General features: G+C 39.3%; 7 protein-coding genes across 7 annotated transcripts; 3 read left to right on the forward strand and 4 right to left on the reverse strand.

The window, feature by feature from the left end:
- The first annotated feature begins 2,229 nt into the window (after positions 1-2,229).
- On the forward strand, positions 2,230-16,960 carry LOC117659277 (vomeronasal type-2 receptor 26-like). The gene is made up of 4 exons (XM_087894443.1): positions 2,230-2,632; positions 5,069-5,923; positions 15,160-15,286; positions 15,451-16,960. Exons 1-4 carry the CDS (start codon positions 2,327-2,329, stop codon positions 16,344-16,346), a joined length of 2,184 nt encoding a protein of 727 aa, XP_087750569.1. The 5' UTR covers positions 2,230-2,326; the 3' UTR covers positions 16,347-16,960.
- A 6,961-nt stretch (positions 16,961-23,921) lies between these two features.
- Positions 23,922-39,741, reverse strand: LOC132709215 (vomeronasal type-2 receptor 26-like). Its single transcript, XM_060682226.2, has 5 exons — positions 39,564-39,741; positions 30,556-31,410; positions 29,881-30,108; positions 25,087-25,213; positions 23,922-24,824 (listed from the first exon to the last, which is right to left on the reverse strand). Exons 1-5 carry the CDS (start codon positions 39,732-39,734, stop codon positions 23,929-23,931), a joined length of 2,277 nt encoding a protein of 758 aa, XP_060538209.2. The 5' UTR covers positions 39,735-39,741; the 3' UTR covers positions 23,922-23,928.
- A 20,153-nt stretch (positions 39,742-59,894) lies between these two features.
- Positions 59,895-70,190, reverse strand: LOC132709184 (vomeronasal type-2 receptor 26-like). The gene is made up of 4 exons (XM_087894444.1): positions 69,869-70,190; positions 66,517-67,371; positions 61,066-61,174; positions 59,895-60,802 (listed from the first exon to the last, which is right to left on the reverse strand). Exons 1-4 carry the CDS (start codon positions 70,172-70,174, stop codon positions 59,907-59,909), a joined length of 2,166 nt encoding a protein of 721 aa, XP_087750570.1. The 5' UTR covers positions 70,175-70,190; the 3' UTR covers positions 59,895-59,906.
- Positions 70,191-83,683: 13,493 nt separating this feature from the next.
- LOC132712063 (vomeronasal type-2 receptor 26-like) lies at positions 83,684-97,779 on the reverse strand. Its single transcript, XM_087893364.1, has 6 exons — positions 97,559-97,779; positions 94,922-95,099; positions 91,033-91,887; positions 90,358-90,585; positions 85,032-85,158; positions 83,684-84,737 (listed from the first exon to the last, which is right to left on the reverse strand). The coding sequence occupies exons 1-6, from the start codon at positions 97,777-97,779 to the stop codon at positions 83,842-83,844; spliced, it is 2,505 nt and encodes an 834-aa protein (XP_087749490.1). The 3' UTR covers positions 83,684-83,841.
- A 4,764-nt stretch (positions 97,780-102,543) lies between these two features.
- Positions 102,544-114,511, reverse strand: LOC117658932 (vomeronasal type-2 receptor 26-like). Its single transcript, XM_060692476.2, has 6 exons — positions 114,369-114,511; positions 112,767-113,058; positions 110,904-111,653; positions 104,578-104,805; positions 104,304-104,430; positions 102,544-103,445 (listed from the first exon to the last, which is right to left on the reverse strand). The coding sequence occupies exons 1-6, from the start codon at positions 114,509-114,511 to the stop codon at positions 102,544-102,546; spliced, it is 2,442 nt and encodes an 813-aa protein (XP_060548459.2).
- A 6,204-nt stretch (positions 114,512-120,715) lies between these two features.
- LOC132712066 (vomeronasal type-2 receptor 26-like) lies at positions 120,716-129,608 on the forward strand. The gene is made up of 5 exons (XM_087893365.1): positions 120,716-120,859; positions 121,347-122,192; positions 123,316-123,543; positions 124,892-125,018; positions 128,707-129,608. The coding sequence occupies exons 1-5, from the start codon at positions 120,716-120,718 to the stop codon at positions 129,606-129,608; spliced, it is 2,247 nt and encodes a 748-aa protein (XP_087749491.1).
- A 105-nt stretch (positions 129,609-129,713) lies between these two features.
- LOC132712065 (vomeronasal type-2 receptor 26-like) lies at positions 129,714-139,860 on the forward strand. The gene is made up of 7 exons (XM_087893366.1): positions 129,714-129,800; positions 133,271-133,446; positions 133,880-134,171; positions 135,687-136,019; positions 136,836-137,063; positions 137,586-137,712; positions 138,959-139,860. The coding sequence occupies exons 1-7, from the start codon at positions 129,714-129,716 to the stop codon at positions 139,858-139,860; spliced, it is 2,145 nt and encodes a 714-aa protein (XP_087749492.1).
- Positions 139,861-144,179: the final 4,319 nt, after the last annotated feature.

A 144,179-nucleotide genomic window follows, 5' to 3' on the forward strand; every position in this document is an offset into this window, starting at 1 on the left:
GGACATTTAAACCAAACATCATGATAAAATTGAACTACAAATACAATAACTGAAAGTAGTTAAAGACCCTCCCAAAAGAATAAAGGGGTCTGTGTGGAAGTCTACAATAGGATGGGACTGCTTGTCTTTGGCTTTTTGGATCAGTCATTTTTTAATCTGCTTCAAGAATTCATCACGGTGGGAGACAATGTTCTATTGTTCCAGAGAATTCCATCTTTAAAGGCATAGAATTAGCAAAATATTTTTTTAAAGATATTTTTTTCATTGGGATTGGGTTTTTTTCCTTCTAGCTCCTGTATAATTGTCAGTTAAGGCCCTTTGGTTCTTGAGCCATGGATGTCATCATTCTATTCCTTACTCAAAATCTCTAAGGAGCTTCACTGAACATCCATCGATTTCTCTATAATTACCAGCAGAGTCTTGGTAATGCAACTTCTCAAATCCTTAGGGATGTCCAAGGGACAACTCCCCAAAATCAGGTGAAGACTGAAAGGTGCTATTATTTGTGGAACCAGAGGGCTAGAAATGTCATAATCTGAGAAAGAATATGTATGTGGACTATTCTAAATAATTAGAGCTTCTTCTTCTTCTTCTTTTAATGTTTCATTGTTGCAGATGGCACTGATTCATATCTGGGGATGAAAATCTTCTTGAAAAAGATGGTATTTTTCCTGGCAGTAATAGCAGTCCTATTGCCAGGGGTTTCATGCCTTATTTCTCATACTGAAGCATGTTCCGTGGGGAAACCTCAATTTATTAAGCACAAGTATTTTATGCCAGGAGATTTCACGATAGCTGGGATACTCTCTCAATTCTACATGATGTCTGATCGAGTGGATTTCACAAGACACCCATCTGAAGAACTGTTTGATGTGTTCATGTAAAGACTTTCCCTTTTTAGCTGTAGCATGTCTCAAACCAGATATCTTTCTCTAAGAAGATGCCTGGAATGAGTTAATTAGTGGTATTGCTTGCAGCACAAATTATTTCTCCTGGTTCCTTCATTCTTAAGCTAATAGAAATGGATTTCCACTGATATATTTTACCTGGCAAATAAATTACAAACACACATACATATGCACATGTTTAAGGCAGATTTCACCCCAGTGCTTCTGTTCAAATTCTATATTGGGCTTTTTTCATTTTCTTTCTGTGGAATGAATTTTCAGTGCTCTATTATTGAAACACTGTTTATAGCTAATTGAATGTTAACCTTTCCCAGTTTAATTTTTCTTCTGAATATTAGGGAACAATGGCACTATGTAGTACTTTTAATTTGTTTGTTCAGCATGTATGGAGTACAAATGTAAGGCTGCCCCAATGAAACTGGTACAACTTTTCCTAGATAAGTGATTCCAGAAAAAGAGTTCCATACATCATTTATATGGAACATATGAAGAACGGTTGTAGGAATTGGGTATATCTAGTTTAATGAAAAGAAGGACATCTTACAATGTTCCAATATCAAAGGAGCTGCCACAAAGAAGAGAGAGTCAAGCTATTCTCCAAAGCATCTGAATGTAGGACAAGAAGCAATGGATGGAAACTAATCAAGGAGAGAAGCAACCTAGAACTAAGGAGAACTGTCCTGACAGTGAGAACAATTAATCAGAACAATTTGCCTCCAGAAGTTGTGAATGCTCCAGCACTGGAGGTTTTTAAGAAGAGATTGGATAATCATTTGTCTGAAATGGCATAGGGTTTCCTGACTTCCAAAGTTCCTTTCAGCTCTGTTATTCTGTTTACTCTCAAGTAAGGTTTAAAATACATTTTCCTCCTCTACCCATAAAAGTATCCAAAGTGAAGACAGAAGAGCTAAAAATACAAGACTTAGAAGTAGGTCTGAGAATTACAGGTAGATCATAATGTTATTATTAATGTTCCTTCAAGCAATCCATCAGTTTCCTAGTGAATCATTTTTAGAAATCATAACAGCTGGCTTAAAAAAAATAATGTTTTGTCCAAGACCATTTTCCCTTTCATTGAAACATAATGTTTTAGACAACTCTGAAAAATTTCTCTCTCTTTCTCTCTCTCGTCCCCCCCACTCTCTCTCTCTCTCTGTATATATGTATAAGTGTGTGTGTGTGTGGGGGTGTGTGTGTGGGTGTGGGTGTGGGTGTGTGTTGGTTATGTAATTTATATATTATTGCTATCATTCAATCCATCTGTGGCAAAGTGAAAAATTTTGGAGTGCTAACGCATTTACATGCTTTCTTCTTGCATGGTACTATGCAATCTTCTTTTTTTCTTCTTAGCATTTAGCAGAATTGTAAATAAAGTATACATAATGCCACATTCTTTAAGAGAAGAAATATGATTTGTAATGTATCTGTGTAGATTTTATCTACAGAACTACCAACATATCCTGGCCTTAGTTTTTGCTGTAAAGGAGATCAATGAAAACAATCACATTTTATTCAACGTGACTCTGGGTATGCACCTCTCTAACAGTTATTTCATGGCGAGATGGACCTACTTGGCTTCAATGGAGCTCCTCTCAACACGGGGTAGATTCATCCCCAATTATAAGTGTGATACTAAGCACTGGGCAGTATCTGTTATTGCAGGACCTAACTCTAACATCTGTCCCTTCATGGCAAATGTTTTGAATGTCTACAAGATGCCCCAGGTAAGATTTGCTCTTGAAATACATATCATGGGCTGTGACAATAATTTTGAGAGATAGGAGGAAGAACTGTAGCCTAGACAGTGATCTGGTAAAATGAGCCCAAACCAATTTGAGAAAACATTCAGAATTGACTCAAGGAAGGGAGGGAGGGAGGGAGGGAGGGAGGGAGGGAGGATCATTCTGTAATATAAAGATCAAGATAAATATTCCCAAGTACTAATACATTGAATTGCTTAATCAAGTTCATGAATACTTAATATTATTATTAAAACATGGTGAGAAAAGGAATTGATGAAAATATATTAATATTTCTATTAAGTGTACTTATAAGTTAAGGAATCATAGCATTTTAAATAGTTTGGATATTACTAAAATAGTTTAGTAGTAAATTGAGTCTAGTACTATGTCTATGTCATATGTCTTTGTCTATGTCCATGTCATATCTCTATGTCATATGTCTATGTCATATGGTCGCCACTACATTATTCATCATGTTAATGATTTGTGTTGTTTTTCTTAAATGTAATTTTGTAGATGAAACTGGTAGGAGGGAAATGCAGTCAGACTTGCAAGATTGTGGTTTCACGGTCTGGATTACCTCAAATGATTGACATCAATCTTGCCCACCTAAAAGTGCTTCCCTCCTCAGCTTCTTTTATACTGCAATGAATTAGGGAGAGTCAATTCTGAGATGGTTATAACATTTCCTGAATGAGATGGTTATAACATTCTTCTTTTAATTGTTTTTTATTAAAGTCTATTATATGATAAAATATATAATAGATATCTTTTGATATCAAGAAAGGTAAAGAAGAGGAAAGATAAAGTCAAGAAAAATCAAGAAAGAAAAAGAAAATAAACAAAGGTGTAGAAAGAAAATTAAAAACCAGTGTTTTCTGATTTTTTTAAATTTCATTTTTATAAATTTTATTCATAAACATTTTTGAAAAACAGTGCATTGTCAGAGTATCATTTACAAACAGAACAAAGCCAAAGAAAGTTGAAAGTAAATATTAGCACACAAACTTATAGCAAAAGTAATAATATAATAGCAGTAATAATAATATAACCCAAAAACTTAAACTAGGTTTCTTCTTACATTAGCTGATTTACATTTTTATCATTTACAGTACCTCTTTATTTACAGTACAATTTACCTCTTTATTTTCAATATTGATAATATTAACATTCATAATCTTACTTTCTCTAATTTCTACCTCTTTTCTCTATCCATTCATAAAATTTATTCCATGTGATAGTATTCTGAATCTTCTTTATCTTTAATTTTTAAAATTAGTCTGTCCACTTCAGCACAGTCCCAAATTTTTCTAATTAAAACCTCGTCCAGTGGGATGTTAATATTTTTCCAGTATTTAGCATATATGATCCTTGCTGCCGTCAGTATATGTAACACTAAATATGTGGTCACTTTATCATAATCCTCTGATAGTATACCTAAGAGGCATGTTTCTGGTTTAAACTCAATATTTTGTTCAGTTATCATTTCCAGCCAGTTATGTGTGTGGTCTGAATATTTTCTTGCTTTACCGCATGTCCACCTCATATGGTAATAGGTGGCTGGGGTCTGGTTGCATTTCCAGCATTTGGCGGATAGGTTACTGAACATTTTCGCCAATCTCGCAGGTGGTAAATGCCACCTGTAAAACATTTTGTATAGATTTTCTTTGTATGCCAAGGCCATAGTCAATTTGTAATTTCTGTCCCAAAGTTTTTGCCATTTCTCTAATTCTATATTATAACTGAATTTTTTTGTCCAGGCAATCATCATTTCTTTAACTATTTCTTCCTCCATTTTATAGTTCAGTAAATAATTATATATATATATATTAATCAGTTTTTCATTTGTCACCATTAACATTTTGTCAAATGCTGTTGATTCTTTATTTACACCCTATGTTCTAACATCTTTCTCATATCTTGACTGAATTGGGAAATACAGCCACCAAGCTAGATCTACCCTTTCGTTCTGCAGTTGTTGCCTAGATTTAAGGTCTGATTTTTTTTACTCGCAGTAGGGTATATGAAAAAGCTACAACCTCAATCTTTTCTTTACATTTCCAGTTAATTCAAACCATTTCTATAACAACAAAGTTGATCAAATAATCAAAAACTATAATCAGTTTCATTTTTTTCCCATTTTAAGTGTGAATTCAGAAGTGGTTCCCAGGTGGAAACAAAACTAAGTCAATTGTTCCCTTTAATTAAAACTGTTGATTTTGCCATCTCGCTCACAAATTAATGCATTTCTGTCTTTAGCTTTGTAATTATACTACTTCTAAACATCAGGTTTTTATGAACAAGATTAGATATCTATTAATGTTTGCATTAATGTTTACAGCAAAGATTTTTCAAAAATAATAAATACTTCACTTTGGAAAATCATGCCCCTCCTTTTTTTTCTTCTTCTACATTTAGCTGATATATGGATCTTCTCCTATGAGAGATGACCAGATACAAGCTGCTTTCTTCCATCGCTTTTTCCCAGATGGTGACCAACAGATTATGGCTATTCTCCAGTTGCTGTTGTATTTTAGGTGGACATGGATTGGGCTGATTTTCCAACATAATGAGAGTGGAGACAGATTCATTCAAAATGCTGTTCTGTTGTTTTCCCAACAAAGTATCTGCTTTGCGTTCATAGAAGAGATGCCCCAGCAAACATTTTCTAATGATTATGCGGAAGCCTCTAAATATTTTAGCAAAATGTACATTACTGTCATGAACAGCACTACCAATGTCATTATCCTATATGGTGAGAACCAAGTTACCATGACTTTTAGATTGTTGCCCTATTATGGAGACTTTGATGATATACCCATCGAGAGAAAAGATAAAGTTTGGATAATGCCAGCCCAGATGGAGTTTACATCCGTTCCCTTTCAAAAAATTATTGCTATGGACATTTTCCATGGTGTTATAAGTTTTGAAGTTTCTTCCAAGGAGATTTCTGGATTTAATAAATTCCTTCAGATGAGAAACCCAACTTTAGAAGTGGAAGACCATTTATTGAGAATGTTTTGGAAAGATGCTTTTGAATGCTCTTTTTCTAAAGATAATTTAGATGAAGACGCTGGGAAGCTGTGCACTGGAGAAGAGAAGTTGGAGAATCTACCTAAGTCTGTGTTTGACACCACCATGACTGGACAGAGTTACAGCACCTACAATGCAGTTTATGCTGTGGCACATGCTTTACAAGCCATGTTTTCCCCCAAACACAGAACAAGAGCAAAAGTTGGAGGAGAAATGTTTTTGACTCAAAAGGCATGGCAGGTAATAAGAGACTGAATGAACATTTCCCATTGTTCTTCTCTCTAATGCAGTGCTCTGTCCTACTCTTATGGATACACCAATGACACCTATGATTTTAAGACTCCTGCTACTCCGTTTTCCATATCCTTTTGAGACCTAGAGAAACCTTTGTAACTGTGAATAGGTAAAAAGGCTACAACAATAACACAACAGTATAGAGGAAATGATTAAGGTGCAATAAAATGTGCCTGTTTGGAACGGGTTCAAAACATCTGTGGCAGGGGAGAAACATGGATGAGAGGTTACAAAACACTAATTCTATTAATGAACTCAGTTGTATTAAATCATTATCCATAATTTAATACCATTGATATTGATCTCTTTCCCTCCCTCCCTTCTTTCTCCCTCTCCCTTCCCTCCCCCTCACCTTCTTTTTAATTACCAAGCTTTGCTTCCTTTTAGTTACATCACTATTTGAGAACCATGTCATTCAATAACACTGCAGGAGAGAAAATTTCCTTTAATGAAAATGGGGATTTGGACACTGGATTTGACATTATCAACTGGGTCACATTCCCAAACAAGACCTTTGTTAAATTCAAAGTTGGAAAGATTAACCCAGCGGCTTCTCCAGATAAGCTATTCACCATTTCTGCACAAGACATCACTTGGCCTATCATGTTTAACCAGGTATTTCCTGCTCAGATTTCAAACTGTGTATTCGTCCCCATTTATTTATTTATTTATTTATTTATTTATTTATTTATTTATTTATTTATTTATTTATTTATTCTATTTATATGCTGCCCTTCTCCAGAGACTCAGGGCGGCTTACAATGCGTCAAGCAATAGCCTTCATACTTTTGTATATACCTGCTTAATAGGGCTTTCGCCCCCCCCCCCTAAGCAGTGTTCTTTTTTATACAAAGTCAGTTTATTGCCCCCACAATCTGGGTCCTCATTTTACTTGCCTCAAAAGGATGGAAGGCTGAGTCAACCTTGAGCCTGGTGAGATTTGAACTTGCAGTAATTGCAGGCAGCTGGTGTTACTTAACCACACTTTAGTCTGCTGTGCCACCAAGGCTCTTCCCTTCTTGTTTCCAGAATTATTGATTCAAGTGGATCTTACATTTAAAGTTGTCAGACCGAAGAAATAATGACCAGAGACGAAGAAATAATGACCAGAGATTTTGAAATACAAAGACTTACATCTCTGTAAAGCAAAGTAATATACTGATCCTCATTAAATCTTTATGGTTTTAGCAGAATTTAATCCTATAGCTGCTGTCTATTCCTGCTGGCATTTCAAGCTTGTCTAGTTTAAATATATATTTGAAAGTTGCTAAAATATTTAAAGCTGTCATATAATTCACAAAGTAATAACAAGACATAAGAAATATCTCAATTTTCTGTTAAACAGTCCCGTTAATCTGAACATTGATTTTCCCCACAAAAAAATAACATTTTCCCGTTAGTCTTCTCTTTTTTAGCAACCACTCTGTTGCTGAAGTTCTATTTTCTGCAATCGAGTTTGAAGCAGTTTACCTTGAGTTTGTATCGATTGTTTGCCTGTGTATTATTGTGGTTGAAGTTGAAGAAGTCATTGACAGGCAAGACATTATAGCAAACAATTTTGTGTACTATGCTTAGATCGAACTGCAGGTGGTGCAGTTCCAGATTCACGAAGCCCAAAATTTCAAGCCTGGTGGCATAGGGAATTCTATTGTGAGTAGAGGAGTGAAGTACTCTTTTTTTTAAAATACTTCTGAACCTGCTCAATCGTGTTAATGTCCGATATACAGTGTGGGTTCCAGGTGGACAAGCTGTGTTCAAGAATAGGTCTGGCAAAGGTTTTGTATGCCCTAGTTAGCAATACAGTGTTACCGGAGGAGAAGCTTCGCAAAATTAGCTCAACAACTCTTAATGCCTTTTTGACAATGCTGTTACAGTGAGCTCTGGGGCTTAGATTGTTTGAGATTAGTACTCCTAGGTCCTTGACAAAATGAGATTCAAATACGAGATCGTTTCTGCCCAACTTGTATTTGGTGGTTTTTTGTTTTTTTTTTTTATTTGATTTATATGCCACCCTTCTCTGGAAACTCAGGGCAGCTTACAGTGCTTTAAGCAATAGCCTTCATACTTTTGTATATTTTATACAAAGTCAGTTTATTGCCCCCACAAACTGGGTCCTCAATTTACCTACCTTAGAAAGGATGGAAAGCTGAGTCAACCTTGAGCCTGGCAAGCTTGGTGTTCTGATTTTTATTGCCAATGTGTAGGACAGAACATTTATTAGATGAATTTTGGAGTTGCCAATTACGCAACCATTCTGACACATTGTCAATTAGCTTTGAATCATTGCAAAGTCACAAGCCATCAAGGACCCACATCTTCCCAAGCTCCATGGAACCTTATCTATATGTTTCCCAGGGAAGTCAAGCAGTCTGGAGAGATTCCCGTATTATAGATAGTATTTGCCATAAGATAGTCCATCAATCAATTGGAATAGAGCTGGAAGGGATCTTGGCGATCTTTTAGTCCAATCACTTGAACTAGTTGAACAAGTTGAACTAGTCAATTTAAACTCTTCATGTGTTGATCTATTGAGCATAGTACTTAGAATAATAAAGTTGGAAGCAACCTTGGAGGTCTTCTAGTCCAACCCCCTGCTCGAGCAGGAGACCCTATACAATTTCACATAAATGCTTGTCCAGTCTCTTTTTGAAAAACTCCAGTGATGGAGCACCCACAACTTCTGAAGGCACGCTGTGCCATTGGTTGATTACTCTCATCATTAGGATATTTCTTCTTATTTTTTGGTTGCTTGTCTCCTTGGTTAGTTTCCATCCATTGTTTCTCGTCTTGCCTTTTGGTGCTTGGGAAAAAAGTTTGACCCCCTTGTCTTTGTAGGAACCCTCAAATATTGGAACACTGCTATTATGTCATCCCTAGTCCTTCTTTTTCATTAGACTAGACATACCCAATTCCTGTAACCATTCTTCATAAGTTTTAGCCTCCAACCTCCTAAACATTCTTGTTGCTTGCTTGCTTGGGCCTGACAGTTATTGTTGCCATCTATGATCCTCTTGATATTAATGTGAAATCTGCATCATGTGCAGCTATCTATCTTTTTCTTTCTTCTTTATCCTCAATGTCGTCATTTCTTAGGCATGCATTATAGCTGGCAAGGCCATCTTTTAAACTTGTCACCAAAATATCCTCATTCTTCTTCCCTTTTTAAAAAGTTGTGGTTTGGTTTCTTTCCTAGAGATAATCTCTTCTACATGTCTTCTGTGTATTATCCACTTTGCTTCTTATTGAGTCCTTGGAAACAACCTCAACATCCTTTCCTTTGTTGCTTTCAATTGTATGTTCAAACAAGCCTGCAGCTACTTGTTACACTTTTTTTCTTATTTGTTTTAAAAACATTCTTTTTTCTCTTTTACTATCAAAGTGTGGGCTGAACCACCATTCTTCTTTTCTTCAGCAACAGATGAATGGCCACCTACCATTTTAGGTACACTGCAGTGGTGGGTTCCTCCCAGTTCGGTCCAGTTCGGCTGAGCCGGTAGCGGTGACGATATGACATCACCGAACCGGTTCTCTCCCCCGCCGGCCTCCCACCCCCCACCCCCCACGTTATTCTTACCTTTTATTTGGTCCCACCCCCAATCTATTGCTGCCTCCTGAGTCCCAGCTGATGACTAGAGGGAAAAAAACTGTTTAAACTCTTGCCGCGGGGCTTCAAAGGGCCGTCCTACAGCTGATCAGTGTTAGAAGCAAACAAATGAGTCGGGTCGTAAGTGCGAGAACTGGTCGTAAGTGCGAGGACCTTCCATAAATGATTCTGACCAGCTAGCCACGCCCACCTAGTCACATGACCTCCAAGCCACACCCACAAAATAAGCCACGCCCACAGAACCGGTAGTAAAAAAAATTAGAACCCACCCCTGTTACACTGGAAATAATACAATTGTCCTCAGCCTTTCCTAAGGTGCTGGGAAGGCTATTCCTAATCATTTCCCCATATCTAAAGCGCAGGTTTCCCCCATCTGCTATCTTTCCTATGTATGCTGGTTTACGCTGGCAAGTATGCCCCCCCCCATCCTCAAACTCTGCTTTCTTTCCTCAATGGTCATTCATCGGGGCTGCCTGGATGGTTGTTATTATTTACATTTATTCATTAAACATGAAACTTAGCCAACTGAACATTTAAAAATGTATCACAAATATTATTGACTGGCATTGATATAGGTTGCTGCCAGCATCCTACGTTATCGACCAAGTATGTTCTTAAAATGTATGTTGTTCTGAGTAGCACAGTCTTTTGCTGCTCCGCTGGCGTTATAGCAGGAAGCTGCAGATTATTATTATTATTATTCTCTTTTATTCATCAAACATGAAACTCAGTCAACTGAACATTCAAAAATGCATCACAAATGCCATTGACTGGGGCTAATGATTGCTGCCAGCATCCTAGGTATCAACCAGGTACCTTCTTAAAAGATATGATGGTCTGAGTAGCACAGTTTTTTACAATTCTGCTGGTGTTATTGCAGGAAGCTGTAATTTCTTGAAGTGTTTTGTAAAATTCTTGGACATGGTACCAAGTGCCCTGATGACAATGGGTATCACTGTTACTTGTTTACCCATAGCCGTGTAGTTTTGATGGCCAGGTCGCGATGATGATGATGATTGGTTTTTTTTTAATAAAATGTTTTTTATTTAATAAACATTAAAAACATTGGACACAGTGTGACCATCCTGGTCTTAACATATCCATACATATTCTTTCCATAATAACAAATGTAATTACTATTTAACATACATTGCTACTTTGTTCTTATATACATATCCCTTGTTTTCATTTACTATCTATTTACTATTTGTTTACTATTTACATTTATTAATACTATCCAGTATTAATTCTACAGACCCTAAATCTTTTTTGTTGGAACTCCTTTTCTCCTTTCCAACCAATAATACACTTTATTCCAGATTTTATAGTATTCTGTCTCATTCTTGTTATTGAGTTCTAGTGTCAGCCTGTCCATTTCTGCACAAGTCAAAATCTTCCTTATTATTTCTTCTTCTGGGAGGATTTTTTCCTTTTTCCAGTATTGTGCATAAATCAATCTTGCTGCTGTTATCACATGAAGCATTAAGTATGTTGATTCTTTGCTATAATTCTCTTTTATAATTCCTAGTAGGCAGTGGTGAAATCTAAATAGTTTAGATTCTGTGGGCGTGGCTTGGTGGGCGTGGCTTGGTGGTGGTCATGTGACTGGGTGGGTGTGCCCAACTTTTTTTTTACTTTTTAAAGCATTGTTAACAGCACCTAACCAGCATGACCCCCACTCATCAAGCCAGACCCAACGCCTCCTAGCCCTGAAGATTGCCAGCCTTTGCACCTCAGCCACCCAGTCTGGGAGATGATGGGGGGGGGAGAGAGTTTCTCCCCCTTTTCACTCACCCCAAGCTTCCTGCTGCAGATTTATTTATTTATTTATTATTTTTTTATTTAATTTGATTTATATGCCGCCCTTCTCCGGAGACTCAGGGCGGCTTACAATGCGCTAAGCAATAGCCTTCATACGTTTGTATATTTATACAAAGTCACCTTATTGCCCCCATAATCTGGGTCCTCAATTTACCTACCTTAGAAAGGATGGAAGGCTAGTCAACCTTGAGCCTGGCGAAATTCGAACCTGCAGTAATTGCAGGCATCTGGTCTTAATAACAGGGTGCTTTAAATCACTGTACTACCAAGGCTCCAAGATTTTCACACCTTGCTTCACGTGCCCGGGCTCGTCGCCCTCGTCTTCTTCTTCTTCCTCATCCTCTTCTCAGTCTTCCAAGTGGAAAAAAAGCCAGGACAAAGTGCAAAAAGAAGCACGTGCTTGCTCCTTGCATTTTTCCATTTGTAGGAAGCTTTTGTACCTGTGAAGGCAAGTCTGGCTTCCTTCCCTGCTCACTAAAAATCTCACCAGTACTGGTGTGTGCACGGGTTGTGTGTGTGTGTCTTTGCTCCTGGTCTTTCGCAGCAGACCGTGCCCAAAGTCCCGTCCCTGGCCGGCTGAACCAGAGTCAGGGAATTCATCCCTTCTGGCCTTGTCTGGGTTGGGCTGGCCAAAGCCGTCCCCAGATCATGCTCCTTGGGCGGTGGGTCTGCTCTGTGGAGCCACCTTGGGGGTTATGCAGCATGATAGCTGATTTCTGCTGCTTTTAAAGGCCTCGGAGCAGATCCAGGCACTGCCATTCCAAGCCTTCCAGGGGTAACCACCATCTCACCTGTTGCGCCTCTGTCTCTGGTGCAGCAGGAGCAGCCAAGACACCCCCTCCACTTCCCGGGGCAAAATTTTGTGTTACTTCCCATTTATTATTACTCTTGCCTCTTGATTAGAGTATATTGCTTTAAACACATTCATAAAGTTTTCACCGAATTCCATATATTTTAACTGTTTGAATATATAGTCCCAATTCACATTATCAAAAGCTTTTTGTGCATCTAGAAAAATCAATGCCACTTGTGTCTCACTATGCACTTCATAGTATTCTAACACATCCAATATTGTCCTCATATTATTTCTTATTTGCCTTTTCGGCAAAAAAACCATTTTGGTCAGTGTGCATAAAATTATTCAAATATCTTTTTAGTCTTCCAGCCATTATTGCCATAAATATTTTGTAGTCCGAATTCAGCAGTGATATAGGTCTATAATTTTGGATAAGTGTTAAGTCAGTGTTCTCCTTTGGAATCAAAGTAATATTTACCTCTGCTCATGAGGCTGGTGTTGTTGTCCACCAGCACCTATGGAGCTGACAGTGGAGTTGGACAGGGAGGAGGCTGAGGAAGACAGTCCTAGAGGCTGGGGAAGGCCCGGATGAGGGCTCTGTTTCAGAGGCAGAGATGGGGCCAGGGCCATCGGGGAGTGAGGTGCGAACTCCGGAGCCTCCAGAGGCTGACAGTAGAGAGGCAGAGGAACAGGAGGAGCCTCTTCCTAGTGCATGCATGAGAAGAGCTGCCAGAAGGCAAGAGCAGCTAAAGAAAAGAAGACAACTCGGGAGTAGGGCCAAGAGATTATTGGCCCCTCCCTTAAGGCTTAAAAGACCAGCAACGCTCTTGGACTCTTTGTCAGAAAACAACATTGATAGACTTGTTTCTTGTCTTGCTGCATTTATTTCTTGTCGGCGTCTTTTGCTTCTGAACTTTTGCCAAGAAAAGCCTTTGGCAGTTTGCCACAATAGACCAAGGTTGGTGATAAGACTGAAGAATTGTGTTATGAAGAAATTGTTTTGATTTAGTTTAGACTATGCTGAGAATGAGTTAATTCTTAGCCGTTCTAATAAAGTATGTTTATTTTTGAACTGTTTGCGTCTAAAACTACCTACTTGGGCCTGGGTCACAACATCTGGTGCCTTTGCTTCTTTTAATACCGCATTATATATCTTAATTAGTATTTCTCCTAAGGACTCTTGTATTTCTATATATAGTTCCGATGGTAATCCGTCGGACCCTGGCGTTCCGTTATTTTTCTGTTTTTTAATTGCCTCTATTAATTCAGATATACTTATATCTGTTCTGTCCCCGTTGCACGCACACACACAAACAGACAGCCAGGAATTCCTTTAAGATAACAGTCTTGGCAGTGAACCATGAACTGCCTGCCAAGAGATTTTACTCACTAAAGGAGGTTTTGTCTCCTCAGTCCGATATATCAAATTAATTCCTCAAAGCAAATAATTGTCAAAGTCCAGTCTGAAGAAATCCAAAAACAGATTCTAACAGGGTTCTAGAAACATGATATGACTTCCGAGCTTTTCAATTTGTCTGTCACAAGGCCTGAATAGCCGACACACCCCCTTTTATCCCTTGTGGGATGTGGTCCAGTGACTCAGCTCAATCTCTGGCCCACCCACGCCTCTTTCTCTGCTGCGTGCGCTTATCCTTCTGATGCTGTCTGGGATCCAGCCAAAACTCATCCCCCTCGCTCTCTATCTGCGGCTGCTCCAAAGTGCCTTGCTCTTGGCATATCTCTTGGCCTTTGGAGGAAACCTGAGGCATTGCCAGAGAGGAGGGGCCTGGAGAGGGAGGCCTTGCCAAATCCTCTCCTTCACCTTCTGAGACCTCTCCCTCTGTTAGGTCAGGCTCAGTGGTCGGAGTCACAACAATATCTTCATTCAGCATGTTTTTTATCTCCTCTGGGACTTTGGGTAGTTCAGCTTTCTGGAAACAATGTTGTATTTTTTCTTCTGTACTACCATGATGATGATTGTTCTTGTTATTTTTCCTGTTGTTGTTATTTGGGTAGTATTCAGCAGTGGAGTGGTGGAATGCTTAAAAAAAGAATCAGCAGGGGAATAGTGAAATGCAGGAAACAGAAATAAATACTGTGTAGTTTTAATGGTCAGGTCACAAAATTTCAAAAAATTTTCCAGTTCTTTTTCTTCTACTCTGGCATCTCCTGGTACAGCGATATCAATAAACTTATTGTTATTGTTATTGTTATTGTTATTGTTATTGCTATTGCTATTCTTCTTCTTCTTCTTCTTCTTCTTCTTCTTCTTCTTCTTCTTCTTCTTCTTCTTCTTCTTCTTCTTCTTCTTCTTCTTCTTCTTCTTCTTCTAGTGACATGATAGCAATCTTCCAATATTTGAGGGGCTGCCACAAAGAAGAAGGGGTTGACTTATTTTCCAAAGCACCAGAAGGCAAAACAAGAAACAATGGATGGAAACTAAGCAAGGACAGAAGTAACCTAGAACTAAGGAGAATTTTTCTGAATGAGAACAATCAACAACTTGCCTTAAGGGGTTATGGATGGCCCCTCATTGGGAGCTTTTAAGAAGAAATTGGACATTCATTTGTCTGAAATAGTATAGGGTCTGCTGTTTGAGCATGGGGTTGGATTAGAAGACCTCCAAAATCCTTTCATCTCTGTTATTCTGTTTGCTCTCAAGTAAGGTTCAAAACACATTTTCTTCTCCTACCCATAAAAATACCCAAGGTGTACTTTTACATCTTGTACTTGTAAGATTCCTTCCAACTCTGAAGATGGGGGGAGGGGGAGGAGGAAGAGGAGGAGGAGGAGGATAATGGATGGGGATTCTGTCAATTTCCCCTTTATGTCCAAGATGACAGGAATAATGGTGAAATTGTTTTTACTTTGTTACTTTTCCCATCAATTCTTGAAAGACATTCAAGTAGAATGTTCTGAAACTTTTGAGTTTTAATAAATCCTGGTTTCACTTCTTGATAGGTTCTACCTCTTTCTGTTTGCAATGACAATTGCTATTCTGGGTTCAGAAAGGTGAAAATAGAAGGGAAGCCATTTTGCTGTTATGATTGTGCTCCATGTGCAAAAGGGAAAATTTCAAACCAGATGGGTAAGAGCTGTGTGTGCAAAACTATTCAGTCTTCTAAATTGTGATTAAAAATGCTAATTTTCAAACTTCCCACAACTGACTTCTAATGTGGTGATCGAACCAATGATATACCTATATAAAAGAAGCATTTCTAGAAATTCAACATGATGTTTTGTTTTTTCCAGATGCGGTTGACTGCTTTCAATGTTCAGAAGACCAATATCCAAACAAGGCTCAAAACCTTTGTATTCTAAAAACAACCACCTTCCTGTCTTACAATGAGCCACTGGGAATCACCCTGGCCAGTGTTAGTCTCTTCCTTTCTTTCATCACAGCTTTGGTGCTGGGGATTTTCATTAAACAGAGGGACACCCCCATTGTCAAAGCCAACAACAGGAGTCTCACCTACATTCTTCTCATTGTTCTCCTGCTCTCATTCCTTTGCAGTTTGCTCTTCATTGGGCAACCTGACCAAGCAAAATGTTTCATGCGGCAAGCTGCTTTTGGCATCATATTCTCGGTAGCCCTTTCTTGCATATTAGGAAAAACGACTATTGTTGTTCTTGCTTTCATGGCCACCAGGCCCGGTTCCAAAATGAGGAAATGGGTAGGGAATAGGCTGGCTTTTTCAATTGTCCTATTTTGCTCCCTGGCACAATTTACCATTTGTACAGTGTGGCTGACAATTTCTCCCCCATTCCCAGATTCTGACATGCACTCTATAGCTGAAGAAATTGTCCTACAATGTAATGAAGGTTCAACCACAATGTTTTATACTGTTCTTAGTTTTCTGGGGGTCTTGACTTCTGTCAGTTTCACAGTAGCCTTCCTAGCTAGGAAGTTACCAGATAGCTTTAATGAAGCCAAATTTATCACTTTCAGCATGTTGGTGTTTTGTAGTGTCTGGATATCATTTGTTCCAACCTATTTGAGTACCAAAGGGAAATACATGGTGGCTGTGGAGATCTTCTCCATTTTGGCTTCAGCAGCTGGATTACTGGGCTGCATCTTTTCCCCCAAGTGCTATATCATTATTATGAGACCTGATTTGAATACAAAGGGACAGTTAATAAAAAAATAATCCTGAATACGAAGTTCAATTTTCTCATTGATTCAATGCAGCCTTCCCCACTACTCTAACCAAATAATGAGGTGACATTAATGCGGACCTTTATTTTCTCCAACCTGAATTCTCTGCTTTTGGTCTTTAAGATACAACCTAGAAATTGAAGCAGTTCCTGAGTTCTTGTCCTGATCACTTTCATGACTGTTGTTATCTCTTATGGCAGCCTTTTTTTACTAAGCCATGCCTTCTCAAAGTATCTATAGCACAGCAGAATTCAATTTCCTTTAATTCTCAAAATTTACCTTCTCCTGCATACCCAGTTACCCTTGTTTCCTTTTCCCAACAACATACATTTCTTGGATCCAACTAATGGATCCAAGTAATGTATCCAGCTGACATTACTCAAACTAAATCCATTCTCATTCCCAAAGATCAGAGTAATTTATAGGGGTTACTAAATTAAGCTTTGCTCCAGCATATGATTATTTCCTAGGGTGCTTATGGAAAAATTATACTTATTGTTAGATAATATATCTAGGAAACCAAAGACATAGGAAAAACTCATGACTTTGCAGGTAGGCACTATAAATAAATGAATAATGATAGACACCCCCCCCCCCCCAAAAAAAGATTAAGAGGATAGGAATGAAGATTGTGAAATCCAAAAGCAGGTCATAGTTTAGTTCTAACTGGGTACAAGTGTTTCATCAATACATGCCAGTATGAATCACAACTATGAGTAGGTTGTGGGGAAATATACTTTTATGGGAACATAGAAAACTATGGGAGAAAAAGACCTAATAGTCCATCGAGTCTGCCCTTTAAGTTTCTTGTTTTTTCTTTTCTTTTTAATGTATTTTTTAATTATTATTTTTAGATCATAGACTTTTTTTAAAAAAAATTAATTTTTAATTTTCTTTTTTACTTTTCACTTGCCACGTACCTCTTTGGAGGTATGGGTATATGCAATAACATAGCCCTTGATATTCTAAAATATTAATTGTGGATAAATTGATTGACAAATTGACCATTCATTTTGGCCATGTTGTGAAAAATGTTTAGCTTAATCATTTAGTTCTCAGAATATGGAATTACAATAATTAAGAATATGTAAAAAGTATATGTGCTTTGCATTAAAATATGTTGCAAATTGTGACTCTGACTGGTTTAATTTTTACTGTCTTTATAATTGTAGCCCAATTATGAACGTAACTCCCAGTACAAAGAATATGTCAAGTAGAATGATATAACTAGATTAGAAATAACAGAATACAGAGTTGGAAAGGACCTTGGAGGTCTTATAATCTAACTCCCAGATCAAGCAGGAAACACTATACTATTTCAGAGAAATAGTTGTCCAATTTTTTCTTAAAAATCTTTGTTGGAACACCCATAATTTTTGGAGGCAAGTTATTCCAATGATTAATTGTTCTGTCAGGAAAGTTCTCCTTTGTTCTAGGTTGATTTTTCCCTTGATACCTTCCATCCAGTGGTAAAATCCAATTTTTTTTACTACCGGTTCTGTGGGTTTGGTTTGGTGGGTGTGGTGTGGCTTGGTAGGTGTGGCTTGGTGGGTATGGCAGGGGAAGGATACTGCAAAATCCCCATTCTCTCCTCACTCCTGGCAGAAGGATATTGCAAAATCTCCATTTCCACCCCACTCTGGGGCCAGCCAGAGGTGGTCTTTTCCGATTCTCCGAACTTCTCAAAATGTCCATTACCGGTTTTCCAAACTGCTCAAAATTTCCGGTACTGGTTCTTCAGAACCTGTTAGAACCTGCTGGATTTCACCCCTCCTTCCATCCAGTGCTTCCTGTCCTGCCTTCAGGTCCTTTGGAGACTAGGCTGACCCCCTCTTCTTTGAGGCAGCCACTTAGAAAATAGAACACTGTAGTCATATGACCTCAAATTCTTATTTTCATTAAATGAGACATACCTAATTCCTGCAGCTGTTCTTCATGTTTTAGCCTCCATTTCCCTAATCATTTTTGTTGCTCTTCTCTGCATTTGTCTAATATATCTTTAATATAAAATGAACCTACTGCTTATAAATAAAGGGGGATGGAAACCTATAACATGAAGAGTCTTCTTCTCATAAGCATTCAACTACAAAATTTTCCTGGGGTGGAAAAAAACAGTTGCAATTACTTGGGCTTACTGGATCTTCCTTGTTAAAGATCTGCAAATAGATTTGAAGGTTGGTGATGAGTTCTGAATCATTTGCAATCCTTTAAAACAGGGGTGTGAAACTCGATTTCATTGAGAGCTGCATCAGGGTTGTGTTTGACCTCGGGGAGCTGGAGTGGGTGTGGCCAGCTTGACATCACTCATGTCAGGGATGCCTGTTGTGGCCCAGTGCTCTGCCAATGAAAACAGGCTCCCAAGCTCTGTTTTCAACTGCGACGGCCTCCTGCAACCCTCTGCCAGAGAAAACGGAGCTCAGGAGGGTCGCATGCAGCCATCCTGAGTTTCATTTTTGCTGACAGAGGCACTGCAAGCCAGTCCTTTGTTGTCTTCTGGTCAGCCCTGTGGGCCAGATCTAAGCACCCCATGGGCCAGATCTGGCCCCTGGGTCTTGAGTTTGACACCCCTGCTCTAAAACATCCTTTCATTCTCTCATTTTATAGATTAGAGCATACATTATAGCCCTAATAATGTAGGGCTACATTAGGAGGGGGGGGAATCATTTTAAACTTCCCAATCTACACACTGCCATGTAAGTGTCCAATGATCTTCTCTACAACTACAAAGCACAGGTAGCATTTTCAAGATTATCCAAGCTCACCTAGGTCCTGCCGTAGAACCTAGGTTGAAACAGTTGGTGTCTATATTTCTTCTTGTCTATATTTATGTTCTACCAGTTGCATTATACAAGGTTGGTTATGCTCTCTTGAGGTTATGTATGGATGTACGAAATGGAATTTTTTAAAATGGACATATCCACAGCTTCTTAGTAAAAGTTCAGAGATGGTTTGACATTTGTTGGGTTTCTTTTTTTCAGCTTCTCTGTCTAAGCTGCATCTGTTGATTGCTTAACAGCAGGTATGAAATCCAGCAGGAATTTGAGCAGTTCAAAGGACCGGTAGCAGAAAATTTGAGTAGTTCGGAGATCCGGCAAATACCACCTCTGGCTGGCCCCAGACTGGGGTGGGAATGGAGATTTTGCAATAACCTTCCCCCAGAAGTGGGGAGGGAATGGAGATTTTGCAGTATCCTTCCCCTGCCACGCCCACCAAGCCACACTCATCAAGCCACACCATGCCCACCAAGCCACACCCACAGAACTGGTAGTAAAAAAAAATTGGATTACACCACTTTTAACAGTGTCCAATGCAAATAATAATACCTGATCTTTGTCTTTACCTTCAAGGGAGATTTGCAGCCACCTGATGAAATGAAATATTAAGTTGGATAAATGTAAAATCCTAAAGATGACTTAATATTGGAGGGTAGAGCCGAGGACTTTGTACAATATCTGTATGACAAAATCGCTCAGATTCGGGAAAATTTGGACTCTGACTGGGTAGTCTCAGGGGGAGAGACAGGGGCAGGTCTTGAGAATGTTATCTGGGATGAGTTTGATCCTGTGACCCCTGAGGACGTGGACAGGATTCTGGGTAGACTGAACGCGACCACTTGTTTATTGGACCCGTGTCCCTCCTGGCTGGTGCTGGCCTCTTGGGAGGTTACACGAGGTTGGCTCCAGGGGATTATAAATGCTTCCTTGAGAGAGGGTGTCTTCCCTGCCGCCTTGAAGGAGGCGGTGGTGAGGCCTCTCCTCAAGAAGCCTTCCCTGGACCCAGCAGTGTTGGCTAATTACCGTCCAGTCTCCAACCTTCGCTTCGTTGCGAAGGTTGTTGAGAGTGTGGTAGCGCGACAGCTTCCTCAGTACTTGGATGAATCGGCTTATCTAGATCCGTTCCAGTCGGGCTTCAGGCCTGGATACAGCACGGAAACGGCATTGGTCGCATTGGTAGATGATCTCTGGAGGGCCCGGGACAGGGGTTGCTCCTCTATCCTGGTCCTATTAGACCTCTCAGCAGCTTTTGATACCATCGACCATGGTATCATGCTGCACCGGTTGGAAGAGTTAGGGGTGGGGGGCACCGTCTTGCGGTGGTTCTCCTCCTTTCTCTCTGATCGGTCGCAGTCTGTGTTGACAGGGGGGCAGAGGTCGACCCCGAGGCCTCTTGTATGTGGGGTGCCACAGGGGTCGGTTCTCTCACCCCTTCTGTTCAACATTTATGTGAAGCCGCTGGGTGAGATCATCCGTGGTTTTGGGGTGACGTATCATCAGTATGCTGATGATACTCAGCTATACATCTCCACCCCGGACCACCCCAATGATGCCCTTAAAGTGATGTCCCAGTGCCTGGAGGCTGTACAGATCTGGATGGGGAGGAACAGACTCAGGCTCAACCCATCCAAGACCGAGTGGCTGTGGTTTCCGACGTCCCGATATAGTCAATTGGTGCCATCACTGACTATTGGGGATGAGTCATTGCCCCCCACAGAGAGGGTTCGCAACTTAGGCGTCCTCTTGGACTCACGGCTGTCTTTAGAAGAACACTTGACGGCTGTGGCCGGGAGGTCTTTTTATCAGGTTCGCCTGATCCGCCAGTTGCGTCCCTTTCTGGATCGGGACTCGTTAAAAACGGTCACTCATGCCCTCGTCACTTCACGCCTGGACTACTGTAATGCTCTCTACATGGGGCTCCCCTTGAGGAGCACCCGGAGGCTCCAGCTGGTCCAGAATGCGGCCGCGCGGGTAGTTATGGGAGCAGCATGGCGCTCCCATGTGGCTCCCCTCCTGCGCGAGCTGCACTGGCTCCCTGTGGTCTTCCGGGTGCGCTTCAAGGTCTTAGTTACCACCTTTAGAGTGCTCCATGGCTTAGGACCGGGGTACTTACGAGACCGCCTTCTGCCACCAATAGCCTCTCATCGCCCAGTACGCTCCCATAGAGAGGGGCTTCTCAGGGTGCCGTCAGCCAAACAATGTCGACTGGCGGCCCCCAGGGGGAGAGCCTTTTCTGTGAGGGCACCCACCATCTGGAATGAGCTCCCCCCAGAGATACAGAAGATTCCGGATCTGCGCACTTTCCACCGTGCCCTCAAAACATTCCTGTTTCAGCAGGCCGGCCTGGCCTAACTTTCCCTTTATATTGCTTTTTGATTTTATTTTAAACTGGGATGTCTTGAATTATCTAGGACCAGAATGTTTAGTATATATTAATTGGTTTTTTATTATTAACGTTTGTATTACATGTATTTTTATCATTCGCTGTTCACCGCCCTGAGTCCCTTAGGAATAGGGCGTATATAAATTTAATAAATAAATAAATAAATAAATAAATATAACAGACAATTATAAGAAGAGAACCTTGTTATCTTTGGTGGCCAAAATTAGAAGGCATGTATATTCCAACCAATATATTTTATTTAAATAGGCTTAAAAGGCTATTAAATAACTTTTAAATTGTATTAAAAGATATGAACCAACTGATTTTTATTTTTTATTTTTTGCTAATCACATTAGTGAAGTGGTGTGATGGGAATTTCATTGAAGAATATGTCTTTTTAACATTGGATAGCACATATTTGATATAACCTGAGAGTGAACTGTAACATATTTTTAAACAAGCCAGTTAAATGCTTGGGGCAATTCCCTATTTCCTATATTTTTATGTACTTGAATGATGTTAACAACTACTATTTTTGTCTTCCCTCTCCCTCCCTCTCCCTCTTTCCATCCCTCTCCCTCTCTCCCCCTTTCCCCCACTCTCTCTCCATTTATATTTCCCCTTTTTTCACTTATATAATCAGGGAAATCACAATGTGCTCTGATGCCATTGTATCAATAAACTTAAAAAACCTTTCTCCAAATATTTAGGAGTTAATATGTGTAGTTTATGAATAGCATTAAAAATTGCAATAAAAAGCATTAAAAGGTTCTTTTCTTACTCTCATTTAGATGTATCCCTTTCTTAGATATGTCTCATTCAATGACAGCAGTGGAAGAACCATTTCTTTTGACCAACATGGAGAATTAGTAGGAGGGTTTGATATCATCACCGCCCTGCGTCTTTTCTTAGAGTCAAAATCAGAAAGCTGGACCCACAAGCCCCCTTAGACCAAAGGTTGACTATTTCCATAAAGGACATTGTCTGGCCAACCCAGTTCGAAGAGGTAGGATTCAGGTTGTTTCAATATCTCTTTATTTTCTTATTTAAAGTTCAAGGAGCTTCAATGCTCAACTTAGTAAATTGAATATTTTTAATAAACAAAACTATCATCGTTTCTACATCTGTCAATTAGAATTGTTTTCCCCAAATATCAATGACAATTATAAATATAATTTATAATTAAATTAATTTAAATATAAAGGTCAATGCCTGGAATGCACTACCTGACTCTGTGGTTTCTTCCCCAAAACCCCAAAACTTTAACCTTAGACTGTCTATTGGTGACCTCACCCCATTCCTAAGAGGTCTGTAAGGGGCGTGCATAAGCGCACCAATGTGCCTACCCTCCCTGTCTCCTTTTATTCGTATCCATTTCATGTATTCATAATCATGTTTATACTTACATCTGTTATCTAATACTGTACATGCTTGACAAAATAAATAAAAAAATAAAAATAAATAAAAAATATTATTCTGATATTTTTACCTTGCCTCTTCAACTGGACAATATTTCATGCAAGTACCTTTTGTCACTGAATAGCTGAAGAATTCTGATGGCAAAAATGATTGTGTTTTGAAACTGTTGACCTTTATTTCCTTACCAATGTCGAACACAAATGGATCAATCCTTTCTCCGCTCTTTGCTTATTGTTGTCTCTCATTCAGGAATTTGTAATGAGTCTATCTCATATATTAGTTTCACCTTTTAAGTTGCATTACTGAAATAAATGAATTTTTGCACAATATTCTAATTTTTCGAGTTTCACCTGTAAGTATCATTTTTCCTTAGGCTGCCTAAGAAATAATCATATGCTGGAGCAAAGCTTAATTGAGCCAATCTCTACAAATTACTCAGATCTTTGAGAATTAGAATGGATTTAACAGATTAACAGAGTTGGAAGGGATCTTACAGGTCATCGAGTCCAACCCTCTACCCAAGCAGGAGACCCTACATCTGCCTCTACCTAGGATCGAACTCACAACCTCCTTCTTACTACTTTCAGTAATTACTACTTTGAGTAATGTTAACTGGATACATTACTTAGATCCATTACTTGGATCCAAGAAATATATTGTTGTTGGGAAAAGGAAACAAGGATAACTGGGTATGCAGAAGAAGGTACATTCTGAGAATCAAAGAAAACGGAATTCTGCTGTGCTATAGATACTTTGAGAAGGCATGGCTTAGTAGGAAAAGGCTGCCATACGAGACAACAGCAGTCATGAAAGTGATCAGGGCAAGGCCTCAGGCAGTCCTTTAACTTCTTGGTAGCATCTGAAGGATCAAATGCAGTGATAGAGAATTCAGGTTGGAGAAAATAAAGGTCTTCATTAATGTCACTTTGTATTATTTTGTTAGAGTTGGGGGGGAGGTTGTACTGAATCAATGAGCAAATTGAACTTCATATTCAGGATTATTTTTTTATTAACTGTCTCTTTGTATTCAAATCAGGTCTCATAATAATGATATAGCATTTGGGGGAAAAGATGCAGCCCAGTAATCCAGCTGCTGAAGCCAAAATGGAGAAGATCTCCACAGCCACCATGTATTTCCCCTTGGTACTCAAATAGGTGGGAACAAATGATATCCAGACACTACAAAACACCAACATGCTGAAGGTGATGAATTTGGCTTCATTAAAGCTATCTGGTAACTTCCTAGCTAGGAAGGCTACTGTGAAACTGACAGAAGTCAAGACCCCCAGAAAACTAAGAACGATATAAAACATTGTGGTTGAACCTTCATTACATTGTAGGACAATTTCTTCAGCCATAGAGTGCATGTCAGAATCTGGGAACGGGGGAGAAATTGTCAGCCACACTGTACAAATGGTAAATTGTGCCAGGGAGCAAAATAGGATAATAGAAAAAGCCATCCTATTCCCCACCCATTTCCTCATTTTGGAACCGGGCCTGGTGGCCATGAAAGCAAGAACAACAAGGATTGTTTTCCCTAATATGCAAGAAAGGGCTACAGAGAATATGATGCCAAAAGCAGCTTGTCGCGTGAAACATTTTGCTTGGTCAGGTTGCCCAATGAAGAGCAAACTGCAAAGGAATGAGAGCAGGAGAACAATGAGAAGAATGTAGGTGAGACTCCTGTTGTTGGCTTTGACAATGGGGGTGTCCCTCTGTTTAATGAAAATCCCCAGCACCAAAGCTGTGATGAAAGAAAGGAAGAGACTAACACTGGCCAGGGTGATTCCCAGTAGCTCATTGTAAGACAGGAAGGTTGTTGTTTTTAGAATACAAAGATTCTGAGCCTTGTTTGGATATTGGTCTTCTGAACATTGAAAGCAGTCAACCACATCTGCAAAAAACAAAACATGGTCAATTTCTAGAAATGCTCAGGTAGCAGGACTGAGAGTTAATTATTGGATTTAATATTTCCTAAATAAATAATACCTATTTGTATTTAATGGGAATCTGTAAATATGCAGATACTTACATATTGTTTGTGGTAACCCTTTCATTTTTAGTATTTATATAGCTATATCATCGATTCGTAGAAGTTTTGGAAATTAGCATTTTGAATCACAGTTAAGAATAGTTTTGCACAACACAAGTCTTACCCATCTGGTTTGAAATTTTCCCTTTTGCACATGGAAGGCAATCATAACAGCAAAATGGCTTCCCTTCTATTTTCATCTTCCTGGACCCAGAATAGCAATGGTCATTGCAAACAGAAAGAGGTAGAACCTATCAAGAAGTGAAACCAGGATTGATTAAAGCTCAAAAGTTTCAGAACATTTATTTATTTATTTGTTTACTTTATTTGATTTTTATACCGCCCTACTCCCGAAGGACTCAGGGCGGTGCACAGCCAAACAATAAAACACATACATACAAAATTTAAAAGTAAAATAAAATCAAATTAAATAATTTTGGCCCCGACAAATTTAAAACCCCAAACTTTTAAAAACCAATTTAAAATTGAATGTATAAAATACTAAAAGATATTTAAAAATTAAAAATCTTTTATAAAAGAGGGAGAAAATTAGGCCAGGCCCGCCTGGTGAAATAGTAAGGTCTTTAAAGCGCGGCGGAAGGTGCGCAGATCCTGGATCCTCCGTATCTCTGGGGGGAGCTCGTTCCAGATAGTAGGTGCCCCCACAGAGAAGGGTCTCCCCCTGGGGGCCGCCAGTCGGCATTGTTTGGCTGACAGCACCCGGAGGAGCCCCTCTCTATGGGAGCGTACCGGCCGGTGGGAGGCTATTGGTGGTAGTAGGCAGTCCCACAAGTACCCAGGTCCTAAGCCATGGAGCGCTTTAAAGGTGGTAACCAAAACCTTGAAGCGCACCCGGAAGACCACCGGGAGCCAGTGCAGCTCGCGCAGGAGGGGCGTTACATGGGAACGCCATGTCGCTCCCATTACCACCCGCACGGCCGCACTCTGCGCCAGTTGGAGCCTCCGGATGCTCCTCAAGGGGATCCCCATGTAGAGAGCGTTGCAATAGTCCAGGCGGGAGGTGACAAGGGCATGAGTGACCGTGCATAACGAGTCCCGATCCAGAAAGGGACGCAACTGGCGAATCAGGCGAACCTGATGAAAAATCCTCCCGGTCACAGCTGTCAAGTGCTCTTCTAAAGACAGCCGTGAATCCAGGAGGACGCCCAAGTTGCGAGCCCTCTCCGTGGGGGCCAATGATTCGCCCCCAATAGTCAGTGATGGCGTCAACTGACTATATCGGGACATCGGAAACCACAGCCACTCGGTCTTGGATGGGTTGAGACTGAGCCTGTTCCTCCCCATCCAGATCCGTACGGCCTCCAGGCACCGGGACATCACTTCAAGGGCATTGTTGGGGTGGAGATGTACAGCTGGGTGTCGTCAGCGTACTGATGGTACTCCACCCCGAAACCACGGATGATCTCACCCAGTGGCTTCACATAAATGTTGAACAGGAGAGGCGAGAGGACCGACCCTTGCGGCACCCCACATATGAGGGGCCTCGGGGTCGACCTCTGTCCCCCTGTCAACACAGACTGCGACCGGTCAGAGAGAAAGGAGGAGAACCACCGCAACACAGTGCCTCCCACCCCTAACTCTTCCAACCGGTGCAGCATGATACCATGGTCGATGGTATCAAAAGCCATTGAGAGATTTAACAGGACCAGGACAGAGGAGCACCCCCTGTCCCGAGCCCTCCAGAGATCATCAACCAACGCGACCAATGCCGTTTCTCTGCTGTACCCGGGCCTGAAGCCCGACTGGAACGGATCCAGATACGTCGTTTCATCCAGGTGCTGGGGGAGCTGTTGCGCGACCACACTCTCAACAACCTTCGCCACGAAGCGAAGGTTGGAGACCGGACGATAATTTACCAACATTGCCGGGTCCAGGGAAGGCTTCTTGAGGAGAGGCCTCACCACCGCCTCTTTGAAGGCGGCGGGAAAGTCACCCTCACCCAGCGAAGCATTTATAATCCCCTGGAGCCAGCCTCGTGTCACTTCCCAGGAAGCCAGTACTAACCAGGAAGGACACGGGTCCAATAAACAAGTGGTCGCATTCAGTCTACCCAGAATCCTGTCCACATCCTCAGGGGTCACAGGATCAAACTCATCCCAGATAACATTCTCAAGACCTGCCCCTGTCTCTCCCCCTGAGACTACCCAGTCGGAGTCCAAATCTTCCCGAATCTGAGTGATTTTGTCATACAGATACTGAACAAAGTCCTCGGCTCTACCCTCCAAACATTCTATTTGGGTGTGGATTTTACTTTAACACAATGAATGTAGGAACTAGATGTCCCAAAATTTCTTTCTGTTTTAGAAAGTTCAGTCAGACTTTCCAACTTCATGAGATCTTTTCTCCAAGAAGTTGAAAGGTCAGACTGAACTTTTTTTAAACTGATAGTCACATGGTCTCCTTTTGTTGCCCTGCATGCAAGAAAAAAGAGCTGGAAAGCAGGTTAGTGAGGGAATTGTGGTTGCTATGGAATGGGGTGGAAGTGAGGATTTTGCATTATGATTGCTCATATGTAAGTAAGAACCAGTAAAAGAGGAATGGAAAAATCCCTATCTGTAGATCAGCGTTTTTCAGTTGGCAAGTTTAAAATGGGCGAACTTAATGTTGCCTTGGGAATTGAAGTCCGTGCACCTTAAAGTTGCCAAAATTGAGAAGCATGGGTCTACACTAGAGTTTAGGAGTTTCCATTCCAGTTTTATTTAGAGTTTGGTGCAATTAAAAAAGATCAGTTGTGATTTCCTTAACAAATAATGATTAAAGTGATATGAACCATTGAGGGCCTTGCGAGAAACTAAAGTTATAAATTGATCTGGGCTTTGATGATTAGATATGGGATTATGGAAATAATTTAGACAAATGTTAACCTTAGAGTATGTGTTTGAGTTTATATTTTTTTTTACTTATATCTGTACCAAAGAAAGTTGGAAGTTATTCTTTTTCAGTTTTCCTTCTTTTCATCTTTCTTTCCTACACTTTCAGTCTTTTTCTTTCCTGAGCCTTTTCTTTTTTTCAAATCTGCTTTTATTTGTTTATCCCTTAGCTTTGTTTTTTGATGTATGAAGGATCAAATACCCAGGCTTTATAATTCTATATTCCTTATTTACAGAAATCATATCAAAATTTAGAATGAAATCCAATGGGAGCCATCTCATATAAGGCAGGCTCTGAGTCCCTCTAACCAAAAAGTGTTTATTGATAGAAGAGAATATTTGAAGCTCAGGATTGAATTGTGGGGTCCTTGGTGCTCTCTGAGTTTGATGGTTTTCTTGCAGATGTTTCATGACCCAAGCTAGGTAATATCATCAGTACTAGAAGGGAGTGGACTTGCTCTTATTTTCATATACTAGTGGCTTACCCTGTCAGTGTTGATCAGTTGTTTCACAAAGAGTGTTTTGATTGGTGCCAGGTCTCTACAGCCTCAGGCAGAGAAGGGCTATTTTGCACCTCTCCCTCCATGTTCTTTAAAATACAGAATTTCTCAGCATTCCTTTAGGAACCTCCAACATGCAAACTGTGGTTACTCATCCTAAAATGAATCCGCTTTACCTGGAGCTTCAAAATGTGCTGTTTGCTAGGAAGCTGTATAGCTAAAAGTCAGTCTACATTTAGTGTACATCTGACTTTGGGGATATTTCTTCATAACCGAACAAAAGTGTATTTTCTGTGCACTTCACACTATTTGCTTGCTGGATCTCGATAGCACAAAGCAAAGCCCACATTTTGTAATTCACCCCCGTGCCCCATTTTGACTGGCAGAGTTCTGCAGGAGGTGGACTGCTGCCACAGAGAACCGAGTTTTAAATTATTTGAATCCCACCACTGATGGGTGACTGTGCAGTGATTCAAGGCTAATTCCCCATTTGTTTCCTTCTTCCTCTCTGGCTGGGCATTTCCCAGTCAGGATAATCAATCACTGGATCAAATAGAGGCTGACTGCTCCCCAGATACAATGATTAGCAAATGGAAAACTGAAAATCTGGACATGCCACTTAAGAAAAGAGAAGACTAAGGAGAAGATGCTATTTTTTTGTTGGGAAAATCAACGTTCAGATTAATGGGACTGTTTAATAGACAAATTGAGATAGGTCTTGTTATTACTTTGTGAATTATATGATAGCTTTAATTACTTTAGCAACTTTCAAATATATTTTTAACCTAGACAAGCTTGAAATGGCTCCACGGCTTAGGGCCGGGGTATCTACGAGACCGCCTTCTGCCGCCAATAGCCTCCCACCGGCCTGTATACTCACACAGAGAGGGCCTCCTCAGGGTGCCATCCGCCAGACAATGTCGGCTGGCGACCCCCCAGGGGGAGAGCCTTTTCTGTGGCGGCACCCGCCCTGTGGAACGACCTACCCCCAGAGATACGCAAGATAACAGATCTCTGGACTTTTCGTCAGGCCCTGAAAACTTATTTATTTCACCTAGCCAGGCTGGCTTGATCCCACCCATTTGGTTTTAATTGAAATTGGTTTTAACTGGGTTGTTTTAAATTGTGGGCCAAAATTATTTAATTATCTTTTAAACTGTTTTTAAATTTTGTATGCTCTGTTTTAAGTCGGCTGTTCACCGCCCTGAGTCCTGCTGGAGAAGGGCGGTATAGAAATTAAATAAATATATAAATATAAAATATAAATATAAAATGCCAGCAGGAATAGACAGCAGCTATTGGATTAAATTCTGCTAAAACTATGAAGATTTAATGAGGATGTATCAGTAAATTATTTTGCTATACAGAGATTTAAGTCTTTGTATTTCAAAATCTCTGGTCATTATTTCTTCCTCTTTGCGGTTTTTGGCCTGAGAACTTTAAGGGTAAGATCCATTCGAATAAATAATTCTGGAAACAGTAAGGGAAAGGGAAGAATACGCAGTTTGAAATCAGAACAGGAAATACCTGGTTAAACATGGTAGGCCAGGTGATGTTTTGCGCAGAAATGGTGAATAGCTTATCTGGAGAAGCCGCTGGGTCGATCTTTCCAACTTTGAATTTAACAAAGGTCTTGTTTGGGAATGTGACCCAGCTGATAATGTCAAATCCAATGTCTAAATCCCCATTTTCATTAAAGGAAATTTTCTCTCCTACAGTGTTATTGAATGCAATGGTTCTCAAATAGTGATGTAACTAAAATGAAGCAAAGCTTGGTAATTAAAAAGAAGGTAAGGGGAAGGGAGGGGGAGGGAAGAGAGAGGGAGAAAGAAGGGAGGGAGGGAGATCAATTTCAATGGTATTAAGTTATGGATATTGATTTAATACAACTGAGATCATTAATAGAATTAGGGTTTTTCAACCCCTCATCCATGTTTCTCCCCTGCCACAGGTGTTTTGTACCTGTTCCAAACAGGCACATTTTGCTGCAACTTAATCATTTCCTCCATATTGATGTATCATTGTTGTAGCCTTGTTACCTATCCACAGTTACAAAGGTTTCTCTAGGTCCCAAAAGGATATGGAAAATGGAGTAGCAGGAGACTTAAAATCATAAGTGTCATTGGTGTATCCATAAGAGTAGGACAGAGCACTGCATTAGAGAATAGAGCAATGGGAAATGTTCATTCAATCTCTTATTACCTGCCATGCCATTTGAGTCAAAACCATTTCTCTCCCAACTTTGGCCCTTGTTCTGTGTTTGGGGGAAAACATGGCTTGTAAAGCATGTGCCACAGCATAAACTGCATTGTAGATGCTGTAACTCTGTCCAGTCATGGTGGTATCAAACACAGACTGAGGTAGATTCTCCAACTTCTCTTCTCCAGTGCACAATCTCCCAGTGTCTTCATCTAACTTATCTTTAGGAAAAGAGCATTCAAAAGCCTCTTCCCAGAACACTCTCATTAAATGGTCTTCTGCTTCTGAAGTTGGGTTTCTCATCTGAAGGAATTTATTAAATCCAAAAATCTCCTTGGAAGAAACTTCAAAACTTATAACGCCATGGATAAAGACCATACCCCTGTCTTTTAGAAAGGGAGTGGATGTAAATTCCATCTGGGCTGGCATTATCAAAACTTTATCTTTTCTCTCGATGGGTATATCTTCAAATTCTCTATAATAGGGCAACAGTCTAAAAATGATGGTAACTTGGTTTTCACAATATACGATAATGATATTGGTAGTGCTGTTCATGACATTAATGTACATTTTGCTAAAACCTTTAAAGGCTGAAGCAATATCATTAGAAAATGTTTCCTGGGGCATCTCTCCCATGAACTCAAAGCAGATACCTTGTTTGGAAAACAACGGAACAGCATTTTGAATGAATCTGTATCCACTCTCATTACGTTGGAGATACAGCCCAATCCATGTCCACTTAAAATACAACAGCAACTGGAGAATGCCCACAATCTGTTGGTCACCATCTGGGAAAAAGCGATGGAAGAAAGCAGCTTGTATCTGGTCACCTCTCATAGGAGAAGATCCATATATCAGCTAAATGTAGAAAAAATAAGGGGGGGGGATGATTTTCCAAGTTGAAATATTTATTATTTTTCAAAAATCTGTTCTTAATTCATGGTCTTTGTCAGATGTAAATGCCTTATTCCCTAATGTGTAAATAATGTATATATGGGATATCGGGGGTTAACTTATTCTTTGTTTCCTAATGTATTCATAATTCACCACTCCCATTCTTGACTTCGCCCTTTGTATATATAAGGAACCACCCTCACCATTTTCCTTGCTTCTATCTGTGAATATTCAGTGAATATAGAATGCCTGTTATGATTAAAGAGAAATATATTTAAACCTCTAATCTTTATTATCATTATTGAGTCTGATCCTAAAAATATTGCAACAAGCTGGTAGCAGAGGATGGTTAATTGACTCAATAAATACTTAAAAATGTCTAAGAAAGATAGGCCCAACACCAGGGCCTACAGCAAAGAAATAGAAACTGAACAAGAAATAATCAACGAATCCACAAACGCGATCTCGAGAGAATCCGAAGAGTACACCACAGAAGAAGAAGAACTAATAAATGAAAATAATGACCAGGAGGAAATCGAAATAGAAAATAACGAACTCAGGTCAGAAATATTGAAGCTATTAAAAAGCCAGAAGAATGATGAAAGTCTCATCGCGAATCTCCAAGAAATGCTGAAAAACAGCGGAGCAGCGAGAGAGAAAAACATCGTCAAAGAGAAACCCAAAGACCAAAAAACTGTGAGTGATATGACTACAGAGAAAGTCATTATGAAAAAGAAAAGATGTGATACCGCGCGAAATTTTGAATGGCAGCCATCTTGGTTTCAACAAGCCTCCAAAGGGAGCGAAGCAGAGCCAATCAAAATGCTCAGTTCAAAATTTCTGGCGCGAAAAACGTTATCAGACAACGAAAGTGAAAAGGAAGATTCGAAATCTCCAGAAGAACCCGAATCAGAAAGCGAAGACGATTTAACCAAATCCCAAATAAAATCAGCAATGAAGACGCTTTTTGCTGCATTTGGGCCAAAATTAAAAATTTCCAAAGCGCCAACGAAGAAGCAAGAGAACAAGCCGATACCTCAAGACCTACACGCTCCCATCCTGACTTCGAGAGCGACGACGCCCGAGCCCAGAGAGCCATGCCGATTCCGCCCCACGCCGCAGACCGGATCAAATATCAACGCACACAAGAGAAAGAGAAGAACAGCCGCCGCCATCAGAACTCCTAAAACCGAGCCAGAGACCGACTCGTCTGAAGAGGAGCAGAGCGAACGAGCTGAAATGGAGAGAACCTTCCACGATGATGCCAAAGAAGAAATGAGCAACGCGCATGTGCGAAACCACGTAGACGGTCCCGAAAGACTTGAACTGGCCAGAGAACCACGCAGACTCGTTGCGAGCATCCCCATGCCGTTTTGCAATTTCCTGCACTTGCGAGATCACGGACTTCCTCAGGTTGTAAGTAATGGACAAAATAATGTGGGAAACTTACCCAGTGACTTCCCAAAACTTAGAGTTGATGGCATTAATTTGCAAGAGTGGTATCAACAGCTCCAGGTTGTCTTTATGAAAGAAAATTTACTATTCTTTATCACTAGTCCTCCAAGAAGACCTTGGACTTTAAAAATAGATTGTTTACATCATAGAGCATTCTTCTTAATCATATCTAGCGTATCTCCTGCAATGTATCATAGTATCAAACCAAACCTAACTGTTTCAGAAATAATTCAATGCATGTTTAATCTGTTTCACAGCGACAGTGTAGCTATGACTACAAGAATGTCTAAGGATTTCTTTTCTTCCAGAGTAAAACCAGGGGTTTCCATAAGTGAGCATTTGATATATCTAAACAAAATAAGAGCTGAGCTGCATCTGAGGGGGGAAGTGATTTCAGATCAAACAATGAAAAGTGTTATTATCAATTCACTTGATTCATCATGGGATAGTTTTATGTCACACTTAGACACCATCAATCTAGGATATTTATCCATAGAGAGCCTATCTAACAAATTGATAGCAGAAGACAATTCAAGAAAAAATCGTTCTAGCAATCACACAGAACACAAATCTTTTAGGAAGGTAGCTTTCCAAGAAAAATACAATGAAGCTTTTAAATGCCACAATTGTGGGTCCAGGGAACACAATAGAAGAGACTGTCCCAAAATATCAAAGGAGAGACATAGGCCAGAATATAGAAGCCCACCAAATTACAGAGAAAGTAGAGGGGGTAGAGAAAATTCAAAAGAGAGAAAATCTGGTTCACTGAATGGACTAAATAAACAAGACAGCACTAAAACACAACAAAATGAGAACAATAATTGGCTTATCGATTCTGGGGCAACCAATCACACCACTAATAACAAAAATATTCTGTCCTCATTTACAGAAGATAAGTTTGTAATAAAGGTAGCTAATCAAGAAAAGGTTCAAGTATTAGGCAGAGGAAACATAACATTGCCTGGTCTAGGAAAAATAGAGGGGGTATTGTTAATTCCTGAAATACCTCATAACATACTAAGTGTCATAAAACTAAGTAGAGATTCTGACATCAATGTAGTTTTCTCAAAGGGGAAAGCAACTTTAGAGAAGGACAAAACAAATGTAGGCACTGTGATGATTAAAGGAGGCCTACCCTATCTGGTAACAAAAGAAAGATGGTTACATAACATTGATTCAAATATGGAAGATTGTATTGAGGCAGATGATGAAAATGTTAGTAACAGTGACAATGATGAATGTAAAATATCTCATGATCACACAAATACACACAAAGAGAAGAAACCAAGAATAGGTAAACCAATTCATGATGAGTGTGCTCACATCTTACATAGGAAGTTAGGACATGCAAGTTTTCCTGTAGTACAAAAAATGACTGAACACGCAGAAGGTGTCAAAATAAAAAATTGTGAAAATTATTTGGAATGCTCAGTATGTAAATCCACTAAACTAAAAACTAGTCCCAGGCCAAAAAAATCCAACAGATCAACTAACAAAATTTTTGACTTAGTACATATGGACTTAGTTGGTCCATTAACTCCATCAATCACTTATAGAAAACGTTACTTCCTAACAATAGTAGATGACTACAGTCGCTATGGTTTTGTTTACACATTAAAACACAAAGATGAAACCTTTCAGAAATTTAAGGAATTCTACAAACGCATAGAAACACAACATAATATCAAAATAAAACAAATTATGACAGATAGGGGATGTGAATTCATGTCTAAAGAATTCTCCCAATGGTTAAAGGATAGAGGAATGCTACATTTCACGTCTAGTCCATTTTCTGCATTCCAAAACGGGATTGCAGAGAGAAAGAATTCCACACTACAAACCATGATTAGGTGCACATTAGAGGATGCTGGTTTAGGCAAACAATTTTGGTCAGAAGCCTTACATTATTCAAATTACACTCAAAATAGAACCTGGTCCAGTATTGTGAATAAAACACCATATGAGGTGATGTATAATAGGAAACCCAAATTAGCACACATGCACATATTTGGAGTCACTGCAGACGTACACATACCTAAACAGTTGAGAAGAAAGGGAGAAAACGTATCCAGAAGATTAAGATTTATGGGATATGAAACTGGCACCAAAGGGTACAGATTCATTGATAATAGTAACAAATTTATAGTCTCCAGAACAGCTGTGTTCCATGAACAAGCCAATTGGTCTAAATTACATCTTAATGAAATATTTCCAGATAAATGCAATGATACAAAATCTTGTGAGGGAGGAACAATAGAAAATCAAAATATCAACAAAAATACAAACAAAACCAAAACTTGGACAAATAGTCAGCACAAAATAAAGACAGACACATTAACAAAAAAGGAAGCAAGATATTTGCATGACAACCATAGCAAACCTGAAAGAGCTATTAGAAACAATAGAAATCAAATACCAGGTAAATACAGAGATTACATAATGCATATGGATGGTGAACAAATAACACCTAATACATATGAGGAAGTATTAAAACTCCCTTATGAAGAAAAGGAAAAGTGGGAACTAGCTATGAAAAAAGAGATGGAAAGTTTGCAAGGATTAAATGTATTCACACCTGCGACTGCACCTAAAGATAAAACAATCATAGGTACTAGGTGGATTTATAAAATTAAGAATCTAGAAGGAGGCAATACTCTATACAAAGCCAGATTAGTTGCACAAGGTTATGCACAAAAGTATCCGGAGGACTATACTGACACATACTCCCCCACAGTGAGAACAGAGAGTGTTAAAACAGCTCTGGTAGTGGCATCTGCACTCAATCTTGATGTATTTCAATATGACATACAGACTGCGTACTTACACGCAAAACTAGATAAGGAAATATATGTAAGGGCACCACACAGTCAATACACTAATAAGAATGAAATCTGGCTATTGAACAAGAGTCTATACGGGTTAAAACAATCTGGCAAAAGATGGTATGATTGTTTGGTAAAAGTACTTAAGACCATGGATTTTAACGCTACCACCGCTGATAACTGTTTCTTTGTAAAAAAAAGTGATGATCACATTGAATTCGTGTTAATTTATGTAGATGATATTTTATATATAGGAAAACACAAGGAGAGAAGAGAAACCTTTGTAAATAAGCTAAACGAACATTTTTCGTTGAAATCTCTAGGTAAAGTAAACAAATACCTTGGTGTACAAATTAACAAAACTAGAAGGGGATTCAAACTTACTCAGAAAGATAAGATTATTGAACTTCTAAACAAATGCAATTTAAACAATGCTAAACCATGTGACACTCCTATGCAAACTGATTTCCTTAGAAACACTGATGAGTCTTCCCCTGAATTCAAAGATAATACATTTTATAGATCAGTCATAGGTTCACTTCTTTATATATCTAATTGGACCAGGCCAGATATTGCATTACCTCTCAATTTATTGTCAAGACATGTTAGTAAACCAACTATGTATCATTGGGAAGCTGTCAAAAGAATTCTAAGATATCTAAAAAGTACATTAGACTTTTGTTTAATATTAGAACCTAGTAATGACAAAGAACCAAAACTTACTTGTTACGCAGATGCGGATTGGGCTGGAGATATATCATGCAGGAAGAGCACTTCTGGTTATATTTTTCTATTAAATAACTGTCCAGTTTACTGGTACACTGGTAAACAAGAACTGGTAGCCACTTCAACCACAGAAGCGGAATATGTTTGTTTATCCAAAGCTGCAAATAACCTTGTATGGTTTAATGATTTGATTTCAGATGTCTGGAAAAAACCTGCTTTACCTTTTGTTATGCATGAAGATAATAAAGCAGCCATTGAAATATCCAGATCCGATGCCATTGGACAAAGATCCAGGCATATAGATATAAAGTTTAAACATGTGAGACAATTGTCTCAAGATGGATTTATCAAAGCAGTGCATTGTGATACCTCTGAACAATTAGCTGACATATTAACGAAGCCTTTACCTTCTAAACAGCACAAATATTTAACTTCAAAATTATATGTCTTATATTGTCCTGAATCTGAATGTAATTGGTGTTGTATAGCGAACCGGCATTTAGAGGGGGATTTGTCAGATGTAAATGCCTTATTCCCTAATGTGTAAATAATGTATATATGGGATATCGGGGGTTAACTTATTCTTTGTTTCCTAATGTATTCATAATTCACCACTCCCATTCTTGACTCCGCCCTTTGTATATATAAGGAACCACCCTCACCATTTTCCTTGCTTCTATCTGTGAATATTCAGTGAATATAGAATGCCTGTTATGATTAAAGAGAAATATATTTAAACCTCTAATCTTTATTATCATTATTGAGTCTGATCCTAAAAATATTGCAACAGTCTTTGTTGTAAACATTAATGCAAACATTAATAGATATCTAACCTTGTTCATAAAAATCTGATGTTTAGAAGTAGTATAATCACAAAACTAAAGACAGAAATGCATTAATTTGTGAGCGAGATGGCAAAATCAACAGTTTTAATTAAAGGGAACAATTGACTTAGTTTTGTTTACACCTGGGAACCACTTCTGAATTTACACTTAAAATGGGAAAAAAATGAAACTGATTATAGTTTTTGATGATTTGATTGACTTTGTTGTTATAGAAATGATTTGAATTAACTGGAAATGTAAAGAAAAGATTGAGGTTTTCGTATACCCTACTGCGATTAAAAAAACTAGAAACCTTAAATCTAGGTAACAACTGCAGAACCAAGGGGTAGATTGTGATTGATGGCCGTATTTCCAGATTCAGTTAAGATATGAGAAAGACGTTAGAACATGGGGTGTAAATAAAGAACCAACAGAATTTGACAAAATTTTAATAGGGTCTGATGAACAACTAATTAAAAAATACATATAATTATTTGATGAACTATAAAATGGAGAAAGAAATAAAGAAACAATGATTACCTGGGCAAAACATATCAGTTATAATATAGAATTAGAGAAATGGCAGAAACTTTGGGACAGAAATTTCAAATTGACTATGGCCTTTATATACAAAGAAAACCTATACAAAATATTTTATAGGTGGCATTACCACCTGCGAGATTGGCAAAAATGTTAAGTAACCTATCCGCCAAATGCTGGAAATGCAACCAGACTCCAGGCACCTATTACCACATGTGGTGGATGTGCTGTAAAGCAAAAAAATATTGGGAGAACATACATAACTGGCTGGAAATGATAACTGAGCAAAATATTGAGTTTAAACCAGAAACACACCTCTAAGGTACACTATCAGAGGGTTATGATAAAGCAACCACATATTTAGTGTTACATATACTGATGGCAGCAAGGATCACATATGCTAAATACTGGAAAAATATGAACTTCCCACTGGACGAGGTTGTAATTAGAAAAACTTGGGACTGTGCTGAAGTGGACAGACCAATTTTAAAAATTAAAGATAAAGAAGATTCAGAACATTATCGAACATGGAATAAATTTTATGAATGGATAGAGAAAAGAGGTAGAAATTAGAGAAAGTAAGTTTATGAATGTTAATATTATCAATATTGAAAATAAAGAGGTATATACTGTAACTATAAACATATTAATTGATAAAATTGTAAATAAGCTAATGTAAGAAGAAACCTAGTTTAAACTTTTTGGTTATATTATTATTACTGCTATTATATTATTACTAACGCTACTTGTTTGTGTACTGATATTTACTACCAACTTTCTTTGGCTTTGTTCTATTTATAAATGATACTATGTCAATTCACTGTTTTTCAAAAATGTTTATGAATGAACATTTATAAAAATAAAATTAAAAGAATCAGAAACCACTGGTTTTTATTTTTCTTTCTACACTTTTGATTCTTTGCTCTTTTTTTCTTGATTTTTCTTGACTTTATCTTTCTTTTTCTTTATCTTTCTTGATATCAAAAATATCTATTATATATTTTATCATATAATAGACTTTAATAAAAACAATTAAAAGAAGAATGTCATTCAGGAAATGTCATAACCATTTCAGAATTGACTCTCCCTAATTCATTGCAGTATAAAAGCAGCTGAGGAGGGAGCCACTTTTAGGTGGGCAAGATTGATGCCAGTCATTTGAGATAATCCAGACCGTGAAACCACAATCTTGCAAGTCTGAAAGCATTTCCCTCCTACCAGTTTCATCTACAAAATTACATGTAAGAAAACCAACACAAATCAATAACATGATGAACAATGTAGTGGTGACCATATGACATAGATATTTTAGGTACTATACTCGATTTACTACTAAATCTAAATCCAAACTAATTAAAATGCTATGACTTCTTAACTTATAAATACACTTAATAGAAATGTTAATATATTTTCATCAATTCCTTTTCTCACCATGTTTTAATAATAATTTTAAGTATTCATGGGCTTGATTCAGTAATTCAATGTATTAGTATTTGGGAATATTTATCTTGATCTTTATATTACAGAATGACCCTTCCTTCCTTCCTTCCTTCCTTCCTTCCTTCCTTCCTTCCTTCCTTCCTTCCTTCCTTCCTTCCCTTCCTTCCTGGAATCAATTCTGAGATGCTTTCTCAAATTGGTTTGGACTAAGATTTTTTTTACCAGATCACTGTCTAGGCTACAGTTCTTCCTCCTATCCTTCAAAGTTATTGTCACAGCCCATGATATGTATTTCAAGAGCAAATCTTACCTGGGGCATCTTGTAGATATTCAAAACATTTGCCATGAAGGAACAGATGTGAGAGTTAGGTCCTGCAATAACAGATACTGCCCAGTGCTTAGTATCACACTTATAATTGGGGATGAATCTGCCCCGTGTTGAGAGGAGCTCCATTGAAGCCAAGTAGGTCCATCTTGCCATAAAATAACTGTTAGAGAGGTGCATACCCAGAGTCATGTTGAATAAAATGTGATTGTTTTCATTGATCTCCTTTATAGCAAAAACTAAGGCCAGGATATGTTGGTAGTTCTGTAGAAGAAATCTACACAGATACATTACAAATCATATTTCTTCTCTTAAAGAATGTGGCATTATGTATACTTTATTTACAATTCTGCTAAATGCTAAGCAGAAAAAAACAGATTGTGTAGTACCATGCAAGAAGAAAGCATGTAAATGCGTTAGCACTCCAAAATTTTTCACTTTGCCACAGATGGACTGAATGATAACAATAATGTATAAATTACATAACCAACACACACACACACACACACACACACACACACACACACACACATGCAAGTTTTGGTGTATTCGGGTCTTTTCCCGTGTATCCGAATACACCAAAACTTGCATACCTCTACCCGTGAAAATCTATGAAAACATATATATCTAGATCTAGATCCATCCATCTATCTATCTATCTATCTATCTATCTATCTATCTATCTATCTATCTACAGAGAGAGAGAGAGAGAGAGAGAGAGAGAGAGAGAGAGAGAGAGAGAGAGGAAAATGGTCTTGGACAAAACATTATTTTTTTTAAGCCAGCTGTTATGATTTCTAAAAATGATTCACTAGGAAACTGATGGATTACTTGAAGGAATATTAATAATAACATTATGATCTACCTGTAATTCTCAGACCTACTTCTAAGTCTTGTAACTTTAGCTCTTCTGTCTTCACTTTGGATACTTTTATGGGTAGAGGAAGAAAATGTATTTTAAACCTTACTTGAGAGTAAACAGAATAACAGAGCTGAAAGGAACTTTGGAAGTCAGGAAACCCTATGCCATTTCAGACAAATGATTATCCAATCTCTTCTTAAAAACCTCCAGTGCTGGAGCACCCACAACCTTTGGAGGCAAATTGTTCTACTGATTAATTGTTCTCACTGTCAGTTCTCCTTAGTTCTAGGTTGCTTCACTCCTTGATTACTTTCCATCCATTGCTTCTTGTCCTACATTCAGGTGCTGTGGAGAATTGGTTGACCCCTCTTCTTTGTGGCAGCACCTTTGATATTGGAACATTGCTAACATGTCCTTCTTTTCATTAAACTAGATATACCCAATTCCTGCAACCATTCTTCATATGTTCCATACAAATGATGTATGGAATTCTTTTTCTGGAATCACTTATCTAGGAAAAGATGTAAATGTTTCATTGGGGCAGCCCTACATTTGTACTCTATACATGCTGAACAAACAAATTAAAAGCACTACATAGTGCCATTGTTCCCCAATATTCAGAAGAAAAATTAAACTGTTAACGGTTGACATTCAATTAGCTATAAACGGTGTTTCAATAGTAGTGCACTGAAAATTCATTCCACAGAAAGAAAATGAGAAAAGCCCAATATAGAATTTGAACAAAAGCACTGGGATGAAATCTGCCTTAAACATGTGCATATCTATGTGTGTTTGTAATTTATTTGCCAGGTAAAATGTATCTGTTGGAATCCATTTCTATTAGCTTAAGAATAAAGGAACCAACCAGTGAGAAACCAGGAGAAATAATTTGTGCTGCGAGCAATACCACTAATTAACTCAGTCCAGGCATCTTCTTAGAGAAAGATATCTGGTTTGAGACATGCTACAGCTAAGAAGAGAAAGTCTTTACATGAACTCATCAACCAGTTCTTCAGATGGATGTCTTCTGAAATACAGTGGATCAGATATCAAGTAGAACTGAGAGATTATCCCAGCTATCATGAAATCTCCTGGCAGAAAATCCTTGTGCTTAATAAATGGAGTTTTCCCCATGGCACATTCTTTGCGAGAAGTACGAGAAATAAGGCATGTAACCACTGGCAATAGGATTGCTATTACTGCCATGAAAAATTCCATGTCTTTCAAGAAGATTTTCATCAGCAGATATGAACCATTTCCTTCTGCAACAATGAAGCATTAAAAAAAAAAGAAGAAGAGGCTGTAATTATTTAGAATAGTCTGCATATATATTATTTCTCAGATTGTGACATTTCTAGCCCTCTGGTTCCACAAATAATGCCACCTTTCAGTCTTCGCCTGTTTTGGGGGAGTTGTCCCTTGGACATCCCTAAGGATTTGAGAAGAAGTTGCATTACTGAGACTCTGCTGGTAATTATAAGAGAAAACGATGGATGTTCAGTGAAGTTCCTTAGAGATTTTGAGTAAGAAATAGGATGATGACATCCATGAGCTCAAGAACCAAAGGGCCCATAACTGACAATTATACAGGAACTAGAAGGAAAAAAAACAATTCCAATGCAAAAAATATCATTAAAAAAACATTGTGCTAATTCTGTGGCTGTAAAGATGGAATATTGTCTCCCACCCTGAGTTAATTCTTGGAAGCACATTAAAAAATGACTGATCCAAAAAGCCAAAGACAAGCAGACACATCCTGTGGTAGACTTCCACCCCCCTCCCTTTATTCTATTGGGAGGGTCTTTAATTACTTTCAGTTATTGTATTTGTAGTTCAATTTTATCATGACATTTGGTTTAAATGTCCTATTAGGAGCAAGTCTGTAAGTTTCTGAAAATCCTTTGGAATTGGAGCAGGGTAATGCCTCATAATTAAGCAAATAAAGAAATATCATTGGAGATAAGTTTTTTTAAAAAATATTTTTTTATATTAATTTTTTCAAGTTAAAATCAACACAAGACAAAAAAATTGTTTATACATACAAGCAAAAACCATACATTCCCCTCCCTCCCTCCCTCCCCCATTCAATACGTCTATCCCGGCAGATAATATTCCTGCCCTCATTAGTAAATAATTATGCCCACAACACAGAATAAGGTAATTAATCCCCAAATGTGATTTTCATACAATTATCTCTCAATCTAAGTAAGTGTATCTCTCTTCGTATTAATATAGGCCCTCACTTCATCTCAGTTCTTTTATTCAACCACTAATACCAACTGTCCCAACTTTGAAAAAATTCAGAATCGTCTTTTCTTTCAACATATATGTCATTCTATCTGCCTCAGCACACTCCAATACTTTGTTTATAATTTGGGGACTGGCTGGTATCTCTTTTTCTTTCCACTGTTGGGCAAACACTATTCTAGCTGCGACTAAAATATGTACAGTGAGATACCATTTTTTCTTACTCAGCTCCTCTGGGCGAATACCTAGTAAATATATCTCAGGTTTCTGTAGGAGGTCCACATTAGTAATTTCCTTAATCCAATTCTTAATCCTTCTCCAATACTTCTTTGTCATTATACAAGTCCACCATTGGTGGAAATACTTACCTCTGGTTTTCCTACATTTCCAACATAACTCTGATGCACCCGGAAACATTTTGACAATTCTTGCTGGTGGGAGATGCCACCTATACAACATTTTATATGCATTTTCCTTGAAAGACGTTGCCGTAGTCATTTTAATATTTCCCCCCCACATTTGTTGCCATTTTTCTAGGGGGATAGAGTACCCAAAATTCTTCCCCCAGGCAATCATAGTGTCTTTTACAACTTCCTCTCCTATCATTCGCTCAAGCAATTGTACATCTATTTTGATTATGTATTTATGGTCCTCTCCCAATAATATTTTATCAAAACTCTGTTCCATCACATATATCCCATAATTATCTCTATCTCTCCTGTAACAAGATTGAACTGTAACATAGGTCCACCAATCTAGCCTAATTCCTTTATCAACCAAATCTTCTCTGGACCTTAATATCCCTTGGGCATCCACAAGATTTTTATATCTAAAAATATTATCCTGTTTAAGAGTTGTTGGGTATGTCATCGCTTCTATTGCTGAGAACCAGGTTGGGATCTTGGTGTAAAATTTTCCTCTAAATATGTCCCAGGTTTCCAGCAATATTCGCCTTAGATAATGTCTCTTGAAATACTTATACTGTTCACCTTTCTCTTTCCATAGCAGTGCATGCCAGCCGTGTTGTAGGTCGTGTCCTTCTAAATCTAATAAAGACCTCCTCTTCAATAACATCCAATCCTTCATCTAGCAGTGAAGCTCGATAATATAATTCCCAGCAGGGGAGACCAAAGCCCCCCCTTTCTCTATGCTCTTGTAACATTTTGAGATAAGTTTTTAATTGGGCTACATTTACAAGGTGAATAAATTTCAGAACAGAAAGTTCTAAAATCTTGGAGAGGCACATTTTTAAGCACTGGTCTACCCAACTGGAGTTTAAGGTGGGAGATAGGATTTACCTGTCCACGAAGTAGCTGAAACTAAAGCTTGCCTCTAAGAAACTTGATCCAAAATTCCTAGGACCATTCCCAATAATGAAAGTGATTAACCCAGTCATGGTACAAATTCAACTTCCCCGATTGCTGGGGAAGGTGCAACCGGTATTCCACTGCAGTCTACTGAAGTCAGTCGGTGGCTCGCAACTCTGGCCGTTGGGTCGGGCACCCCCTAATCTCATGTTAATCGAGGGTCAGACTCACTATGAAATAAAGAAGATCTTAGACTCCAGAGTACAAAGGGGAAAATTGGAATAGCTACTATACTGGAAGGGGTATCCACTTTCTGAGGCCACCTGAGTAGAGTTGAAAAGTGAGCGCAGATAGATCGATAAAGCAGTTCCTTGATTAGTTCCCTCAAAAACGAAAGGGACCTCCTGGGGCAGGGAGAGGGGGCTAGTGGCATTGATTAACCCCACTGTGCTTTGTATCTTGTAGGGACATTCCTGCTGTTGAGGGGGGGGGCAGCCTGTCAAGCCTGAATTCTACTTGGGCATGGGATTGGTTGTATCCTGGGGTATTCTAACGTTAATTTAGTTTGACACAGTTTTGAGCTGGAGGAGGATGGAGCCTTCTGTCGCCACAGCATAACTAGTCGATGAGTCATGCACATTTTAATGGCTCACTGACCAGAGGAGGAGGAGAGAAGTCACCAAGCAACAAGCTGTCATCTTGGTTGGACAATGTGACTGATTGCTTGGGAAGCTTGAGAAAACTGAAACTTATATTGGAGTGCAAAGCCCGGGAACTTTAGTTCTGGCTTTTCACAAGTAGCACCAAGATGGTCTACCTTAATAAATTTGTTCTTTGAGTGAAAGCCATGCCTCGGAGTTCGATATATGGTGGGTGAATTACTTGGATTCACCCACCACACCTGACATCCTTACAGTGTCAGGATCCACCCACGTGGATCCTGACACTGTACGTTTCTGAAAATCCTTTGGGATTGGAGGAGGGTAATGCCTCATAACTAAGCAAATAAAAAAAAATATCATTGGAGATAAGTTTTTAATTGGGTCTGGCTGTGAAGCACGGTGGGGGGGGTGGGCCCGGGATCGAGGGGGGGGGGTTAGAGCTCATCCAGATAGTGTTTTGAATATCAATACTGTGGGTGGGAGGGGTAGATATGGCGGGAGCAGGGGGCCATATCGTGTTAGGGGAGCTCGCACTCGCTGTTTACGAGCGATGGCGTGCTCCGGCCCCCAAAGCTCCACCCGTTTTCCAGGTTGCACAGACCCTCAGGGCCCGGGCCTTCGGCTGATGCTGTGCAATGCCAGGTCCGTAGTAAATAAAGCCCCCCTCATTTGTGATCTTATTCAGGAGGGGGGTGCGGACCTGGCAGGTGTTACGGAGACCTGGTTGGGCCATGAGGGGGGGGTTCCCCTCATTGAAATGTGCCCACCAGGTTTCCTTGCCTTCCATCAGCCAAGGTCACAGGGGAGGGGCGGGGGGGTAGCGGTTATCATTAAGGAAGGTCTGAAACCGAGGGAGGCCACTGTCCCTCAGACGACCGGCTGTGAATCCCTCCTCGTGAGATGGGGCCATGGGGTTCAGATGGGTTTGCTGATCACGTACCTGGCTCCCTGCCACGTGGCAGCAGCCCTGCCCGAGCTACTCAACGTCATCGCCGCGGTGGCGGTTGATACCCCCAGGCTTATGGTCATGGGGGATTTCAACCTACCGTCCGTGGGCGAGGCGTCTGAGGTGGCTCGGGAGTTCATGGCTTCCATGACAGCTATGGACCTGACCCAGTTAATTCATGGCCCTACACACACGGGGGGAAACACGCTGGATCTGGTTTTTGTCTCTGGACAGTGGTTGAGTGATCTTGAGATAGGGGATATAGTCACCGAGCCCTTGTCATGGTCGGATCACTCTCTCCTTCGTCTCGACCTTCGAACCGCTACACCCCGCCGCAGGGAGGCGGAGCCGGTAAGATGGTTCCGCCCCAGGCGCCTGATGGAACCTGACAGGTTCCAGATGGAGCTTGGGCCATTCCCTGAGGCTCTGGCACACGCCCCGACTGGAGACCTAGTGGCCGCCTGGGATAGGGCGGCCGCTGGAGCTCTGGACCGGGTCGTGCCTTTGCGGCCTCTGACCTGGCGCCGATCTCATTTAGCTCCTTGGTTTACCGAGGAGCTGAGGGAGTTGAAGCGCCAGAAAAGACGCCTAGAGAGCAGTTGGAGGGCCAGCCGTTCCGAATCGGACCGGACACTGGTAAGATCTCATATTAGGACTTACCTAGTGGCGATAAAAGCAGCGAAATGTAGCTATTTTGCTGCTCTTATTGCGTCATCAGATAATCGCCCGGCCTCCCTGTTCAGGGTGACCCGCTCCCTGCTCCACCAGGAAGCGCGGGAGGACCCCTTGGAGGGTAGAGCCGAGGATTTTGTTCAATATCTGTATGACAAAATCACTCAGATTCGGGAAGATCTGGACTCCGACTGGGTAGTCTCAGGAGGAGGGGCAGGGGCAGGTCTTGAGAATGTTATCTGGGATGAGTTTGATCCTGTGACCCCTGAGGATGTGGACAGGATTCTGGGTAGACTGAACGCGACCACTTCTTTATTGGACCCGTGTCCCTCCTGGTTAGTGCTGGCTTCTCGGGAGGTGACACGAGGCTGGTTCCAGGGGATTATAAATGCTTCGTTGGGTGAGGGTGTCTTTCCTGCCGCCTTGAAAGAGGCGGTGGTGAGGCCTCTCCTCAAGAAGCCATCCCTGGACCTGGCAATGTTGGTAAATTATCGTCCGGTCTCCAACCTTCGTTTTGTGGCGAAGGTTGTTGAGAGTGTGGTCGCGAAACAGCTCCCCCAGCACCTGGATGAAACAACGTATCTGGATCCGTTCCAGTCGGGTTTCAGGCCCGGGTACAGCACGGAAACGGCATTGGTCGCGTTGGTTGATGATCTCTGGAGGGCTCGGGACAGGGGGTGCTCCTCTGTCCTGGTCCTGTTAGATCTCTCAGCGGCTTTTGATACCATCGACCATGGTATCATGCTGCACCGGTTGGAAGAGTTAGGAGTGGGAGGCACTGTGTTACGGTGGTTCTCCTCCTTTCTCTCTGACCGGTCGCAGTCTGTGTTGACAGGGGGACAGAGGTCGACCCCGAGGCCCCTCATATGTGGGGTGCTGCAAGGGTCGGTCCTCTCGCCTCTCCTGTTCAACATTTATGTGAAGCCGCTGGGCGAGATCATCCGTGGTTTCGGGGTGGAGTACCATCAGTACTCTGATGACACCCAGCTGTACATCTCCACCCCGGATCACCCCAACGATGCCCTTGAAGTGATGTCCCGGTGCCTGGAGGCCGTACGGATCTGGATGGGGAGGAACAGGCTCAGGCTCAACCCATCCAAGACCGAGTGGCTGTGGTTTCCGACGTCCCGGTATAGTCAGTTGACGCCATCTCTGACTATTGGGGGCGAATCACTGGCCCCCACGGAGAGGGCTCGCAACTTGGGTGTCCTCCTGGATTCACGGCTGTCTTTAGAAGAGCACTTGACGGCCGTGACCGGGAGGATTTTTTATCAGGTTCGCCTGATTCGTCAGTTGCGTCCCTTTCTGGATCGGGACTCGTTACGCACAGTCACTCATGCCCTCGTCACCTCCCGCCTGGACTATTGTAATGCTCTCTACATGGGGCTCCCCTTGAGGAGCACCCGGAGGCTCCAACTGGCGCAGAGTGCGGCCGTGCGGGTGGTAATGGGAGCGCCATGGCGCTCCCATGTGACACCTCTCCTGCGCGAGCTGCACTGGCTCCCGGTGGTCTTCTGGGTGCGCTTCAAGGTTTTGGTTACCACCTTTAAAGCGCTCCATGGCTTAGGACCTGGTTATTTACAGGACCGCCTACTACCACCAATAGCCTCCCACCGGCCAGTACGCTCTCATAGAGAGGGACTCCTCCGGGTGCCGTCAGCCAAACAATGTCGGCTGGCGACCCCTAGGGGGAGAGCCTTCTCTGTGGGGGCACCTACCGTCTGGAATGAGCTCCCCCCAGAGATACGGAGGATCCCGGATCTGCGCACCTTCCGCCGCGCTGTGAAGACTCTTTTATTCCATCAAGCAGGCTTGGCCTAATCTCCTCCCTCTTTTAATACATAAATTTTAAATCTGTTCTTAAATTATTGGGGTGTTTTAATTTGTCTGGGCCAAAAAATGATTTAATTCGATTTTAACTGGCTTTTTAAATTTTTGTATTTATGTATCTTATTGCTTGGCTGTTCACCGCCCTGAGTCCTTCGGGAGTAGGGCGGTATACAAATCAAATAAATAAATAAATAAATAAATAAATAAATTTAATTGGGCTACATCTAAATAAATTTCAAAACAGAAAGTTCTGAAATCTTGGACAGGCACATTTTTAATATAGTTGCAAAATAAAATACTTCTTGGATCTTTTAACTCATTTCAATGAGTCAATGAGTTCACTTTAAATCCATATTCTCAAAGTAACATAAAGTGGGTCATATTTTTTTTTTCCTGGTTGATGAATGACATGAGCCTCCATGTGATCAAACCATGTGGTTGACTATGTCCTTTAATATTCTATTGGTTGTTGTCAGATTCCTATGGGGTTATATAGGGGTTATGAGCCATGGTGGTGCAGTGATTAGAGTGCAGTACTCTGGGATACTTCTGCTGACTGCTGGCTGCCTGAAATTTGGCAGTTCAAATCTCACCAGGCTCAAGGTTGACTCAGCCTTCCATCCTTCGAAAGTCGATAAAATAATGACCCAAATTGTTGGGGGCAATCTGCTGACACTGTGAACTTCTTAGATAAGGCTGTAAAGCACTGTAAAGTGGTATATAAATCTAAGTGTTATTGCTATTGCTATTATGTAGGGGTCATAGCTGGCTCTATAGGCAAAAGAGGAAATGCAAATCCTAGGTGCTTGTCTGAGCTAATTTGGTCAACCTCTGCCTCATTGTTAATCTGAGCTCCCAGGTGAAGTTTGGACTGCTCTGGGAGACATGCAATGAAGGGGCTTGTTTTCTGAAAGGGTGTTGGGCAATTCCTATTGTGGCTTAATGGTTTTGTCCTGTGTTGGATCTTGGTTAAGGAGCTAATCCTACCATCCTGTCTTGTATGGATTTCTGCCTGTAGTGTTTGCTTTGCTTATGAATAGAGCTACCTAGATACTTATCTTCCTCTTTCATGTTTCTCCATTTCTCCTTTAGGGAAATATAATATTCTGCCTTTTCTTAATATGCCTCAAAATATTTCATTCTTCTGGAAGGGGGTAGGAGCTGACATCCTATAAGAGAATTAAAGGCTGCTTTAGAGGATTGCAAGTAATTCAGAACTCATCACCAGATGTGCAGCCAACCTCCATTTCTGTTTGCAGATCTTCAACAAGGAAGGTCCATTAAGTCTAAGTAATTGTAACAGTTTTTTTGACCCCAGGAAAATTTTGTGGTTGAATGGCTATGAGAAGGAGACTCCTTGTGTTATAGTCTCCTATCCCCCTTTATTTATAAGCAGCAGGTTGATTTTATATTAAAAAGATGTTGACATATGCTAGAAAGTATGCAGAGAAGAGCAACAAAAATGATTAGGGAACTGAAGGTTGAAACATGAAGAATGATTGCAGGAATTAGGTATGTGGGGGTTTAATGAAACGAAGAATTTGGGATCATATGATTGCAGTGTTCTACCATGTTTCCCCAAAATAAAACCCAATCTTATATTTTTGGGGGCTCCAAAATAAGCACTAGGGCTTATTTTCAGAGAAACATGATTTCAAAGTAATCGGCCTGTGTAGGGGGACCAATGGTATTAGGCAGTAGCTGCAGCCCACTGATCTCTTGGTTGGCACAATCTGGGGCTGCACAGCCCCCAAAATACAGGTGAGTTGATTCCCTGTCCAAGCAGCAGATGGAGGTAGAGGTGCAGGGGGAAGGCAGGCCATATGGACATGCCAAGAGGACTGCGGAAAAGCAAAAATTCGGTAGGCTGGAGTGAGCAGGCAGCCATGGGAGCCCATGGTGGCACCAGCATGCCGATGGAGGCAGAGACGCTGGGCAGAAGGCATGTGATCCAAATGCACCATGCAGGAGGCAGGCAAGCTGAGAGATGTGAAGATGAGCCCCCTGTTGCTTCCCGATAGGCTTGTATTCATGTATCTTGGCTTGCCTGTGGCCTGCATGGCATGTCTGGATCACCTGTCTTCTGCCCCGTGCTTTTGCCTCCATCTGCTGCTGATGCCGCCATGTGAAGATAAGCCTCACTTTAGTGGCCAGTACTCCAGCCCATTGACTCTTGGCTTTTCCACATATTTGCCTCTGTCTTCTGCTTGTACAGGTAATAAACTCACCTGTGCTATGCGGTCTGCAGCTGCTGCCCGATACCATCGGCCCATGCATGCAGGCCATGCCCTCTCCTTTCACCAGGGCTTATATTTGGGGCAGAGCTTATATTAGGCACAGGTGTGAAAATAATGTTGGGGCTTATTTTCAGGGTAGGTCCTATTTTTGGGGAAACATAGTAATATCTAAGTGGTTATCACAAAGAAGAGCGGGCCAGCCTATTCTCCAAAGGATCTGAAGGCAGAACAAGAAGTTGGCCCAAAAAAAGTTTTTTAAAAAAGTTGGCCACGCCCACCCAATCACATTACCCCCCCCCCCCAAACCATGCCCACAGAACCGGTAGTAACAAATTTTACATTTCACCACTGACTATGAGGTACACTCAGAAAAACAAATGGCGATGACATTCCTAGATGCACAGAAAGCATTTGATAATGTGAGCTGGCAATTTATGATAGAACAATTACAGATGATGGAATTAGGGGAGAGATTTACAGATATGATAAAAACAATTTATAAAAAACAATCAGCAAAAATAATGATAAACGAAGAGATGACAGAAAAAGTTAATATAATGAAAGGCACAAGGCAAGGATGTCCACTGTCACCATTGTTATTCATATTAACATTAGAAGTGTTAAATAGACTTTTGAAAAAACAAACCAAAAAAACCCAGCTCTTTTCTCAATTGGCAAATTCCTTTGGAAAGCTTATTTCTTAGCTATATTCAGGTTTTATTTTCAGAGGGATATTCTGACTTCACAGAAACCTGGGCCTGAATGGACATTACTGTTGACAGTTGACTGTAGAAGGTAGATCCACACTTTTGATACCTTCATTGTCAGTTCTAAGACTGATTGCTGTATCTCTTATTGTTTGGTTTCCTTTATATTAAATTTTAATTCACTTTAAAAAAAAAGAAGTGTTAAATAGAAACATAAGAAGAAATGAAGAAATAAAAGGAATGAAAATTAAGAAAGAAGAATATAAATTACAAGCCTTTGCAGATGATTTAGTTTTTGTATTGGAGGACCCTCAAACAGTGTGCCCTAAATTATTAGAACAAATAGAAGAGTATGGAGAGGTAGCAGGGCTAAAAATAAATAAAGACAAAACAAAAATACTGGTCAAAAATATTACAGAAAAACAGAAAAAGAGAATTGACGGAGAATTTATATTCAATAAATATTCAAATTGTGAAGAAAGTAAAATATTTAGGAATATATTTAACCTCAAGATGTTTAACGATAAAGGAAGATAATTATTATAAACTAAAGAAACAAATTGAGGAAGATTTGGAGAAATGGAAAAATCTACAGTTATCATTAATGGGAAAGATAGCAATAATAAAGATGAACATATTTTGAACATCTGAACAAAATAGTAAGGAAATTTATGTGGCACGGAAAGAAAGCAAGAATTAAAACAAAACTTTGACAAGATGCAAGACTCGGTGGAGGTTTTCGACTACTGAACTGGGAACTGTATTATCAGGAAGCAATGTTGACTTGGATGAGAGAATGGATTGTGTTAAGTCCTCGACTTACGACGGGCGTCCCTGATTGGTTAAGACGCATGGACTTGCCGGCGGGAGAATGTTGCCTTTCTATTGGTTGCTTGGTTTGACAGCTGTAGTATAAATAGCTGTCAAACCCCGTTGTTGTTGCTCTGTTTCTCTCTGCCCGTGATGTTAGCAATAAAGGTTCCTGTTTGACTTCACCTGGTCTCGCCTCAGTTAATGACCCCAGGGTTGCCCTCATAGCACTGGCGACGAGGATGGGATACTGAGAACAGAGACAGGTGGTCAACAGCTGAAGTCACTAGCGCTAAACCAAGGCGCTCAGCTGAAGTCACTTCACGACGAGACGTCGTGTAGAAGAAATTCCTCTCAGAAACAGAGCCCATCTGTCTAAGAATGGCACCTCCGACATTCGCCCCCTTCAACCAGACTACAGAAACCTGGAAGTCGTATGAGGCAAGGTTCGAATGTTTTCTGGAGGCGAACGACTACACGGGGCTGACCAGCAGCCGGAAAAGAGCGCACTTCTTAAATGCCTGTGGTCCCGAAATGTTTTCAGTCGCTATGGCCCTGCTAGCTCCGGTTCCAGTACAGTCGGTGCCATGGGAGGTCCTGAGGGAAAAGCTCAAGCACCACTATGAGCCCACCCCTTCACGCATCGCTCGCCGGTATGCTTTCAGGCAAATCTTACAAGCTGAGGGAGAGTCCATCAACCATTACATCGCCTCCCTCAGAACTGCTGCCTTTAACTGTGAATTTGCCGATCTAGAAGACTCCCTCCTGGAGCAGTTCGTGTGTGGTGTGAGGGACCCGAGGGTGCAACGACACTTACTCGAGAGGAAAGATATCACCCTCGCAACTGCCATTGAAGAGGCGCAGGCTTGCGAGCTATCAAGCAAGTCCACTCTAGAGATTCGCAAAGCGCAACCCAGCGCCCCCGGTAACAAGCCCAGCACCGTGCACTCAGAAGAACTAGACCCTGAGGTAGCAGAAGAAGAGGACGATGAAGTTAGCCGCCTTAAAACTGTCAAAGGACAGGGAAACCCCTCAAACAAAACCTTCGTGGGTGCGGAGAATTGCACCCTAGAGCGGCTTGTCGCTTTAAGACCACCATCTGCCGCAGATGTGGGAAAAAAGGGCACTTGGCACGGGTCTGCCGGGCCAATATACCTGGCACACCATCCAAGCCCCCCAGCAGACCGTTCCAGAAAGGGCCAAAGCCAGGCGGTGATTGTTTCGCCATTTCCAGGGCCAACAACGTCCCTGCTAGGTCGGCCCGCCAAGAAAAAATTAGTCCCAACAAAAAAATTTACCTCACGGTAACCATTGAAGGAACCCCGTGCCGGATGGAGCTAGACACAGGGTCATCCAAATCTCTGATCTCCTGGAACACCCTGAAGCGGCTGAACCCAAAAATGCAAAAAAACGCCCTCCTGCCAAGCCAAGTTCGCCTCAGAGACTACCAAGGCAATGACATTCCCATCCTTGGTGGCGCCAATCTCCTTGTAGAACACAGAACCTTCACAGGCAAGCTACCCCTGCTCATCGTGAGAGATCCTCTGCCCAGCCTGCTTGGACTTGATTGGTTTGGCGCTCTGGGGCTGGGCATCACGGGCATCCATTCCACCACCCCGCATGATTTTGAAGACATCCTGGCAGAATTCGCAGACGTCTTTAATGAAGAGTTAGGTAAATATAAGGGGTCACCCATCACCCTCAATCTAGACCCTAGAATTGCCCCTATTAGGCTTAAGCCTCGACGAGTGCCTTTTGCTCTCAAGCCATTAGTCGATAAAGAGTTAGACAAACTCATAGCCCAGGGTATCCTAGAGCCCACGGACCACGCCCCCTGGGAAACCCCTATTGTCATACCCATCAAACCTGATGGGTCAATCCGCATCTGCGCGGATTACAAAAATTCCGTCAATAAGGCGCTCCAGGCCAATCCATATCCAGTGCCCGTAGTGCAACATTTATTGCACTCCCTGGGCAAGGGCTCCATTTTTGCCAAACTGGACATGGCACAGGCTTACCAACAGCTCCCCGTTGATTCGGCCACTGCCGCAGCCCAAACCATTGTCACACACAGGGGAGCATTCCTGTGCCATCGTCTCCAGTTTGGCATAAGCGTTGCCCCGGGCATTTTTCAGGGCCTTATGGAACGACTCCTGCAGGGGCTGCCTGGAGTAGTCCCATACTTCGATGACGTCATCATCGCAGCTTCTAGCACAGCAGACCTTAAGGGGAAGCTGAGGACCGTCCTGCGCCGTTTCCAAACGGCTGGCCTCAGGCTCAAAAAAGAAAAATGCAGGATTGGGGTATCCCAGGTAGAATTTCTAGGCTATCTAATTGATGCCTCCGGCATTCACCCCACACCATCTAAGATAGCTGCCATCAAAAGGGCCCCCACACCCACAAACAAAACTGACCTACAAGCCTTCCTTGGCCTCTTAAACTTCTACAGCTCTTTCCTCCCTCACAAGGCCACTGTTGCTGAGCCCCTTCACCGTCTTTTAGACAAAAAGACCCCCTGGCGTTGGGGCACCCGAGAAGCCTCCTCCTTCTCAGCAGTCAAATCTCTTTTGACATCTGAGGCAGTCCTCGTTCAGTACACGGACAGCCTCCCCTTGATCTTAGTGGCAGACGCTTCCCCCTTTGGCATTGGGGCTGTCCTCAGCCACGTCCTTCCTGATGGCACAGAAGCCCCAATTGCCTTTTACTCTCGCACGCTCTCCTCCACAGAACGTAATTATGGACAAATAGACAAGGAAGCCCTGGCTGCCGTGGCGGCTGTCAAGCGCTTCCACGAATATTTATATGGCCGTCCGTTCACTCTTGTGACGGATCACAAGCCCCTCCTAGGCATATTAGCTGGCAACATTGCAACACCCCAGGTCCTCTCCCCCCGCATGTCACGCTGGGTCGAATTTCTGGCTGCCTATTCTTACAACCTCATTCACCGTCCTGGCAAACACCTTGCCCACGCTGATGCTCTCAGCCGCTGCCCCCTCCCCATCTCTGTCTACGACCCCTCTCCTATTTCTCCTGTCCTTCTTATTGACTCTTTACATCTGCCAATCACTGCTGCCGACATTGCTGCCCACTCTGCCAAGGACCCCATTGTCCGCAGAGTTTTAGACTGGGTGCGCAGGGGATGGCCACCAGGTAATGTGGGACCTGAGTTCAAACCCTACTATATGAGGCAGCACGAACTTTCTGTGCTGCGGGGGTGCCTGCTATGGGGCAATCGGGTTGTAGTGCCCACCAAACTACAACAGCCAGTCCTAGAAGCTCTGCACGAAGGACACCCGGGCATAGGAAGGATGAAGTCCCTGGGACGCAGCTATGTCTGGTGGCCGAACTTCGACCACGCAGCCGCCCAGTGGGTTGCAGGGTGCCAGCCCTGCCAACTCTCTAGACCAATGGCCCCCGCGGCCCCAGTTAGGGAATGGGAAATGCCCAAGTCACCCTGGTCAAGAATCCATGTGGACTTTGCCGGGCCCTACCATGGGCAGACTTTCCTAGTGGTGGTAGATGCCTATTCTAAGTGGGTAGAGATAGTCACCATGGCATCCACCACATCTGCTGCACTCATAAGAGCCCTACAAGGACTATTTGCCACCCATGGGCTGCCAGACGTCATTGTCTCGGACAATGGCCCCCAGCTAGCCTCTGCAGCCTTCCAAGTGTACTTAGCCAACCACGGGATTCGCCATGCCAGGGTGGCACCATTTTGCCCTGCCAGTAACGGGCTGGCAGAGAGGGCCGTGAGGTCAGCCAAAGAAACCCTATCACGTTACGGCCATGGGGATTGGCAAGAGAAACTGACCCACTACCTGTTGGCACAACATGTAACTCCATGCCCCTCGACCAACAGGAGCCCCGCAGAACTTTTGATGGGTCGACGCCTTCGCACTAACCTCGATCGTCTTCACCCTTCCTACGCTCCGGATGCGCCCCCAGACTCCACTGGCCGACACCGCAACTTCGTCGTGGGCAGCCCCGTCTATGCCCAGAACTTTGGGGGTGAACCAAGGTGGCTTCCCGGGACTATCGAACAAGTCACTGGCCCCTACTCGTACCAAGTCCGGTTGCCCGATGGCCGGCTCTGGCATCGCCACATTAATCAGCTAAGAGCTCGCTTAACGCCCAGGCCAGAAGACCCAGCCGACCTGGGAGACAACACAACAAGTCCAGTCCCTGACTACATACCCACATTCCCTAACTCAAACCCGCCTCCGGAACCAGTCTTACCATGCCAGCCGCCTACCGAAGAAGTTGACGTCAGAGTGCCAGACGAGTCGCAGGGAGTTCCGCCGATCGCAGAGGTACCTCCAGCTCCTGCCGCCGCCGAACCCGTACTGCGCAGATCGACCCGGCCGCGCAGGCGCCCTGCCTACTTGGCCGACTACGCCTGTCCCATCCAGGAGGGAAGGGGTATTAAGTCCTCGACTTACGACGGGCGTCCCTGATTGGTTAAGACGCATGGACTTGCCGGCGGGAGAATGTTGCCTTTCTATTGGTTGCTTGGTTTGACAGCTGTAGTATAAATAGCTGTCAAACCCCGTTGTTGTTGCTCTGTTTCTCTCTGCCCGTTCTGTTAGCAATAAAGGTTCCTGTTTGACTTCACCTGGTCTCGCCTCAGTTAATGACCCCAGGGTTGCCCTCATAGCAGATTGGTCTAAAAATATAAGACTATTGACTTTGGAAGGTCATGATTTGCAATTGGGATGGCATGCCTTTTTATGGTATGGTAGAAGTAAGATGCATACTTATTTTCAAAGACATTATGTAAGAAATGCATTACTATTAGTGTGGGAGAAGATTAGAGAGAAACATTATATGAAAATACCAGCATGGCTATCAACAATGGAAGCACTAATACATCCAAACATTATTAATATTAGAAATATTCTTCGATATAAATATATATTAACAAATAAGGGGGAATTGAAAGGGAAACAAGAAATAGAAGAACAAGGGATTGACTGTTGTGGCCTGTCAGCTGCCTGTGCAGTTAGTAGCTGATTCCAACAGTGAGGAGGCTGGTGTGGAGCTGGTGCTCGAGTCAGACAATGAGGAGGCTGGAGAAGATGTGGTGCCAGAGGCAGGGATTCAGCCAGGGCCTTCAGAACCTCCAGAAGCTCCCATAAGTGAAGAGGAAGAAGAGGAAGAGCCTCTTCTCGATGCACGAGCATGCAGAGCTATTAAAAGGCAGGAGTGGCTTCTCAGGAGGAGGTCTCCTTGAGAGTAAGGCTTGGGGCTAATTGGCCACTCCCCTAGCCTATTTAAGGAAGGACAACGACTGATGCAATTTGCAGGAAACAACTTTGTTTATATTCCTTCGCGTCTTGATTCCAGAAACGTTTTGATTCAGCTCTTGTGTCTCTCTTACCAGTTTTCCTGCAAATTGCTTCTGGGCATTCTGCCAATCACAGTAAGATTACGGTTATCTGAAATACTGTGCCTCAGAATTGAGTTTTTATTCTTTTGATTCTTGTCGGCTGTTAATGAAGTTAAATTAACAGCCCTTGTTCAGAAAAGACTGATTTAAACTGTACTTGTATTCAAAAAATTACTAAGAAAGCTCATTAGTAGTCCTTAATTAGTAAATTAAGGTTTGTACGGACTTTGTGTGTGCTGCCTTCTTGGGGGTCTGTAGCTGGGGCAGAACATTGAGATGGACTGGTATACTCATATGCAAATTAAAACAAGATATGAAAAAGATGCTAAATTATATGGTTTTTATTTTGAAATGACGGAACTGGATAAGATACTCATAGAAACAGATGAAAAAATAATCAAATATATATATTACTATTTATTTAATATTGAGTTAGAAGAAGAACAAGTAAAAGAAACAATGATAGCCTTGGCCAAAAAATTTGGATACTCAATTGAGTTAGATAAAGGGCAGGAGCTATGGGAAAGGAATTATAAATTAACAATGTCCACAGCATATAAGGACAATCAATATAAAATGTTTTATAGATGGCATATGCCATGGGGAAAACTGGCAAAAATGTTTAAAGATAAATCTGCAAAATGTTGAAAATGTAATCAGATACCAGGATCATACTATCATATGTGGTGGACATGTCCAGAAGCAAGAAATTATTGGATGAAAATCAAAACATGGTTAGAAGAAATGATACAACAACAGATAGATTTAAAACCTGAACTGTTTCTATTGGGTATTTTACCAGAGAAATTTAGTAAGGAGAACATATATTTGATTGTACATGTTATAACTGCAGCGAGGATAGTATTTGCGCAAAGATGGAAAGCGGAGACAATCCCTATGGAAGAAGAAATAATTAAGAAAATATTGGATTGTGCAGGAATGAATAGATTGACCTTGCTAGTTAAAGAAAGAGAGGAATCAGAATACTTTAAAATATGGGGGCAATTCTATGATTGGTTGGAGAAGAGATATAGATAGGATAATGTTATAATGAAGAAAGAGGAGAAAGAAGATAGACGTATTAATAGAACAGCAAGTAGAAAAATGTATAAATTATTAATAGAAAATAAAGAAATGTGGGGAAAATGTTATAATTAAAGAAATGATGATATTAAGAAATGATAAATATCGGAGGAGTAAGAAAAAGACACAAAGGATGTACTCAGATGATACACTGAATGTTGGATTATGTATTCTATGTTTGTTTGTCTATAAGATAAAAAAAACTTTTGATAAAAAGAAATCATTGGAATAACTTGTCTCCGGAAGTTGTGGGTGCTCCAACACAGGTTTTTAAGAAGAAATTGGACAACCCTTTGTCTGAAATAGTATGGGGTTTCCTGCTTGAGCTGGGAGTTAGATAAGACCTCCAAGGTCCTTTCCAACTCTGTTATTCTGTTATTTCTACTCTAGTTATATCATTCTACTTGACTTATTCTTTGTACTGGAAGTTAAGTTCATAACTGGGCTACAATTATAAAGACAGTTAAAGTTAAATCAGTCAGAGTCATAATTTTCAACATATTTTAATGCAAAGCACAGACTACTTTTTTACATATTCTTAATTATTGTAATTCCATATTCTGAGAACGAAATGATTAAGCTAAACATTTTTAACAACATGGCCAAAATGAATGGTCAATTTGCCAATCAATTTATCCACTATTAATATTTTAGAATATCAAGGACTATGTAATTGCTTATTGCCATCTCCACCTCCACATACAAAGAGGTATCTGGCAAGTGAAAAGTAAAAATAAAATAAAAAATAAAATAATCTATGATCTAAAAATAATAATTACAAAATACATTAAAAAGAAAAGAAAAAAAAACATAAAGGGCAGACTCAATGGACTATTAGGTCTTTTTCTTCCATAGTTTTCCATGGTTCTATAAAACTACGTTTTCCCACAACCTACTCATAGTTCTGATTCATACTGGCATGTATTAATGAAACACTTCTACCCAGTTAGACCTAACTCCTATTCTCTTAATCTTTGGGGGGGCGGTATCTATCATTATTCATTTATTTATACTGCCTAGCTGCAAAGTCATGAGTTTTTCCTGTGTCTTTGGCTTCCTAACTATTTTGTCTAACAATAAGTATCACTTTTCCTTAAGCAGCCTAGGAAATAATCATATACTGGAGCAAAGCTTAATTGAGCCAATGTCTATAAATTACTCAGATCTTTAGGAATTGGAAGGATTTACTTTGAGTAATGTTAACTTGATTCATTACTTAAATCCATTACTTGAATCCAAGAAATATATGTTGTTGGGAAAAGGAAATAAGGATAACTGGGTATGCAGAAGAAGGTACATTCTGAGAATCAAAGAAAACGGAATTCTGCTGTGCTATAGATACTTTGAGAAGGCATGGCTTAGTAGAAAAAGGCTGCCATAGGAAACAACAGCAGTCATGAAAGTGATCAGGGCAAGGCCTCAGGCAGTCCTTTAACTTCTTGGTAGTATCTGAAAGATCAAATGCAGTGATAGAGAATTCAGGTTGGAAAAGATAAATGTCACTTTGTATTATTTTGTTAGAGTAGGGGGAAAGGCTGCATTGAATCAATGAGCAAACTGAACATCATATTCTGGATTATTTTTTTATTAAGTGTCCCTTTGTATTCAAATCAGGTCTCATAATAATGATATAGCACTTGGGGGAAAAGATGCAGCCCAGTAATCCAGCTGCTGAAGCCAAAATGGAGAAGATCTCCACAGCCACCATGTATTTCCCCTTGGTACTCAAATAGGTGGGAACAAATGATATCCAGACACTACAAAAGACCAACATGCTGAAGGTGATAAATTTGGCTTCATTAAAGCTATCTGGTAACTTCCTAGCTAGGAAGGCCACAGTGAAACTGACAGCAGTCAAGAATCCCAGAAAGCCGAGCACTGTATAAAACATTGTGGTTGAACCTTCATTACATTCTAAGACAATTTCTTCAGCTATAGAGTGCATGTCAGAATCTGGGAATGGGGGTGAAATTGTCAGCCACACTGTACAAATGATAAATTGTGCCAGGGAGCAAAATAGGACAATAGAAAAAGCCAGTTTATTCCCCACCCATTTCCTCATTTTGGAAGCTGGCCTGGTGGCCATGAAAGCAAGAACAACAAGGATGGTTTTCCCTAATATGCAAGAAAGGGCTACAGAGAATATGATGCCAAAAGCAGCTTGTCGCATGAAACATTTTGCTTGGTCAGGTTGCCCAATGAAGAGCAAACTGCAAAGGAATGAGAGCAGGAGAACAATGAGAAGAATGTAGGTGAGGCTCCTGTTGTTGGCTTTGACAATGGGAGTGTCCTGCTTTTTAATGAAGATCCCCAGCACCAAAGCTGTGATGAAAGAAAGGAAGAGACTAACACTGGCCAAGGTGATTCCCAGTGGCTCATTGTAAGACAGGAAGGTGGTTGTTTTTAGAATACAAAGGTTTTGAGCCTTGTTTGGATATTGGTCTTCTGAACATTGAAAGCAGTCAACCGCATCTGGAAAACAAAACATCATGGTCAATTTCTAGAAATGCTCAGGTAGCAGGACTGAGAGTTAATTATTGGATTTAATATTTCCTAAATAAGTAATACCTATTTGTATTTAGTGGGAATATGTAAATATGCAGATACTTACATATTGTTTGTGGTAACCCTTTCATTTTTAGTATTTATATAGCTATATCATCGATTCGTAGAAGTTTTGGAAATTAGCATTTTGAATCACAGTTAAGAATAGTTTTGCACAACACAAGTCTTACCCATCTGGTTTGAAATTTTCCCTTTTGCACATGGAAGGCAATCATAACAGCAAAATGGCTTCCCTTCTATTTTCATCTTCCTGGACCCAGAATAGCAATGAGGTAGAACCTATCAAGAAGTGAAACCAGGATTGATTAAAGCTCAAAAGTTTCAGAACATTTATTTATTTATTTGTTTACTTTATTTGATTTTTATACCGCCCTACTCCCGAAGGACTCAGGGCGGTGCACAGCCAAACAATAAAACACATACATACAAAATTTAAAAGTAAAATAAAATCAAATTAAATAATTTTGGCCCCGACAAATTTAAAACCCCAAACTTTTAAAAACCAATTTAAAATTGAATGTATAAAATACTAAAAGATATTTAAAAATTAAAAATTTTTTATAAAAGAGGGAGAAAATTAGGCCAGGCCCGCCTGGTGAAATAGTAAGGTCTTTAAAGCGCGGCGGAAGGTGCGCAGATCCTGGATCCTCCGTATCTCTGGGGGGAGCTCGTTCCAGATAGTAGGTGCCCCCACAGAGAAGGGTCTCCCCCTGGGGGCCGCCAGTCGGCATTGTTTGGCTGACAGCACCTGGAGGAGCCCCTCTCTATGGGAGCGTACCGGCCGGTGGGAGGCTATTGGTGGTAATAGGCAGTCCCACAAGTACCCAGGTCCTAAGCCATGGAGCGCTTTAAAGGTGGTAACCAAAACCTTGAAGCGCACCCGGAAGACCACCGGGAGCCAGTGCAGCTCGCGCAGGAGGGGCGTTACATGGGAACGCCATGTCGCTCCCATTACCACCCGCACGGCCGCACTCTGCGCCAGTTGGAGCCTCCGGATGCTCCTCAAGGGGAGCCCCATGTAGAGAGCGTTGCAATAGTCCAGGCGGGAGGTGACAAGGGCATGAGTGACCGTGCATAACGAGTCCCGATCCAGAAAGGGACGCAACTGGCGAATCAGGCGAACCTGATGAAAAATCCTCCCGGTCACAGCTGTCAAGTGCTCTTCTAAAGACAGCCGTGAATCCAGGAGGACGCCCAAGTTGCGAGCCCTCTCCATGGGGGCCAATGATTCGCCCCCAATAGTCAGTGATGGCGTCAACTGACTATATCGGGACATCGGAAACCACAGCCACTCGGTCTTGGATGGGTTGAGACTGAGCCTGTTCCTCCCCATCCAGATCCGTACGGCCTCCAGGCACCGGGACATCACTTCAAGGGCATTGTTGGGGTGGAGATGTACAGCTGGGTGTCGTCAGCGTACTGATGGTACTCCACCCCGAAACCACGGATGATCTCACCCAGTGGCTTCACATAAATGTTGAACAGGAGAGGCGAGAGGACCGACCCTTGCAGCACCCCACATATGAGGGGCCTCGGGGTCGACCTCTGTCCCCCTGTCAACACAGACTGCGACCGGTCAGAGAGAAAGGAGGAGAACCACCGCAACACAGTGCCTCCCACCCCTAACTCTTCCAACCGGTGCAGCATGATACCATGGTCGATGGTATCAAAAGCCATTGAGAGATTTAACAGGACCAGGACAGAGGAGCACCCCCTGTCCCGAGCCCTCCAGAGATCATCAACCAACGCGACCAATGCCGTTTCTCTGCTGTACCCGGGCCTGAAGCCCGACTGGAACGGATCCAGATACGTCGTTTCATCCAGGTGCTGGGGGAGCTGTTGCGCGACCACACTCTCAACAACCTTCGCCACGAAGCGAAGGTTGGAGACCGGACGATAATTTACCAACATTGCCGGGTCCAGGGAAGGCTTCTTGAGGAGAGGCCTCACCACCGCCTCTTTGAAGGCGGCGGGAAAGTCACCCTCACCCAGCGAAGCATTTATAATCCCCTGGAGCCAGCCTCGTGTCACTTCCCAGGAAGCCAGTACTAACCAGGAAGGACACGGGTCCAATAAACAAGTGGTCGCATTCAGTCTACCCAGAATCCTGTCCACATCCTCAGGGGTCACAGGATCAAACTCATCCCAGATAACATTCTCAAGACCTGCCCCTGTCTCTCCCCCTGAGACTACCCAGTCGGAGTCCAAATCTTCCCGAATCTGAGTGATTTTGTCATACAGATACTGAACAAAATCCTCGGCTCTACCCTCCAAACATTCTATTTGGGTGTGGATTTTACTTTAACACAATGAATGTAGGAACTAGATGTCCCAAAATTTCTTTCTGTTTTAGAAAGTTCAGTCAGACTTTCCAACTTCATGAGATCTTTTCTCCAAGAAGTTGAAAGGTCAGACTGAACTTTTTTAAAACTGATAGTCACATGGTCTCCTTTTGTTGCCCTGCATGCAAGAAAAAAGAGCTGGAAAGCAGGTTAGTGAGGGAATTGTGGTTGCTATGGAATGGGGTGGAAGTGAGGATTTTGCATTATGATTGCTCATATGTAAGTAAGAACCAGTAAAAGAGGAATGGAAAAATCCCTATCTGTAGATCAGCGTTTTTCAGTTGGCAAGTTTAAAATGGGCGAACTTAATGTTGCCTTGGGAATTGAAGTCCGTGCACCTTAAAGTTGCCAAAATTGAGAAGCATGGGTCTACACTAGAGTTTAGGAGTTTCCATTCCAGTTTTATTTATAGTTTGGTGCAATTAAAAAAGATCAGTTGTGATTTCCTTAACAAATAATGATTAAAGTGATATGAACCATTGAGGGCCTTGCGAGAAACTAAAGTTATAAATTGATCTGGGCTTTGATGATTAGATATGGGATTATGGAAATAATTTAGACAAATGTTAACCTTAGAGTATGTGTTTGAGTTTATATTTTTTTTTACTTATATCTGTACCAAAGAAAGTTGGAAGTTATTCTTTTTCAGTTTTCCTTCTTTTCATCTTTCTTTCCTACACTTTCAGTCTTTTTCTTTCCTGAGCCTTTTCTTTTTTTCAAATCTGCTTTTATTTGTTTATCCCTTAGCTTTGTTTTTTGATGTATGAAGGATCAAATACCCAGGCTTTATAATTCTATATTCCTTATTTACAGAAATCATATCAAAATTTAGAATGAAATCCAATGGGAGCCATCTCATATAAGGCAGGCTCTGAGTCCCTCTAACCAAAAAGTGTTTATTGATAGAAGAGAATATTTGAAGCTCAGGATTGAATTGTGGGGTCCTTGGTGCTCTCTGAGTTTGATGGTTGTCTTGCAGATGTTTCATGACCCAAGCTAGGTAATATCATCAGTACTAGAAGGGAGTGGACTTGCTCTTATTTTCATATACTAGTGGCTTACCCTGTCAGTGTTGATCAGTTGTTTCACAAAGAGTGTTTTGATTGGTGCCAGGTCTCTACAGCCTCAGGCAGAGAAGGGCTATTTTGCACCCCTCCCTCCATGTTCTTTAAAATACAGAATTTCTCAGCATTCCTTTAGGAACCTCCAACATGCAAACTGTGGTTACTCATCCTAAAATGAATCCGCTTTACCTGGAGCTTCAAAATGTGCTGTTTGCTAGGAAGCTGTATAGCTAAAAGTCAGTCTACATTTAGTGTACATCTGACTTTGGGGATATTTCTTCATAACCGAACAAAAGTGTATTTTCTGTGCACTTCACACTATTTGCTTGCTGGATCTCGATAGCACAAAGCAAAGCCCACATTTTGTAATTCACCCCCGTGCCCCATTTTGACTGGCAGAGTTCTGCAGGAGGTGGACTGCTGCCACAGAGAACCAAGTTTTAAATTATTTGAATCCCACCACTGATGGGTGACTGTGCAGTGATTCAAGGCTAATTCCCCATTTGTTTCCTTCTTCCTCTCTGGCTGGGCATTTCCCAGTCAGGATAATCAATCACTGGATCAAATAGAGGCTGACTGCTCCCCAGATACAATGATTAGCAAATGGAAAACTGAAAATCTGGACATGCCACTTAAGAAAAGAGAAGACTAAGGAGAAGATGCTATTTTTTTGTTGGGAAAATCAACGTTCAGATTAATGGGACTGTTTAATAGACAAATTGAGATAGGTCTTGTTATTACTTTGTGAATTATATGATAGCTTTAATTACTTTAGCAACTTTCAAATATATTTTTAACCTAGACAAGCTTGAAATGGCTCCACGGCTTAGGGCCGGGGTATCTACAAGACCATCTTCTGCCGCCAATAGCCTCCCACCGGCCTGTATACTCACACAGAGAGGGCCTCCTCAGGGTGCCATCTGCCAGACAATGTTGGCTGGCAACCCCCCAGGGGGAGAGCCTTTTCTGTGGTGGCACCCGCCCTCTGGAACGACCTACCCCCAGAGATATGCACGATACCAGACCTCCGGACTTTTCGTCGGGCCCTGAAAACTTATTTATTTCACCTAGCCAGGCTGGCTTGATCCCACCCATTTGGTTTTAATTGAAATTGGTTTTAACTGGGTTGTTTTAAATTGTGGGCCAAAATTATTTAATTATCTTTTAAACTGTTTTTAAATTTTGTATGTTCTGTTTTAACTCGGCTGTTCACCGCCCTGAGTCCTGCTGGAGAAGGGCAGTATAGAAATTAAATAAATATATAAATATAAAATATAAATATAAAATGCCAGCAGGAATAGACAGCAGCTATTGGATTAAATTCTGCTAAAACTATGAAGATTTAATGAGGATGTATCAGTAAATTATTTTGCTATACAGAGATTTAAGTCTTTGTATTTCAAAATCTCTGGTCATTATTTCTTCCTCTTTGCGGTTTTTGGCCTGAGAACTTTAAGGGTAAGATCCATTCGAATAAATAATTCTGGAAACAGTAAGGGAAAGGGAAGAATACGCAGTTTGAAATCAGAACAGGAAATACCTGGTTAAACATGGTAGGCCAGGTGATGTTTTGCGCAGAAATGGTGAATAGCTTATCTGGAGAAGCCGCTGGGTCGATCTTTCCAACTTTGAATTTAACAAAGGTCTTGTTTGGGAATGTGACCCAGTTGATAATGTCAAATCCAATGTCTAAATCCCCATTTTCATTAAAGGAAATTTTCTCTCCTGCAGTGTTATTGAATGCAATGGTTCTCAAATAGTGATGTAACTAAAATGAAGCAAAGATTGGTAATTAAAAAGAAGGTAAGGGGAGGGGAGGGGAGGGGAAGGGAGAGTGAGAAAGAAGGGAGGGAGGGAGATCAATTTCAATGGTATTAAGTTATGGAGATTGATTTAATACAACTGAGATCATTAATAGAATTAGGGTTTTTCAACCCCTCATCCATGTTTCTTCCCTGCCACAGGTGTTTTGAACCTGTTCCAAACAGGCACATTTTGCTGCATCTTAATCATTTCTTCCATATTGATGTATCATTGTTGTAGCCTTGTTACCTATCCACAGTTACAAAGGTTTCTCTAGGTCCCAAAAGGATATGGAAAATGGAGTAGCAGGAGACTTAAAATCATAAGTGTCATTGGTGTATCCATAAGAGTAGGACAGAGCACTGCATTAGAGAATAGAGCAATGGGAAATATTCATTCAATCTCTTATTACCTGCCATGCCATTTGAGTCAAAACCATTTCTCTCCCAACTTTGACCCTTGTTCTGTGTTTGGGGGAAAACATGGCTTGTAAAGCATGTGCCACAGCATAAACTGCATTGTAGATGCTGTAACTCTGTCCAGTCATGGTGGTATCAAACACAGACTGAGGTAGATTCTCCAACTTCTCTTCTCCAGTGCACAATCTCCCAGTGTCTTCATCTAACTTATCTTTAGGAAAAGAGCATTCAAAAGCCTCTTCCCAGAACACTCTCATTAAATGGTCTTCTGCTTCTGAAGTTGGGTTTCTCATCTGAAGGAATTTATTAAATCCAAAAATCTCCTTGGAAGAAACTTCAAAAGTTATAACGCCATGGATAAAGACCATACCCCTGTCTTTTAGAAAGGGAGTGGATGTAAATTCCATCTGGGCTGGCATTATCAAAACTTTATCTTTTCTCTCGATGGATATATCTTCAAATTCTCTATAATAGGGCAACAGTCTAAAAATGATGGTAACTTGGTTTTCACAATATACGATAATGATATTGGTAGTGCTGTTCATGACATTAACGTACATTTTGCTAAAACCTTTAAAGGCTGAAGCAATATCATTAGAAAATGTTTCCTGGGGTATCTCTCCCATGAACTCAAAGCAGATACCTTGTTTGGAAAACAACGGAACAGCATTTTGAATGAATCTGTCTCCACTCTCATTACGTTGGAGATACAGCCCAATCCATGTCCACTTAAAATACAACAGCAACTGGAGAATGCCCACAATCTGTTGGTCACCATCTGGGAAAAAGCGATGGAAGAAAGCAGCTTGTATCTGGTCACCTCTCATAGGAGAAGATCCATATATCAGCTAAATGTAGAAAAAATAAGGGAGGGAGGGATGATTTTCCAAGTTGAAATATTTATTATTTTTCAAAAATCTGTTCTTAATTCATGGTCTTTGTTGTAAACATTAATGCAAACATTAATAGATATCTAACCTTGTTCATAAAAATCTGATGTTTAGAAGTAGTATAATCACAAAACTAAAAACAGAAATGCATTAATTTGTGAGCGAGATGGCAAAATTAACAGTTTTAATTAAAGGGAACAATTGACTTAGTTTTGTTTACACCTGGGAACCACTTCTGAATTTACACTTAAAATGGGGAAAAAATGAAACTGATTATAGTTTTTGATGATTTGATTGACTTTGTTATTATAGAAATGATTTGAATTAATTGGAAATGTAAAGAAAAGATTGAGGTTTTCGTATACCCTACTGCGATTAAAAAAACTAGAAACCTTAAATCTAGGTAACAACTGAAGAACCAAGGGGTAGATTGTGATTGGTGGCTGTATTTCCAGATTCAATTAAGATATGAGAAAGACGTTAGAACATGGGGTGTAAATAAAGAACCAACAGAATTTGACAAAATTTTAATAGGGTCTGATGAACAACTAATTAAAAAATACATATAATTATTTGATGAACTATAAAATGGAGAAAGAAATAAAGAAACAATGGTTACCTGGGCAAAACATATCAGTTATAATATAGAATTAGAGAAATGGCAGAAACTTTGGGACAGAAATTTCAAATTGACTATGGCCTTTGTATACAAAGAAAACCTATACAAAATATTTTACAGGTGGCATTACCACCTGCGAGATTGACAAAAATGTTCAGTAACCTATCCGCCAAATGCTGGAAATGCAACCAGACTCCAGGCACCTATTACCACATGTGGTGGATGTGTTGTAAAGCAAAAAAATATTGGGAGAACATACATAACTGGCTGGAAATGATAACTGAGCAAAATATTGAGTTTAAACCAGAAACACACCTCTAAGGTACACTATCAGAGGGTTATGATAAAGCAACCACATATTTAGTGTTACATATACTGATGGCAGCAAGGATCACATATGCTAAATACTGGAAAAATATGAACTTCCCACTGGATGAGGTTGTAATTAGAAAAAACTTGGGACTGTGCTGAAGTGGACAGACTAATTTTAAAAATTAAAGATAAAGAAGATTCAGAACATTATCGAACATGGAATAAATTTTATGAATGGATAGAGAAAAGAGGTAGAAATTAGAGAAAGTAAGTTTATGAATGTTAATATTATCAATATTGAAAATAAAGAGGTATATACTGTAACTATAAACATATTAATTGATAAAATTGTAAATAAGCTAATGTAAGAAGAAACCTAGTTTAAACTTTTTGGTTATATTATTATTACTGCTATTGTATTATTACTAACGCTACTTGTTTGTGTACTGATATTTACTACCAACTTTCTTTGGCTTTGTTCTATTTATAAATGATACTGTGACAATGCATTGTTTTTCAAAAATGTTTATGAATGAACATTTATAAAAATAAAATTAAAAGAATCAGAAACCACTGGTTTTTATTTTTCTTTCTACACTTTTGATTCTTTGCTCTTTTTTTCTTGATATTTCTTGACTTTCTTTTTCTTTATCTTTCTTGATATCAAAAATATCTATTATATATTTTATCATATAATAGACTTTAATAAAAACAATTAAAATAAGAATGTCATTCAGGAAATATCATAACCATTTCAGAATTGACTCTCCCTAATTCATTGCAGTATAAAAGCAGCTGAGGAGGGAGCCACTTTTAGGTGGGCAAGATTGATGCCAGTCATTTGAGATAATCCAGAAACCACAATCTTGCAAGTCTGAAAGCATTTCCCTCCTAACGGTTTCATCTACAAAATTACATTTAAGAAAAACAACACAAATCAATAACATGATGAACAATGTAGTGGTGACCATATGACATAGCTATTTTAGGTACTATACTCAATTTACTACTAAATCTATATCCAAACTAATTAAAATGCTATGACTTCTTAACTTATAAATACACTTAATAGAAATGTTAATATATTTTCATCAATTCTTTTTCTCACCATGTTTTAATAATAATTTTAAGTATTCATGGGCTTGATTCAGTAATTCAATGTATTAGTATTTGGGAATATTTATCTTGATCTTTATATTACAGAATGACCCTTCCTTCCTTCCTTCCTTCCTTCCTTCCTTCCTTCCTTCCTTCCTTCCTTCCTTCCTTCCTTCCTTCCTTCCCTCCCTCCCTCCCTCCCTCCCTCCTTCTTTCCTTCCTTCCTTCCTTCCTTCCTTCCTTCCTTCCTTCCTTCCTTCCTTCCTTCCCTTCCCTTCCTTCCTGGAATCACTTCTGAGATGCTTTCTCAAATTGGTTTGGACTAAGATTTTTTTTACCACATCACTGTCTAGGCTACAGTTCTTCCTCTTATCTCTCAAAATTATTGTCACAGCCCATGATATGTATTTCAAGAGCAAATCTTACCTGGGGCATCTTGTAGACATTCAAAACATTTGCCATGAAGGGACAGATGTGAGAGTTAGGTCCTGCAATAACAGATCCTGCCCAGTGCTTAGTATCACACTTATAATTGGGGATGAATCTGCCCCGTGTTGAGAGGAGCTCCATTGAAGCCAAGTAGGTCCATCTCGCCATAAAATAACTGTTAGAGAGGTGCATACCCAGAGTCATGTTGAATAAAATGTGATTGTTTTCATTGATCTCCTTTATAGCAAAAACTAAGGCCAGGATATGTTGGTAGTTCTGTAGAAGAAATCTACACAGATACATTACAAATCATATTTCTTCTCTTAAAGAATGTGGCATTACGTATACTTTATTTACATTTCTGCTAAATGCTAAGCAGAAAAAAACAGATTGTGTAGTACCATGCAAGAAGAAAGCATGTAAATGCGTTAGCACTCCAAAATTTTTCACTTTGCCACAGATGGATTGAAGGATAACAATAATGTATAAATTACATAACCAACACACACACACACACACACACACACACACACACACACACACACACACAAAAGTTTTGGTGTATTCGGGTCTTTTCCCGTGTATCCGAATACACCAAAACTTGCATACCTCTACCCGTGAAAATCTACGAAAACATATATATCTAGATCTAGATCTAGATCTAGATCTAGATCTAGATCTAGATCTATCTATCTATCTATCTATCTATCTATCTATCTATCTATCTATCTATCATCTATATACAGAGAGAGAGAGAGAGAGAGAGTGGGGGGAACAAGAGAGAGAAACAGAGAAATTTTTCAGAGTTGTCTAAAACATTATGTTTCGATGAAAGGGAAAATGGTCTTGGACAAAACATTATTTTTTTAAGCCAGCTGTTATGATTTCTAAAAATGATTCACTAGGAAACTGATGGATTGCTTGAAGGAGCATTAATAATAACATTATGATCTACCTGTAATTCTCAGACCTACTTCTAAGTCTTGTATCTTTAGCTCTTCTGTCTTCACTTTGGATACTTTTATGGGTAGAGGAAGAAAATGTATTTTAAAGCTTACTTGAGAGCAAACAGAATAACAGAGCTGAAAGGAACTTTGGAAGTCAGGAAACCCTATGCCATTTCAGACAAATGATTATCCAATCTCTTCTTAAAAACCTCCAGTGCTGGAGCACCCACAACCTTTGGAGGCAAATTGTTCTACTGATTAGTTGTTCTCACTGTCAGTTCTCCTTAGTTCTAGGTTGCTTCTCTCCTTGATTACTTTCCATCCATTGCTTCTTGTCCTACATTCAGGTGCTTTGGAGAATAGGTTGACCCCTCTTCTTTGTGGCAGCCCCTTTGATATTGGAACATTGCTAACATGTCCTTCTTTTCATTAAACTAGATATACCCAATTCCTGCAACCATTCTTCATATGTTCCATACAAATGATGTATGGAATTCTTTTTCTGGAATCCCTTCTCCTAGGAAAAGATGTAAATGTTTCATTGGGGCAGCCCTACATTTGTACTCCATACATGCTGAACAAACAAATTAAAAGCACTACATAGTGCCGTTGTTCCCTAATATTCACAAGAAAAATTAAACTGTTAAAGTTGACATTCAATTAGCTATAAACGGTGTTTCAATAGTAGTGCACTGAAAATTCATTCCACAGAAAGAAAATGAAAAAAGCCCAATATAGAATTTGAACAAAAGCACTGGGGTGAAATCTGCCTTAAACATGTGTGTTTGTAATTTATTTGCCAGGTAAAATGTATCCATGGGAATGCATTTCTATTAACTTAAGAATGAAGGAACCAACCAGTGAGAAACTAGGAGAAAAAAATTGTGCTGCAAGCAATACCACTAATTAACTCAGTCCAGGCATCTTCTTAGAGAAAGATATCTGGTTTGAGACATGTACAGCTAAGAAGAGAAAGTCTTTACATGAAATCATTAACCAGTTCTTCAGATGGATGTCTTCTGAAATACACTGGATCAGACATCAAGTAGAACTGAGAGATTATCCCAGCTATCATGAAATCTCCTGGCAGAAAATACTTGTGTTTAATAAATGGAGTTTTCCCCATGGCACAATCTTTGCGAGAAGTATGAGAAATAAGGCATGTAACCACTGGCAATAGGACTGCTATTACTGCCATGAAAAATTCCATGTCTTTCAAGAAGATTTTCATCAGCAGATATGAACCATTTCCTTCTGCAACAATGAAGCATTAAAAAAAGAAGAAGAAGAGGCTGTAATTATTTAGAATAGTCTGCATATATATTATTTCTCAGATTGTGACATTTCTAGCCCTCTGGTTCCACAAATAATGCCACCTTTCAGTCTTCGCCTGTTTTTGGGGAGTTGTCCCTTGGACATCCCTAAGGATTTGAGAAGAAGTTGCATTACTGAGACTCTGCTGGTAATTATAAGAGAAAACGATGGATGTTCAGTGAAGTTCCTTAGAGATTTTGAGTAAGAAATAGGATGATGACATCCATGAGCTCAAGAACCAAAGGGCCCATAACTGACAATTATACAGGAACTAGAAGGAAAAAAAACAATTCCAATGCAAAAAATATCATTAAAAAAACATTGTGCTAATTCTGTGGCTGTAAAGATGGAATTCTCTGGAACAATAGAATATTGTCTCCCACCCTGAGTAATTCTTGGAAGCACATTAAAAAATGACTGATCCAAAAAGCCAAAGACAAGCAGACACATCCTGTGGTAGACTTCCACCCCCCTCCCTTTATTCTATTGGGAGGGTCTTTAATTACTTTCAGTTATTGTATTTGTAGTTCAATTTTATCATGACATTTGGTTTAAATGTCCTATTAGGAGCAAGTCTGTAAGTTTCTGAAAATCCTTTGGAATTGGAGCAGGGTAATGCCTCATAATTAAGCAAATAAAGAAATATCATTGGAGATAAGTTTTTTTAAAAAATATTTTTTTATATTAATTTTTTCAAGTTAAAATCAACACAAGACAAAAAAATTGTTTATACATACAAGCAAAAACCATACATTCCCCTCCCTCCCTCCCTCCCCCATTCAATACGTCTATCCCGGCAGATAATATTCCTGCCCTCATTAGTAAATAATTATGCCCACAACACAGAATAAGGTAATTAATCCCCAAATGTGATTTTCATACAATTATCTCTCAATCTAAGTAAGTGTATCTCTCTTCGTATTAATATAGGCCCTCACTTCATCTCAGTTCTTTTATTCAACCACTAATACCAACTGTCCCAACTTTGAAAAAATTCAGAATCATCTTTTCTTTCAACATATATGTCATTCTATCTGCCTCAGCACACTCCAATACTTTGTTTATAATTTGGGGACTGGCTGGTATCTCTTTTTCTTTCCACTGTTGGGCAAACACTATTCTAGCTGCGACTAAAATATGTACAGTGAGATACCATTTTTTCTTACTCAGCTCCTCTGGGCGAATACCTAGTAAATATATCTCAGGTTTCCGTAGGAGGTCCACATTAGTAATTTCCTTAATCCAATTCTTAATCCTTCTCCAATACTTCTTTGTCATTATACAAGTCCACCATTGGTGGAAATACTTACCTCTGGTTTTCCTACATTTCCAACATAACTCTGATGCACCCGGAAACATTTTGACAATTCTTGCTGGTGGGAGATGCCACCTATACAACATTTTATATGCAGTTTCCTTGAAAGACGTTGCCATAGTCATTTTAATATTTCCCCCCCACATTTGTTGCCATTTTTCTAGGGGGATAGAGTACCCAAAATTCTTCCCCCAGGCAATCATAGTGTCTTTTACAACTTCCTCTCCTATCATTCGCTCAAGCAATTGTACATATATTTTGATTATGTATTTATGGTCCTCTCCCAATAATATTTTATCAAAACTCTGTTCCATCACATATATCCCATAATTATCTCTATCTCTCCTGTAACAAGATTGAACTGTAACATAGGTCCACCAATCTAGCCTAATTCCTTTATCAACCAAATCTTCTCTGGACCTTAATATCCCTTGGGCATCCACAAGATTTTTATATCTAAAAATATTATCCTGTTTAAGAGTTGTTGGGTATGTCATCGCTTCTATTGCTGAGAACCAGGTTGGGATCTTGGTGTAAAATTTTCCTCTAAATATGTCCCAGGTTTCCAGCAATGTTCGCCTTAGATAATGTCTTTTGAAATACTTATACTGTTCACCTTTCTCTTTCCATAGCAGTGCATGCCAGCCGTGTTGTAGGTCGTGTCCTTCTAAATCTAATAAAGACCTCCTCTTCAATAACATCCAATCCTTCATCTAGCAGTGAAGCTCGATAATATAATTCCCAGCAGGGGAGACCAAAGCCCCCCCTTTCTCTATCCTCTTGTAACATTTTGAGATAAGTTTTTAATTGGGCTACATTTACAAGGTGAATAAATTTCAGAACAGAAAGTTCTAAAATCTTGGAGAGGCACATTTTTAAGCACTGGTCTACCCAACTGGAGTTTAAGGTGGGAGATAGGATTTACCTGTCCACGAAGTAGCTGAAACTAAAGCTTGCCTCTAAGAAACTTGATCCAAAATTCCTAGGACCATTCCCAATAATGAAAGTGATTAACCCAGTCATGGTACAAATTCAACTTCCCCGATTGCTGGGGAAGGTGCAACCGGTATTCCACTGCAGTCTACTGAAGTCAGTCGGTGGCTCGCAACTCTGGCCGTTGGGTCGGGCACCCCCTAATCTCATGTTAATCGAGGGTCAGACTCACTATGAAATAAAGAAGATCTTAGACTCCAGAGTACAAAGGGGAAAATTGGAATAGCTACTATACTGGAAGGGGTATCCACTTTCTGAGGCCACCTGAGTAGAGTTGAAAAGTGAGCGCAGATAGATCGATAAAGCAGTTCCTTGATTAGTTCCCTCAAAAACGAAAGGGACCTCCTGGGGCAGGGAGAGGGGGCTAGTGGCATTGATTAACCCCACTGTGCTTTGTATCTTGTAGGGACATTCCTGCTGTTGAGGGGGGGGGCAGCCTGTCAAGCCTGAATTCTACTTGGGCATGGGATTGGTTGTATCCTGGGGTATTCTAACGTTAATTTAGTTTGACACAGTTTTGAGCTGGAGGAGGATGGAGCCTTCTGTCGCCACAGCATAACTAGTCGATGAGTCATGCACATTTTAATGGCTCACTGACCAGAGGAGGAGGAGAGAAGTCACCAATCAACAAGCTGTCATCTTGGTTGGACAATGTGACTGATTGCTTGGGAAGCTTGAGAAAACTGAAACTTATATTGGAGTGCAAAGCCCGGGAACTTTAGTTCTGGCTTTTCACAAGTAGCACCAAGATGGTCTACCTTAATAAATTTGTTCTTTGAGTGAAAGCCATGCCTCGGAGTTCGATATATGGTGGGTGAATTACTTGGATTCACCCACCACACCTGACATCCTTACAGTGTCAGGATCCACCCACGTGGATCCTGACACTGTACGTTTCTGAAAATCCTTTGGGATTGGAGGAGGGTAATGCCTCATAACTAAGCAAATAAAAAAAAATATCATTGGAGATAAGTTTTTAATTGGGCTACATCTAAATAAATTTCAAAACAGAAAGTTCTGAAATCTTGGACAGGCACATTTTTAATATAGTTGCAAAATAAAATACTTCTTGGATCTTTTAACTCATTTCAATGAGTCAATGAGTTTACTTTAAATCCATATTCTCAAAGTAACATAAAGTGGGTCATATTTTTTTTTCCTGGTTGATGAATGACATGAGCCTCCATGTGATCAAACCATGTGGTTGAATATGTCCTTTAATATTCTATTGGTTGTTGTCAGATTCCTATGGGGTTATATAGGGGTTATGAGCCATGGTGGTGCAGTGATTAGAGTGCAGTACTCTGGGATACTTCTGCTGACTGCTGGCTGCCTGAAATTTGGCAGTTCAAATCTCACCAGGCTCAAGGTTGACTCAGCCTTCCATCCTTCGAAAGTCGATAAAATGGGGACCCAAATTGTTGGGGGCAATCTGCTGACACTGTAAACTTCTTAGATAGGGCTGTAAAGCACTGTAAAGTGGTATATAAATCTGTAAAGTGGTATATAAATCTAAGTGTTATTGCTATTGCTATTATGTAGGGGTCATAGCTGGCTCTATAGGCAAAAGAGGAAATGCAAATCCTAGGTGCTTGTCTGAGCTAATTTGGTCAACCTCTGCCTCATTGTTAATCTGAGCTCCCAGGTGAAGTTTGGACTGCTCTGGGAGACATGCAATGAAGGGGCTTGTTTTCTGAAAGGGTGTTGGGCAATTCCTATTGTGGCTTAATGGTTTTGTCCTGTGTTGGATCTTGGTTAAGGGGCTAATCCTACCATCCTGTCTTGTATGGATTTCTGCCTGTAGCGTTTGCTTTGCTTATGAATAGAGCTACCTAGATACTTATCTTCCTCTTTCATGTTTCTCCATTTCTCCTTTAGGGAAATATAATTTATTTATTTATTTATTTTATTTTATTGAATTTCTATACCGCCCTACTCCTGAAGGACTCAGGGCGGTGAACAGCCATAAAATAAAACACATACATATACAAAATTTAAAATCGAATAAAATGAATTAAATAAATTTGGCTGAATTAATACCCATAATTTAAAATACCCATATTTTAAAATACATTAAAATTTAAAATTTGCACTTAAAAGCTAGAACATTTAGGCGAGGCCAGCTTGATGAAATAACAGAGTCTTCAGCTCGTGGCGGAAGGTGCGCAGATCTGGAATCCTCCGTATCTCTGGGGGGAGCTCGTTCCAGATCATCGGTGCCCCCACAGAGAAGGCTCTCCCCCTAGGGGCCGACAGCCGACATTGTTTGGCCGACGGCACCTGGAGGAGCCCCTCTCTGTGGGAGCGTACTGGTTGGTGGGAGGCTATTGATGGTAGTAGGCGGTCCCGTAAGTAACCAGATCCTAAGCCATGGAGCGCTTTAAAGGTGGTAACCAGAACCTTAAAGCGCACCCGGAAGACCACCGGGAGCCAATGCAGCTCGCGCAGGAGAGGTGTTACATGGGAGCTCCACGCCGCTCCCATAACTACCCGCGCGGCTGCACTCTGCACCAGTTGGAGCCTCCGGGTGCACCTCAAGGGGCGCCCCATGTAGAGAGCGTTACAATAGTCCAGACGAGAGGTGACGAGGGCATGAGTGACTGTGCGTAACGAGTCCCGATCTAGAAAGGGACGCAACTGGCGAATCAGGCGAACCTGATGAAAAATCCTCCCGGTCACGGCCGTCAAGTGCTCTTCTAAAGACAGCCGTGAATCCAGGAGGACGCCCAAGTTACGAACCCTTTCCGTGGGGGCCAATGATTCACCCCCAATAGCCAGTGATGGCGCCAGCTGACTATATCGGGATGTCGGAATAATATTCTGTCTTTTCTTAATATGCCTCAAAACATTTCATTCTTCTGGAAGGGGGTAGGAGCTGACGTCCTATAAGAGAATTAAAGGCTGCTTTAGTGGATTGCAAGTAATTCAGAACTCATCACCAGATGTGCAGCCAACCTCCATTTCTGTTTGCAGATCTTCAGCAAAGAAGGTCCATTAAGTCTAAGTAATTGTAACAGTTTTTTTGACCCCAGGAAAATTTTGTGGTTGAATGGCTATGAGAAGGAGACTCCTTGTGTTATAGTCTCCTATCCCCCTTTATTTATAAGCAGCAGGTTGATTTTATATTAAAAAGATGTTGACATACTCTAGAAAGTATGTAGAGAAGAGCAACAAAAATGATTAGGGAACTGAAGGTTGAAACATGAAGAATGATTGCAGGAATTAGGTATGTGGGGGTTTAATGAAAAGAAGAATTTGGGATCATATGATTGCAGTGTTCTACCATGTTTCCCCAAAATAAAACCCAATCTTATATTTTTGGGGGCTCCAAAATAAGCACTAGGGCTTATTTTCAGAGAAACATGATTTCAAAGTAATCGGCCTGTGTAGGGGGACCAATGGTATTAGGCAGTAGCTGCAGCCCACTGATCCCTTGGTTGGCACAATCTGGGGCTGCACAGCCCCCAAAATACAGGTGAGTTGATTCCCTGTCCAAGCAGCAGATAGAGGTAGAGGTGCGGGGGGAAGGCAGGCCATATGGACATGCCAAGAGGACTGCGGAAAAGCAAAGATTCGGTAGGCTGGAGTGAGCAGGCAGCCGTGGGAGCCCATGGTGGCACCAGCATGCCGATGGAGGCAGAGACGCTGGGCAGAAGGCATGTGATCCAAATGCACCATGCAGGATGCAGGCAAGCTGAGAGATGTGAAGATGAGCCCCCTGTTGCTTCCCGGTAGGCTTGTATTCATGTATCTCAGCTTGCCTGTGGCCTGCACGGCATGTCTGGATCACCTGTCTTCTGCCCCATGCTTTTGCCTCCATCTGCTGCTGATGCCGCCATGTGAAGATAACCCTCACTTTAGTGGCCAGTACTCCAGCCCATTGACTCTTGGCTTTTCCACATATTTGCCTCTGTCTTCTGCTTATACAGGTAATAAACTCACCTGTGCTATGCGGTCTGCAGCTGCTGCCCGATACCATCGGCCCATGCATGCAGGCCATGCCCTCTCCTTTCACCAGGGCTTATATTTGGGGCAGAGCTTATATTAGGCACAGGTGTGAAAATAATGCTGGGGCTTATTTTCAGGGTAGGTCCTATTTTTGGGGAAACATAGTAATATCTAAGTGGTTATCACAAAGAAGAGCGGGTCAGCCTATTCTCCAAAGGATCTGAAGGCAGAACAAGAAGTTGGCCAAAAAAAAGTTTTTTAAAAAAGTTGGCCACGCCCACCCAATCACATTACCCTCCCCAAACCATGCCCACAGAACCGGTAGTAACAAATTTTACATTTCACCACTGATTATGAGGTACACTCAGAAAAACAAATGGCGATGACGTTCCTAGATGCACAGAAAGCATTTGATAATGTGAGCTGGCAATTTATGATAGAACAATTACAGATGATGGAATTAGGGGAGAGATTTACAGATATGATAAAAACAATTTATAAAAAACAATCAGCAAAAATAATGATAAATGAAGAGATGACAGAAAAAGTTAATATAATTGTTGCATTCATCCTGGTGGGCTTCTCATGAGTAGTCCAGATTAGAGAAAGCACAAGGACAGGTGTTTCTCGTGATGAGAGAGCAGAGAACAAAAGGCTGCCATCTCTTTTATTAGTTATCAAAATACAGCGTCATCAGAAGGCGTTATTATGGCTACACATCTCATATTACATACACAAAATAGAAAAGCATCCATTCTCCATATAAGTTTCACATTCTACCAATTACAGTAAATCACGTGAATTCTAGGAAAGCGATACTTAAGGTGAAAAACAAAACTTAACTTACTAATGTTATCATATTTGCTGCCAGTTGCTGCCAGCCGAGGGGCCCATCCTCCCATTATCAGATTACCTCAACCCTCAGGAATGTTCTACAAGGAGATGTCTCTGCCTTTGCAAATACAGTCTATGTTCTGAACAAAGAGAGAACGAATAGGGCCCTTCAGAGAGTATCCAGTTGAACCCGCTTTTCATAGTCAGATTATTTCGGTGCTAAGTTCCATACACGTGTCCAACCAGTTAAACTGGTCTATACATGTACTATGGCCACCGCATTCCCACATATAATGAAAGGCACAAGGCAAGGATGTCCACTGTCACCATTGTTATTCATATTAACGTTAGAAGTCTTAAATAGACTTAAATAGACTTAAACAGCTCTTTTCTCAATTGGCAAATTCCTTTGGAAAGCTTATTTCTTAGCTATATTCAGGTTTTATTTTCAGAGGGATATTCTGACTTCACAGAAACCTGGGCCTGAATGGACACTACTGTTGACAGTTGACTGTAGAAGGTAGATCCACACTTTTGATACCTTCATTGTCAGTTCTAAGACTGATTGCTGTATCTCTTATTGTTTGGTTTCCTTTATATTAAATTTTAATTCACTTTAAAAAAAAAGAAGTGTTAAATAGAAACATAAGAAGAAATGAAGAAATAAAAGGAATGAAAATTAAGAAAGAAGAATATAAATTACAAGCCTTTGCAGATGATTTAGTTTTTGTATTGGAGGACCCTCAAACAGTGTGCCCTAAATTATTAGAACAAATAGAAGAGTATGGAGAGGTAGCAGGGCTAAAAATAAATAAAGACAAAACAAAAATACTGGTCAAAAATATTACAGAAAAACAGAAAAAGAGAATTGACGGAGAATTTATATTCAATAAATATTCAAATTGTGAAGAAAGTAAAATATTTAGGAATATATTTAACCTCAAGATGTTTAACGATAAAGGAAGATAATTATTATAAACTAAAGAAACAAATTGAGGAAGATTTGGAGAAATGGAAAAATCTACAGTTATGATTAATGGGAAAGATAGCAATAATAAAGATGAACATATTTTGAACATCTGAACAAAATAGTAAGGAAATTTATTTGGCAAGGGAAGAAAGCAAGAATTAGAACAAAACTTTGACAAGATGCAAGACTCGGTGGAGGTTTTCGACTACTGAACTGGGAACTGTATTATCAGGCAGCAACGTTGACTTGGATGAGAGAATGGATTGGTCTAAAAATATAAGACTATTGACTTTGGAAGGTCATGATTTGCAATTGGGATGGGATGCCTTTTTATGGTATGGTAGAAGTAAGATGCATACTTATTTTCAAAGACATTATGTAAGAAATGCATTACTATTAGTGTGGGAGAGGATTAGAGAGAAACATTATATGAAAATACCAGCATGGCTATCAACAATGGAAGCACTAATACATCCAAACATTATTAATATTAGAAATATTCTTCGATATAAAGATATATTAACAAATAAGGGGGAATTGAAAGGGAAACAAGAAATAGAAGAACAAGGGATTGACTGTTGTGGCCTGTCAGCTGCCTGTGCAGTTAGTAGCTGATTCCAACAGTGAGGAGGCTGGTGTGGAGCTGGTGCTCGAGTCAGACAATGAGGAGGCTGGAGAAGATGTGGTGCCAGAGGCAGGGATTCAGCCAGGGCCTTCAGAACCTCCAGAAGCTCCCATAAGTGAAGAGGAAGAAGAGGAAGAGCCTCTTCTCGATGCACGAGCATGCAGAGCTATTAAAAGGCAGGAGTGGCTTCTCAGGAGGAGGTCTCCTTGAGAGTAAGGCTTGGGGCTAATTGGCCACTCCCCTAGCCTATTTAAGGAAGGACAATTTGCAGGAAACAACTTTGTTTATATTCCTTCGCGTCTTGATTCCAGAAACGTTTTGATTCAGCTCTTGTGTCTCTCTTATCAGTTTTCCTGCAAATTGCTTCTGGGCATTCTTCCAACCACAGTAAGATTACGGTTATCTGAAATACTGTGCCTCAGAATTGAGTTTTTATTCTTTTGATTCTTGTCGGCTGTTAATGAAGTTAAATTAACAGCCCTTGTTCAGAAAAGACTGATTTAAACTGTACTTGTATTCAAAAAATTACTAAGAAAGCTCATTAGTAGTCCTTAATTAGTAAATTAAGGTTTGTACGGACTTTGTGTGTGCTGCCTTCTTTGGAGTCCGTAGCTGGGGCAGAACATTGAGATGGACTGGTATACTCATATGCAAATTAAAACAAGATATGAAAAAGATGCTAAATTATATGGTTTTTATTTCGAAATGACGGAACTGGATAAGATACTCATAGAAAGAGATGAAAAAATAATCAAATATATATATAACTATTTATTTAATATTGAGTTAGAAGAAGAACAAGTAAAAGAAACAATGATAGCCTTGGCCAAAAAATTTGGATACTCAATTGAGTTAGATAAAGGGCAGCAGCTATGGGAAAGGAATTATAAATTAACAATGTCCACAGCATATAAGGAGATTCAATATAAAATGTTTTATAGATGGCATATGCCATGGGGAAAACTGGCAAAAATGTTTAAAGATAAATCTGCAAAATGTTGAAAATGTAATCAGATACCAGGATCATACTATCATATGTGGTGGACATGTCCAGAAGCAAGAAATTATTGGATGAAAATCAAAACATGGTTAGAAGAAATGATACAACAACAGATAGATTTAAAACCTGAACTGTTTCTATTGGGTATTTTACCAGAGAAATTTAGTAAGGAGAACATATATTTGATTGTACATGTTATAACTGCAGCGAGGATAGTATTTGCGCAAAAATGGAAAGTGGAGACAATCCCTATGGAAGAAGAAATAATTAAGAAAATATTGGATTGTGCAGGAATGAATAGATTAACCTTGCTAGTTAAAGAAAGAGAGGAATCGGAATACTTTAAAATATGGGGGCAATTCTATGATTGGTTGGAGAAGAGATATAGATAGGATAATAATTATAATGTTATAACGAAGAAAGAGGAGAAAGAAGATAGATGTATTAATAGAACAGCAAGTAGAAAAATGTATAAATTATTAATAGAAAATAAAGAAATGTGGGGAAAATGTTATAATTAATGAAATGATGATATTAAGAAATGATAAATATCGGAGGAGTAAGAAAAAGACACAAAAGATGTACTCAGATGATACACTGAATGTTGGATTATGCATTCTATGTTTGTTTGTCTATAAGATTAAAAAAAAAACTTTTGATAAAAAGAAATCATTGGAATAACTTGTCTTCGGAAGTTGTGGGTGCTCCAACACAGGTTTTTAAGAAGAAATTGGACAACCCTTTGTCTGAAATAGTATGGGGTTTCCTGCTTGAGCTGGGAGTTAGATAAGACCTCCAAGGTCCTTTCCAACTCTGTTATTCTGTTATTTCTACTCTAGTTATATCATTCTACTTGACTTATTCTTTGTACTGGAAGTTAAGTTCATAACTGGGCTACAATTATAAAGACAGTTAAAGTTAAATCAGTCAGAGTCATAATTTTCAACATATTTTAATGCAAAACACAGACTACTTTTTTACATATTCTTAATTATTGTAATTCCATATTCTGAGAACTAAATGATTAAGCTAAACATTTTTAACAACATGGGCAAAATGAATGGTCAATTTGCCAATCAATTTGTCCACTATTAATATTTTAGAATATCAAGGACTATGTAATTGCTTATTGCCATCTCCACCTCCACATACAAAGAGGTATGTGGCAAATGAAAAGTAAAAATAAAAAATAAAATAAAAATCTATGATCTAAAAATAATAATTACAAAATACATTAAAAAGAAAAGAAAAAAAAACATAAAGGGCAGACTCAATGGACTATTAGGTCTTTTTCTTCCATAGTTTTCCATGGTTCTATAAAACTACATTTTCCCACAACCTACTCATAGTTCTGATTCATACTGGCATGTATTAATGAAACACTTCTACCCAGTTAGACCTAACTCCTATTCTCTTAATCTTTGGGGGGGGCGGTGTCTATCATTATTCATTTATTTATGCTGCCTAGCTGCAAAGTCATGAGTTTTTCCTGTGTCTTTGGTTTCCTAACTATTTTGTCTAACAATAAGTATCACTTTTCCTTAAGCAGCCTAGGAAATAATCATATTCTGGAGCAAAGCTTAATTGAGCCAATGTCTATAAATTACTCAGATCTTTAGGAATTAGAAGGATTTACTTTGAGTAATGTTAACTTGATTCATTACTTAAATCCATTACTTGAATCCAAGAAATATATGTTGTTGGGAAAAGGAAATAAGGATAACTGGGTATGCAGAAGAAGGTACATTCTGAGAATCAAAGAAAACAGAATTCTGCTGTGCTATAGATACTTTGAGAAGGCATGGCTTAGTAGAAAAAGGCTGCCATAGGAAACAACAGCAGTCATGAAAGTGATCAGGGCAAGGGCTCAGGCAGTCCTTTAACTTCTTGTTAGTATCTGAAAGATCAAATGAGGTGATAGAGAATTCGGTTTGGAGAAAATAAATGTCACTTTGTATTATTTTGTTAGAGTAGGGGGGAAGGCTGCATTGAATCAATGAGCAAACTGAACGTCATATTCTGGATTATTTTTTTATTAACTGTCCCTTTGTATTCAAATCAGGTCTCATAATAATGATATAGCACTTGGGGGAAAAGATGCAGCCCAGTAATCCAGCTGCTGAAGCCAAAATGGAGAAGATCTCCACAGCCACCATGTATTTCCCCTTGGTACTCAAATAGGTGGGAACAAATGATATCCAGACACTACAAAAGACCAACATGCTGAAGGTGATAAATTTGGCTTCATTAAAGCTATCTGGTAACTTCCTAGCTAGGAAGGCCACAGTGAAACTGACAGCAGTCAAGAATCCCAGAAAGCCGAGCACTGTATAAAACATTGTGGTTGAACCTTCATTACATTCTAAGACAATTTCTTCAGCTATAGAGTGCATGTCAGAATCTGGGAATGGGGGCGAAATTGTCAGCCACACTGTACAAATGATAAATTGTGCCAGGGAGCAAAATAGGATAATAGAAAAAGCCATCCTATTCCCCACCCATTTCCTCATTGTGGAACATGGCCTGGTGGCCATGAAAGCAAGAACAACAAGGATTGTTTTCCCTAATATGCAAGAAAGGGCTACAGAGAATATGATGCCAAAAGCAGCTTGTCGCATGAAACATTTTGCTTGGCCAGGTTGCCCAATGAAGAGCAAACTGCAAAGGAATGAGAGCAGGAGAACAATGAGAAGAATATAGGTGAGGCTCCTGTTGTTGGCTTTGACAATGGGGGTGTCCCTCTGTTTAATGAAAATCCCTAGCACCAAAGCTGTGATGAAAGAAAGGAAGAGACTAACACTGGCCAGGGTGATTCCCAGTGGCTCATTGTAAGACAGGAAGGTTGTTGTTTTTAGAATGCAAAGATTTTGAGCCTTGTTTGGATATTGGTCTTCTGAACATTGAAAGCAGTCAACCACATCTGCAAAAAACAAAACATCATGGTCAATTTTTGGAAATTCCCAGGTAGCAGGACTGAGAGTTAATTATTGGGTTTAATTTTTCCTAATTAAGTAATGCCTATTTATATTTGGTCTGATTCTGTAAATATACAGATCTGATATTTATATATGGTTCGTGGTAACCCTTTCATTATTAGTATTTATATAGCTATATCATTGGTTCGATCACCACATTAGAAGTCAGCTGTAGGAAGTTTGAAAATTAGCATTTTGAATCACAGTTAATGAATAGTTTTGCACGACATAGCTCTTACCCATCTGGTTTGAAATTTTCCCTTTTGCACATGGAAGGCAATCATAACAGCAAAATGGCTTCCCTTCTATTTTCATCTTCCTGGATCCAGAATAGCAATGGTCATTGCAAAGAGAAAGAGGTAGAACCTATCAAGAAGTGAAACTAGGATTTATTAAAATTGAAAAGTTTCAGAACGTTGTATTTGGCCGTGGATTTTACTTTAACACAATGAACGTAGGATCTCGATGTCGCAAAATTTCCTTCTGTTTTAGAAAGTTCAGTCAGACCTTCCAACTTCATGAGATCTTTTCTCCAAGAAGTTGAAAGGTCTGACTGAACTTTTTTTAAACTGACAGTCACATGGTCTTCTTTTGTTGCCCTGCATGCAAAAGAAAAGAGTTGGAGAGCAGGTTAGTGGGGGAATTGTGGTTGCTATGGAGTGGAAGTGAGGGTTTGTATTATCATTGCTCTGGGATTGGGTGGAAGTGAGAATTTTGCACTATGATTGCTCATATGTAAGTAAGAACCAGTAAAAGAGGAATGGAAAAATCCCTATCTGTAGATCAGCACTTTTCAGTCTTGGCAAGTTTACAATGGGTGAACTTAATGCTGCCTTGGGAATTCTGGGAATTGAAGTCCATGCATCTTAAAGGTGCTAAATGTAGACAAATGTTAATCTTAGAGTAGGAGTTTGTGTTTATATTTTTTTACTTTCTTCTGTACCAAAGAAAGTTGGAAGTTATTCTTTTTCAGTTTTCCTTCTTTTCCTCTTTCTTTCCTATACTTTCACTCTTTTTCTTTCCTGAGCCTTTTCTTTTTTCAAATCTGATTTTATTTGTTTATCCCTTAGCTTTGTTTTTTGATGTATGAAGAACCTTTTACAAAATGAAAGTAGGATGTTGATTTCCCAAAATTGCCTTCTGATTTAGAACAGTTATATTACGTGAATGTAAATATTTAGCTAGAATCAAACATGAAGGTAGGAAGACTAAGAAAATAGCATCATTTAGCTATTATCCATAAGAACTTGTTTCACATGTATACATCAAGTGGAAATAGAGATGAATTATTCTTTTCCCCCAAATTTAAATTCTGTCCTCTTCTTTGGCCACAGCAGTGGCCAGGTGTTCTGTCTGGACCATGCATGGTTCCTCATATGGGATTCTCCCCTTGCCTTTTTCCTTCCCTTCCATGCCAGGAAGGGAAGCACCAACTGTTTTCCTTTGAGAACCCATGTCTTTCAAGAATTGATAGGAAAAGTAACAAAGTAAGAACAACAATTTCACCATTCTTCCTGTCATTTTGGACAAAGAGGGGACATTGACAGAATCCCCATCCATTATCCTCCTCCTCCTCCTCCTCGTCATCATCAGAGTTGGAAGGGATCTTGGAGATCTTCTAGTCAAACCCTCTGCTCAAACAACAGACCCTACACCATTTCAGACAAATGGGTGCCCAGTCTCTTCTTCAAAGCCTCCAATGAGGGAGCACCCATAACGCCTGAAGGCCAGCTATTGATTGTTCTCATTCAGAACATTTCTCCTTAGTTCTAGGTTGCTTCCATCCTTGGCTAGTTTCCATCCATTGTTTCAGGTTTTGCTTTCTGGTGCTTTGGAAAATAAGTCGACCCTCTCTTCTTTGTGGCAGCCCTTCAAATATTGGAACACTGCTGTCATGTCACCACTGGCCTTTCTTTCCTAAATCTATACACCCATCTAGAGTATTTATTTCTCTTCCTGCATTTCACTGCTGATCCTTTTTTTAAAAAAGAATTTCACAACTCCACTGTGAAAATCATCCAAATAAACAACAACAACAACAACAAGAATCATCATCATAATCCAGGCAGCTGTTCTGCCCTAGCTCTGGATTCCCGAGGATATTGACACACACCAACAGTCCTTATCAAATTTCTTAAGTAGCAAGAATAAACCAAAGTTTGGCAATCAGCCCAGAAAGCAAGATACGATAAAACTTTTCCAAAAATGCTGTGATGATAATTACAAGTTGTTTCTAGCAAGAAACTTACTAATGCCGTGTGACTTAAATAGGCTAAGGGAGTGGCCAATTATCCTCAAGCCTTACTCTCAAGGAGACCTCCTCCTCCTGAGTAGCCACTCCTGCCTTTTGGCAACCCTGCGTGCTTGAGCATTGAGGAGAGGCTCCTCCATTTCGCTATCTCCACTTGAAGGAGCTTCTGGAGGTTCTGAAGGCCCTGGCTGAGTCTCTGCCTCTGGCACTACATCCTCTTCAGCCTCCTCACTGTCTGACGCGAGCGCCAGCTGCGCCGGCTGCTGGCACAACACCGCACCAGCTTCCTCGTCATCGGGATCAGCCATGATCTGCGCAGGCCACTGGCGGGTCACAACAGCAGCCCAGATGAAAGACCATTGAAGAAAGAAAGCAGATGGTGGGGGGGGGGCATACTTGCCAGAGTAAACCAGCATACATAGGGGCATACTTGCCAGAGTAATCCAGCATACATAGGAAAGATAGCAGATGGGGGAACCTTTGCTTTTGATATGGGGAAATAAAGCATGATTAGAAATTGCCTTCCCAGCACTTTAGAATAGGCTGAGGACAATCATACTATTTCCAGTGTACCTAAAATGGTAGGTGGCCATTCATCTGTTGCTGAAGAAAAGAAGAATGGTGGTTCATCCCTCACTTTGAAAGTAAAAGAGAAAAAGAATGTTTTTACAACAAATAAGAAAAAAAGTGTAACAAGTAGCTGCAGGCTTGTTTGAACATACAACTGAAAGTAATAAAGGAAAGGATGTTGAGGTTGTTTCCAAGGACTCAATAACAAGCAAAGTGGACAATACACAGAAGACATGTGGAAGAGATTATCTCTAGGAAAAAAACCAAATGACAATTTTTAAAAAAGGGATGAAGAATGAGGATATTTTGGTGACAAGTTTCAAAGATGGCCTTGCCACCTATAATGCATGTCTTGGAAATAAAGACACTGAGGATAAAGAAGAAAGAAAAAGATAGATAGCTGTATATGATGCAGAATTCAAATTATTATCAACAGGATCATAGATTGCAAAAATAACTGTTAGGCCCAAGCAAGCAAGCAACAAGAATGTTTAAGAGATTGGAGGCTAAAACCTATGAATAATGGTTATAGGAATTGCATATGTCTCTAGTCTAATGAAAAAGAAGGACTAGGGGGTGACATAATAGCAGTGTTCCAATATTTGAGGGTTCCTACAAAGACAAAGGGGTCAAACTATTTTCCAAAGCACCAAAAGGCAAGACGAGAAACAATGGATGGAAACTAACCAAGGAGAGAAGCAACCAAGAACTAAGGAGAAATATCGTAACAATGAGAGTAATCAACCAATGGAACAGCGTGCGCGCCTTCAGAAGTTGTGGGTGCTCTTTCAAAAAGAGACTGGACAAACAACTTGTTCAATTAGTTCAAGTGGTTGGATTAAAAGACCTCCAAGATCCCTTCCAGCTCTATTCTGATAGATAGATAGATAGATAGATTGATTGACTATTTTATGGCAATACTACCTATAATATAGGAATCTCTCCAGACTTCTTGTTTTCCTTGGGAAACAGATAAGTAAGGTTCCATGGAGCTTAGGAGGATGTGGGTCCTTGATTGCTTGTAACTTTGCAATGATTCAAGGCTAATTCCCTGCTTGATTCCTTCTTTCTCCCTGGCTGGGCATTTCCAAGTCAGGATAATCAATCACTGGATCAAATAGAGGCTGACTGTTCCCCAGAAACAAAGATTTGCAAATGGAAACGTGAAAATCTGGACATGCTATTTAAGAAAAGAGAAGATTAGAATTCAAATTGAGCCAAATTTTTATTGTATCTTGATTTTATTTGTGCATACGGCCACCAGTCAATGTCTGTACCCATCTCTTTTAGTTCTTGCCTCGTTCTTAGTTCCCCCCGGTTGTTTAACAATTAATTTAATTAATTTAATTCAATTTGAATTCCAAAAAGGTCAAACTGAATTAGATAAAATTTTGCAAGGGACACAGGACAAATTGATCAAAAAAATTTACAATTACTTACGAGGATATAAATTAGAAGAAGAGGTAGTGAAAGAAAATATGATAACCTGGGCAAAAAATTTCGGTTATAGTATTCAATTAGACAAATGGGAAAAACTATGGAAAATAAATTATAAATTGACAATGTCTGTACCCTATAAAGAAAATCTCTATAAAATGTTTTATAGGTGGCACTTGCCACCAGCCAGATTGGCAAGAATGTTCCTCGGCACGCCATCAACATGTTGGAAATGCAATCACCACAAAGGCACCTATTACCATATGTAGTAGACCTGCCCAATGGCGAAACAATATTGGCAAAGGATCAAAATACAAATAGAGGAAATAACACACCAAAAGATAGAATTAAGACCAGAAATCTTCCTACTAAGCATAGTGAATGGACACTACGAAAAAGAAACAACATATTTAAGTATACATATGATAACAGCAGCACGAATACTATACGCGCAAGGCTGGAAGAGTAGTGATATACCAACATCAGATAAAGTAATCAATAAAACTATGGAATGTGCGGAATTAGATAGACTCACAAAGGAATTACAAAATAGGGAAGAACATGACTTTTACTTAGTATGGGAAAAGTGGTATAGTTGGTTGAAAGATAGGAAAGAGATGAAGCAATAGGAAGTAAACAAAATGACCAAATATAGTATGATGGAAACAAAGAACAGACATAAGTCCACAAAGATCTATAGTAGATAGACAAAAGGGAACGACCAAATAAGGAAGAGTCAAAATACAAAGAGAAATGTATATTACAGTTGCGACACACTGGACATGTATTGAAATGGATGTTTATATGTTTTTGTTTTATACGTTTCATTGTTCTGTTTAGTTTGTACTTATAAATAAAAATTGGGGGGAAAAAAGAAAAGAGAAGATTAAGGGAAAATGCTATTTTTTGTGGGGAAAATCAACGTTCAGATGAATGGGACTGTTTAATAGACAAATTGAAATATTTCATATGTCTCATTATTAATTTGTGAATTATATGATGAATAGCTTTAATTACTTTAGCAGCTTTCAAATATATTTTTAAATTAGACAAGCTTGAAATGCCAGCAGAAATAGATAGCAGCTATTGGATTAAATTCCGCTAAAACCATAAAGATTTAACTTATGTTGCTATAGTGATATATACAGTGATTTAAGGTGTTTATTTCAAAATCTCTGGTCATTATTTCTTCATCTTTGCAGTTTTTGGCCTGACAATTTTAAGAGTAAGGTCCATTCGAATCAATAATTCTGGAAAAAAGAAGGGAAGGGGAAGAATACACAGTTTGAAATCTGAGCAGGAAATACCTGGTTAAACATGGTAGGCCAGGTGATGTCTTGTGCAGAAATGGTGAATAGCTTATTTGGAGAAGCCGCTGGGTTGATCTTTCCAACTTTGACTTTAACAAAGGTCCCGTTTGGGAATGTGACCCAGTTGATAATGTCAAATCCGGTATTTAAATCTCCATTTTCGTTAAAGGAAATTTTCTCTCCTGCAGTGTTATTAAATGACATGGTTCTCAAATATTGATGTAACTAAAATGAAGCAAAGGTTGGTAATTAACAAGAAGGGAAGGGGAGGGGAGGGGAAGGGAGAAGGAAAGGGAGAGGGAGAAGGAGAAAAAAGGAAGGGAGGGAGGGAGATCAATTTCAATGGTATTAAGTTATGGATATTGATTTAATACAACTGAGTACATTAATGGAATTAGTGTTTGTTAACTCCTCATCCATGTTTCTCCCCTGCCACAGGTGTTTTGAACCTGTTTCAAATAGCCACATATTGCTGTGTCTTAATCCTTTCCTCCATATTGTTGTATCATTGTTGTAGCCTTATTATCTATTCACAGTTACAAAGGTTTCTCTAGATCCCAGGATATGGAAAACAGAGTAGCAGGAGACTTAAAATCATAAGTGTCATCAATGTATCCATAAGAGTAGGACAGAGGACTGCATTAGAGAGAAGAGCAATGGGTCGCTTATTACCTGCCATGCCTTTTGAGTCAAAATAATTTCTCTCCCAACTTCTGACCTTGTCCCGTGTTTGAGGGAAAACATGGCTTGTAAAGCATGTGCCACAGCATAAACTGCATTGTAGATGCTGTAACTCTGTCCAGTCATGGTGGTATCAAACACAGACTTAGGTAGATTCTCCAACTTCTCTTCTCCAGTGCACAGCTTCCCAGCATCTTCATCTAACTTATCTTTAGGAAAAGAGCATTCAAAAGCCTCTTTCCAGAACAGTCTCATTAAATCATCTTCCGCTTCTGACGTTGGGTTTCTCATCTGAAGGAATTTATTAAATCCAGAAATCTCCTTGGAAGAAACTTCAAAACTTATAACACCATGGAAGACATCCATACCCCTGGTTTTTTGAAAGAGAAGGGATGTAAACTCCATCTGGGCTGGCATTATCCAAACTTTATCTTTTTTCTCGATGGGCATATCTTCAAATTCTGTATAATAGGGCAACATTCTAACAATGACGGTGACTTGGTTTTCACAATATAGGATAATGACATTGGTAGTGCTCTTCATGATAACAATGTACATTTTACTAAAATCTTTAAAGGCTGCTGTGATGTCATTAGAAAATGTTTCCTTGGCCATCTCTCCTATGAACTCAAAGCAGATACCTTGTTGGGAAAACAATGGAACAGAATTTTGAATGAATCTGTCTCCACTCTCATTACGCTGGAGAATCAGCCCAATCCATGTCCACCTAAAATACAACAGCAACTGGAGAATACCCACAATCTGTTGGTCACCATCTGGGAAAAAGCGATGGAAGAAAGCTGCTTGTATCTGGTCATCTCTCATAGGAGAAGATCCATATATCAGCTAAATGTAGAAAAAAAGGGGGGGAGGGGAGATATGATTTTCCAAAATTAAGTATTGATTATTTTTGAAAAATATGTTCTTAATTCATGATCTTTATTGTAAACATTAATGCAAGCATTAAAAGATATCTACCCTGTTTTCCCCAAAATAAGACATGCCCTGATAATAAGCCCAATTGGGCTTTTGAGTCATGGCAATAAGGCCAAGCACTTATTTCAGGGTTCAAAAAAAATATAAGACAGGGTCTTATTTTTGAGGAAACACAGTAATCTTAAAACCTTAAAACATAGTTGTTTTGCCACGCTGGCCAGGACTGAATGGGGTTTTAATGGGAATTTTAGTTTCATTTATTGTTTGAATTTTAATCTGGACTTGTTGCTTATTGCTGTGAGCCACCCTGATTCCTTGTGGAGAAAGGGCGGCATATAAGTCTGATTAAATAAATAAATAAATCTTGTTCATAAAAATCTGATGTTTACAGAATTGTTATAGAAATGCATTAACTGGAAATGTAAAGAAAAGGTTGAGGTTGTAGTTTTTTCATATACCCTAATGCTATTAAAAAAATCAGAAAACAGTTTTATCATATAATAGACTTTAATAAAAACAAGTAAAAGAAGAATGTTATAACTATCTCATTCAGGAAATGTTATAACCATCTCAGAATTGATTCTCCCTAATTCATTGAAGTGTAAAAGCAGCTGAGGGGAGAAGCACTTTTAGGTGGGCAAGATTGATGTCAATCATTTGAGGTAATCCAGACCATGAAACCACAATCTTGCAAGTCTGAAAGTATTTCCCTCCTACTGGTTTCACCTACAAAGTTACATTTAAGAAAAACAACACAAATCATCAATATGATGAATAATGTGGTGGCGACCATGTGACAGATATGTTTAGGTACTATACTCGATTTACTACTAAATCTGATCCAAGCTAAACTAAACTAAAACGCTATGATTCCTTAACTTATAAATACACTTAATAGAAATGTTAATGCACTGTATTTTCATCAATAATTTTTCTCACCATCTTTTAATAATAATATTAAGTATTCATGGACTTGATTAACCCTAACCCTAACCCTAACCCTAACCCTAACCTTAACGCTAACCCACCCTCCCTCCCTTCCTTCTTTCCTTCCTAGAGTTAATTCTGAGATGCTTTTTCAAAGATTTTTTTTAACCAGATCATTTTCTAGGCTACAGTTCTTCCTCCTATCCTTCAAAGTTATTGTAAATACAAGACCCAGGGGAAAAAGCTGTATACCGCCTTTATTGATCTTACTGCTGCTTTTGATTCCATAGATAGGAACCATTTGTGGAGGAAACTACAAGTTATGGGGATGGACCCCAGACTTATTTTGTTGATCAGGATTCTCTATACTAATACGGCAATTAGAGTCAGATATGCAGCAAATGGGGCCTCAACAAACAGCATACCGACAACTAGAGGAGTGAGGCAGGGCTGCCTGTTGGGCCCTACTCTTTTTAACCTTTATATAAATGATATCCCAGCGCAGCTGGATGATCTTATGACGCACAGCCCCCAAATAGGCTCTAGATTTATTAATGTATTAATGTATGCCGATGACTTAGTGTTGTTTTCTAGAACCCAAATAGGAATGAGGAGACTTCTTGACAAGCTCACACGTTACTGTACTGCAAACCACTTGACTATAAATGTAGCTAAATCAAAAGTTTTAGTCTTTGGCAACAAGAATAAAAAGCACAATTGGCAGATTAACGACACAAAAATTGAACAAGTTACCCAATATACTTATCTTGGAATTGTTTTTTCCAATGCAGGAGGTTGGACCCCGCACCATCAATACCTTTCTCAAAAGGTTAGAGCAGGAGCAAGCCTTGTATCTAAATTAAGTAAACAAATCCAACCAACCTCCATTTTACCTCTTCGTAAAGTCTTTCAGGCTAAACTTGTTCCGATCATGCTCTATGGTGCTGAAATTTGGGGTCTTACAGAGGCCCCCATATTAGAGAGAACTCAAAATAATCTGTTAAGGAGGATGCTTGGGGTAAACAATTCCACTTCAGCTGCAGCCGTCAGAGCTGAATTGGGACATTTCTCACTATACACCTATACAATCACTAGGGCAGTAGCCTACTGGCTAAAAATGACCCAGATGGATGCCAGCAGACTCCCTAAAATATGTCTAGAGGAACAGCAGATTTCAAATCCTCAAAGGTATTCCTGGCTAACCCGGCTGTCAGAAATATTGAACCGATATGGCGTAGGGTTCCCGTTGTGTGACACACTGAACCAAGTTAAACAACGGATTAAAGATATACATGGGCAAATGGATATGGCAACCCTTTCAACTAATCATTCCCTTAAACTCCTGACAGCAGTTAAAACAACTTTCACCCTGGAAAAGTATTTATATTTAGAAATGCCATCAGTGGAGAGACAGTTATTTGTTAAGTTTAGATTTGAACTTCTAGATACCAACGTTAGATTCGGCCGTTATCAGAAAATCCCGTATGACAAAAGAATATGCATATGTGGGGTAAACGTCGTGGAGGACACAGCGCATATAATATTCGAATGTAGTCTCTATCAGGAAGTTAGAAATCAATATCTGTCCCCAATTATAAATAAATTTCCCCACTGGAGTATAAGCCAAAAATTAGCATTTCTGTTGAGGGCTGACTCTCCTCCCCTGGTAAGAGCGATCACTCGATACCTTAAAAGGTTGACGGCAATACGAGCCAGTTATATCAAGGAAAATTTTATCGATTGTAAGAAAGATGAGCTCAGTTAGAGAGGAGCTATCCTATTTGGGTTATCTAGTCTTCTAGTCTTGGCAACTTAGCTATTGAAATTTGATATGGTAAAATTTTATGTCATCTATCATATATTTTTAGATTGCTATTTTTGTAACTGTTTTATCTTTTTCCCTTTTTCTCTTCTGTTCTGTTTGAAAAGGCCTTCGGGCTATTCAATAAACTATACTAAAAAAAAATGAAAAGTTATTGTCACAGCCCATGATATGTATTTCAAGAGCAAATCTTACCTGAGGCATCTTGTAGACATTCAAAACATTTGCCATGAAGGGACAGATGTGAGAGTTAGGTCCTGCAATAACAGATACTGCCCAGTCCTTAGTATCACACTTATAATTGAAGAAAAATCTGTCCCGTGTTGAGAGGAGCTCCATTGAAGCCAAGTAGGTCCATCTTGCCATGAAATAACTGTTAGAGAGGTGCATACCCAGAGTCATGTTGAATAAAATGTGATTGTTTTCACTGATCTCCTTTACAGCAAAAACTAAGGCCAGGATATGTTGGTAGTTCTGTAGAAAAAATCTACACAGATACATTACAAATCATATTTATTCTCTTAAAGAATGCCGCATACTTTCTTTACAATTCAGCTAAATGCTATGCAGAAAAAAACAGATTGTGTAGTACCATGCAAGAAATTATGTAAGTGCATTAGAACCCCAAAGTTTTTCCCATTGCCACAGATGGATTGAATTATAGCATTAATTTTTAAATTACATAACCAACATACATATATATATATATATATATATATAGAGAGAGAGAGAGAGAGAGAGAAATTTTACAGTCTTCTAAAACATTTTTCGATCAAAGGGAAAATGGTCTTGGACAAAACATTATTTTTTTTAAGCCAGGTGTTATGATTCCTAAAACGTATTCACTAGGAAACTGATGGATTGCTTGAAGGACTATTAATAATAACATTATGATTCACCTGTAATTGGATATTGTAAAAGTACACCTTGGGTACTTTTATGGGTAGCGGAAGAAAATGTATTTTGAACCTTACTCGAGAACAAATGGAATAACAGAGTTGAAAGAGCCTTGGTGGTGCAGCGGACTAAAGTGCTGTTAAATAGCACTTAGCTGCCAGCTGCCTGCAATTACTGCGAGTTCAAATCTCACCAGGCTCAAGGTTGACTCAGCCTTCCATCCTTCCGAGGTAAGTAAAATGAGAACCCGGATTGTGGGGGCAATAAGATGGCTTTGTGTAAAAAAGAACACCGCTTTGGGGGGGGGAAGCCTTATTAAGCAGGTATATACAAAAGTATGAAGGCTATTGCTTAATGCATTGTAAGCTGCCCTGGGTCTCCGGAGAAGGGTGGCATATAAATCGAACCAATAAACAATAAATAAATAAAGGGACTTTGGAAGTCTTCTCGTCCAACCCACTGCTCAAGCAGGAAACCCTGTGCCATTTCAGACAAATGATTATCCAATTTATTCTTTAAAAATCCCATTGTTGAAGCACCCACAACTTCTGGAGGCAAATTGTTTCACTGGTTAACTGTTCTCACTGTCAGGACATTTCTCCTTAGTTCTAGGTTGCTTCTCTCCTTGATTAGTTTCCACCCACTGCTTCTCCTCCTCCCTCACTTACAAGGAAGCTGTAGCAACAAAGATTGGGGCTGTTAATACACAGTGGTTTTTTCCTTCAACATTACAGATTTAAGGTCCTCAGCTCCTGTGCCTAAAGTGGGTGGAAGTAAAGCAAGCTAGAGAAATTTCTCTTTATTCTAGGTTGTTTCTCCCCTTGATTAGTTTCCACCCATTGCTTCTTGTCCTACATTCAGGTGCTTTAGAGAATAGGTTGGTCCCCTCTTCTTTGTAGCAGCCCCTATGATATTGGAACATTGGAACATGTCCTTCTTTCCATTAAACTAGATATACCCAATTCCTGCAACCGTTCTTCATATGTTCCACACAAGTGATGTATGGAACTCTATTTCTGGAATTCCTAGGAAGAAATGTAAATGTATTTTAAACCTTACTTGAGAGTAAACAGAATAACAGAGCTGAAAGGAACTTTGGAAGTCAGGAAACCCTATGCTCTTTCAGACAAATGATTATCCAATCTCTTCTTAAAAACCTCCAGTGCTGGAGCATTCACAACCTCTGGAGGCAAATTGTTCTACTGATTAATTGTTCTCACTGTCAGTTCTCCTTAGTTCTAGGTTGCTTCTCTCCTTGATTACTTTCCATCCATTGCTTCTTGTCCTACATTCAGGTGCTGTGGAGAATAGGTTGACCCCTCTTCTTTGTGGCAGCCCCTCTGATATTGGAACATTTCTAACATGTCCTTCTTTTCATTAAACTAGATATACCCAATTCCTTCAACCGTTCTTCATATGTTCCATACAAATGATGTATGGAACTCTTTTTCTGGAATCACTTATCTAGGAAAAGATGTAAATGTTTCATTGGGGCAGCCCTACATTTGTACTCCATACATGCTAAACAAACAAATTAAAAGTCCTACAAAATGCCATTGTTCCCTAATATTCAGAAGAAAAATTAAACTTTTAAAGGTTGACATTCAATTAGCTATAAACAGTGTTTCAATAGTAGAGCGCTGAAGTTTCATTCCACAGAAAGAAAATGAATATAGAATTTGAACAAAAGCAAATGGGATTAAATCTGTCTTAAACATGTGCATATGTATGTGTGTTTGTAATTTATTTGCCAGGTAAAATGTATCAGTTGAAATCCATTTCTATTAGCTTAAGAATGCAGGAACTAACCAGCAAGAAACCAGGAGAAATAATTTCTGCTGTAAGCAATACCACTAGTTAACTCAGTCCAGGCATCTGCTTAGGGAAAGATATCTGGTTTGAGACATGCTACAGCTAAAAAAAGAAAGTCTTTACATGAACTCATCAACCAGTTCTTCAGATGGATGTCTTCTGAAATCCACTCGATCAGATGGCATGTAGAACTGAGAGATTATCCCAGCTATCGTGAAATCTCCTGGCAGAAAATACTTGTGCTTAATAAATTGAGGTTTCCCCACGGCACATGCTTTAGTACGAGAAATAAAGCATGTAACTCCTGGAAATAGGACTGCTATTACTGCCAGGAAAAATACCATTTTTTCAAGAAGATTTTCATTACCAGATAACAACCGGTTCCACTTGCAGCAATGAAACATTAAAAAGAGAAGGTCTCATTATTCAGAATAGTCTGCATATATATTCTTTCCCAGACTGTGACATTTGTAGCCCTCTGGCTCCACAACTAATAGCACCTTTCATTCATCACCTGTTTTTTTTGGGGGGGGGGTTGTCTCTTGGACATCCCTAAGGATTTGAGAAGAAGTTGTATTATCGAGACTCTGCTGGTAATTATAAGAGAAATTGATGGATGTTCAGTGAAGCTCCTTAGAGGCTTTGAGTAAGAAATAGAACGATGACATCCATGGGCTCAGAACCAAAGGGCCCATAACTGACAGTTATATAGGAGCTAGAAGGAAAAAAACAATTCCAATGAAAAAATTATCATTAAACAACATTGTGCTAATTCTGTGGCTGTAAAAATGGAATTCTCTGGAACAATAGAATACTGACTTCCACCCTGATGAATTTTTGGAAGCACATTAAAAAATCTCTGATCCAAAAATCCAAAGACAGGTGAAGCCATCCTGTTGTAGGCTTCCACACACATCCCTTTATTCTATTGGGAAAGTCTTTAAGTTCTTCAGTTATTGTATTTGTAATTCAATTTTATTATGACATTTGGTTTAAATGTCGTAATAGGAGCTGGTCTGTAAGTTTCTTAAAGTCCTTTGGGATTGGAGCAGTGTTGTAATAGCCTCATAACTAAGCAACTAATAAAGAAATACTGTAGATATAGATATAGATGATATACATAAAGATGATATTGATATATTGATTTATAGATATATAGATATATACTGTATTTTTCGCACTATAAAATGCTCTGAAGTATGATACACCTAGCTTTTGGGGAGGAAAACAAGAAAAAAAATCTACCTCTGACTCTGCCTCCCAGCAATTTGCCTCCTTGCATCAAACAGCAAACAGCATGGTCAGGTTCAGCACAGACTGATTTAACATGAAAAGCTGATTGGCGGTTGGATCTGCCTCCTGGAATACCTCCTAGGTTTCCTGAAATGGACCACTAGACTCCTAAACAACTGAAAAAACCATCTATTAAAAAGAAAAGGCAACCAAAAGAGCAACATGCAAACAAAAGCAAATAAAACACCCCCAGGAGCAAAACAAATTAAAGTTTAATTTGTGTGCATTGTTCAATGGACTGTTAAATTGGCCACGCCCACCTAGTCAAATGACCTACCCATGCCCACCTAGTCACATGATCACCTAGTCACGCCCACCCAGCTGATCCGGCCCCCCAACAGTTTGAGGGACCGTGAACTGGCCCCCTGTTTAAAAAGTTTGAGGATCCCTGGTCCAGGCTGCGGGGATCACTGCCACTGATTGGTGCTGGTGCTGCCCATCACTGCTGTCACCTATCGCCACCTCCGCGCATCCCATTTTCGGCCTCTGCGTGCCCCATTTTTGGTCCGTTCCCCACCGCTTGGAACAGGCCAAAAATTGAATGCGTGGAGGCTGAAAATGGGGTGCATGGAGGCCAAAAACAGGATGCATGGAGGCCGAAAATGGGGTGTGTGGAGATGGCGATAGGTGACAGTGGTGATGGGAGGCTGATCCAATCACCAATCAGCTGCTTGTGCTACATCAGGCTGTGCTGAAGCTGACCATGCTGTTCTTTGTTTGCTGCAAGGAGGTAAATTACTGCGAGGCAGAGGCTGAAGGGTGGGGGCTGGTGGGTCTTCAGCAACATTCACTGTATAAGATGAACAGACATTTTTTTTTGGGGGGGGAGTGCATCTTATACTCTGAAAAGTATGGTAGATAGATGGTAGATAGATTGTTCTGTCCCCTCCCATGAGTGGCCTTGCAGAGGCTCAAATAGCCCGGCAGTAACAAATGCAGGCTAGAGAGACTGAAGCTGGCCCTTTAATAAATAGTTCTCTTCCAAAGCGTATATCAGTCTAATAGTTACTGGGCAATGTTGCAAAGGTCTTGGCAGACAGCCAGCAGGTTAATGCAGGAATGCAGACTCTTGTCAAAAAAACTCCAAACTAACAGTTGTAACTCCACTGCATCCAAAACTCCAACAAATTGTTCACCACGCCTTTCCAGCCCAGTTACACCCCTTTTATACTTTGTAGGGTGTGGCCCTACATCTCCTGACCACACCTCTTAGGACGTGGCAATAGCTGTTCTCTAAGACGTCTCCTACGTCTCTCTCTTGCATCTAATAGGGGCTCCCCCTCGTTGTTACTGGCCTCTGTTTCCTCCTCAATTTGGCTGGGTTCCATAGGCATGTCAGCAACTGTCAGTTCTTGCTGACTCACCAGTGAAGACAGCCCCTCCAGCACATAGCTCGTGACAGCTTCCTCCTCCTCCATATCATCCTCTGAATCAGCATGCGAAGATAAATCAGCCTCCGGGGCCAGGGTCACAACATGATAGATAGATAGATAGATAGATAGATAGATAGATAGATAGATAGATAGAGATAGTGATAGAGATAGTGATAGTGATAGTGATAGTGATAGTGATAGTGATAGTGATAGTGATAGTGATATTGATATTGATAGATAGATAGATAGAGAGAAGATAGAGAGAGAGATAGAGAGAGAGAGATGAGATGAGATAGAGATAGAGATAGAGATGATAGAGATAGAGATAGAGATAGAGATAGAGATAGAGATAGAGATAGAGATAGAGATAGGCCAAGTGTGATTGGACACACAAGGAATTTGTCTTTGGTTCATATGCTCTCTAAAAAAAATTAGAGAGCATTTCACCGAGGCAGCCATCAGCAGCACCATCTTGGATACAGTGTATGTATGTATGTATGTATGTATGTATGTATGTATATACATACATACATATGTGTGTGTGTGTGTGTATGTGTGTGTTTCTATGGAGACACCTGGTCTACCCCAGCATGTATCCCTTTTGCCTTTCAGTTCCAATCCAGGAGCCCTCAAGCAGTCACATTCACGACAAACCATTCTATACCAAATTTATATTTTGCTGATATATATGAAAGGGATGTAGTATGCTCCCACATGCTGGGGTAGTCCAGGTGTCTCAATAGAAAAACACTTAATCTCTCCCCTGGCTCAAGCTGATGAAGGGAGGAGAACTTGTGGCTCAGAGGTTAATACAACTGCCTAACATGCAAGCAGCCCAAGTTTGAATCCAAGTAGGGGTATGGCTAACTGATGAGAGCTAAATAGCTTGAAATAGATCTATACTAGTCTCCCTTTATTTCTTTATCAGTGAAATATGTGTGTGTGTGTGTGTGGTTTTTTTTTTTTTTTCCCCTCTAGCCAGGTTTTTCCTACGTAACCAAGGTTTTTCTGCAGCCCTAGCTCAATGGAATCACATCCACTCGATTCTGGGCTTTTTTATTTCTTCTTCAAGAACTTGCTGGCTGCCAGAAAGAAAAAAGCCCAGAATCGAGTGGATGTGATTCCATTGAGCTAGGGCTGCAGAAAAACCTTGGTTACGTAGGAAAAACCTGGCTAGAGGAAAAACACACATAAATCCTACGAAGAAGTAAATATATATATATATATATATATATATATATATATATATATATATATATATATATATATATGTGTGTGTGTGTGTGTGTGTGTGTGTGTGTGTGTGTGTGTGTGTGTGTGTGTGTTTTCTTTTCTTTTCGTAGGCCTTTATGTGTATTTCTCTTTAGCCAGGTTCTTCATACATAAACCAAGAGTTTTATGATCTACCTAGATCAGTGAAATCACAATCCACTAGTTTCTTTTTCAGGCTTTTTTCAGGCAGCCAGCAAGCACCCTGGGCAGTCTCCCAATGGGCAGCAGGGTGCTTGCTGGCTGCCTGAAAAAGCCTAGAAACTAATGGATTGTGATTTCACTGAACTAGGGCTGCATAAAAATCTTGATTTACGTAGGAAGAACCTGGCTAAAGAGAAATGCACACACACACACACACACACACACACACACACACACACACACACACACACATTGCTCAAAAAAATAAAGGGAACACAAGCAGAAGACATCCAAGATCTGAATGAATGAAATAGCCTTATTAAATACTTTGTTCTTTACATACAGTAGTTTATACACTGCTCAAACAACTAAAGGGAACACAAAACTACTGTATGTAACGAACAAAGTATTTAATAAGGCTATTTCATTCATTCAGATCTTAGATGTCTTCTGCTTGTGTTCCCTTTATATATGTTTTCGTAGATTTTCACGGGTAGAGGTATGCAAGTTTTGGTGTATTAGGGTCTTTTCCCGTGTAAGATTGAGAGTATCTTGGCAACGTTTTGACGAGGTCTCACTTGTCATCTTCAGGCTGGTGTCTTCGGCTTCGTGCTTGTGTGAGGAAAGCGTGATCGGAGCTTCCATCTCTCTATAAATACTGATGGGGAGGTGTGGGGTGCTGGCTTTGTTGCTGTGAGTGGGTTGGTTGCCTGTGTTGTTACATCTTGATTGGTTGATGGACTTAATGTCTGCAGATTGCCTCATAAAATGAGTGTATGAGTATATGAGTACATGTATATGAGTCATATACCCCTATTTCTCTTATCTCATGCCAATAGTCACTTTATTCCTGATTGCTGTACTCCTATATTTGAAATGACTCATATACATAGAGTATTGCCACATTAAATTGATACATTAAATTGATAAATTAATACATAGAGTATTATTATATTATCTCATAGTAGTGACAGATGTGGACATTACAGAATATTTTAGGAGGCAAAATAGACAATTAAACAATAGCATTTACTTGACTCCTTTGATCAAGTGCTCCTTTTTATTCAGATCAGGTCTCAACAAAATAATATAGCATTTTGGGACAAAGACACAACCTAATAGAGCCCCACTGGAAGCCAAGATGGCAAAAATCTCTACAGCTACCATATATTTTCCTTTGCTGCTCACGTAGGCAGGAACAAAAGATAACCAGACACTGCAAAAGACCAGCATACTGAAAGTGATGGACTTGGTTTCCTGGAAAGTGTCTGGCAATTTCCTAGCTAGGAAAGCTACAACAAAGCTAACGATAGCCAAAAGACCCATGAAGCTCAAGATACAATAAAGCATCACAACAGACCCTTCATTGCATTCTAGAATGATTTCATTGTTTAGAGAGTTTGTGTCAGTGTTTGGAAATGGAGGAGAGATGGATAACCAGATCACACAAAGGAGGGTTTGAATAAGGGAGCAGAAGAGCACAATGAAAAGAGCTAATTGTTTTCCAAGCCATTTCCTCATTTGTGATCCTGGCTTGGTGGCTAGGAAAGCTAGAACCACAATAATAGTTTTAGCCAACAGGCAAGAAACCGCCACTGAGAAGATGATTCCAAAAGCTGTTTGTCGAAGGAGGCATGTCAGTTTTGTGGGTTGTCCAATGAAAAGCAGAGAACAAAGGAAGCAGAGGAGGAGGGAGATGAGGAGGGTGTAGGAGAGGCTGCGGTTGTTGGCCTTGACAATGGTAGTATTGTGGTACTTCCGGAAGATTCCAAGTACAGAAATTGTGCTGAAGGAAAGCACAAAAGCCACAGTGCTTAGCCCAATGCCCAGATTTTCTTCATAAGATAGGTAACTTACGTATTTGGGAATGCATGAATCATGGCCTTTATTTGAATAATGATCAGGCGGACACAGAAGACAATCATCCATGTCTGGAAAAGCAAATGGAAATATTAAATCAAAATATCCTTGACATATATGTATATTCTACCATATAAACAATTGAGGGTATGTTTATTACATTTTCAACAAGATTTGCACAATCAGTTAAAGTTTGTTTTTAAATCACAAACAAAATGGGGGAAACTGGAAAACAATATGTCTTACTGCCTTCTGCTTTACAGAATACTAATTTACCATATTTGTTCTTATTTTGTCAAGGTCTTTCTAAGATAGTGAATTAAAACTATAGGAGTAAATAGTAAATAAATAGTAATAAGTACCAGAAGTTCTCATCCTCCAATGAGTAAAATTACTAATATAATTATTATATTCCTGAACAATAGAGTAGAAAGTATGATTTTCTATATGCAAACCTTCATTTCCAGGACTGACACTCACTTGGAAAGTTCATTACAAATGGTTATTTATTAGGAAAGGTAAAGGTTCCCCTCGCACATATGTGTTAGTCATTCCCGAATTTAGGTGGTGGTGCTCATCTCTGTTTCAAAGCTGAAGAGCCAGTGCTGTCCGAAGACGTCTCTGTGGTCATGTGGCCGGCATGACTAAATGCCAAAGGCACACGAAATGCTGTTACCTTCCCACCAAAGGTGGTCCCTATTTTTCTACTTGCATTTTTTACGTGCTTTCAAACTGCTAGGTTGGCAGAAGCTGGGACAAGTAACGGGAGCACTAGGGATTTGAATCACTGAACTGCCAACCTTTCGATCGACAAGCTCAGTGTCTTAGCCACTGAGCCACCACTTCCCTTACATTTATTATTATTTATTAGTACAGCATATGAAAATAGAGAAACAACCCTGACCCCATTCACTCACATGGTTTCTCACCTGTCTGGTTTGAGATCTTCCCTTCTGAACATAGAATACAATCATAGCAGCAAAAGTGTTTGTTCTCTTTCTTGGTCTTTCTATAGCCTGAATGGCATTTATCATTGCACAAGGAAAAGGGCTGGGCCTGTCCATGAATGGAAAAGGTATAAAATAAGAAGAGGTCACAATCAGAAATTTCAATATATGAAGAAGATTCCAAGATTTGGAACACTGAAGCTTTTTCAATTCTGAGTAAGAAAATAAAAAGCTATTGAAATGACATGGATTCTACCTGTCCAAACTGGGTTGGCCAGACAATGTTCTTTTCAGAAATAGACAACAGTTGGTCTAAGGATGCCTGTGGGTCTATCCTTCCAATTTTGACTCTAAGGAAAGTCTGGTTTGAGAATGTGATCCAGTTGATGATGTCAAACTTTCCTATTAATTCACCACTTTTATCAAAAGAAATAATTGATCCGCTGCTGTCATTAAATGACACACATCTAAGAAAGTGATGGATCTAAATGGAAGAAGAACAAGAAAAAGACTTGAAAAATACCATAATGTATTTCAATGTAGTGTAATTTATATTTATCATTTTGGATATGTTACATACGTTTACAGCTAAGGATGGAGAGGAGACTTGATGTCACATCCTATGGCAATTTCTATAATTACACAAAGGGAAAAAAGACCAAACAAGCAAACAAACAAACAAACAAAAAAAGGAAATGTAAAGCAGAAGAGAAGAAAAAACATACAAACTCTGGCTGTTAGCTAACTTCAAGTTAAAAGAAATCAAAGAAATGAAAAAGTGGAGTTTCATGGATTGTCCAGTTTATTGAAAAATGTCGTGCAGTTTTAAATCTTTAAAATTATATTGAAGGCATCCTGTCATGTATTTAATTGGTTTGATGGCATTATCATCTTATTTCTTGGGAAAGTTGTCATTGACTAGGCAATCTTTTGGATGTCTTAACACATTTATCTGATCTTCTTTGGAGAATCATAACCTAAATAGGAAAATTGGGAGAAAACTTCCAAAAGAAGGATTGTCAGGAAAACTAGTTGGATGGGAACATGAAATCACCAGGAATACAGGCGATACCAAAGGAGGCTTGATACTGACTTTAAAATCTTCAGCAAAGGCTTCCAGTGGCACCGCAGGCACTGACAGATGCTCCTTTTGGACCGTCAGCCCCGCGATTTTGTTAAAACTGCCAAGACAGTGCAAATCAGCTGTCTGGCGGCTTGGAAACTTTCCCCTCGGGAGAAGAAAGGAAGGCGAGCAGCTGGACTAAGGTAGAGCTCCCCAAAAGCCCTAGGAGCAATTCTGGGGCTTGGAGGGTGAGAGCTCCCTGGTAGTCTGGCTGAGCTCCGAATCCGAGGCTTTTCTGCTTCAAACAGAACAAAATGCCGCGACCACCCCTGCAATCAACATTCAGATTCAAAATAAGCTTAAAGCAGGCAGAACCAAAACTGGAGTCCTAGCAACTGCAAGCACTGAATTTTAACTCTGAGCCTATACTTCTTCCTTCTAAGACTTTTAAAACGAAAGCAAAAATGGTGCCTGAACTGTAACAGGGTGTGAAAGTGAAAGTTATAGTGAAAGTGATAGTTAACATCGTTAGCGCTTCTAAGGCTTCTAAGGCTGTTTAAGATTATTGGATTCTACACCAAAGAAAGAAAGATTTAAAATGGAAATACAGTTTGGACTTTAAATAAACTATAATACTTACAAAAGATTTAAAAACATTTGGACTTACTGATTTGGTTGCTGTAGGAAGTATAAATTGAAAGCTAAAAATGGCTTCTAAGCAAATAAAATCTGGTTTTAAAAGTGCTGGATTGCCAGCACAACCATCAAAATTACAATCTTAGTCTACTTCAAACCCACAAATATTGACTTTGGAGGTTCTACAGGAATCTCTGCAGGACGCTTTGAAGCAACAAACTTCTTTTTTAGAGGGGAAAATTAAGGGAGTGTCTGAAGAAATGGCTAAAATTAAAGAATTGATTCCAAAGGAGGGCCAAGATCATAGTCAACCTCAGAATAATAGGCCAATATCGCTTTTAAATATCGATTATAAGATTTTTGCTAAAATATTAGCAAATAGGTTAACGGTAATTATGCAACAAATGATTCATAATGACCAATCTGGATTTATAAGTGGGAGACAAATGAAAGGTAATGTAAGACAAATTGTAAATTTATTGGAATATCTGGAAAGGAACAACCAAGTCACTGCAGCGCTTATCTTTTTGGATGCGGAGAAGACATTTGATTGATTGAATTGGCAATTTTTATTGAAAATAATAGAAAAGATGCAGTTTGGAGAATACTTTACACAATCTATTAGAGCAATATATCAGAGACAAACAGCGCAAATAATAATTAATGGTGGTTTAACAGAAACTTTTAAAATTGAAAAAGGAACAAGACAGGGATGCCCTTTATCACCGTTATTCTTTATTTTAACTTTGGAACCTTTACTGAATAAAATACGAGGGTCAAATAAAATAAAGGGAATTAAAATTAGACATCATGATTATAGATTAAGAGCATTTGCAGATGACTTGGTTGTTACCTTAACTCAACCAGTATAATCAGCTATAGGTTTAATGGATATAATTAGCCAATATGGACAAATGTCTGGATTTAAAATAAATAAACAAAAAACAAAGATAATAACTAAAAACATGATGGCAAAACAAAAAGAAGAACTAGAAAGACTAACAGGATTTGAAATAGTAAAAAAGGTTAAATATCTAGGGGTATATATCACAGCCTCAAATGTAAAATTATATAAAAATAAATATGAAATGTTATGGCAAAGAATACAGAAAGAAATGGAGAATTGGGGAAAACTACAATTATCTCTGTTGGGAAGAAGAGCAGCAATAAAAATGAATGTTCTACCTAGGTTTCTATTTTTGTTCCAAATGATACCAATACTCAAGAAAGATGAAAATTTGAGGGAGTGGCAGAAGGGTATTAATAATTTTGTTTGGGCAGGGAAAAGACCGAGAATAAAGTTAAAAATAATGCAAGATATATGTGAAAGAGGAGGTCTTAAAATGCCTAATTTAAGATTATACTATGAAGCAGCTGTCCTAACAATAATTAGTGATTGGATTATCTCTACAGAAGAAAGAATATTGAACATTGAAGGATATGATTTGTTATATGGCTGGCATGCTTATTTATTATATGATAAAAAGTGGATAAGACCTTTAAAAGCCATATATTAAGGAATGCCTTGTTACGAGTTTGGAAAAAGTATCAATATAAGTTAAATTATAAGATACCTATATAGGCAATACCCAGACATGCGATAGAGAATATAAGTGTAGAACAAAAGCAAGAGGTGATTACTTATAAAGAGCTTCTTAAAATGGAAGGGGGGGGGTTGCAGTTAAAATCTTTAAACACATTAAAAGAAGAAAGAATAATTCAAACTTGGTTTCAGTATGGTCAGTTGAAAGCTAGATGGAAAGAAGATCAGAGAATTGGTATCATGCAGAACGAGAAAAATTTGGTAAAACAAATTAGAGACCAAGGTCAAATGCATATAAAAAGATTATACAATGTATTGATAGAAATAGATTCAGAAACGGAATTAGTTAAGGATTGTATGATAAAATGGGCACAAAATATTCAGGAACCAATAATGATGGAAACTTGGGAAAAAATATGGGTTAGAAATGTAAAATTTACGCAAGCACAAAATTTAAGAGAAAATTTTTATAAAATGTTCTATAGATGGCATTTAGATCCTAAAAAGTTGGCTTGTATGTATCCGAATTTACAATCTAAGTGTTGGAGATGTGATTGTGATGATGCCACTTATTATCATATATGGTGGACTTGTAAAAAAGTTAAAGCATTTTGGATTAAAATATGGTGGATTATCCAAAATATTCTTAAAAAGAAGATAAAGTTTACTCCACAATTGTTTTTGTTGGGTATAATCACAGACTGTATGGTTATAGAGACTAAATTGATTTTAAATTTAATAACTGCAGCTAGACTTTTGGTGGCGCAATATTAGAAGAAGGAAGATTTGCCTACTATTGAAGAATGGACATTAAAAGTAGCGAATTTGGCAGAAATGGCGAAGATTTTGGCATATTTGAAAGATCACTCACAAGAAAGATATATATTGGAATGGAGAAGATGGATTGATTATATTCAAAACAAATATCGGACTAAGAAGTATCAAATAGCTTATGAATGAATAGAAAAATTAAGAGTATTTATGCTTAGTTAGTAAAAGGGGAGTTAAAGTGTGAAGGGGGGATAGGAATCCTTAGGTTTTTTTTTTTTTTTGAAAAGTTTTACAAAGAAAATTCCTCCCCCTCCCATCCTCTTACAAGTCCATCATATATGATAATAAGTTGCATCATCACATTCACATCTCCAACATTTAGCTTGCAAATTCGGGTACATACATGATAATTTTTTAGGATCTAAATGCCATCTATAAAACATTTTATAAAAATTCTCTCTCAGGTTTTGTGTTTGCATAAACTTAACATTTCTAACCCAAATCTTTTCCCATGTTTCTATCATCACTGGTTCCTGAAAGTTTTGTGCCCATTTTATCATACAATCATACAATCCTTAACCAATTCCGTTTCTGAATCTATTTCCAGTAAAGCGTTATACAACCTTTTAATATGCATCTGAAGGTTATGATTTGTTATATGGATGGCATGCTTATTTGTTACATGAAAAAAAAGTGGATAAAGGGTTGAGGGTTTGGAAAAAGTATCAATATAAGCTAAACTACAAGATACCTATATGGGCAAATCCCAGACATGCAATAGAAAATATAAGTATAGAACAAAAACAGGAGGTGATTACTTATAAAGAACTTCTTTTTATGGAAAGGGGTAAATTGCAATTGAAATCTTTAAATGTTTTGAAAGAAGAAGGGATAATCTATACTTGGTTTCAGTATGGTCAGCTTCAAGCTAGTTGGAGGGAAGATCAAAAAATTGGTGTCATGCAAAATGAGGAAAACCTGGTAAAACAGATTAGAGATCAAAGTCAAGTCAAGAATCCTTAGTTTATTACCTTAGTTTAGCATATGATTGTTAATTGTTATACCCTGTATTTTGTTCTGGGAAGTTCAGGGGGGTGGGGGGGGTAAGGGAGGGAGGGAGGGATGGGAAAATACTTGTAAATATTTTTTTCTTTCTGTAAAACGTTTTAATAAAAAAAAGCAAAAAAAGAATTAAAAAAAAAGAAAGAAAATCTTCCCATAACCAAGCACAACCAAGCTGGGTTGCAAATATAATGTTATCATGACTATCCTAAGGTAGAACTATCCTGCAGTTTATTCCATATTACAGATTACAGATTAACAGAGTTGGAAGGGACCTTGTAGGTCCTCTGGTCCAACTCCCCCCCCCACCCAAGCAGGAGACCCTACAAATGGCAGTTCAATCTCTTCTTAAAAGTCTCAAGTGATGAAGCTCTCACAACGTCTGAAGGCAACTGGTTCCACTGGTTGATTGTTCTCACTGTCAGAAAATTTCTCCTTAATTTCCAGGTTAAATCTCCCCTTGTTCAGTTTCCATTCATTATTCCTTGCCTGGCCTCCAGGTACTTTGGAATATAGCTTGACCCCCCCCCCCCAGTATTGGAAGATTGGAAGACTGCTATCATGTCTCCCCTGGTCCTTCTCTTCACTAGACTAGCCATGCCCAGTTTCTGTAACCGTTCTTCATATGTTTTAGCCTCCAGTCCCCTCACCATCCTGGTTGCTCTCCTCTGCATTTTTTCTACAGTTTCAACATCTTTATTATAGTGTGGTGATGCTGGATGCAGTACTCTAGGTATGGTCTTACTAAGGCTTTATAGAGTGGTATTACAGTACCACTCTATATTACATATCTCACAGTACCAGCCAAATTGGCTTGACTTTTGATCTACGACTAACTAGATTTATTTTTATTTATTTATAAAGTATTTCACATTATTGGTCTGCCCATTTCCCTCAAAGAGAGAGTCTTTGGGTAAAGAGTTGATTCCAATTCTTCCTATCATTGGTATCTAAGACTTTCCTTTATGCAGTAATGTCAGCACTGATTTGCATATGTATGTTTATTTTTCGTTCTGTTTTAGTTGATCAGAACAAAATTTGGGAAGTAAGTACGATAGCAAATATTCACAGAATAATAAACCACTAGTGAAAAATATAGAAAGCAGGCTCACAGTTTCCTGTTCTTCTAGAGCTCATGACTGTATAAGGAGATATCCTTAATTAGCCAAAATATATTTGAATAATTAATTCACAACAAGATGATAGCATATATTTTTTTCCCTTTTATTTTGCTTTATCAAATTTATATAACTACCCATCTCAACAGAAATGACTGTGGATGGTATATAAAACAGTCTCAGATAGCTTTTTTCAACATGTAGCCTTCTGCTTATAGATTCACAGACAGAGTAAGTATTCTTTAGGGCAAGAGGTTGTGGGACACCAATGGTTTTGGCAGTACCTTCCATATTCGTTGATTAAGGCTCTGTCTCCATCTGTCCGTCTTTGATCTTTGGTTGTACATTGAGGACTTCATCGCATGCAAAGCATGTGCAATGGCATAGACAGCATTGTAGACACTGTAGCTGTGAGCAGTCATCTGCATTTCAAACACAGTCATAGGGAGGGTCTCTAGCTGCTCCTTCCCAGTGCAGATGTCCACATCTGTCATTTCACTGGTAAAACTGGGGAAGAAGCAATTAAATGCTTGTTGCCAGATTTCTCTCAAAGAGTCATCATTTTTCACCAATGATGGGTTCCTCTCTTCAAGAAATTGGTAGAATCCAGAAACATCATTTGAATTCATTGCCAAAGATATCGAACCATGAAGAAAATTTAGGTCCCAGCTTCTTTGTATGGGAACAGAGGTGAAATCCACGTCAGCTGTCGTAATCCAGACTTTGAAATACTGGGGGCTTTCTAAAGCAGCTTCTGCCACTTTCAGGAGACTCCTTACATTAAACAGAATCTGAAATTCACCCTGAATAATAACTGTATTAGCCGTGGAGGTCAAGAGAATTTGGACAGTTTCCCCAGCTGCTTCTACCACTTCATCAAAATTATCAAGGAATCCCGCAGCCAATTTTGATACAAAATCAAAACAAATGCCACCTTTGGAAAACATGGGAAGCACATTCCTTAGCAATGTGTCTGTCACGCTGCCAGTATCAAGATACAACACCCCAATCCAGGTCCATCCAAAATGCAGTAAAAGATGGAGGATCCCCTTGTACTGGTGAATTGCATTTGGGAACATCCAATAGAAGAAAGGAGAATGTGTTTGAGTTTTCATCTCAGGAGCAGAGCTATAAGCAAGCTAAATAAAGGGAAGAGGAAGGGAAATAGTGTAGGTTTTTTCCTTGAAAGATTCATGGCCAATTTTTTTGTTTCTGCAGTAAAATTATCCAGTTTCCAGAACTACTTTAGCTAGTGTGTCCAAATAAACATTTCTGAGGGTTCCTGATTAAAAAAAAAAATTGCTATGAACCTGCCTTCCATTGAGGACCTGCATGAGTCAAAAAGAGGGCTGTGGAAATATCTACAGACCCCTCGTATCATGGACATAAACTGTTTTAACTGCTACCCTCAAAACAATGCTATAGGCCAGAACAACTAGACACAAGAACAGTTTTTTCTCGAATGCCATCAGTCTGCTAAACAAATAATTCCCTCAACCCTGTCAAACTATTTACTAAGTCTGCACTATTATTAATCTTTTCCTCATTCCCACCACCAATCTCCTTCCACTTATGACTGTAACTTTGTTGCTTGTATCCTTACAATTGATATTGATATTGTTTCCTGATTGTTTATTTGTACCCTATGACTATCATTATCGTTGTACCTTATGATTCTTGATGAACGTATCTTTTCTTTTATGTACACTGAGACCATATGCACCAAGACAAATTCGTTGTGTGTCCAATCACAGTTGGCCAATAAAAAAATTCTATTCTATTCTATTCTATTCTATTCTATTCTATTCTATTCTATTCTATTCTATTCTATTCTATTCTATTTATTGGTTCGATTTATATGCCACCCTTCTCCGGAGACTCAGGGCGGCTTACAATGCATTAAGCAGTAGCCTTCATACTTTTGTATATACCTGTTTAGTAGGGCTTTTGGCCCCTCCTAAGTGGTGTTCTTTTTTATACAAAGTCAGTTTATTGCCCCCACAATCCGGATCCTCACTTTACCTACCTCGGAAGGATGGAAGGCTGAGTCAACCTTGAGTCTTATTCTATTCTATTCTATTCTATTCTATTCTATTCTATTCTATTCTATTCTATTCTATTCCATTCCATTCCATTCCATTCCATTCCATTCCATTTTATTCTATAATAAAATCAATGCAACCAACTTCAATTTCCGAGAGGATCTGTTTTTTTCTTTTAAAAACCTTTCCAGTTTCATAAAAATCACTTACCTGTGCAATTTTGTAGTTGTTCAGGATGGTAACCATGTCCAGGAATTCATTACAACTCGGTCCCCCAATGACAGATACCAAAGTGTTCTGGATGTCACATTTGTAGTTAGGAATAAATCTGCCTGATGTAGAGATTAATTCCATTGTGGCTGCAGAAGTATGTCTTGGACTAAAATAAGTGTTGTAGATGCTGAAGCCTAGGGTGACATTAGTTAAGATCTGGGGATTTTCATTAATCTCCTTCACAGCAAACACCAAAGCTAAGACATGTTGGTAAGCCTGAGTCAGTAATCTGCAATGAAATAGAACACTAATAAATCCACCTTGCTTCTGAATTTTAGCTATTGTTTTCAGTGTTTTGGCTAATGTGTTTCTGAAGAATCATACATGGTTGGACAGCTGAGAAGAGATGCTTGTTACTTTCTATTTATAGAAAAAATACCAGCTGCCTTAGTTCAAGGTTCATTGTCTTGAAGTCAGACCTAGCACCGTCTAATAATTAGCCAGAAGGACTTAGCATCTTATTTAATTCAGAGGTGCTATAAGAAATTGTCAGAAGGTGGTATTGTGCATTCCCCTAAAACAATAACCAATATATTTAGAATAGAATAGTCTTTATTGGTCAAGTATGATTGGTCAAGAGTGCTTGGACATACAAGGCATTTAGAATACAATAGACTAACAAAGTTAGAAGGGATCTTGGAGATCTTCTAGTCCAACCCCTTGCTTAGGCAGGAAACCCTGCACCACTTCGGACAATTGGTTTTCCAATATCTTCTTAAAAACTTCCAGTGTTGGAGCATTCACAACTTCTGGAGGCAAGCTGTTCCACAGATTTATTGTTCTAACTGTCAGGAAATTTCTCCTTAGTTCTAAGTTGCTTCTCTCCTTGATTAGTTTCCACCCATTGCTTCTTGTTCTACTGTCAGGTGCTTTGGAGAATAGCTTGACTCCCTCTTCTTTGTGGCAACCCATGAGATATTGGAACACTGCTATCATGTCTCCCCTAGTTCTTCTTTTCATTAAACTAGACATACCCAGTTCCTGAAACCATTCTTCATATGTTTTAACCTTCAGTCCCCTAATCATCTTTGTTGCTCTTCTCTGCACTCTTTCTAGAGTCTCAACATCTTTTTCACATCGTGGTGACCAAAACTGGATGCAGTATTCCAAGTATGGCCTTACCAAAGCATTATAAAGTGGTATTAACACTTCATGTGATTTTGATCCTATCCCTCTGTTTATGCAGCCTAGAACTGTCTTGGCTTTTTTGGCAGCTGCAGCACACTGCTGGCTCATATCTAAATGGTTGTCCACTAGGACTCCAATCTCCCTCTCACAGTTACTACTATTGAGCAAGGTATCACATATACTGTACCTGTGCATTTATCACGATGTACATACAAACAACAAAGTAATATAGACATAAGATACCAATAGGAGAAGGTAGTAGGAAAGATGAGAAGGATAATAGTAATAAAGCCCTACTACATGGGTCCTTCGACATAGGACTGTGCTGTAGGAACAGCAGAGTGATGGCACAAGGAAAAAAACCCATGAAAATAAAGTCAGGATAGAGTCGGAATAGTTTCATTTCCTTACATGAAATCAGTCATGTCCTGAGAGGGATGTCTTGTGAATTTGGCCTCTTCAGCAGCAAGGAAAAACTGAGAAATTGCACCACCAATAATGAGTTCTCCTGGTTGATAATACTTATGAAGAATAATGCTTGGCTCATTGTTCATGCACTTTGCCAAATGAATTTTGCAGACACTCTTAGGGAATAAAACTAAGATCACACCAAGTATTACAATAACGTAGGATTTTGGAAAGCAGTTCCCCATCTCCCATGCAGAGGACATAATAGCCATAAATTTCAGGGTTTACATGTCAAATATAAGGCAAATCATTACAGAGTAATATAGTTAGTCTAACCCTCTTATTTCCACAGCTTGGAAAAATCTTATGCCTCTATAAGTATCTGTTAATTTTCTTTAATAATATTTCCTATAGCTACAAATTATCCAGAGAATTGTGAAACAGAGAGAAATCACAATTAGCTGGATAAGCACAAACAAAATAATTACATATGCTTTTGATTACTAAACTGCTATTTATACATTCTTTAACTTATTTCCACTGAGCATTAAGTGACAGTTGATGATTTAATGACCCCGCAGATTTCTTAGCAAGGTTTTTAAGAAGTGATTTGCCATTGCTTCTTTGGTAGCACTGAGAGAGGGGGAGGGGGGGACTAGCCCAAGCTCAGCCTGTTGGCTTTGTATCTAAGGAACAAGGATGTATCAAGGATGCAGCTGTAGAGGTGGTCAACAGTATTAAATATGTGGGGGGTGCAGATAACTAACAATCTGAACTGGTCTCACCACATGTCATCCTTAGTGGAGCATGCAAACTAGAGTCTGTATTTCCTGCATTGGATGAGGAGAGCACATCTTTCTCCTTCTGTCCTGACCACTTTTTACAGAGGCACAATTGAGAGTATTTTAACAAACTGCATCACTGTTTGGTTTGGTGGCCGCAGTGCCTCAGATAGAAAGTCCATAGAGAGAGTGGTAAGGACAGCAGAGAAGATTATAGGAAGCTCCTTTCCTGTCATTCAGGATACTGCTTATACACGCTATGTGCTTAGAGCCTGAAGCATTGTTAGAGACCCCACATATGCACTTTATAGTTTGTTTCTGTTCCTCCCCTCTGGGAGGAGGTTTTGAAGTATTTCTAGCAGGACTACCAGATTCTGTAACAGGTTTGTTCCATATACCATTCATCTCGTAAACTTGCAAGATTCTCACAATGTACATGTATACATCTGAACTGGACTGAGTTGTTTCTCTGTGTCATATAATATATGTGGGTATATGCATAATTTTGTTTGTATGTATGTATGTATATATTTTGTCATGTCTATGTATTGTATAAGATGGTGACCCTTTGAGAGCTGCATGCAATGAAATTTCATTTTAATGTATGCCAATTAGTGTATATTCAAAGTGACAATAAAGTTATTCTTTATTGTCATATTGATGAGCCGAGGTGGCACAGTGGTTAGAGTACAGTACTGCAGGCTTCATCAGCTGACTGCTAGCTGCAGTTTGGCAGTTCAAATCTCACCCGCTCAAGGTTGACTCAGCCTTCCATCCTTCCAAGGTGGGTAAAATGAGGACCTAGATTGTTGGGGGCAATATGCTGACTTTGTAAACCACTTAGAGAGGGCTGTAAAGCACTGTAAAGCTGTATATAAGTCTAAGTGCTATTGCTATTGCTATTACTATGGCTATTCTAAATTCTAAGTAGGCCTTAATCTCATGTTCACTCTGTTGCTAGTTTGATGACTTAAATGCTATATCATACTGGCTCCACTAGTATGAACTAATAATATGCTACCCTTATTAGGAACAAATATGACTATCCTCTTTGTCCCCACCACCATTCAAACAATATTCATCCCTTCACAATGTCACATTGTCTGAATAGCCCTTCACTGAGAGTGATGATCCTTGGAAAACATTAAGAGCTTCCTCTAGCTTTGAATTATCTTCCTCTCAATGAAGGTCAAAGAGATGGGGAAGTTTTTCGTCCTTCCTCATGATGTCCATGTAAAAAAACAACAAGAAAAGATGGTGGAGTTATCATGTGATTATTTGGTTCTGGTTGAAGAAAAATCAACAGTAATTATTAAATTTATTTTTAAAAGTATTTATTGCATTTATTTTAGAATTATTTTAAATATTAAAATTAGTCTAATCACCTTATCTCAGCTTTTTGTATCATTTGTGCAAAGGTGAAACTTCTTCCACTCTGTAACAAAAAGTACCATTCAGGTTATAGAAGGACTAAGACTGAAGGAAAATTCTTTTGCTGTTATGATTGCACTCCTGGTCCAAATGGGAGAATCTCAAACAAATAGGTAAGAGTAAGAAAGGTTTTCATTGCATTCCCATGTATATGGACATTTTTATTTACACAAGGATTCTCCCAAACTGAGATAAATTGTCCCAATGTAATGGATCCTATTTAGTGGTGAAATCCAGCCGGATATATCCAGCTCATGTGAACCAGTAGCGTGGCGGAAGGATCTGGCCATCCACAGGAATATCATTACATCCCATTTTTTACCCTCTGCTCATGCGCAGAAGGTTCTGTGCATGTGCAGAAGAGGCGTGCACTCCCATTCCTGAACCGGTAGTGAAGGTAAGTGGATTTCACCGCTGATCCTATTGATCCTTTGTTCTCTACTTTCCATCAGTTGACCCCTAAAGTTGACTTGTCTTCTTCAACGGACTGCTTTTGAGATCATCTACTCCAGGGGTGTCAAAGACAAGGCCCACGAGCCGGATCCGGTCCATGATGTGGTTGGACCACATCATGGCAGTTTTTTCATGATTGATAGTAGAGAGGTATCATTAATATTTGTATTGCTGAAGTCATAGCAGCTGGAAGAGTTCTTTGATACTAGTTGTGCTACTTAGAAGTTCTCTACTGACTATATCAGTACATGGTGCATCACTAAAAAAATGCTAAAAAGTACTTCTTTAAATAAGCACCACAAGCTATTAAGCTCACAGAAGCTAGTTAGGGTTTGTCTTAGATAAGAAGTAGAGTTTTACAGGATGAGATGGAGGAGGAGGAGGAGGAGGATGGATATGTAGGTGTAATCTTTAAATCAATGCAAGACAGTGGTGGGATTCAATTTTTTTATTACCGGTTCTGTGGGCGTGGCTTGGTGGGTGTGGCTTGGTGGGTGTGGCAGGGAAAGGATAGTGTAAAATATCCATTCCCTCCCCACTCCAGGGGAAGGTTACTGCAAAATCCCCATTTCCTCCCGATCAGCTGGGATTCGGGAGGCAGAGAATAGATGGGGGTCTATTCAGTCAGTCAGAGGTGGCATTTACTAGTTCTCTGAACTACTCAAAATTTCCACTACTGGTTTTCCAGAACTGGTCAGAACCTGCTGAATACCACCTCTGATGCAAGAGCAAAAGGAGTTTGTTGTCTATCTATCTATGAAAGTATATAAAAATGGTGCTCCAGAATCACTCATGGAAAATAAGGGCATATACAGCCACTGCTGCATGTAAGCAGGTTGAAGCATGTGAAAGTTTACACTGAGAAGAGCTAAGAACTGTGGCCTAATCTATCATGATGATTCTTAATTTTTTCTATAGGAGTGGCGGCCTGAAAACTATTGAGACTCGAATTAAATAAATATTTTTTGTATTGTAGTTAATTAATGAAAGAATAAAATTATTTGAATCTTTTCTAGATTAAAACAATAGGAAATAGAAAGTTATAGAGCTTTTAACATGATTATTATCTAGTATGGGAAAAGTGGTATACTTGGTTGAAAAATAGAAAAAGGAAAAAAGAATAGGGAGTAATTGGAGTTACAGAAACAGGAACATAAATCTCTAACATAAATTAACAATGAATCATAAAGATAGATATATGAGTAAGATCAAACAAGGAAGAGTCAAAACACAAATAAGAACATACATTACTGTTGTTTATTTGACAATATATATTTGACAAAATGTATATTTGAAATCTTTGTTTACATGTTTTGTTCTGTGTGTTTTGTTGTCACTAGTTCTGTTTTGTTTGTACTTTTAAACAAATAAAAATTTATTTAATTAAAAAAAAATAAACTGGTTCTCCTCAAAAAAAAAAAAAAAGAGAAAGTTATAGAGCTGTGATGGAGAACCTTTAGCACTTGTGCCAGAGGTGGCGCGCAGTGCCCTCTCTGTGGGCATGCAAGCTGTGGCCCCAATTCAGCTCCACTGCACATGCACACGCGCCTCTCACTAGCCAGCTGGTCTTTGGGTCTCTGCCGTGCATGTATGGGGGGAGGGGCGCATGCAGGGGATGTGCGTGCATGTGAGTGGGGCTGCACATGCGCACATGCACAGAGGTGGGGAATGTGCAGGGAGGCTGCACATGCATGAACAGGGGCACACGCTGGGGCTGTGTGTGCATGCATGGAGGCTGGGTTACATGCTCAGAGGCTGCGTGCACATTGCATTTTGGGGATTCAGGCATGCATGCGCACATTTGCATGCGCACACATGCGCTTTGGCCACTCAATCCAGAAACGGTTAGCCATCAGTTATAGAGGAAATATGCAAGGGAAGAGACCACTTGGAGTAATCTGTAGTACTTTTTTTTTTTTAACAAAACATAAAGTGTGCTTGACCTGGCAAATTGAGATCAATTTATATTTTTGAAAATTGTGATGCTCTTTTAACCAAAACATCCTTTGTGAACCAGCATATAGCTTAGGCTGGTGTTTGTTTACTGAGTTACCATTGAGTTTAATGGAATTTGACTTCATGCACAACATTCTTTACGCTGAATGGGGATAGGACAAAGATAGCAGCTTTATAGTAAACCCAATCACAGAGTACAGCATTATTGGACTTCATTATTATCTTAATAGAGATTTGTCAAGTCCCTTTCCCATCTCCCTGATGGCTCTGTGGGTATATAAGATTCTACGAAAATAAAAATACGTTGATTTCAATATCCCCTGTGATGGATACAAGGATGTTGTGTTCTATCAATTCAGGGGACAAATGTGTATTCTCTACTGCCTTAGTTTGCAACCAATACTTCCAAAATTCCAAGCTATTCTGTCATCTGTGGAAGAGATGGAAAATTGTTTTTGGAGAGGAAACAAATCAATTGTGATTGTAATATTTTGGATACTCATATTACATTTGCCTCCTAAGAATGTCTGCAACGTTTGTTTTGCAAAATGCAGTAAGAATGATGCAAGCATTATTTTTCACAAATATTACCAACCAGGAGAACTCATTATTGGTGCCATAGTTTCTCAGTTCATGGTTGTTTTTGAAGAGGCCGGATTCACAAGACATCCCTTTCACGATTTGATCTCTGATTTCATGTAAGGCACTGAAATTGCAAGCCATAGGATGATCCTAATTCTGATAAAAATTAGGAAGCCTAGTTTTAGAAATTGGTAATGGAGTATGGGAACATCTACTTTCTGCGGAATCTATATAGTTGTATCTATATCATCAATATCTATATTGCAAAAAAAAAAGAGAGATGGATGAATGGAAGGAAGGAAGGAAGGAAGGAAGGAAGGAAGGAAGGAAGGAAGGAAGGAAGGACCACAGTGGTTTATGGAGATTCTCAGTGATCCAGGTCATGGATCTCCCAAAGGTGTTTCTTTTTCAAGAGGCAACTGGATTTTCTGGTTTTTCTTTGACGACATTTCGCTTCTCATCCAAGAAACTTCTTCAGCTCATGAAGAAGAAACTGAAGAAGATTCTTGGATGAGAAGCAAAACGTCTTCAAGGAAAAACCAGAAAGTCTGATTACCTCTTGAAAAAAAAAAAAGCACTTTTGTGACTACTGTGGTTTGTTTCCTATCCACATTATATATTTTCTGTATTCGAAAGGTGTCTAAACAATGTTGGTAACCGTGAGAATTAAAACTGCTTTCTACTTTTTAACAATTTACAATGAAAGATAAATAGGAACAGTGCTTTTTCTGTCTCTGTTCCTTTCTGTTTTGTTTGTGTGTCTATGAGAAACAGATAGAGTGACAGATAGAAGTGTGGGTAAATGTATTAGCTGCTAACATCCACACGACACTGTACAGTATATATTGTATTGGGTAAAGGCAAAAAAATCATTCTCCCTTGATGTCCTTCTTAATTCAGTATGAAGTTAGCAGACATATATTATATTGAAATGCAGCACCTATTTCTTCTGAAGCAACATGACAGTATCTTTTTCTGATTTTTGAATTTCACTTTAGTTCAGTGACTCAGGCTTACCAACATGTCATAGCCTTGGTGTTCGCTGTAAAGGAGATTAATGAAAATGCCCAGATCTTAACCAATGTCACTCTAGGCTTCAAGATCTATAACACTTATTATAATGCAAAATATACTTATGCAGCCACCATGGAACTGCTCTCTACTCAAAGCAGGTTCATTCCTAACTATAAATGTGACCTCCAGAACAATTTGATGGCTGTTATTGGGGGACCAAACTATGATGAAATATTGTATGTGGCAAACATCTTAACCAGCTACAAAATTGCACAAGTAAGTGTTTAAAAATAAATAAAGTGTTTTAAAATAAAATGTAATAAATATTATATGATTTGTTAATTTATTATTTATCAAATCTTATTTTATTAATAACATTTAGTATCTTTCACCCTTAATGTTTAATAATGATATTTTTAACCAGAGAACATCAGCCAGAATAGTACAGTGAATTGGATATCGGTACTAGCAATAAAACTTAGATTTATATTTCACTTCATAGTGCTTTACAGACCTCCTTAAGTGGTTTACAATGTCAGCATATTGCTCAATTTCTCAATTTACTGACCTCAGAAGGATGGAAGGCTCAGTCAAACTTGAGCTGGTCAGGATCGAACTCCATGCTGTAAGCAGAGTTAGCCTGCAATATTACATTCTAACCTCTGTAAACCATACTGAATTGTACAAAGTTAACTTGACCTGGAAATGATTTTATGGGAGAGTGGGAATATTATTCCTCCTGGGTTTCCTTCAAATCTTTTAGCTTGGATATACCTCTGCTCCAGAGATGAATACCCAAGATACTGCCTTCCACTGGATGTTCCCAAATAAAATTCAACAGCACAGAGGGATTCTCCATCTTCTATTGCATTTTGGGTGGACATGGATTGGGGTGTTATACATTGATATTGGCAGTCTGACACAGATAGTACTGCAAAATGTGTTTCCCGTGTTTTCCAAAAGTGGTGTCTGCTTTGATTTCATAAGAAAACTGTCTGATGGCCCTCTCACTGACATTGATAAACTAGCAAAAGGGATTCGGGCAACATTACATTTTCTCTTGACCCGTAGTTCTAATGTGGTGATTGTTCATGGTGAATTTCAAAGTATATTAACTTTAAGGAATTTCCTCAGAGTAGCTGAATTTGTGGAAATGCCAGTATATTCTAAAGTCTGGATTATGACATCAGATGTTGATTACGTATCTGTTCCCCTTCAAAGAGGTTGGGACTTAAATTTCCTTCATGGATCTTTATCCTTGGCAATTAATTTCAAGGATGTTTCTGGCTTCCATCAGTTTCTTCAAGCAAGGAACCCTGCTTTGGAGAAAAAAGATGGCTTCCTAAGAGAAACCTGGCAACAGGTATTTAATTGTGTCTTCCCTAGTTTTACCGGAGACAATATGAGTGAGGACATTTGCACTGGCAAAGAGCAGCTAGGGACTCTCCCTATGTCGGTGCTTGAGATGAGGATGACTGCTCAGAGTTACAGTGTCTACATGGCTGCATATTCCGTTGCATATGCTTTGCATGCCATGTACTCTTCTATGGACAACCAAAACGGAATTGCAAATGGATGGAGACAGAAAGTTCATCAACAGTCATGGAAGGTAATCCTTTGCATGAACTACTAAAGGCATTTGCAGCATCCTTTCCTTGCAATCACAGAACCACAGAGTTGGAAATGACCTTAAAGGTCCTTCTTATCCAATTCCTGCTTCTTCCTAATTTCTTTTCATAGAATAACTGTAATGTGGAATACTGAAACTATCTACAAATGGTTAGATTCCAGCTTCTAAAAGTGGAGAGATATTTCTGATGGCAATATATTTCTAACTTTATCATAGTTTCTCGTTGTTTGTTTTGTGACCTCTGGTGGGTTTTTTTTCAAAAAATATATTTCACTTTATCATGATGGGATCATATTATCTATACTAGAGATCAGCAACCTTGAACACTCAAAGAGCCCTAACTGGAAGTCCTAACCAGAAGCCCTAACCGGAAGCCCCCGTTCAATTCTGGAGCCAACCAGAATTCCGGTTCCCCCCACCATAGTGTCTCCTCCTAGTGCAGTGTCCTTTTTCCTCTACCTATCCTAACTGAAAGCCCTATCAATTGTGGAGCTGACTGATGACAGGGAGCCACAGCAGAGGGATGAATGAGCCACAGGCAGCTCCAGAGCCACAGGTTGCCTACCCTTGATCTATACTATCTGGAAACTCCTTTGTGTTTGGGGTAAGAATTTATAAGGCTCTTGCTTTTTTAAAAAAAATAATTTATGCTGCTTTGATTTTCAAATGCCCCTATGTAGCTTGTTTGTGTGTTTGTTTCATTGCATACACAAAAAGCAATGTGGTATCAAACATCCAACCGAATTTTGTCATGAAATGGCTACGGAATTAATTAGTAACTAGTTAGCCATTAGGCTAACTGTTCTGTAAGTGTTTGCTGACCTTCTAAAATTCATTTTAAAGATTAAATCATGTGAAATAAACATGTTCAATTTGTTTTAGTTTTTAGAATGAAAGAGCAATTTTTTCAACCTATATGCTCCCTCTTTTCACTTGTATCATCAGGGAAATCATGGCATAGTCTGATGCTATTGCATCAATAAAGTTAAAAACTCTGCCTCCCCATCCTTAGGAGTCAATATGTATAGCATATGAATAGTATTAAAAACAAATTGCAATAAAAAGGAATATATTAAATGGTTCTTTTCTTACTCTCATTTAGATGCATCACTTTCTTAGGTATGTCTCATTTAATGACAGCAGTGGAAGAACTATTTCTTTTGACCAAAATGGAGAATTAGTAGCAGAGTTTGATATTATCAACTGGATCACATTCTCAAATCAGTCTTTTCTTAAAATCAAAATTGGAAAGCTGGATCCACAAGCACCCTTAGACCAACTGTTGACTATTTCCGAAAAGGACATTGTCTGGCCAACCCAATTTGGACAGGTAGAAACCATTTGAATATCACTTTTCTAAAGTTCAAAGCGCTTTAATACTCAGCTTACAAAACTGAATAATTATTAACAAACAAAACTGTCATATTTTCTATATCTTTCTATTAGAATTCTTTTCCACAAATATTATTCTTTTTTTTTCTTATCTAAGTTTTAAGCAGCTTCAATGTTTAGGTTAGAAGTTTCTATAGTTTCTATATCTGTCAATTAGACTTTATTTTCCAAATATTCTCCTGGTGTTCTTTTGTTAATTTCAATTGTACAATATTTCATGAATGAACCTGTCATTACTGAATAGCTGAAAAATTCTTACTGCAACACTGATTGCTTTTTGAGGCTATTGACCAGTATTTCCATATCAATGAAGAACACAAATTGACTGATTCTTTCTTTACATAACTTATTGCTGTCTCTCATTCAGTAATACAAATTAGCAATTATGGAAAAAAATAGGGTTATGTTTTTCTCCAATAACTTTATTCTGATAGCAGAATTCTGACAGCAACAGTGATTGTATTTCAGAGCTGTTGACCTTTATTTATAAAGAACAGAAATGGATTCTACCTGTCCAAATTGGGTTGGCCATAAATGTTCGTTTTGGAAATGGTCAACAGTTGGTCTAAGGCAGCTTGTGGGTCCAGCTTTCCAATTTTGACCCTAAGAAAAGACTGATTTGAGAATGTGATCCAGTTGATGATATCAAACCCTCTTACTAACTCTCCATTTTGGACAAAAGAAATAGTTCTTCCACTGCTGTCATTAAATGAGACATATCTGAGAAATTCACTGGGACATTTCTTCACTGGAACATTTCTATTTTTTCTCCACTCTTTACTTATAGTTGTATCTCATTCAATAATATAGCAAATGTACTAAAAGAATTTCAGCTGTATTCCTTTCCAATAGCAGTACATGTTACGGATGATTCATCCAAGATTATCTGTAAATTGTTTCAATATAACTGAGGTTTGTAGAAGATAAATGGAAGTGTTCTTCTCCTGAAGTTCACCTTGTATTTTTCTATAGTCCTCACACTTGGTGAGATAGGAGCGAAGGTGGGGCTTCTTTCAATATCTTTCAATTGCAAGAATGTAAATTGCACGCACAGATGCCAGTGAGAGGTATTAAATCTGCCTTATTCTAGTCTCCATTTTTAGACCAAAAATAGACATATTTTCAGTTGTTAAAATGCAGGACTCAAATCCATTGATCTGTTCTCCTAGTAACTTATTGCTGCCTCTCATTCAGAAGTATAAATCTTTTTCAATTGTGATAATGCACAACTGAGCTTTTTCTTCGTTTTTCACATTTAATCCAATGCTGCTTCCTTTCACGGACAGACACAGCCCATTTCATTGTGTAATGAGAAATGCCATTCAGGTTATAGAAAAAGCACCAAAGATGGAGAACCCTTTTGCTGCTATGATTGTACTCCGTGTTCAGAAGGGAAGATTTCCAACCAGACAGGTAAAAGCCTCATCAGAATATGAGATATATTTCAACACTTGGACACCACATTCTATCTTTAGTATCATAAATAAAGTCCCCTTTCCATATACTTAAAAATTCAGACTATAGAAACATATATCCCGTTTTACAACTATCAGAATTTGGATAGCTTCTAAAGACACTGGGATATTTATAATCATCCAAAATGCAAACTCAAGGAGAATTGTTAAAGATCTATGACCTTATATGCCTGATAATTACAAAATAAGTCAACACCAGACACATATTTCCTGTTGATATCAGGTTGTAAATAAATGTTCACTTGTATTTAAAACTGTCCCAGAAATTAGCATCAGCACTGGAAATGAAGGTTTCCATCTATGAAATCATGATTTCTATCCCTGAATCAAAGGGATGCAGTGTCTCCGTGCTAAGATGCTGAGCTTGTCGATCAAAAGATTGGCAGTTCAGCGCTTCGAATCCCTAGAGGTACGTAACGGGGTGAGCTCCTGTTACTTGTCCCACTTCTGCCAACCTAGCAGTTTGAAAGCACGTAAAAAATGCAACTAGAAAAATAGGGACCACCTTTGGTGGAAAGGTAATAGCATTCCATGTGCCTCTGGCATTTAGTCATGCTGGCCACATTACCATGAAGATGCCTTTGGACAGCACTGGCTCTTCAGCTTTGAAACGGAGATGAGCACCACCCCCTATAGTCGGGAACGACTAGCACATATATACAAGGGGAACCTTTACCTTTATCCCTGAATCTCTGAAATATTGAATTTATCAGATTTGGACATCCTAATTTTAGAAAGAAAAAAAAACCCCAAAATCAATCTCCTCTTCCCTACTTGGAACCAGCGGTGAAATCCCCCTTGTTCTATCCGGCTTGAAGAACCAGTAGTGCTGGTGGCGGGAGGCTCTGCCCAACCGCCGGGACAGCTGTCTATCTGGATCCGCTCCAGTCCGGCTTCCGGCCTGGGTACAGCACAGAAACGGCATTGGTCGCATTGGTGGATGATCTCTGGAGGGCTCGGGATAGGGGTTGCTCCTCTATCCTAGTCCTGTTAGATCTCTCAGCAGCTTTTGATACCATCGACCATGGTATCTTGCTGCACCGGTTGGAGGGGTTGGGAGTGGAGGGCACCATTTTGCGGTGGTTCTCCTCCTATCTCTCCGACCGGTCACAGTCGGTGTTGACAAGGGGGCAGAGGTCGACCCCGAGGCGCCTCGTTGTGGGGTGCTGCAAGGGTCAGTCCTCTCGCCCCTTCTGTTCAACATTTATGTGAAACCGCTGGGTGAGATCATCCATGGCTTTGAGGTGGAGTTCCATCAGTACGCTGATGATACGCAGCTGTACATCTTCACCCCAGGCCATCCCAACGATGCCCTTGAAGTAATGTCCCGGTGCCTGGAGGCCATGGAGATCTGGATGGGGAATAACAGGCTTCGACTCAACCCTTCCAAGACCAAGTGGCTGTGGCTTCCGGTGTCCCGATATAGCCAGCTGGTGCCAACGCTGGCTATTGGGGGTGAATCATTGGCCCCCATGGAGAGGGCTCGCAACTTGGGCATCCTCCTGGATACACGGCTGTCTTTGGAAGAGCATATGATGGCCGTGGCCAGGGGGGCTTTTCATCAGGTCTGCCTGATTCGCCAGTTGCGGCCCTTTCTGGATCAGGACTCCTTACGCACAGTCACTCAGGCACTCATCACTTCCTGCCTGGACTACTGCAATGCTCTCTACATGGGGCTCCCCTTGAGGAGCATCCGGAGGCTCCAACTGGTGCAGAATGCAGCCGCGTGGGGGATTATGGGAGCAAGAGGGCGCTCCCATGTGATGCCTCTCCTGGCTTACAGTGGTCTTCCAGGTTTGCTTCAAGGTGTTGGTCACCACCTTTAAAGCGCTCCATGGCATCGGACCTGGGTATTTGTGAGACCGCCTTCTGCCGCCGATAGCCTCCCACCGACCAGTATGCTCTCACAGAGAGGGACTCCTCAGGATGCCATCAGCCAGGCAATGTTGGCTGGCGACCCCCAGGGAGAGGGCCTTCTCCACCTGCCCTCTGGAACGATTTGCCCCCGGAGATATGAAGGATACCAGATCTCCGGGCCTTTCGCTGTGCCCTAAAAACTTTTCTTTTCCATCAAGCAGGGCTGGCGTGAAACCCCCCCCCCCTTTAGCTCTTTTTAAACTCTTTTTAGCTTTTTAGCTTTTTAAGTGTAAATTGGGTTTTAATTGGATTGTTTTAAATTGTGGGCCAAAGCTGTATAATTCTTTTAATTGATTTTAAATTTTGTATTGGTATGCTTTTTATCCTTGGCTGTGCACTGCCCTGAGTCCAATAGGAGAAGGGCGGTATATAAATTGAATAAATAATAATAATAATAATAATAATAATAATAATAATAATAATAATAATAATAATAATGTCCTGTTTTTTACTCCCATTCCCAAACCGGTAGCGAAGGTAAGTGGATTTCACCACTGCTTGGAACTTCCTATATTTGGATCCTATCTTAATAATTTGTGGGTCCTTCTTTAAGACAAGTTATTATGTTTCCATCAGTCTTAGACTGTGAATCTAAATGTAGATTGCCCACTTATCATCCTCCTCATCCTCATCATCCAGAACCAGGGAAATACTTTAATTATAGGAAAATCCAGTTGTTCAGGAAGGAAACACCACATTTTATCTTATCAACAGCCTCTACTGATCTCCCATAAAGAATTGGATTTTCACTACCAATATAATGCAAATAGAAGAGATGGAGACATTCGTTTCATTTTTCCATTCTTGCGCGTATAGTATCCTAGCTGCAGTAGTGATGTGGAGGATCAAAAACCATTTTTCTTTAGTTATTTTGTCTGGTTTCATTCCTAATAAAAAAATCTCTGGTTTCGGCTCTATATTATATCCTGTAATTTCCACCATCCAGTTCCGAACCTTGGACCAATATTTGCCTGCTTTGGGGCACGTCCACCATTGGTGGTAGTACATCCCACAACCATTCCCACATTTCCAGCTTGCCGGAGAAACTCCCGGGAAACTCCCAGGAATTAATACCCACAGAAAATAAATTGATTTGGAAAATTACAGAATGCGCAGAGGCAGACCGGTAAAGGAAACTACTTAGGAACCAAAAAGATTCTGATTATTACAAATGTTGGAATTTATGGTATAATTGGGTGAAAGAAAAGAGAGGGAAATGAAATGGATTGTATTAGTGGTATAGGCGCAGATTTGTGTACGTTAGTTGCAATAACCTTATATGTATATATGTAAAGTATTGTATTTTTTAAAATGAAAATAAACTTTATTTAAAAAAAAAGAGATGGAGACATTGATATATAAATTTGGGCTTGTTTTACCTTATGCCCTATAATCCTTATCAGATTGAGTTTTCATTGCAGATAGTAAGTTAATGATTGCATTTCACCAATTGCTTGATGATTAAAAAGAGTGAACATCACCTGAATGTAATTCAATGCACTTTTCTCATTGGAAAAAAGTTTGATGCATTTTTCCTGCATGTGTTTATTTTACAAATATATCTGAGAATTATATGTTTTATTCTATTAAAATAGAGGGGGGGGGACTAATGGTAATACAGTTAACAGATTTTTTTTTTATTCTTAAAGGGGGAAATATGCAGAAATATCAGTAGTATCTAGATTAAACATACATTTTTGCTTTTTCAGACATGGATGATTGCTTTCAGTGCCCAGATGATCATTACCCAAATAAAGACCATGATTCATGCATTCCCAAACCTATCAGTTACCTATCTTATGAAGATAATTTGGGGACCAGCTTGGCCGCAGTGGCTCTTCTGTTTTCTTTTACTACAATTTACATTCTAGGAATCTTTTTGAAGTATCACAACACTCCCATTGTCAAGGCCAACAACCGCAGCCTCTCCTACATCCTCCTCATCTCCCTTCTCCTTGCCTTCCTTTCTTCCCTGCTATTTATTGGTCGACCCACAAGTATGACTTGTCTCATTCGACAAACTGCTTTTGGCATCATCTTCTCAGTGGCGGTTTCTTGTATGTTGGCCAAAACAATCACAGTGATTCTTGCATTTATGGCCACCAAGCCAGGATCAAAGATGAGGATGTGGATTGGAAATCGACTAGCCCTTTCAGTTGTTTTTTCCTGTTGTCTTGTACAAACACTTCTTTCTGTAGTCTGGCTTTCCACCTCTCCCCCTTTCCCAAATGTTGACATGAACTCTCTTAGCACTGAAATCATTCTGGAATGTAATGAAGGCTCTGTTGTGATGCTTTATTGTATATTGAGCTTCATGGGTCTTTTGGCTGTTGTCAGTTTTGTTGCAGCTTTCCTAGCCAGGAAATTACCAGACACTTTCCAAGAAACCAAATCCATCACTTTCAGCATGCTGATCTTTTGCAGTGTCTGGTTGTCCTTCATACCTGCCTACATGAGTACCAAAGGCAAATATATGGTGGCCGTGGAGATCTTTGCCATCTTGGCCTCCAGTGGGGGGCTACTGATTTGTATCTTTTCCCCAAAATGCTATATCATCGTGTTGAGACCTGACTTTAATAGAAAAGAGAATCTGATAAAAAGAATCCGTTAAGTGACATTCTTCGTGGTTGTTTTTCATGAAACATGCTAATATTTTCCCTAACATCTTCAATACATATTGAAGATGTACTTTTCTATACATATATTCAATGTAGACATGTGCATTTCAAGTGTACAGGAGATAACTATTAGTAATAAAGAGGGTACTGGGCTCTCAAAAGAGATTTTAGAAACTCCCTGTGAGGTACTTTGATTGTGTATCCATGCTTGTATACAATAGAAAATTCAGTAGGCTTTAAAGCAGGAAAGAGAGAGTTTTATTCATGGTTCAATATATCCCAACTAGATTGACCATAAAAATTTTTGGTAAAAGAATGTAAAAAGAAGCAAAAAATAAATACAAAGATGGTTTCTAAAGATATTCAAAATCTGTTCAATGGCATACTTTCTTTCATGAGACATGCTAATATTTTTCTTAACATGTTAAATAGATATTAAAGATACACCTTTCTCTGCATATATTCAATGTTCATATGTGTTTCAAATCTGCAGGAACTAAGTATAAATAACAAAGAGGCTACGGGGATCCCATAACAGATTTTAGAAAGTCCTTGGGAGGCATTTTAATTATGTATCCATGGTCCTAAAAAAATAGAAAAATCAATAGGCTTCCTCATTTAGTAAAGTATTTGGTAATGTTGGCGAAGAGAGAACTTACTTACATTTGGAAATGGAGATGAGCGCAACCCCCTAGAGTCAGGAACGTGTGCGAGGGGAACCTTTACCTTTAATTTAAATAATTCTGTCTTATTATTGATTTGTATTTCATATTTCTTAAAAACCATCTCCCTCAGAGAGAGGCTCTGGACAGTGTACAATATAATGGACTGGGCTATGGCATGGACTGATGTGATGGGGCAAAGCAATTCCATAGGTAGCCTGGCCCTATGTCATGTCATGTAGGGCTTTATAGATTATTAGCAACACCTTAAATTGGACCTGGAAGCAAACAGGTACCCAGTGCAGCTTGTGGAGCAAGGGTGTTTATATATGGCCTTCTTTGGGCACCCAGTATGGCACCTTGTATAGCTTCTGGATACTTTTCAGTGCTAGTCCCATATAGAGTGCATTGCAATAGTTGAATTGGGAGGTGACCATGGATTGAGTGATCAAATTGAGATCATCCTTGTCAGGAAAGGTCATAAGTGGCACATAAAACACCTAGTTAGGCAAAGGGTCTCCTGGCTACACCCCCAGCTGCTCTTTGACCAGGAGCTGTGAGTCCAAGAAAATAGCCAAGCTAATATATTGGGTCTGTCTTGTGGATTAGGAATCAAATAAGTTTGAATGATTGGTTTGAAAATTGGTAAAAAGGGACATGTTAAGGTGACAGAACCTCAGCAGGCCTTAGAGGCAATGGAAAGTTCCATAAGAAATCACAAGTCTGGGGGTTATTCCTGTGACCTTATCTGCTGTGTACCACAAAAGATGTATAGTTATAGTTATTAGTTATCTGTTGTTTCCCATCCACAGTCTCCATGTACAATGCAAAGGTGAGTACTGCACCACTCACTTCACCCAGGATGGAAATAGATAGACAGCTGGGTCTCATCAGCATTTTGACGATACCTCGTACAGTGGTGATGGATGAGAAAGGTTGGTTTTGCAAATTGCATTCAGCGAAATTGTATTTTTTTTTATGGCCTAGGATTACAAGTAAAACAGGCAGTATGACTTGTTCAACCACACACAACACTCCTCCCAAGCAACAGGCAGGGTCAATTTAGATGACTGATGAATATAAAAATTAGGCTAAGGTAATGGTAGAGAAAACTTGAAACTGAGGGGGGATGTTTTTTCCAAGCACACAATTTCAGGTACAATTCTTAACATCTTATAGAAGGGTAGGAAGTATGCCATTCTTTAAGGTAAGAAATATTAGACCTTCCAATCTAATAGTAAATCATTATAGTCAATTATAAAGAATGTCTCTATGTTTCCTCAATAAAAGCTGATATGATGATTACTGGAACATAATACACTGATAATTTTCCACAATAGCTTTAGTGTTAAAAAAAAAATAAATAAATCAAGACCTGGATATATTTCTTTATCATGGAACCATGAAGCTTGTTTTAATAAAGTACCTAACCAGCACTGACTAATTTTGAAGAGCTAAACAGGGATGAAACTTTTTAGAAGTAGAATCAGAGATCACTATAAAATCCGAGATCTATTGTCGAGTAGAATAGAGGGGTGGAAAATATCTCATATTTGACCTCTTGGCTGAATAGAACTTCTTTCTAATGGGAACAATTCTTTCCTAGCTACGAGCGTGCTGCTCCAAATAATCCAGTTGCCATTATTGCAGCCCATAGCTTCCCAATACAATCAGACAGAACTTTGAGCAGTCTGTAGTAATTTATTTTTCCCAAAACATAAATTGTGCTTGCCTGGAAAAATCAATGTGTAGTATTTAAAAATTGTGATGCCCTATGCAAACTACCATGTGGCTTATGCTTATTTTCATTTACAGAGTTACTACAGGTAGTCCTTAACTTAAAAGGTAAAGTTAAAGGTTCTCCTTGTACATATGTGCTAGTCGTTCCTGACTCTAGGGGGTGAAGCTCATCTCCATTTGAAAGCCAAAGAGCTAGCGCTGTCCAAAAACATTTCTGTGGTCATGTGACCGGCACGAGTAAACGGCAAAGGCGCATGGAACAGTATTACATTCCCCCCAAAGGTGATCCCTAGCTGGGACAAGTAACAGGAGCTCACCCTGTTACATGGCACTAGGGATTAACATCAGTTAGTTAGTTAGTTAGTTAGTTAGTTAGTTAGTTAGTTAGTTAGTTAGTTAGTTAGGGATTACAACAGTTCAAAGTTATAATGGCACTGAAAAAAGTGAGTTATGACCATTTTTCAGGCTTATGATCTTTGAAGCATCTCCATGATCATATGATCAAAATTTAGATCATATCTTGCTTGATCAATTGCTTGGAAACTGGTTCATAATTATGACCATTGCTGTGTCCCAAGGTCATGTGGTCATCTTTTGCAACCTTCTGATAAGCAAAGTCAATGGGGAAGCCAGATTCACTTAACAACCGGGGAAGACAACAACCGGGTTTGCTAACTTATCAACTCCAGTGATTCACTTAACAACTCTGGCAAGAAAGGTCATAAAAGGGGGCAAAACTCACTTAACAACTAACGCACAACGACAGAAATTTTGGTCTCAATTGTAGTCGTAACTCAAGGATGACCTGTGTTGAGTTCAATAGAATATGACCTCATGGACCACATTACAACATTCTTCTTGGTCAGTGCGTATGAGACAAAAATAACAGCAGTGTAGTAAACACCACATGTTACAGGATTATTTGAATTAATTATTGTCTTAATAGAAAATTGTCATCCCTTCCCCAGGTCCCCAAATTCTCTGTGGGTACTTGTGATTCTATGAAAATTAAAGTGTGGTTATTTAAATAACCCTGTTGATTTTCAAACCTGGAGTTACAATGCTAGGACTCAGTGGACCAATGTGCATTTTCCACTGTATTAGTTTGCAACTGATAATTATCTTTCAGACTTTGAGGCTATTCTGTGGAGGAGATGAAATATTGTTTTTCAAAAGAATTTTCCAAGAAACAAAGAATCAAATCATTTGTGATGGTCACATTTTGGGGACAAATGTTATATTTGCTCCTTCAGAATATCTGCAGTGTTTGTTTTGAAAAGTGCAGTAGCAATGATCCAAGCATCATTCTTCATAAATATTATCAACCAGGAGAACTCATTATTGGTGCTACAGTTTCTGAGTACGTGGTTGCTTCTGAAGAGACCAAATTCACAAGACATCCCTTAAATGATATCATCCCCGAGTTCCTGTAAGTAGCTGAAATTTGCAAGCCATAGGGTGATCCTACCTTGATAAAAATTGGGAGAAGAAGTATTAAGATTTAGTCATTGCTAATGTTTTGCTGCTATGAGGAAGGAGGGGAGGAGGGGAGGAGGAAAGGGTGGGAGGAAGCCAAGAAGGAAAGGAAAGGAAAGGAAAGGAAAGGAAAGGAAAGGAAAGGAAAGGAAAGGAAAGGAAAGGAAAGGAAAGGAAAGGAAAGGAAAGGACATCAGAGTGGTTGGTTTGATATCCGCATTATATTTTGTCTGTTAATCTAAAGGAACCTGTACAGTTTGAGATTCCTACTTTTAAACATTTGTTCAGCATGAAGTTAGCAGACATATATTGTATTGAAATGCAGCACATATTTCCTCGGAAGCCACTTGACAGTGTATATTTCTAATTTTTGAATTTCACTCTAGTTCAGTGACTCAAGCCTACCAACATGTCATAGCCTTGGTGTTTGCTGTAAAGGAGATTAATGAAAATGCCCAGTTCTTAAACAATGTCACCATAGGCTTCAAGATCTATAACACATATTATAATGCAAAATATACTTATGCAGCCACAATGGAATTACTCTCTACACCAGGCAGGTTCATTCCTAACTATAAATGTGACGTCCAAAACAATCTGATAGCTGTTATTGGGGGTCCAAACTCTTATGAATTTCTGTACATGGCAAGCATCTTGACCAATTACAAAATTGCACAGGTAAGTGGCTGAAAGAATAATTGCTTTAAAATAATATTTAATAAATAGTATTTTATTAAATAATATTTAATATTGGTTAATAAAATAATATTCAGTTAGCTTTATTGATTAGCCTATAGGCCATATAAAAGCACAAAGTGGAAACACATATCATCATTAAAATATTATACAAACAATTTAAAATAAAAGTAGGGTAAAATACAATAGTTATAGGATTAGATACAATATAATTTGATACATAAATATATAAAATAGAGTAAAATGACATAAAATTACATTTCGGTGTCACCCACACAATCTACCCCAATCTGTCCCACATATGCAGATCTCAACTAAAACATTTTGTTTAAGTACTGTGCTGTGTTAGATGTTATCTTCAGGTTCTGGCCACACATAAAGTAGGTTTTTTTTTATATGGGGATCCCAATGGGTCATTCGCTTGGTATATGGACCATGGTACCTGTCTCTCACCCCCTTATACAAGTAACAGTCAAATAGGATGTGAGCCAGGTTTTCTACCTCTGCCGCTCCGCAAATGCAGAGACGCTCATTGTAGGGTATAGAAAGGAATCTCCCATATCTGACCATTGTGTCAAGATGTTCGAATCTCGCTCGCGTAATATACCCCTAAGATGTTTTGGCAGTTATAACGTCAAATAGCTGTCTACTTGAAAAGTATGTTTGTAATTTGCTCAGTCATTTCAAGTTACCCACCTTACTAAGGATAGCTATATCATTTTGTGCTTCTACATCCTTAATTCTTTGGGCAGCTCTCTTTTTTTGAATTGTTCTCCTGTTACGCAAGAGACTGGAAGGCCAGAGCTTCTTACAAAATTTGTTAGATCATTTGTTACATAACAACATCAGCTAGAGCAGTAATGTGAATTGGATTATACTGTATTGTACAAAGATAACTTGACCTTGAAACATTTTTAGTAGAGGTTGGGAATGAGTCACTTTTTTTCTTCTTGGTTTCCTTCAAAATATATATATATATATTAGCTTGGATATTGCTCTGCTCCAGAGATGAGTGCCCAAGATACTGCCTTCCAGTGGATGTTCCCAAATAAAATTCAACAGCACAGGGGGATTCTCCATCTTCTATTGCATTTTGGATGGACATGGATTGGGGTGTTATATATTGATATTGGGAAGCTGACACAGATATTACTACAAAATGTGCTTCCCATGTTTTTGAAAAATGGCATCTGCTTTGATTTCATAAGAAAACTGGGTGACGGCTACCTCAATGACTTTGATGAAATAGCAGAAGGGATTCATAAAACATTACATTTTCTCTTGACCCATACTACTAATACTGTGATTGTTGAAGGTGAATTTCAAAGTATATTAACTTTAAGGCATTTCTTCAAAGTAGCTGAATTTGTGGAACTGCCAGTATATTCTAAAGTCTTGATTATGACATCAGATGTTGATTACATATCCGTTCCCCTTCAAAGAGGTTGCGACTTAAATTTCCTTCATGGATCTTTATCCTTGGCAATTAATTTCAAGGATGTTTCTGGCTTCCACCAGTTTTTTCAAGCAAGAAACCCTGCTTTGGAGAAAGAAGATGGCTTCATAAGAGAAACCTGGCAACAGGTATTTAATTGTGTCTTCCCTAGTTTTACCGGAGACAATATGGGAGAGGACATTTGCACTGGCAAAGAGCAGCTAGGGTCTCTCCCTATGTCGGTGCTTGAGATGAGGATGACTGCTCACAGTTACAGTGTCTACACAGCTGCATATTCTGTTGCATATGCTTTGCATGCCATGTACTCTTCTAGGAACAACCAAAAGGGAATTGCAAATGGATGGAGACAGAAACTTCATCAACAGTCGTGGAAGGTAATCCTTTGCATGAACTATTAAAGGCATTTGCAGCACCCTTTCCTTGCAATCAAGAGTTGGAAATGACCTTAAAGGTCTTCTCATCCAGTTCCTTCTTCCCTAATTTCTTTTCGTAGAAAAACTTTAATATGGAATACTGAAAATATCTAGAGATGGTCAGATTCCTAAAGGTGGAGAGATACTTCTTCTGGTACAAAAATTGGTAATACATTTCTAACTTTATCATAGTTTCTGATTTGTTTTGTGATCTCTGATGGATTTTTTTTTTCCTAAAAATATCTTTAACCTTATGATGATGGTATGATATTATCTATCCTATCTTGAAAAACCCTTTGTGTTGGGGTATGGATTTATAAAGCTCTTGTTTCTTTTTATTATTTAACCCAAACCCTAACCTTCTGTGGCTAGTTTGTTTGTGTTGACGCATCACACAAAAGACAATGTGGTGTCCAACATGCAACCTAATTTTGACATGAATCAGCTGTGCAATTAATTAATAAGACGTTAACAGGTTCATTGTTCTGTGAGTATTTGCTGGTCTTTGAAAATCTTTTTGAAAAATTAAACCATATGAAATAAGTAGGTTCAATTTCTTTTAGTCTTTCAGAATGAAAGACCTATTTTTCCAATATATTTCCCTGTTTTTTTCACCAGTATAATCAGGGAAATCATGGCATACTCTGATGTCATTGTACTCTGGAAATATCTACCTCTCCATACTTAGGAGTTAATATGTGTAGCATATGAATAGATTAAAAATAAATTTCAGTAAAAAGGAATATATTAAACATTTCTTTTCTTACTCTCATTTAGATGCATCACTTTCTTAGGTATGTCTCATTTAATGACAGCAATGGAAGAACTATTTCTTTTGACCAAAATGGAGAATTAGTAGGAGGGTTTGATATCATCAACTGGATCACATTCTCAAATCAGTCTTTTCTTAGAGTCAAAATTGGAAAGCTGGATCCAGGAGCACCCTTAGACCAACTTTTGACTATTTACGAAAAGGACATTGTCTGGCCAACCCAGTTTGGACAGGTAGAATCCCTTTGAATATCAATTTTCTAAAGTTCAAAGAGCTTCATTACTTAGTTTACAAAACTGAATAATTATTTTTTTAAAAAATTGTTGTAGTTTCTATATCTGTCAATTAGAATTCTCTCCCCCCCCCAAATATTATTCTTTTTTTTTTCTTATCTAAGGTTTAAGGCTCAAAATGTTCAAGTTACAAGTCAACTATTTTTTATAAACAAAACGGTACATCTGCCAATTAGAATTTCTTTTCCAAATAGTCTCTTGATTTTTTTTGTCAGTTGGACAATATTTCCCGAATAAACCTGTCATCACTGAATAACTGAACAAATCTGACTGAAATACTGATTGCTTTTGGAATCCGTTGCCCTTTAATTAAAAAGAACACATATTGATTGATCTGTTCTCCTAGTAACTTATTGGTATCTCTCGTTCAGTAGTACAAATCTTTTTCAGTTGTTATAATGCATGACAAGCTTTTTCTTGGTTTTTCATATTTAATCCAATGCTTCTTCCTTTCATGGACAGACACAGCCCATTTCAATGTGTAATGAGAAATGCCATTCAGGTTATAGAAAGAGCACCAAAGAAGGAGAACACTTTTGCTGCTATGATTGTACTCCATGTTCAGAAGGGAAGATCTCCAACCAGACAGGTAAAAGCCTTATCAGAATATTAGATATATTTCAACATTTAGACACATACTATCTTTAGTATCAAGGGACATGGTGGCTCAGTGGCTAAGATGCGAAGCTTGTCGATCGAAAGGTTGGCAGTTCAGCAGTTCAAATCCCTAGTATCGCTTAAGTCGTGGTCAGGACAGAAGGAGAAAGATGTGCTCTCCTCATCCGATGCAGGAAATTCAGATGGTTCACTGAGGATCACATGTGGAGAGACCAATTCTGTTTGTTAGTTATCTGCCCCACCAGATACTTAATGCTGTTACCACTCCAATAGTTGCACCCTTGATACTGAGTGGAGTATGACCTTGCCAGCTTTTTCCAAAACCTACAATGTTCTTCTTTATTTTATGGACATTTAGAACCAGGTTACTTTTATTGCACCAGTCCACCAGAGCCTTCACCTCTTCTCTATAAGCATCTTCATTGTCATCCCAGATAAGACCCACCACTGCCGTGTCATCTCCATACTTCACAATATGATTTGTAGCAGATTTGGCACAGCAGTCAGGGTTATCAGTAGCGGACTCAAGACATAGCCCCTTGGAGAACCTGTACTCAAGGAGATGGAGTTGGAAACCTTTCTTCCAACTCACACAAACTGGGGCCCATCAATAAGGATATCCAGTATCCAATTACATAAAGGAGTATTAAAAACTAACAGGACCAGTTTGTTCACCAAATGCTGAGGAACGATTGCATTGAATGCCAAACTAAAATTAAAAAATAGCATTCACACATGAGTATTCTTCTCCTCCATTTGTGCCAAGCTGGAGAGTGCATCATAGGAATAGGAATAGCACTTAGACTTATATAGTGATTTACAGCCCTCTCTAAGCAGATTACAGAGTCAGTATACTATTTTAATGGGGGTATTGTGTTTTAGATGATTGGCCAAACTATCTAATAATTTTAAATTGTTTTTAACTTTTATATTGTTGCTTTTTATCTTGGTTGTACACCGCCCTGAGTTCCTTTGGGAGAATTTGATAAATTTGATAAATAAATAAATAAATAAATAAATAAATAAATAAATAAATAAATATTGCCTCCAAAAATCTAAGTCCCCATTTTACTGGCTTTGGAAGGTTGGAAGGCAGAGTCAACTTGAGACCGTTAGGATTGAACTGCTAGCAGTTGGCCAAGTTAACTTTTTAAAGGGGGAAAATATAGAGAAATATTATAAATATCTTGATTTAATATACACTGTTGCTTTTTCAGACATGGATGATTGCATTCAGTGTCCAGATGATCATTACCCAAATAAAGACCATGGTTCATGTGTTCCCAAACCATTCAGTTACCTATCCTATGAAGATAATTTGGGAACCAGTTTGGCCACAGTGGCTCTTCTGTTTTCTTTTACTACAATTTACATTCTAGGAATCTTCTTGAAGTATCACAACACTCCCATTGTCAAGGCCAACAACCGCAGCCTCTCCTACATCCTTCTCATCTTCCTTCTTCTCGCCTTCCTTTCTTCCCTATTATTTATTGGTCGACCCACAAGTATGACTTGTCTTCTTCGACAAACTGCTTTTGGCATCATCTTCTCAGTGGCAGTTTCTTGTATGTTGGCCAAAACAATTACAGTGGTTCTTGCATTTATGGCCACTAAACCAGGATCAAAGATGAGGACGTGGGTTGGAAATCGACTAGCCCTTTCAGTTGTTTTTTCCTGTTCTCTTCTACAAACTCTTCTTTGTGTAGTCTGGCTTTCCACCGCTCCCCCTTTCCCAAATGTTGACATGAACTCTCTTAGCACTGAAATCATTCTGGAATGTAATGAAGGCTCTGTTGTGATGCTTTATTGTATATTGAGCTTCATGGGTCTTTTGGCCATTGTCAGTTTTGTTGCAGCTTTCCTAGCCAGGAAATTACCAGACACTTTCCAGGAAACCAAATCCATCACTTTCAGCATGCTGATCTTTTGCAGTGTCTGGTTGTCCTTCATACCTGCCTACATGAGTACCAAAGGCAAATATATGGTGGCCGTGGAGATCTTTGCCATCTTGGCCTCCAGTGGGGGGCTACTGATTTGTATCTTTTCCCCCAAATGCTATATCATCGTGTTGAGACCTGACTTTAATAGAAAAGAGAATCTGATAAAACGAATCCATTAAATGACATTCTTCGTGGTTACTGTTTTTCATGAAACGTGCTAATATTTTCCCTAACATCTTCAATACATATTGAAGATGTACATTTCTATACATATATTCCGGATCACCCCAACGATGCCCTTGATGTGATGTCCCAGTGCCTGGAGGCTGTGCGGATCTGGATGGGGAGAAATAGGCTCAGGCTCAACCCGTCCATGACCGAGTGGCTGTGGTTTCCGACATCCTGATATAGTCAGTTGGAGCCATCACTGACTATTGGGGGCGAATCATTGGTCCCCACGGAGAGGGTTCGCAACTTGGACATCCTCCTGGATTCATTGCTGTCTTTAGAAGAGCATTTGACGGCCGTGACCGGGAGGATTTTTTATCAGGTTCGCCTGATTCGCCAGTTGCATCCCTTTCTGGATCGGGAATCCTTACGCATGGTCACTCATGCCCTCGTCACTTCCTGCCTGGACTATTGTAATGCTCTGTACATGGGGCTCCCCTTGAGGAGCACCCGAAGGCTCCAACTGGTGCAGAGTGCAGCATTCACATGTAACACCTCTCCTGTGCAAGCTGCACTGGCTCCCGGTGGTCTTCTGGGTGCGCTTCAAGGTTTTGGTTACCACATTTAGAGCGCTCCATGGCTTAGGACCTGGTTACCTACGGGACCACCTACTACCACCAATAGCCTCCCACCGGCCAGTACGGTCTCATAGAGAGGGGCTCCTCTGGGTGCCGTCAGCCAAACAATGTTGACTGGCGGGCCCTAGGGGGAGAGCCTTCCCTGTGGGGGCACCTACTATCTGGAATGAGCTCCCCCCAGAGATACGGAGGATACTGGATCTGCGCACCTTACGCCACGCTTTGAAGACCTTTTTATTCCATCAGGCGGGCCTGACCTAATCTTTTCCCCCTTTTCTTTTTAATATGCAAATTTTAATCTGTTTTTTAAATGATTGGGGCGTTTTAATTTGTCTGGGTCAAATTGTTTAATTCAATTTTATCCTGTTTTTAAATTTTGTATTTATGTATTTTACTGTTTGGCTGTTCACCGCCCTGAGTCCTTCGGGAGTAGGGCGGTATACAAATCAAATAAAGATAAAAAGAAAGATATATTCAATATATACATGTGCATTTCAAGTGTACAGGATATAACTATTAGTAATAAAAAGGGTACTGAGGCTCTGAAAAGAGATTTTAGAAACTCCTTCTGAGCTACTTTTATTGTGTATCCATGCCAATGGTGGGTTGTCCCTGGTTCAGACCAGTTCTATAGAATATTGGTTCTACTTACCTTTTCTACCATTGCGAACCGGTAGTAAAGGTGAGTAGAACCCACCACTGATCCATGCTTCTATTCATAGAAAAACTTGTAGGCTTCTTCATTTGTTAAAGCATCAAAGAGAGAGTTTTGTTCATGGTTCAATATATGCCAAGTAGAATGACCATAGAAATTTCTGGTACAAGAGGATTCGACCAGAAGCGTCACAGTGAGACAGTCAGGGATTAGTGAAGTCTGATGAGCTCCGCGAAATCCCGGGCTGACGAACCGCTGCAGATGGGTCTTTGGACCGGATCTGCCCTGTAGGGACAGGAAAGAAAGAGAGGCACCTCAGAAGACCAAGAGGAACAGGCAAGTCCCTCGGAGGTCAGAGGGAATTCTCTCTGACTCTGCATCTGGGGGTGGCGGCCATTACGACCGTCAGTAAGCTGGGGCAACCGGACCAAGCACTGTGCAGGAGTGGAGAATTGAGCAGAATATTGATGCCAGATGTGTGATATTTAACTCATAGGCAGAAAGAAAAAAAAGGGGTTTTTAAAACAATTGTAAATGTCCTAGTGTGATAACAGTGGCTAATAAGCATGGGAAAGGACAGAAAAAGAAGATTAAGGCAGAAATTATAAAGTGATAAAGCCCAATCTGAAAATTTTGGGGGGGCATTTAAGTTTTTGGAGAACTTTAAAAAAAATCAGAAGAATTAAGAACCCAAAAAGACTCTTTTTTAATTTGGGAGCTTTAAAAGGAGGAAGGATAAAGAAGGAAGAAAAACTTGTAACAGAAAGGACCGATTAATGACTTTAAATTGAAACTAAATTGGAATGTAACATTGAATTTGGACTAAGGAAATCTGGACTGAATTTTAAACTAATTTGGTGCATATAAAGGTGAAAAAGAAGAAGAAGAAAAATTAAATAAGCAAAAATTGTTTAAAGCTGACAGCAAACAAAATGGATACTTTTCCAGCTTGTTGATTGTAATAGTGGATTACATTTACAATTGCAGAAAGCCATCATCAGGAGAAAAAAAAAATTATTGCAACACTGAATCTTTGTTTTGGGGGAAAAAAACTTATTTCTTATTCAATTATTATTTATTTTTATTTCATCATTTGCGTACATTTTTATAATATCTCACTTTTTTCCCTTTTACCCCCCCTCCCCTTTTTCCTTTTACTTGGCATCATCTGGGTATCTATTTTTCTAATTGTTTTCTCCCATCTATTCTCTATTTTATCTCTATGTCCTTATTCATATTTCTTTTCTAACCAATCATAAAATTTATCCCATGTTTTGAAATACATCGACTCCTCTTTATCTTTTATTGTCAATGTTAATCTATTCATTTCTGCACATTCTAAAATTTTCTTTATAATATCTCCTTCCAACAGAATTTTATCTGCTTTCCAGTTTTGTGCAAATACAATTCTAGCTGCTGTTATTACGTGAATAATCAAATATGTATCTTCTTTGCTATAATTCTCTGGTAAAATTTCCAATAAGAATATCTCTAGTTTTAACTCTATATGTTGCTGCAACATTCCCTCTAACCATATTTGTATTTTCACCCAATATTGTTTTGCTTTTTTACACAACCACCATATATGATAGTATGATCCCGGCAACTGATGACATTTCCAACACTTAGCTGATTTATTTATCTTTAAACATTTTAGCTAATCTTTCTGGTGGCATACGCAATCTATAAAACATCTTATACAGGTTTTCTTTATAGGCTGTTGCCATTGTTAATTTATAATTTCTTTCCCAAAGTTGTTGCCATTTGGGTTCTTTTTACCTTTACTACCGGTTCGCAACGGAAACTGTAGATCACCAAATAATGTGATGGGGTATTTGGTAACGTTAGCAAAGAGAGACACTTACTCACATTTGGGTAGATGCCAAGTAGATTGATCATTGGAATTTCTTATAGAGGAACAACACAGCAATATACTATTGCTGGATTGGTTTCTCATATTAACAACATTTCTAATGCTATCAAATACAATTCTGCCTCAAGGTAGTGCCATCAATGGTGGCCTCAGTGAAATGCTCTCTAGTAGTTTTGATTTTTCTACTTATACGCCTCTTTCCTTTGGTACAACAATTAATCAGGACAGTCACAGAGTTCAACAGATAGTTAGGACTGCAGAGAAAACAATTGCAACCAGTCTGCATTGGGGACTTGCAAACTACATATAAATAAATGTAGGACATTTATTTATCCCAGTAGGACAGGGATGGTAGGCATGCTGGTGCACTTATGCATGCCCCCTTAGGGACCTCTTAAAAAACTTGAAAGGTCAATCCGCTCAATGAAAGGCCATCTTCCACATCCCAAGAACACCAGCACTGCAGAGATCTTTTATTCTTCTCAAAATAGTATAAGTCTATTTTGGACTCTTTGAAAAATGGATTACGTATATGTTGAGTTATAAGGCAAGAGAACTATGGAATTGGGGCATGCAGATGATCTGGTTGTTACCCTAACGTGGTGGTTGGAATTAATAATCTAGACAAAAGACACTACAGAAGATACCATATGGAATATAAATATAAAGTCACTCGGGTGGTTTTTTATATACGAAAACATTTATTATTGATGGGGGCAGATGGTAATTGAAGATACTGAATATACTGTTGGAAGCAGAACTTGATGTTACCCTAACTTGGGCGATGGAATTAATAATCCAGTTGAAAGACATTACAGAAGATACTATATGGATTACAAACTTAAAGTCATTTGAGGATTTTATATATATATATGGAAATATCTTTTAGTGGTGTGGGCAGAAGAACAAAGATATTAAAAATATTATGTATGGTAGACCTGTAGGAAAGTGGGTGGAGATAGGTTAGGTTACTGATTGTTTAGTTTAGGAAAAGGGATGTTATGTTCAGATATTAATATACATAAAAGATTTGAATTGAGAGATATATGTATGAGGGTGGAGGAAATGGGTAGATTATGAGTTGAATAAATGCCAAATTAGGATTTATTATATAATTGTATAGCTGAAAGTTGCTTTGAAATGTATAGTATAGGGTGGATATAA

Source organism: Pantherophis guttatus, chromosome 4 (assembly GCF_059756535.1).
Source record: "Pantherophis guttatus breed Tessera chromosome 4, ASM5975653v1, whole genome shotgun sequence".
Classification (NCBI taxonomy): domain Eukaryota; kingdom Metazoa; phylum Chordata; class Lepidosauria; order Squamata; family Colubridae; genus Pantherophis; species Pantherophis guttatus.

Coding starts and splice junctions, on each gene's coding strand:
- LOC117659277 (XM_087894443.1), top strand. CDS start 2,327: ATGTATCTGTGTAGATTTTATCTACAGAACTACCAACATATCCTGGCC. Junction 5,924..15,159: donor TGACTCAAAAGGCATGGCAG/GTAATAAGAGAC, acceptor ACTTCTTGATAG/GTTCTACCTCTTTCTGTTTG. Junction 15,287..15,450: donor GAAAATTTCAAACCAGATGG/GTAAGAGCTGTG, acceptor TGTTTTTTCCAG/ATGCGGTTGACTGCTTTCAA.
- LOC132709215 (XM_060682226.2), bottom strand. CDS start 39,734: ATGGCAAGATGGACCTACTTGGCTTCAATGGAGCTCCTCTCAACACGG. Junction 31,411..39,563: donor ATATCTACAAGATGCCCCAG/GTAAGATTTGCT, acceptor TTCTACATTTAG/CTGATATATGGATCTTCTCC. Junction 25,214..29,880: donor GGCCTACCATGTTTAACCAG/GTATTTCCTGTT, acceptor ACTTCTTGATAG/GTTCTACCTCTTTCTGTTTG.
- LOC132709184 (XM_087894444.1), bottom strand. CDS start 70,174: ATGTATCTGTGTAGATTTCTTCTACAGAACTACCAACATATCCTGGCC. Junction 67,372..69,868: donor ATGTCTACAAGATGCCCCAG/GTAAGATTTGCT, acceptor TTCTACATTTAG/CTGATATATGGATCTTCTCC. Junction 61,175..66,516: donor TGACTCAAATGGCATGGCAG/GTAATAAGAGAT, acceptor ACTTCTTGATAG/GTTCTACCTCATTGCTATTC.
- LOC132712063 (XM_087893364.1), bottom strand. CDS start 97,779: ATGGTATTTTTCCTGGCAGTAATAGCAGTCCTATTTCCAGGAGTTACA. Junction 95,100..97,558: donor GAACTGGTTGATGAGTTCAT/GTAAAGACTTTC, acceptor CCTCTCTAACAG/TTATTTCATGGCAAGATGGA. Junction 91,888..94,921: donor ATGTCTACAAGATGCCTCAG/GTAAGATTTGCT, acceptor TTCTACATTTAG/CTGATATATGGATCTTCTCC.
- LOC117658932 (XM_060692476.2), bottom strand. CDS start 114,511: ATGAACAATGAGCCAAGCATTATTCTTCATAAGTATTATCAACCAGGA. Junction 113,059..114,368: donor CAGGACATGACTGATTTCAT/GTAAGGAAATGA, acceptor ATTTCATTGCAG/ATTACTGACTCAGGCTTACC. Junction 104,431..104,577: donor GGCCAACCCAGTTTGGACAG/GTAGAATCCATG, acceptor ATTCATGGACAG/GCCCAGCCCTTTTCCTTGTG.
- LOC132712066 (XM_087893365.1), top strand. CDS start 120,716: ATGGAACTGCTCTCTACTCAAAGCAGGTTCATTCCTAACTATAAATGT. Junction 120,860..121,346: donor CCAGCTACAAAATTGCACAA/GTAAGTGTTTAA, acceptor CAAATCTTTTAG/CTTGGATATACCTCTGCTCC. Junction 125,019..128,706: donor GAAGATTTCCAACCAGACAG/GTAAAAGCCTCA, acceptor TTGCTTTTTCAG/ACATGGATGATTGCTTTCAG.
- LOC132712065 (XM_087893366.1), top strand. CDS start 129,714: ATGTGCATTTCAAGTGTACAGGAGATAACTATTAGTAATAAAGAGGGT. Junction 129,801..133,270: donor TTTTAGAAACTCCCTGTGAG/GTACTTTGATTG, acceptor TTGCTCCTTCAG/AATATCTGCAGTGTTTGTTT. Junction 134,172..135,686: donor CCAATTACAAAATTGCACAG/GTAAGTGGCTGA, acceptor ATTAATTTCAAG/GATGTTTCTGGCTTCCACCA.